The 144,179-nt window shown below is 44.4% G+C and overlaps 2 protein-coding genes across 4 annotated transcripts; one reads left to right on the forward strand and one right to left on the reverse strand.

Annotated features, from left to right (window-relative positions):
- Positions 1-14,025: 14,025 nt before the first annotated feature.
- On the forward strand, positions 14,026-90,695 carry LOC147443789 (BTB/POZ domain-containing protein). 3 transcript variants are annotated; one of them, XM_086526581.1, is made up of 13 exons: positions 14,026-14,826; positions 69,898-70,081; positions 86,117-86,185; positions 86,298-86,396; positions 86,709-86,788; positions 86,869-87,703; positions 87,790-88,454; positions 89,029-89,113; positions 89,197-89,248; positions 89,581-89,630; positions 89,725-89,772; positions 89,880-90,093; positions 90,196-90,695. In XM_086526581.1, the coding sequence occupies exons 1-12, from the start codon at positions 14,552-14,554 to the stop codon at positions 90,054-90,056; spliced, it is 2,619 nt and encodes an 872-aa protein (XP_086382707.1). In that variant the 5' UTR covers positions 14,026-14,551; the 3' UTR covers positions 90,057-90,093; positions 90,196-90,695. The 3 variants fall into 3 exon arrangements, with proteins under 3 accessions (XP_086382707.1, XP_086382709.1, XP_086382706.1); XM_086526583.1 differs by having other exon boundaries at positions 89,880-90,059; positions 90,258-90,695; XM_086526580.1 differs by having other exon boundaries at positions 14,027-14,826; positions 90,258-90,695.
- A 26,532-nt stretch (positions 90,696-117,227) lies between these two features.
- Positions 117,228-118,766, reverse strand: LOC147443790 (uncharacterized). The gene has a single exon (XM_086527732.1). It carries the CDS (start codon positions 118,626-118,628, stop codon positions 117,366-117,368), a length of 1,263 nt encoding a protein of 420 aa, XP_086383858.1. The 5' UTR covers positions 118,629-118,766; the 3' UTR covers positions 117,228-117,365.
- Positions 118,767-144,179: the final 25,413 nt, after the last annotated feature.

Raw genomic sequence — 144,179 nt, forward strand, 5'->3', positions numbered from 1 at the left:
TTTTTCTTGACATTTTAGGCCAAATTAAGTTTTGACTTGACTTAGAGGCTTAAAATAGCTCATGAAAAGACTATACGGCAAAAAAGTTTTAAAAAGTGTTCATTTTAAGCCTAAAGTAAATAATCGTGATTATTTACTTTCAGCTCAAAACTAACCAAGGTTGATACTAGAGACTCTATGCATGTGTACAACTTCTGTAAAGGACCATAGAATTTGGATCACCAAATTGACCAAAAACTGGGTAAAAACTGAAGTCTATAGTATTGACTTTCAGAGACTTGAGTGTAAATTGGTGGAAATTTTGTTCAAACTCAATGAAACTTGATTCATAAGCCTATATTGATGTGATAGACATGTGTACATGCTCACTTAACCAAAAAGATGCAAAAATTTATCAAAAGTAAATAATCACGATTATTTACATCTGTTTTATTTTTCAACTTTTTTAACCAAGTCAGCATACCACTTGCTTTAGCATGTTATAATAAGCCCACAAATCAAATTTGGTAAGATTTGGATCATTTGATTGAAAATTGTGGCCAAATTTGCAAAGTCAGTCTGCAGATACAAAATTGATGACCATTTGAACAAAAAATTGTCCAAACATGATGAAACTTGGCTATAGAGCTTAAGTTGAGATACTTAACAGATCTATGTCAAGATTGGGACAAAAACTTGCAAAAAAATAGTTGAAGTAAATAATCACGATTATTTACATCTGCTACAAAAATTGATAATCTTGCACATTTGAGTATACCACAAGGTCAAGCATATCAAGTAGACCACACAAATCAATTTTGGTGAAATTTGGATCACAAAAGTGAGACTTAAGCTAGATTCTTGAAAACCGAGTCTCGGACACGAAACAGTTGCTAAACTTGAACAAATTTTGTCCAAACTTAGTGAAAATTGTCTAGGGACCTTAACAGGTTGTATACTTGGCAAATCAAGCCAAAAAATGCAAAAAACTGAGAAAAGTAAATAAGCGCGATTATTTACTACTGGTACACAGAGACATCATTTTTTACTTTTGAACTTGTACAGTGTTAGACCAACATAATACAAGGCCACCATGCAATGTTGGGTTCAATTGGATCCAAGTTGGTACATGATCGCTGAGTTTTCAGGTTGCAGATTTGTCCTTTGGCTTTTTGCAAAAGTAGAATCTAAAAGTCTCAATTGCTGACTCACTTAACTCGATTTGAAGTGATACACATAGACCAATCACAATAGTTAGCAAAAACTATACAGTCTTTATGAAAGAATAGCTAACTTGATCAAAATTGATAGAGGAATTAGGTTGCAGACAGGAATTCAAAGCTTGACAGAAATTGCAATCAAGTCTAGTGAAAGAAATTGACAACAAGTCAATCCGACGGTAGTACTCTGTCCAAGGCTTCACAAGTCTTTATGAACCTTAGATCTGGTCCTATACTAGGAAACCAAGGCATATTTGGAGAAACCTCCAGTAGAGTATCAACCGAAGAGAGTGTTAATCAAGGCGAGCACTTGGGCACTATCTTTGAAGAAGTCTCAAACACTTTTTCAGAACCAACATCTGAAATGTCTTCCTATTCGACTCACTCAAAAATCAGAATGAGAGTGCGTTATAAGCATATACTCTCTTTTTATAGACTAATCGTCGTGGAGCTCAGGTTTACCTAGATCCTAATGAAGAGTATGCTATTCGCATTGATGACCATGGTATTGAGTTTGAAGAGGAAGTCAGGGCAAACAAACAAGGAAAAATGTACATGGATAGAAACGGAACACGGTATTTACAAGGTTGAAAACCCTGACGTGATAGACAAATGGGGGTTAGAGGTAAATACCATAATTCCATATATGGCAGCAAAAGAAGGACCACCTACTTTAGAATTTGAGGGATACGATCAAGTCAATTTGAAGTCTTTGAAACGGCTTAGTATGGATACTCCTAGGATCAGAGTCTATTGTTGGGAGGATAGAAACATCAAAGATCTTCTATGGACTTCGCATGCCAAATCAAGACAGTTAACACCCATGAAGATCATTTATATCTTCAAAATCAAAGACAAGGGATCAACAGATATACCGCCCTACCTGTTTAGGGATTGTTATAACAATAACTTTGTTATGATGACTCCTGAGGAGGTGGAACAAACCAAATACCAAGGGTACTCCATAAGGGATTGGATATTAGGCCAAGGACCAAAAACTATTCCAAGAGATGAACACTATGAGAGATCTTCTGCGATTAATGTTAAGAAACCAGAAACCACCTCATTACGAAGAAAACCAGGTGACACTAAAGCCAGTCCAGGGCTACATGAGTCACTATTTCCAACAAACTGGTTTGAAGGACTCGGAATAGGACCAACTGCCAGGATATTGGGAGTTGAACCAAATAGACGTGTCACACCAGCTGATTTTCAGAAATGGGTCAGAAAATACAGTGGATCTGTGGATTCATATGACCACTTAGCAAGCTTTAAGCAAGTGCTAAGAGCAGAACGCATATTTGACTTCCATACTCAATTCGAGGGGTTTGGAATGACATTAGGAGGAAAAGCATTGACATGGTTCCAAAACATAAGGTCAATCATGAAATTGAATACATTACCTCAAGGATTTGTAGCTGCATGCTCCAAAACGGGGATCAAACACAATGCGGTAGCTCAAATCTACAGTTTTAAACAAAAACAAGGTGAGTCTGTTAGGGATTGTGCAACTCGAATGAAACAATACATTGCAAGATGCCCAGAGCTAAAGATACCTGAAGAAGAAAGACTAGTATCATTATTTGTAGAGAGACTGCTAAACAAAGAATTTCATGCTATACTGTATAGCAAGAAGCATACGACCCTAGAAGAGTGTGTGTGACATGCTATAGACTTAGGAGACAATTGTGATAGTTTCAATGAAGAAGATGTCCCTAAGGATAACCAAAGTGAGAAAACAGCATCCAGCAAACTAGCACAAGTGAGAATGGATGTTGCAGCCCGGCTTTCAACCACAGAAGACATGCTCAAAAGGATGAATGACATGATGAATAACATGCAAAAAGCACCTATGAAGGGACCACGGCAAGGAATACCTCAACAGGGACAACCAATTAGGCCACAGAAATGGTGTGCAATCGAGGGTAAATGGACCAACCATGAGACCAATGAATGTTATTATCGACCAAAGTATGATGGGAATGTTCAATACGTGCCTATGAGGCCACAATGACAACCCATGTACAGATATCAACCTAATATGGCCCCAACTCAAAGACCACCAATGGGTATGGAAAGACCTCAACCCGTGTTGGGTCAACAACCTCCATATTTGGGACATAATGCGGTGCCTGTAAAGTACATGCATCCAGAGGGAGTCATAGATGAACAAGCACTAGTGCATGTTATACCTTATGTTGAGCCTAGTCCATCTACAGTAATGGTAGAAGGAGAGTGGAATAATTCACATCCACCACCAATGGAAGGACCTGTGACTTATACTACACCAGAGCTTGCACCAATGTACTATGTAGCTAATCAAGGTGTTAGACCTCCTATGGTAAGACCCATGATTAAGCCAAGAACTATAAACTGTCATAGTTGTGGTGCAGATGATCATTGGAAAAATGAATGCCCAGGGCCTGACAAAAACCTCAAGCCAGTCGAAGCTTATTGCATACAATGTTGCAAAAAAGGAGGACACTTCCTTTAATATGTCCAAAAAATCCTTTAAACAAGGGTAAAACAGTAGTGAACGTAGTCCAAGTGATACCTAGTAGCTCATCTGAGAGTGAATAGATTGTTCCAATCAAGGTAATCACCAGATCCCATGCTAAGAAAAAGAAACATAACTCCTCTGATGACTCGGAGAATAGAAAAAATTCCTCCCAAAGACCAAGAGAAGCAGAAACAAAAGGTATGAGATGAGAAAACAGAAACAACGGGTTGAAATCGAGGAGAAAGCAAAGAAGCTATTCCAGGAAAAGGTGAAAGAAACTGGAAGCGAAATCAAAGAAACCACCGTGAAATCTAAAGGATCGATATTGGTTGACAAAATTTTTGAGCCAATTAATGCAGCCTTGGAAGCTTACCAAGCGGGACTTAAAGGAGGCCAAAACATGGAAAACAAATGGAAAAACTATCCTTCTTCAGACATGGAAGCAGCTAAGCTTGAAGCTTATCAAAATTTGGTAAGAATTACGCAAGAGATGCTGGAAAAACAAAAACCCAAGCTAGAAAGTATGGCAAAACCTGAAGAGCTTGTGGTAGGAACTAGTAAAGAACAATTTGAAGTGGTGGTAGAACCCCACCTTGAAACAAAAGAGCCAGAACTTATAGTGCCAGACAGTGAAGAGGCCTTAGACAGAATTCCATTCGTAGAAGAAGACTAGCCAGGACACTTATGGGAAAAAGTTAGAGAGGAAGATGATATGGACACTTTACTTGCTAGTGTCAAGGATATCAATGAGCAACTTATTTCTGCAGGTGAAGTTATTTCAGACAGTTCCCTTGTGCAGATTGTTCTTGATGCCTTACCAGATTCTTACCAGAATTTTGCTAGTACTTGGAGACTTATGACCCAAGGAAATCCAGAAGTTGTCAAGTTTGATGCATTATGCACATTGCTGTTGCAAGAGTCACTGTCTAGAAAAAACAGGACTAGACAGCGTGCAGTTGAACGGGCTTTTATTGCTTCTCGAAGAAAGGGTGGTAACAGCAATGCATCCACTTCTTATGGTTCTGCTACGAGTGGCAAAAATTATGTTCCTAATGCTTCTGCTGGCAGCACTTCGTCTGGCAATTCTGGTGAGAAGGGCAAAAAGAAGATGCGTTGCCATTATTGTAAAGCTAATGATCACTTGATCAAGTCGTGTCCTAAGTTGAAGGCCAAAGAGGCTAAGAAGAAAGAGGGTGGTTCCACTGCAAATGCTGGTTCCACTACAAATGCAGCCATTGTTGAGTCTTCTGTGAAAGGAGACTGTGTTGCTGATGTTGATGCAGAATGGGCTTTTAGCGCAGAGTGCACTTACAATCCTGTTGTCCATGATGCATGCTTATCAGTTGCTGCAGATTCACATGTGTGGTATTTCGACAGTGGTGCCACAAAGCACATTACCTCACATCGTGAATTGTTTACCTCTCTCGAGTCTGTCCCTCATGGGAATTCAGTCACTTGTGCCAACAACGCCTCTTATCCAGTTCATGGAGTTGGAAAGATTGTGCTTACTGCTGCTAATGGCAGTTCTTTCACACTTGGTGATGCACTTTATGTACCTGGGATCAAGAAGAATCTCTTGTCTGTATCCGCACTTGCTAGACTTGGACTTGTAGTCAAATTTGTGGATGCCAGATGTACAGTTCATGATCTCAGTTTTGGTGATGAAATTGTTGCATCTGGCCTTTTGTGCCGTGGGCTGTATAAGCTCACTTTGTATGACAAGTGTGGAAAAAATTTTGCAAATGCTGTTGCAGATTCAAGGGCTATTTCAGATGCAAAACTTTGGCATGCACGTTTTGGTCATCTGAATTTTGCCAGTTTGCTGCGTTTGCAAAAATCTGACATGGTTGCTTCTTTGCCACCTCTTGAAGCACCTGTCAAACATGTTTGTGAAGGCTGTATTTTGGGTAAGATGCAGCGTTCTAAGTTTCCAAAGGATGGTTCAGTTCGGGCCACATGCAGGTTGCAGCTTGTGCATAGTGATGTTTGTGGGCCCATGAAAACTCCGTCCTTGGGCAATTACCTGTACTTCGTGACTTTCATTGATGATTACTCCAGGCATGCATGGGTATTTCCGCTTAAAGCGAAGTCCGAAGTTTTTATGTGCTTCAAACAATTTCTGGCTATGGCTGAAAATGTCTCGAAATGTACTATGGGCACCCTTCGTTCCGATCGAGGGGGGGAGTATATGTCTCATGAATTTAATGCATTTCTGGCTAGTCGTGGGATAAAACACCAATGTATAGTGCCTTATACAGCTCAGCAAAATGGTGTTGCTGAGAGGAAAAACAGGTCACTGATGGAAATGGCACGATGTATGGTCAAAAGTCAAGCTTTGCCGCATTCTTTTTGGCTTGAGGCCATTATGTGTGCCACTTATGTACTTAACAAGTGTCCTACGAAAGCTTTGCAGTCTATTACTCCATATGAAGCATGGCATGATAGAAAACCTTCTATTGAGCACATGCGTGTTTTTGGTTGTTTGGCATATGCTTTGGTGCCACAAGTGCAGCGCAGAAAATTGGATGATAAGGTTGTCAAATGTATTTTTGTTGGTTATAGTGCTGAAAGCAAAGGTTACAGGTTGTATCATCCGCAAACAAAACGTATTCTGGTTTCTCGGGATGTAGTGTTTGTGGAAGATTCTGTTCAGCCCTTGCTGTCATGTACTAGAGACAGTAATGTAAGCTCACAGGACATTTATGACACTTTGTTGCCTCTTTTCAGTGGTGGAAATACGAATGTAAGTTCCAATGAGGCAAATGTACAGCCTATGGGGGTTTCTGAAAATGTTTTAGATCAGCCTATTACTGATGCAGATGTACATGATGTACTTGATGAGGAAAGGGCTGAAAATGAGCAGGCTAGAGGTATGCCAAAATGGCTGGTGCACACTTTGCGTGACAGTAAATTGGATGCACCTTTGTCTACTCGTACTCGTTCAGGCTCTCGCCATGCATCTTATGCATCAGATTGTTATGCTTTGGATGTGTCTAGTTTACATGATGTTGAGGAGCCTCTGTCTTTTGATGAAGCACAAAATTCAAAAAATTGGATGGCTGTCATGCAATCAGAATATGATGCACTTATAGAAAATGACACATGGACTTTATGTGATTTGCCTCCTGGCAAAAAGGCCATTGGTATGAAGTGGGTTTACAAGTTGAAACGCAAGCCGGATGGTGAGATGGATCGCCTTAAGGGTCGACTTGTTGCAAAGGGTTATGCACGGCAAAAAGGCATAGATTATGAAGAGACTTTTGCTCCCACTTGTCGTATGACTACTGTGCGTTTTCTATGTGCATTGGCAGCTCATTTTGGTTGGGATGTACATCAATCAGACATTGTTACTACTTTCTTGAATGGTGACATATTTGAGGAAGTTTATGTAATGCAGCCTCGCGGTTTTGTCATAAAAGGACAAGAGGACAAAGTGTGCATATATAAGAAGGCTTTGTATGGGTTGAAGCAATCTCCTCGTGCTTGGTATGAGAAAGTTGACACTCATTTGGTTAAACGAGGCTTTCGTAACAGTCCAACAGAAAGCACATTGTATTTAAAGCGTGAGGGTGATGTACTTCTCATTGTGGTTCTTTATGTTGATGATTTGCCGATCACTGGACCAAATGAGAGACATATTGCTGAATTTAAGGCTGATTTGAATGCTACTTTCAAGATGAAAGATTTGGGGCTGTTGCATCATTACTTGGGTATACAATTTAAGCAGTGTGATGGTGGTATTGCCTTGTGTCAGAAAAGTTACATAGAGACATTGCTATGTAAGTTTGGACTTGAGGATTGCAAACCTATTGCCACTCCCATGGAAACAAGTTTGAAGTTGAGTCTACATGATGCTGGCGATCCTGCTAATGTCACTCTTTACCAAACTGCTGTTGGCTGCCTCATTTATGTATGCAACACGAGGCCGGATATTCAGTTTGCAGTCTCACAGGTCAGCAGATTTATGCATAGCCCAAGGTCTAAGCATTGGCAGGCTGTCAAGAGGATTTTCCGCTACCTTAGTGGCACTTTACATCTTGGCTTGTTTTATCCCAAGGGGGGATCATTGCCGCCAGACTTACATGCTTTTTCGGACTCAGATTGGGCTGGTTGTTTTGACACGCGAGTGTCCACAAGTGGTTTTTGTTTCATGCTTGGCAGTTCATGTATATCATGGTTGAGCAAGAAGCAACCTATTGTGGCCACTTCGAGTTGTGAGGCTGAGTACAGGGCAGTCTTCATAGCTACGGTTGAGTGTGTATGGCTCAGACGCCTTATGGCTGATTTGGGTGTTGGACAAGACACTGCCAACACTATCTACACTGACAGTCAGAGCGCATTGGCAGTTGCGAGGAACCCAGTTTTTCATGCTCGCACAAAGCACATTGAGGTGCATTACCACTATGTCAGGGAGAGGCTCTTAGCAGGAGAGATCAGCTTGGCTTATGTGCCAACACAGGACAACCTTGCAGATCTTTTCACAAAGGCATTGTCTCGTGAGAAGCTTGAAGCTTTCCGCAAAGCTTTGGGCTTACTCCCTTTTGTGGACTGATCCTGTCCTCAGAGCATGGCACTTCCCTTTACTCATGTGCCAGCTCTCATTCACCGCATCACTCCAGGGGGGATTTGTTACCATATACATGTGGTAGTGATGTGTGTGAACACACTAGGACCGCAGGGGCATTTTTTCCCTCTTTAGGAGGTTTTTCCCCCCGTGCATTGTACATACGCCCATCACTCTAGGGCTATCTATCTTTCCATTGCACACTAAGTAACACACTCTCTATTGTGTGCCTTGAGCTTCCTTCGTCTTCTCCAAGCTGTGTGTGTTTCTCTGCAACCCTAATTCCAACAGGACACTTCTCAACTCAGATGATTTGCTGAAGTTAGGAAATAATTGCCAAGTTGAGGATTGAAGTGCTTCCCAAATAACATTTGCACATGGTACCTCAGGGGGGGTCACTTAATAATTATGTGACTATCACGTGAGTGCAACAAAAGGAGTTATTTATTTTCTTTTTTTCTCACATTTTCATATACAAAAGGGTACCATACAATGAAATTGGTTTTAAAAAATTAGATTGAATAAAAAAGGTGTGTATTTTATTTAGCAAACATTCACATATAAGGATTTTTAGTTATAGTCCTTGAACGCATGCGATATACACAATTTATAAATAGTGACCCCCTGCTTGATTTGCGTTAAATCAATGTAACGCATAAAAATGGAGATCAAAACACACCCTTGCACTACTATTGAACACATAGTGACTTGAGCATTGAAAAGCAAAAAGTTTATTGTTGTGCTCTGCATACCATTGCCCATACACAAACCCTCTCTCTCTCTCTCTCTCTCTCTCTCTCTCTCACACACACACACACACACACACACACACTTAGTAGCACACATGTATGGCTACCCTTGAGTGAAGACGACCACTACACAGAAGGCAAACCCACCCGATGCACACCACTCACTCTAGCTACGTGCAAAGTGCTCTAGGGCCATCAAATGGCATCACATGGTTATGTTTGTTGCTTTGTAGCTTCAACTAATCTTCATAGAATTCTTTTTAATTATTTGACGTTTATAAACATGAATATGCCTATATCTATAATGATACTAGAGTGAAAATTATGGTTTCATAATAAGATATCACCCTGTTACATGAAAAGATCGAAGAAGCTTAGAAAAGTTTTGTTCAATATTATTCTTATAAGCATAGTAGTGAGGAACTTCCACATAACAATCGTTTTTTAAGATGTTTTCATGAAAGAAGCATGACATTATTCTCGTGATAGCAAAAGTGTGTGAAATTCTGCATTTTTTTTACATATCTACGAAACTTATAAGATTGATGGGATGTAGTCACCGAATGTTAGTGTTTTTATGCATATCACATTGGCTAGGATTATTTTTTGGCCTTGATTCATAGTGATAACTAGTAATGTACAAATTGATTACAAACATGCATAGGAGAAAGACATATGGAGTCTCTTACGTACATATTACATGCATGTATTGACTTAAGCTCATCTAGCCACTTTTTTGCAAATAGGAAACCTTACATGTGGGTAGACATGCCCTATCTATGCACAAAATGTTGGGTCTATGGCCTTTGGCATGTGAAACAACATATGGTGTGTACCTTCCCTAGTTTAGTTACTATCCTATGTGGTACCTTGTCATGTGACTTCCATGTATGTGTATGGCCTTTGGCATGTGAAACAACATATGGTGTGTACCTTCTCTAGTTTAGTCACTATCCTACATGTCAGCTTGTCATGTGACTACCATGTGATGTGTATGAGGTGTAATAGCATCCAAATGATTTGTACATGAGTCCAAACCACCTCCCTAGCTGCATGGGTTGTTCTCATATTTTGTAGGGCTAATTTGGGATGCCTCTTGGTGCTAGGGCGAGATTCATTGGTGCTACTACATTGTACTACAAACGCCTTCTACTTAAGGAGCCCATCTTGTACACACTTCTAGTGTGAGTTTATGATCAATAATAAAATTCATTTTCATCTTGTTACATCTTGTGTCTTGTGCCATCGATCATTGCTTGATCATCACCCAATCATCACTACTAATGCTACACTTATCAAGCCACCCTAATCTTTACAACTGGTATTAGTGCCATGAGAAATCGTTAGCTTTGTATGATTCTAGCATTCTATTTAGTATGTTCTACACATTTTGAAAAAGAAATGAGAGGAGAATCTACACAGTTTTTCTCTTTTCTCTCTGCCACACTTATATTTGATCGAAGCCACAAAATGAGAGAACTCTCAGGCTACATGAGCACTAGTACTTCTCTCTCTCTCTCTCTCTCTCTCTCTCTCTCTCTCTCTCTCTCTCTCTCTCTCTCTCTCTCTCTCTCTCTCTCTCTCTCTCTCGTCATGTTGCTCAAGGGCTATTGTTTTAAGATTTCACGAGGGAGATGAAGGACCGCTTTGAGGAGATGGAACTCTCTCTCTCTCTCTCTCTCTCTCTCTCTCTCTCTCTCTCTCAATAGTTTTGCAGTGCAAGACTCTCGCTCTCTCTATGCCTAGAGTGGGGCGCCAGGCTAAAAGCAGGGCAGCAAGCTTGTCGAGCTTGGCGGCGAAGGTAGTCGGCGAGGGGAGGAAGGGAAAAGGTAGGAAGCAGATGAGGATTGGGTACGTGCTCATGATAGACGGCGAAGATAGGCGACGAGGGGGGCGTTTGGTTTAATAGGACGATGGGAATCTTCTTGCTTATTCATTTTTTAAAACATCGAGAGTATTAGTAGTCATTCTTACTAACCAAGCACTTGATTGATCATGTATGGGCATGCCCTTGGAAGACCAAGTGAGTGTTTGTGTGTGTTGGGGAGCCTGTTGCTAAGCCAAACATAAGAAGCTTATTTTTGGGCATCACCGACTTGCAAACCCATTAGGCCTTGTGGTTAGCACACTATGTATGGACTATTGACCTCCAAGGTGGCATGCTCAATACCTGGCTTTGTTTTGGTTTGGGGTAGGAGGATGAACTCCAAAAGCTCCATTCATTTGAGCCTATAAGGTACTAAATCTAGTGTACATCCTTCCCACACTTGCCATTTTTGGGCAGCCAAGTGGAACCCTTCATTCCAACCTACTGGCTTATTGTGTCCACAGATAGGGGTTCTTGCGAGCGCCCTCATTCCTCCAAGAACCCTGGGGCCTCAAGCCCATTGGCCAAGACCCCTTTCCTACGATTTATCCTTCTCCCAAAGCTCCCGAGCCTCTTGGCCAAGACTTTGTTCTCATGGCTCTACAATATCCTCTATTCCCACAAGTAGCATCCATTGCTCCATAAGGGGAAGCTCTCATAAGTAGTAGAGTATTAAAGCCTGTGTAGAGCAATATTCAAAGCCATCAAAGCTTATAACCAATCAAAGCCTTTCAAGGAGGAATTTGAAGAGATTCCAGGAGGACCACTCTCAAATTCAAGCAAAGAAAAAAACCCTAAAATTCAAAATCTCACATGGCTAAGCACAATGTGAAATGTATGCACTCATTTTCATTTCTGGGAGTGCTTATGCTATTGCAAAGAGGTAGACATTGACTTTGTAACACCTCCAAGTATTAAGCCCTCTAATTGCGTTATGGGAGAAAAGGGCGTAGAGGAATTTAATGGCGAGGGTTCCACATGCGGCAAGCCAAGCTGCAGAGGCATCTTATGAAAAAGCAATCATGGTTTGTTGTCAAGCTTAGGCCATCCAATGAACCATCCACTAGCGAGGACACTCAAACAAGAGCACCAAGTGCACAAGCTCAAGCCAAGGGGAGAACATGATTTAGGAATAATTGTCATTGCGCTACATGATAATTGCACTTCATTGACACTTGCACCATTGCAATTCAAGCATCGAATATTTTAAAGGATAATTTTGGTGCAAAGATAAAGCTAAGTAGAACTAGCTTGTACAAATTAGTCATGCTTCAAGGGGAGGGCATCTTTAGTCTTGTCAATTCAAGAATGGAACATTTTAGTGGAGAATTTTGGTGTGAAAATAAAGCAAAGTAGAATTAGCATGAAGAAAACCTTGTACAAATTAGTCATGCTTCAAGGGGAGGACCACTACAATTCAAGCATGGAACATTTTACAGAATAAATTTGATGCGAAGATAAAACAAGTAGAATAAGCTTGAAGAAAAGCTTGTAAAAATTAGTCATGCTTCAAGGGGAGGACATCTTTAGTCTCGTCAATAGACTAATGAGCGTCATTACCCAAGTCACATACATCAATTGTGAGGTTCCCAAAGAAGACAGAATGGCAGTTCTTGTGAGCATTACCTCCCTCATGAGACCACATTGTCACTGTCCTAAAAGAGAAAGACCTTGCACCAACCTTGCAGCATGTTATCAACACATTGCATGGGGAAGAGAGGAAGCAATTGAAGAAGTTAGAATCTAGTAGAGAAAATGGAGGAGCATTTGTTGCATCATCATCAACATAAGTATTTTCATTTAGTTCACCCAATAAAAAGAAGTGTCATGAGTGTGGAAAGCATGGACACTAGACCATCCAAGTGTCAAAGTAGAGGTAGCAGCAATAACAATAGCACAAAGGACAAGCCAACCTTGCAAAAATCGAAGATGACCAAAACAAGGAAGAAGTGGGGAGCAGTCTCCTTGTAGACTATGAGGAGAATGATTACAATGACGTGTTGTAGAGGATATGAGTGATCCTTGGCTTCTATTCAAGGGGAGGGATCTTTGGTGTGTTTGATACCATGATCCAGTGAGATACCTTTTGTAGCCTATGTGGCATAGTTTGTGTGACTTCAGGAACCAGTGTGGCATAGCTTGTGTGACATTAGTCTCTATGCAATTCATTCACTAGCCTGAATTCCAAGGGGATGATTGCTATGTATATGGCCTTTGGCATGTGCACCAACATATAGTGTGTACCTTCCCTAGTTTAGTCACTATCCTATGTGGCATTGTGTCACGTGGCTTCCATGTGATGTGTATGACGTGTATTAGCATCCAAACGAGTTGTACATGAGTTCAAACCGCTAGTCTCATGGGTTGTTCTCATATTTGTAGGGCTGATTTGAGGTGCCTCTTATGGACAAATTCATCGGTAATACTACATTCTACTACACTAGCTACTTCTACTCAAGTAGCCCATCTTGTACGCACTTCTAGTGTGAGTTTATGATCAATAATAAAGCTCATTTTTAGCTTGTTACATCTTGTGTGTTGTGCCATTGATCATTGCTTAATCATCCTTATGAATGATACACTTATCAAGCCACCTTAATCCTTACACATATAAAAGGAATTTGCTTCATTAATCAAACTCTGACTCTAATTAGTGTTTCAAAAAATTTTCCACATCTAGGAGATAGTTTTAAACTACACTTTGGTGTGTGGATACCATGGCACTTGCTATGTACACCATTGTACAATCTGCAAGTTCCTATCAACACAAATGAAGAAGATAAGTAAAGAGATTGGGCATTCCAAGATTCAAAGAGGAATTGGGCTTCCCAGATTCAAAGAGGAATTGGTAAAGATAGGTAAAGAGATTGGGCCTTTTGAGATTCTAAGAGGAATTGGTGGATTGCAAAGAGTGAGCACTTCCATGATATGCTACTAGATGATACTAGTGATCTATGGATTATTAGAATGTATGGGATTCCAAATGTACTTTTAAACTTAAGTTTTGTGGTGGAGGTTGGTGGTAGATGGTCTCCCTATAGCCTATAGCATGTATAAGAAAAACCTTAGAAATGGTAAATGCCCTTGTCAAGAATCCCTCAAGCGTTAATCGAGTCGGAATCTTGTTGAATAAAATGATTAGGCTAGGCTAAAGCCTCTCTTGAAATGCGTTTTGCTTCTTCAAATCAAATGAAGAAATCTGTGTCTCGTGTCAATCAACCTTCGAAAACGTGATGGGTCGTTGATCTCCTGTTTCTCGCAGGGACATGCATTGCCATCCTGCGGCAGGAAGTCAAGCTCTTGCCATGCTCTATCGAAATCATAATCTAGAGATTTCTTCGCGACTTTGAGGAAGACGGAGTCATTCCGTGCTCACGGATTGGGGTTTCACAGCGGCGCGTAGGTTATTGTTCAATATATCGAGTTAGGGTTTCTTCTGCAAGCTCTCCCTCTTACAGTCTGCAAAACGAAATTATAGAGGAACCTAATCTATCAGCAGCGCCGCAGATAGCGACTTCAAGTAAAACAAAGTTACGCTTGAAACACACATCAACTCAGAAGAGAAATGCATACTCTTTCCGCAAACCATATGCAATAAACCAAGTCATCCCCTTTGCAGATTGACCAGAAAAAGTGAGAGGACGGGAAAACTGGAAGGGAGGAGAGGTAACAATGCCAGCAGGTGGATTGAGTGGGGCAAGTAAGCAGCATCTTGCAGCCAAGCTAAGCAACATTATGACACTCACATCTACCCCTACTTCCTCTGCTGTTTCTGATGCGGACAGCAGTGATGAAATTCGAGCTCTTGATTGTAACCTTGCAGCCCTCTGCGAACATGTCCAATCAGAAGGGTGGAATGCTGGTGCCTTCTCCGATATAGTTGTCCATGCCATGGGCTCTACCTATTGCCTTCATCGCCTCATCCTTTCTCGCAGCTCAGTGTTCAGGTGCCCATTCTGACCATTAATTCTTGCCAAGGTCTCACATTTGAGTAAGACTAAATCCATAGGCTGAGTGCTTAGACATCAGAGGGTGTTTACTGTATACCCAAGTAGCAAGTAAAAGTGCAGATCCTCATGAAAAGCGGCATTTATTAAAGAAGGTAGTGAACAAGATGCATTGGTAAAACTGTATTGTAGGGTCGTTGACACTAGTTAAGCTGTAATAAGAGCAATGAGCATTCTGAAAAGATTTGAAGAAAAATGCCCAACACTAATGAAAGAGGAACGAGTTGAGAAAGGCTGCCTCCTTGTTAAGAGCATCTTAAACCATGGTGCCAATGCTTGAATAGTAGGAGAGCAACATAGAGAGTAAGTGGATTCATTTGAAGCACTCGTAAGTTCTTCTCTCGGGGCAATGCTGACGATCTTGCATTTAACTTAGGTGACTATGTTAGAGTTACACCACCGTTGCTTCGCCATTTTGTACGGTTAGTGATTGTCCCCGGTTGGTGTGTGGGTCCTGCTTTTTAATTCCTTTATGTCACTGGGGCCCCATCGGACGGGGTCCTCATAAGTTGGTAGGACTTCTTCTTCTGTTACTTGTTCTTCTTAGGGTTTAGGCCCCTCGTCCGTGATCTACAAGTTGGCTCCATTCTTCAGGGCTTGACACGTGAGCAGTTTGTGACATGCTTTCTTATATTTGCACACTTTATCCTTTTGTCCTTTCTTGACAATACCCCGAGGTTGCATTACATAAACTTCCTCAAATATGTTATCATTCAAGAAAGCAGTAACAATGTTTGACTGATGTACATCCCAACCAAAATGAGCTGCTTCCGAGGGACAATCGATTTGCTCTTTTTTTTTTTTTTGGTTAAGAACTCCTTTGGGCTCTTTTGATCAAGGAGTTGGCTTCTTTTTTCGTCCAGATCGGAACTCTTGACATTCCGACGTAGTAAAATTAGCCATCACACCCAGACCGCATTGATCTTCCGCGGGTGTCTTGATGCACTAAAATTACATACCCAGGTAATCTCATCCAATTAGGAATATTGTCAGGTGCAGCGGAACTGAATGTTGAACTTTGCTCAAGATGAGTGCTCTGAACTGTGCTCAAGGGTTCCTTTTACTTACGAAGGGAGAGCCTTCCATTCCTTTAGTGAGAGAGTGCAATGGACACAAACAAAGTGATGAACACTTCGAATGAAGGTGCTGAGACTGAGAGATAGAGAGAGAAGAATACAACACCAGAATGTTGTCAAACCCTCCTCCATGGGCCCCTTCCTCGATAACAAGAGAGGTCTATTCTATTGATTGCCCAAATATGGTACAAGACACTGATGCAAGTCGTGAGACTATGATGCAATGTGAGTCTAAGTCTGTAGACGACGGTGACGACGAAACGACGACGACGGCTGGAAATACTATCTTCTGGCTGATCCTCTACATGTTGAATTGTTGCTGGAATTTGCTGAGTTCTTTTGCTTAAAAAACGTTGTCCTTGCTGGTTTTAGAACACTGGTTTCACTGAATCTAAAACGCTGGACTTGCTGCATCCAAAACGCCGATCGGAGGGTCTTCAATCGGTGGCCTACTGAGCTACAAAAATGCTGAAGTGTTGGTTCCAAAAACACTACTATGCAGGCTAGAAAATGTACATACTTATTTAAATATCCTTTTAGCTTTATTAAATAGTACTCTCCAAGGCTTAATCAAACAATTTATAGGCTCTAAAGGAGAGTTCAAAACCTCTTGAACATTGTACCAGCCCATGTACACCTTCCTTATATTAGGTAACTTAAGGTCAAACTGTCGCAAGGATATCATCAGAGGCCTCATTACCGTGTATGTGTTACCAACATCAAACCAAAAGTGTTTGTCATCAATAAGCAATTTCAAGGACCTCATCTTCGTTTTTACTCGTTCCAGTTGCTTAGCTTCCCACTTGTAAAAAGAATCACAAACAAATGTCTCTAAAATAGCATTTTTGTTTTGTAGCAGACTTACCATGGTGTAAAGTTTGTGCAAAATCTTATTGCACACGATAGCTTCAGCATTGTGGACATACGTTGCTGATACATGTCCAAAACAAGTTCTCTCTTCAAAACAAACTTCACCACCTTCCTTGGTTTGTCTATAATTATTTTAAACCAATTAGTGTCATTCTTTTAACCCAATCTTGCAACACAAGATTCAAGTTGTGTGCATTGTAGCCAAACATGTGCAAGCTAGGGAGGTGCTCCTCCATGAGATGAACAACTGATCGATAATTTTTGGCATTGTCCATGATCACTTGTACTACATTAGGGACACTTTTTTTATTAATTGTCTCTATTATGATATCACCTATAAAGCTCCCTGTCTTAATCCCCCTCAAGCTATCCATTGCTTTAATGAATCACTCCCCTCGAGGACTAAATAGAATCGCACTAATTAGCAGCCTATACTGGACTTTTGACCATCGATCACTTGCTATAGTTCGTCTTGTTTGATCAATTTATTTCAAGATCAACCTATCAACTTCCTTTTGGGTGTTTACGAAGAATTTATCCAAGAAAGTTGTGCGCATCTAATGATATGATGGAGGGAAAAAACCAGAACCATACTCACCAATATTCCATGCATGCTTCCATGGCTCTTGTGTGACCATCAGCATAGAACCTCATGTAAAATAGATAGCTTGTGTTCCACTCATGCTTCCATGGCTCTTGTGTGACTATCAACATCGAACCGCATGTAAAATAGATAGCTTGTGCAAGAGCAGACTATACCTCTTCAAGAGTAGTTGATCAAAAGCTTTGATAAAGACTTATTTGCCTCGTTCTATGCATTCCAAACTGGTACTCAGGCAACGTGTCTTTAGTACTAGGGAAATGTTGTAGTTCAATGCTGAAAAACGCTGTTGTTGTGACAGACTTGGACACTCCAAGTCAAGAATCAATCACGACAGCACCAAATAACCACTTCAAAACAATTCACAGTTCACAATAGATTTGCACTGGCCCCGTGGAGTTTCGTGCCTAGAGATCTTGGCCCCAAAGACTCGCGTCCCTTTCGCTCCAACCACGACGTAGAGAAGCAAGACAAAACCTGCGGACCGTAAGCATAAACCTTTTCGAAACCAATCCGTCTCAATCATAAATCCACATATGGCATACATGTACCATAAGCATGGCAACCGAGCTCACTCCTGCACGCGTAGCTCTATGGAAACTTTACTTGTTCGAAACACATGTATATCCGTGAACCTCCTATCTGCGAGCTATACCTAGTTCAAGTTGTATCCGCAAATACATACATAGTATGATCTGCATAAAACCGTGCTAAAATCACTCTCTAGAATGTCTCACACAATCATACATAGTCTTCACTGCAAGAAAGCGCAACTTGTGAGCAAAGTGGTCGGGAATTTGGTGCAATACCTCATCGGTCTGAAAATATGTCGACTGAAAACCAAACACATAACACAATCAACCAGCTACCTGTGATGATTGAAATTGACGTCCAAGAGCCCAGCTCATGAGAAAAATTGCTCCGGAATGCTCTGTCGGAGCCGCTATACATTGGTGTGTGCCATCGAAGCAGGAATTCTTTATGTATTAATTAGTTCAAAGTACACGAATGGTTCGGGTCTCACTCTCAGACTTTGCGTCCAGATGCTCTGTAGAGTGGGAGCCCAAACCACTTATTTAAAGTTTACAAGGGATGCCAAAAGCAAAGCCTTAAAAGCTTCAGATCAAAAGCAAACTCCCTCTCTCTCAAGCTCTCATGGGCTTTAATAAAAATAAAGCAAAAGTATTCTCTCTCTCTCTATTTCCAATTGCGTAGGCAAAAGCTGCTTTTTTCCCAGCGCGTGATTTCCGCCGCAAAATCCGGGCCTTGCCGTACGGTGCCACGTCAGCATGCCAACGCTTTTTCCGGGGTTCCCTGCTCCCCTAGGGTTAGGGTTAGGTGAGGGCAGAATTTAGGGTTAGGGTTTTTAGCAGATTTTAGGGGTTGCAGATTTAGGGTTTTCAGCAGCAGTCTAGGTTTCCTCTCTGGCAGCCACGTCATCACTTTGTGACATACCCCCCTCTTGAAAGCATTGTAATCGCCCTCAATTACACCTGCAAAACAGATAGAGGCCATAAACAGCAGACACTGATTGTTAGTACCTACGTACTAGGAACACACATCTAGCACGTGTACCAATCGACACATCTAGCACATGTATCAATCGACAGTCACATCACACGACATCATAGGACATCACTAGACATCACAAGACATTCAACATTCATTCGGATCTTAGTCGGCAATGTAGCTAGCAATTGCATCTAGATCCAATCGGGACCTCATCGATGTTTGATTGACTAAATCCTATTGCAACCATGTCTATTCAAGATCAATTAGACCAAAATGCTGCAGTCATTTTGTCTATTAGTTCCTCCATTAAAAAAGAAGTCAAGAACAAATCAGTATCATATTTAGGAATTCCATTTCATAAAGTCATTCGGCAAAAGACTATCAGCTCTCAGTATCCCTGAAGCTCAAAGAGACATCAGTGACTTTAGTATCAAAATCAAGGCATCTGTTGACAAAGGAGCGGAGTGACTCCCTCCTTGTGCATCCCACTGCACCAGATCTCCGGCCAAGCTGCATTCTGGGTTCCATTTGGAGGAGACTATGCTAAACCAAAAGCATCGAGGTAAAGTTTCATAATCTGAGGAGTATCTGCTAGGTTCTCCTCCTCCATCCACTTCGCATCCAATGCAGGATAGTTGTTGAACTTAACCAAGAACCCCCTTCAGACTTTATCTTTATTCTTCGTATCCTTATGTGCCAACATCTGTTCAGGAACAAGGATTTTCTCGTTTTCTTCCACTTCGGGTTGCGCATAAGGCTCCCCATCATCAGGCACATCACCTATAAAAGGTTTCAAGAGACTCACATGAAATGCATTGTGAATCCTCCAAGTATCAGGCAGTTTTTGTCGGAAGGAGACATCATTTATCTTTTCAGTGATCTGGAAAGGTCCGTAGTATCGCATACTAAGCTTTGGAAAAAGCCTCTCCTTTCCCTTTTTCTTTCTCAGGCATGCCTTCTCAAAACGTAAGAGCACCCAATCATCCTCCTTCAATTTCAAGTTGCGACGATGGTGATCCGCTGCCTTTTTCTGTCGTTCTTGAGATTTCTGCAAAGTCTCGTGAACCTTGGCAAAAGCCGTATCTAAGTCTCGCGTATATTCATCCGCTTCAAAAATCTTATCTTTCGTGCTTAGGAAGGGTGGAACCTTTGCAGCACCTTTAACAATCTCAAATGGTGCCTTCCCCGTCGAAGAGTGTATCGTGTTATTGTTGGCAAATTCCACCAAAGGTAGATACTTTTCCCATTGAGTCTTCTGATCCGAGATATAAGACTTCAATAAATCTAGAACCACTGAGTTGGCAATCTTAGATTGCCCGTCAGTCTGCTTGTGGAACGATGACGAGAACTGCAACCGCGTGCCAATGTTCTCCCAAATTGCCTTTCAAAACAAACTCGTAAATCTGGGGTCCCTGCCGGAGACAATCGTCTCAGGCATGCATGTAATCTGAAAATCTGGACCACAAATAGTCTCACTAAGTGATCCGGCTTGACTGTTTTCTTCACTGGAATGAAATGAGCCTGTTTACTAAATCTGTCAATAACAGTCCAGATACCATCGTGACCACTCTTGTGTTCTCGAAAGATAAAAAATGAAATCCATTGCAATACTTTCCTAGGGGCGGGTGGGTATGGGTAAAGGCTGTAAAAATCCCTTTGCTTTATGCCTGTCAAACTTGACCTTCTGGCATACCAAGCAACTGCGCACAAACTCTTTCACATCCTTCTTGAGTCTCGGCCAAAAGAAGTATCTCTCTACCCCTTTCATGGTGGTAGCAATGCCGCGGTGACCCGTAAAAGGTGGACAGTGGCATTTAGTCATAACCTTTTCCCTCAACGGCTGTGTAATGCACAACATGGTTTTTCTCATCAAGTAGCCATCACAAATGGAATATCCCGCTACTGTCTCCCCATCCTGCATTCGTGTGAAAACGTCTACAAAATCTGTATCTGTGGCATACTTGTCGACCATATCCTCGAAGCTCCTCTGATGTATCGTGGAAATAGAACCAACGGCTTCCGAGACAAAGCATCTGCCACTACATTCTTTTGTCCCTGAACATGGACAATTCGGAAGTGAAACTGTGACAAGATGTTCGCCCACCGCATCTGCTTTTCAGAAAGCTGCTTCTTTGACAAGAAGTAGCGCAAACTCTGATGGTTTGTAAAGACAGTAAAATCCGCTCCGAGTAGGTAATGCCGCCACCGAGTAAGAGCATGGATAACCGCCAAAAGCTCTTTCTCATAAATCTGAGCTGTCATCTTCGGCCTTGAGAACAATCGGCTCTCGTAAGCAATGACATGGCCTTCTTGCATTAAGACCGCACCCAGACTACGACCACAAGCATCACAATATACTTCAAATGACTTCTGCAAGTCCGGCAAAGTCAAAACGGGTCCTGTAGTCAATTTCTCTTTCAATGTTTGAAAGGCAGTCACCTCTGTGGATCCCCAGGAGAAAGGGACTCCTTTCTGTGTCAAGATATGCAAAGGGGAAGCAACCTCTGCAAACTTTCGAATGAACTGCCTGTAGTACGAACACAGTCCCAAGAAGCTTATAACTTTATGGACATTCTTCAAATCGGGCCAATCACGGATAGTCTCTATCTTGGCTGGATCCATTCGCACTCCTGCTGCTGAGACAATGTGTCCCAAAAAGTGTATGTCTTGTAGGAAAAATTCACTTTTCTTTGCATTAATCACTAACTTGTGATCTCGTAATGCCTGAAAGACCTGAAGCAGATGATCTCTGTGTTCTGCCTCATTCTTGGAGAAAACAATGATGTCGTCAAAGAAAGTGCCAACAAATAGCCCGACTCTCGAAAAATTCTGTCCATCATCCGGTTAAATGTCGCAGGAGCATTGGTTAAGCCAAAAGGCATCACCAAAAACTCAAATAACCCAAACATCTTTCAAAAAGCTGTCTTGTAGACGTCTCCCGGCGCGATTCTGATATGATGATATCCACTCTTCAAATCAATCCTGCTAAAGCACGAGGATCCTTGTAATCTGTCGAGTATATCATCGATCCTAGGAATCGGAAATCTGTTCTTGATGGTGATTTTGTTGAGAGCTCTATAATCGATGCACATTCTCCAAGATCCGTCTTTCTTCAAAACCAACAACACTAGAGAGCAATACGGTGAAGTACTAGGCTGGACAAGACCCTTTTCCAAGAGGTCTTTCACTTGGTTCATAATCTCTCTTCATTCTGTGCTCGGCTCACACGGTAAGGTGGCCAGTTTGGTGGTGTGCTTCCAGGTATCAGATCAATGGTATGATCTTCAGGACGAGCAGGTGGTAACTTGCCTGGTAGGCCCTCTGAGAAGCAATCGGCGTGAGAGGAGAAAATCTTGGCGTTCTTTTTCAAGTTTAGACATATTTGTCCTATCCTTATCGCTCAATTCTTTCATAAAGATCGAATAAACAAATAGATTGGATTTCATTAATTTAGAAATGGCCGAAGCCGATACAATAGGGACAGACTCGCCCTTCAGTTTAATATCAAGTACAATGGTTCTGCCCTTCTCTGTAGTCAATGTCGCTTTCCTCGCGCGATAATCGACCACGGCGTTGTTCTTGTACCAGGGAATCCCTAAGAGAACATCACAACCTTCCAAAGGCATCATGTAAAAGTCCTCATGCCCCAAATACCCCTGACAATGCAACCGAAGTTTGCCAATGACAGGTGTAATGGCTACGTCCTTGCCGGGTGCCGCTTGAACAGCCTCCGCAAGTGGTCCCATCCGATTGGGAGTGATCTCGAGCCGCGCCGCCAATTCCGGTGAAATGAAGTTGGCCTTGGCTCCTCCATCAAAGAAGATCAGGGCCTCTTGATCTTTCACTTTGCCCCAAGCTCGGCAAAGTTCTATACTCTCGTCCATGGTGTTGGGATCGGTACCCACACAATCTTGAACCAGTCCTGTTTTCATCTTGCCTTTGCTTCCACGTCCCTCAGCTGCTCTCGAACTCTCAGGCCTGTCGTCGTCCTTGTCATTCTATTCTTTCTGTGCCTTTTTAGGGCACTTCGTGGAGATATGTCCATGTTCCCCCGCATCCAAAGCACTTCCCCTCCCTGATGAAGCGAGCTCTCTCCTGAGGAGTCAGCTTGGGCCGTGCATTCTTCTTTTCTGGGTTGCTCTTTCCCTTTCTACTTTCATTTGCTAAAGTCTGTTCGGCTCGTTGTGTCATGACCTCTTCGGAGGGTTAGGTCAGACTGCCAGAGTGAATGGCAAAGCCCCGTTTCGCGTGACTCATCAACTACTGAATAGAAGCTGACTTCTGTTCCAAGCAGTGATCTCGGATCTCTGTAGGTAGACCCAAGGTAAACCGCTCAATGTGTTCTCTGAACAAGATCTTCTTGAATAAAGAGGCGGGTAGAAAAGAGCTCCAGAATCTCTCACAATAAGCGTCCACTGTATCTCTCTTGGTCATCCGAAGATGGTTCCAAGCAGCTCGTATATCGCGTTCATTCTCTTGCGTCAGCCAAGAAGAAATAAAAAAGCTTCTTAAATTTCAGCCATTTAATTGGCGCAGTCTTGTTTAAAAGAAGCGTGGTGTCACGTGACACATCCCAACCCTATGTGTCCATGGACAAGCTACACCATAACAGGGTTTCCGTCAAAGTCCAGTCAAGTTAGATTAGGAGTGATCTGGCACTTTTGTGAGTCTATTCGTAGACCGTGCATGCTCAGTCACTCAGTGTAGATGCATATCCTCTGGTTGCATAAGCACAAGCATAAGCATTTCCATCAGATTTCATAAGAGTCAGTTTGGGGATTTTTCAGATGACTTTATCCGATTTTTCCCTATTTTTGACATTTTTCACTTATTTATTAAATGACTTTTGTTGGGTACTAAGTAGGGCAAATTGGGTAAGTTAATTTATAAGCAAACCCAAGTTAGCACAAATTGGCAGATGAGCAAAGACACAGCAGGCTTCCCCAAGCAACAGGTGTCCCACCCTCTCTCAGCAAGAACCCTCTCCATCCCCTTGGCGAGGCCAACCCATCAAGCCTAGCGTTTTCATCATAGAGCATCTCTCCCTCACCGGCGTTTACCAAATCTGCCATAGCCATCCCTTGTACTGCCCTAGCGTTTTCATCCATTGCAAGAGATCGCCAGCAAGTGGGAAGTCCAACGTTTTTCAACTTGGGCAGATCAGCGTTTTTGCAAGGTACTAAGGCTAGAAGAAACTCAGCCAATGCAGCGTTTCATCAATGCATTGCAGCAGGTCATCATAGCCGGGTAAGGGTTTTCTTAAGCACTTGAAAAACCTGCAGTTTCAGGCGAAACCCCTCTGCTGTCCAGCGTTTTTCAGCAAGGAGTTTCGTCCCAAAAACGCAGCCAAAAAGTAGAGGACAGCAGCGTTTTTCATCACCTATCCGACCCCGACCAAAACAGTCATTTTCAGCCACTAACACAGCGAGAAAACAGCCATTTTCAGCCACCAAGAAGATCCCAGATTTCAGCCTAAGTCGCCGCCGTCTTCGTCGTCATCGGCATAGTCCTATTGCATCAGTCCATTGCATTTGCATTGTATGCATTTGTGCAATCAAGTAGACCACTCTCGCCGACGAGAGCGGGGCCTTCGGAGGAGGGTTTTACAACCTCTCGGTGTCGTATCTCTTCTCTCTCCTTCTCTCAGTCTCATTCACTTGCATGCACAATCCACTCACTTTGTTCGTGATCATAGCACTCTCCACAAGACGGAAAGCTCTCTCTTTCCCTAAGAAACTAAAAGGAACCTTGAGCAGTAAAGATCACTAATCTTGAGAAAATACAACATTTATTCCGCTGCACCTTACATTGATATCAGAGCTTTGGAAGTGTTCTGCATTACTGAAGGAAAGAACCACAAGAATTTTTTTTTTGTGCTTGTTGTGGTCGCACGAACCCAAGTTTACTTGGGCGTGGCGTTCCTAATCGTGTTTTGTTGAAGAGTGATAGGAATCCCAAGAAAGAAGGGCTTGTCCAGCCTCCCCTTGTGTCTCTTTTCACTCATTGAGAGCGGACTGTGCACTTAGCGGCCCGCCAATCGGCGTGAGGTGGGAAAAAGCAACCTTGGTGTGAGCGCAAGGCCGCCAAGGGGTGCGCCTGCAGAAAAGGGTAGAACTCGCGTAAAGAGAAGATCCTTCTCCAACGCGATTTGCAAGCGAAAGAAACCCTCAAGAACCTCAAGAACCTCAAGACCTCAAGACCCAAGTTCCTCGTGAACTTAAGAACCAAAGATCCCAGTGCATGGTCGTCACCCGAAGCGGCATGGGTACTTCGCATTTAGGTGATGAGCATGAGAGAGGCGACGAAGGATTTTCCCCACCAGGAGATTTTTCCAATCCTCCCCCTTCGCCATCTACGCCACGAGTTGTCCTCACTCCTATGGAGATGATGGTCAAGTCAATGTTGGACAAGATGACACAACAACAAGAGACAAATCGAGTTGCCTTGGCACAACTCGCAAGCAAAGCAGATGAACAAGCGGCAAAGGACCGTGCACAAGAAGCCAAGGACCGCGAGTGAAAGAAACGACAAACTTGCTGCACAACAAGAAGAGAATCGACTTGCTCAAGAACGTGAGCGCATTGCTCTTGCCGCAAGACAAGAAGAACAGCGACTTGCTCAGGAACGTGAGCGCATTGCTATTGCCGCAAAACAAGAAGACCAGCGACTTGCCCTCGAACGCGAGCGCGTTGAACGCAAAGGACTCGAAGCAGAAAGGGACGCGGAGCGAGAAGCTCAAAGGGAAATTCGTCATCAAGAATTTATTTCCCAAGTCCTAGCCTCGAAGACCGAATCACCCAAAGATCGTGGGAGTTTGTCAAGTGGCGCAAGCCACGAGGCGGATGCACACAATCCAGTCACAGAGAAGTTGACTTTCAGTAAGTATGACGGTGAGATGGATGCTATTGTTATTCATTCTTGGTTGTATCAATTTAATGCTTATTTTGCGACAACTAAGAAAACAGGCAACAACAAAGTTTTGACGGCAGCTATGTACCTTGCCGGTGATGCCATAAATTGGTATCAGGCTTGGCAAGAGGCACAGCTAGCCGCGCACCTAAAGGCAGCCGACGATCTCACGCCCCTCTCTTTTAGTTGGGCTGATTTCCAAGACAAGCTCAAGGCGCGGTTTATGCCACCTCAGTACCTTGCACGACTGAAGGACGATTGGCGAGCTCTCAAGCAAAACGGTACGTCGGTTATGTCTTTCTCTAATCGGGTTTTGCAGCTCGGCACTCAATTATGCAAATCGGATAAGAAGCGCAAGGAGGCATTTCTTTACAGATTGGACGAGTATATCAAGTATGATGTCGAGGTACTCGATCCACCTGATCTCAACAAAGCGGTAGCCATTGCTCTCGCCCACGATATGAAACACAACAAAGGAAAGCAAGGAAAACAAGACTTCTCAAGGAACCCCGCAGAATTCTTAGAACACACAGAATGGTAAGAACGGTAAGAATGGTAATTCTTCTAGCCCTTCTTTCTCTAATTCCTCGGAAAAGAACTCTAACAATGAATCTAAGGGTAAAGCTAAAGCACCTGCAAAACCTAAGCTAACCCCTGATGAAAAGCTTCTCAAGGAATTATAGGCGGATACATCACGGCTGAAGAACAAGTGATTTATGCTAAAGAAGGTGGATGTTTTCAATGTCACATTAAGGGTCACATTAAGAAAAACTGTCCTAAGACAGTCCCACCTAAAGAACCAAAGGCACCCACAACTACCACAAACTCTGTCACAACACAACCTGCATCTTCTCATGACTCTGACACACACATTGATGAATCTCTCATGAAGTGTTATGGTCATGTAAAAGGACAACGTTTTATCATATTGTTTGATCCAGGCAGTATGTATGATGTGATTAGTCCCCCTCTTGTTGAGAGAGCCCGCCTAGAGGTTAGTCAGTATCGAGGTTTCTGGCTTCGCTCTTGGTATGGACTCTCTCATCACGAAGGAGTGCCTTGATGTGATGTTTACCGTTCAGCAAGCTTCTTTTAGTAGGAAATTTCTTGTGTCTCCTCTCTCAAGATGTGATATGATTTTAGGCATGAAGTGGTTTCGTGAACTGAACCCTCTTGTTGATTGGGAGGCTCTCACTGTCACTTTGCATGCCAAAACAGATTCCCCCCTCATCATTCGTGCTGAGGAGGGCTTGCATTCTTTGCCTCTCATCTCGCATGTGCAGGTAAAGCGTGAATTACGACGAGGAGCATAAGCAGCATTCATATATGCTGCCCCAGTTTCCCAGAGCATTCAGGCTCCAGGTAAGTATTCGGAGTTGTTTACGAAATTTAAACATCTCTTTTTGTAGGATGATCTTTCACCTCGTCTTCCACCGGAGCGGTCGGAGGACCATCGCATCGAGCTTATGGAGGGAGCGCAGCCTGTCAGTAAGGCTCCCTACCGTTTGAACGAGTCACATGAGGAAGAGTTAGAGTGACAACTCACGGAGTTGGTGGCTAGAGGATTCATACGTCCTAGTGTAAGTCCTTTTGCTGCCCCTATTTTGTTCGTTCGTAGAAGGACGGTTCGTCTCGTTTGTGTGTTGATTACAGGGCATTAAACAAGATGACCGTCAAGAACAAGTTTCCGATGCCTCGCATTGAGTATATCCTTGATAGGCTCAATGGGGTAAAGGTTTTCAGCAAGGTCGATCTCAAAAGTGGATACCATCAGGTACGGGTATTCAAAGGCGACATTTTCAAGACTGCCTTTCGCACCGAGTGAGGGCAATGGGAGTATATTGTTATGCCTTTTGGATTGACAGGAGCCGTGGGTACGTTCAATCGTCTCATAGTAGGTCGTTTCGGCGACATGGTAGGTGTATGTGTGTTCATCTTTTTAGATGATATTCTCATTTTTTCTGCATCGTGGGAACAACATGAAAGAGATGTTGAAAGGATATTAACTCGTTTGGATGAGTGTCAGTTGTACATTGCAGCTAAGAAGTCTGAATTTTTTCTTACTGAAGTCACTTATTTGGGTTATATCATTTCAGCAGAAGGAGTCAAGCTAGATCCCGCGAAGGTGGAACAGGGGATTTGCCTAAAACTGCATATGATGTGCCTTCTTTTCTTGGTTTATGTCAAGCATATAGTTCGCACATAGAGAATTTTGCACGCATTGTTGCACTTATGACTGATGTTTTGAAAGGGGTAAAGACTCGTCGTCAGCGCGTAGACTTGCCTGAGGCAGCCATTGAGGCTTTCGCAGCTCTCAAGGTTGCGGTGACAGAAGCACCGTGTCTTATCCTTGCTTCTTGGGATGACCGCTTTGAGGTATGGACGGATGCGAGCAATGTCGCCATAGGCGCTGTGCTCCAGCAGCATGGTCGCCCAGCAGCTTTCCCTAGCCGGAAGCTCAATAGTGCGGAAAAGAATTATTCAGTTTATGATAAAGAACTTTTGTCTATCATTCACTCTCTTAAGCATTGGAAGCATTTTTTGTATGGTAGAGAGTTTACAGTGCGCACAGATCATCAAGCCCTCAAGTGGCTCCAGTCTATGCCTAGTGCACATTGGAGTGATCGCCAAGCGCGGTGATCACAATTTTTTGAGCAATTTGGTGGTTTGATTGAGTATGTGCCTGGAAAAGCTAACCCTGTTGTCGCAGATGCGTTGAGTCGCAAAGGACAGATTTTGGCTCTTGAGTTAAGAACCACATTTTCTATACAGGGTGAGTCTTTTGACAGCATGAAGAACCAGTCTGCAGATTCGGAGTTTGGTAAGTATCGGTTGCAGGCCCTTGCTTTCCAAGGCCCAGCAACTATCTCATTCGTGATGGATTGTTATTTTTTCGTCAGCGTTTATGTGTGTTGCCCTCTCTTAGGCCAGCCATATTGCATGATGCACATGAGTCTCTCACGGGTGGGCACAGGGGTATGAACACCACATTGGAAAAGATTGAATGATTTTTCTATTGGCCTAAATGCGAAAAGATGTGTTTAGTTATGTCACACATTGCACTATATGTCAAAAAGTAAAAGCTTCTCGGGGTAAGCAGCAAGGCCTCCTGCTTCTGCTGCCTATTCCCGAGGGACCTTTTCAGGATATCTCTATGGATTTTGTGACTAACTTACCACCAAGTTAGCATTCAAGGAACACTCAATGTTTAACTATTGTTGATTGTTTCGACAAATTTTGCATTTTGATTCCTTGTAAGGCCACAGTTACTGCACAAGATGTTGCACGATTGTTCATAAAGTATTGGTACCCCCTCTGTGGTTTGCCAAAGTCCATTGTTTCAGATAGGGATGTTAAGTTTACGTCCAACTTTTGGCGTGCACTCTTTGAAAATTTTGGCACAAAGTTGATATGCCATGGGGGGGGTCTCTTTTTTACTCTTAAGAGTTTGAGGGTTTGGATTATCTAGGAGAGGATGGGAAGGATATCCACCTCTCCCCCAATGAAGCTTGTAAGTTGTGCTATATTGATGGCGCTTGAGCCTCGAGGCTTGAGCCATATTGATAGCTTTTAAAGAAAAAAGGACCCCCCGTCCCTCCCTTATGTTAGTCTTGAGAGGTTTGAAATCTCCCCCAAGCTGCCACCTCTCTCACTCGCTCTCTGACTCTCTATTTTTTTTTCCAGTTTTGCTGCCCGTTCCGCCAGGCCGTTTTGGATGCCTGTTCCGCCCGTTCCGGTTGGCCGTTCCGCTCGTTCCCTTGTTACGTTCCGGGTCGAACGCTTTTCCGTTTTCGACACCGTTTCGGTGCACAGAATCGGCCGGAACGCCGTTTCGGTACGATTACCCCCAATTCCGTCCGGTCTGTGTTACTATGCTTCGCGGTCCAAGGTTTCCTGTCTGGTTTGACGGTCACGCTCCATGGCAATGCGATTCGCTTCTAGTTGTGCCATCGCAATGCGATTCGCTTCTTGTTGTGCCATTGCAACACGATTCGCTTCTTGTTGTTGTGCCATCATGTCCCATCATCGACTTGACCAAAGCCTCCATAAGATTTGGAACAATCCTTGGCGTAGATGGGGAAGGAGGAGGGTCAGGAAAACCTCCTTGGTGGTGAGATTCTTCTTCGCTACTGTCATGCCCATCACCTCCATGCGAAGTATCCATTCCGCTTCGGGTGATGACCATACACTGAGATTTTTGGTTCTTAAGTTCACGAGCAACTTGGGTTTCTTGTGGGTCTTGGGTTCTTGGGTTCTTGAGGTTCTTGAGTTCTTGAGATTCTTGAGGGCCTTGAGGTTCTTGAGGTTCTTCTTTCGCTTGCAATCTATGTTAGAGAAGGATCTTCTCTTCACCCGAGTTCTACTCTTTTCCGCGGGCGCACCCCTTAGCGGCCTTGCTCTCACACCAAGGTCGCTTTTTCCCACCTCACATTGATTGGCCGGCCGCTAAGTGCATGGTCCGCTCTCAATGAGTGAAAAGAGGCACAAGGGGAGGCTGGACAAGCCCTTCTTTCTTGGGTTTCCTGTCACTCTTCAAAAACACGATTAGGAATTGACACGCCCAAGAGAACGTGGGTTACGTGCGACCGCAACAAGCAAAAAAAATTCTGTGGTTCTTGTGGTTCTTTCCTTTGCCACATCCATGTTCATCACCTCCTTGCGAAGTATCTATTCCGCAATGACCATACAGTGAAGTCTTGGGTTCTTAAGTTCACGAGGAACTTGGATTCTTGTGGTTCTTGCTTTTTTCAACCTCACGTCGATTGGCCAGCCGCTAAGTGCACGGTCTGCTCTCAATGAGTGAAAAGAGAAACATGGGGAGGGGAGACAAGCCCTTCTTTCTTGGCGTAGTGTAGCTAAAATATTACTTTCTCTCTCTCTCTCTCTCTCTCTCTCATATTAGAGCCCATATGATTCTTCTCCTACCAATGATTCTTCTCCTACCAAGGATCCAATCCTTTTTCTACAACACATAGGTTCAGGTAGGGACCCCGACAAAGAAGACACCATCCCACAGAGTACACGCGAGGATGAAGAGCACTCCACCCCATGGAGAAACAAAAAGAACAAACGAAGATTCTAACAGGAGCAAGCCTTCTTTGGAGGAATGGGGGGAGGACAAGAAGAAGTTTCCAGCATGGGATCTCAATAGAACTAAGTACAAGCCTCAACTTTAGGTTGATGCATGTGCAGAGAGAATGATCAAGTACTCCAAGGACCCGAACTATATCAAGAATCATTTGCTTGAAGAGGTTCACTCTCAATGGCAAAAGGGAAACCACTCACCTATCAAGTTGGCCATGAAGTCTAAAGCAAAGCAAGGTGATAGGTGAAAAGCAAAAACTATACTTGCAAGAAGAATTTGACAATGCTCTTGAGCAAAAGTTCAGTCAAATGATGAAAGCCAACAAGCATTCTCGGAAGTAAAGTGAGTCTGAGGATTTTGTTGGTTACTTGGGTAGAAAATCGACTTTCGAGGCGGCTACTAGATCCAAGAAGCGTGTTCGCTTCGAGGATGACCCTTGATCTTCTTCACCTTCAGACAACTCAGACAGCTCCTCTTTCTCTAGTTTGAACGAGAATGAAAAAAGGCGAAAGAAGTGGAGAAAGAACAAGAAAAGCAAATCCAAGCAGAATTCTAGAAAGCATGGAAAGAAATCTAGCAATTTAAAGGAGGACACCTTGTTTTCCTTCGACAGTTCTGGTAGTGATTTCCACACTTCTGGTACATCTATGATAAGAGTCTCCAAAGTACAAAAGGCGGCATCTTTTCTTAAAGGAAATGCTCAGACATGGTTGTCGACTAAACTTTTATATAGTGAAGCTCCAAACACATGGATAAAGTTTAAGAAAGAGTTCACTTTGATATGGTTGCCTAGGCACGTACGAAGAGGATGTGATCACGGCTTGGAACCATCTCAAGATGTCGAAAGTTGATACCTTGGCTACGTATTATCAATCATTTCGGGATACCTTCTTGCCCGTGGACAAATGGATCTGTTACCATATACATGTGGTAGTGATGTGTGTGAACACACTTAGGACCACCGGGGCATTTTTTCCCTCACTAGGAGGTTTTTCCCCCCGTGCATTGTATATACGCCCATCACTCTAGGGCTATCTATCTTTCCATTGCACACTAAGTAATACACTCTCTGTTGTGTGCCTTGAGCTTCCTTCGTCTTCTCCAAGCTGTGCGTTTCCTTGCAACCCTAATTCCAACAATTGGTATCAGAGCAGGTTGCATCCTCTCGGGCTTAGTTGCCAACAGCTCCAGCACACGCGTGCTCACTTTCTCCGATTTCAGTGAGCTTTGGCGAGCGCTCGCAGGTCGAAAAAAATTTCGAGATACTTCGTAGAGGTCGAAGTCTGCTCAGATTTTTGATTCGGACTCATTTCGGCCTCCGTTTCCACTACAGGCAGTATTGCACAGGCTATTTCGTCATTTTGTACAGAAGTTCTGTCAGTGCCGTTTTTTGCATAACAGGTCCCTTACAGTCTTCTATGGTTTGTGCTATATAGCACGTGTTGTTCCCGCTTCGTTTATCCTCTTTTTGGGCAGTTTTCACATCAGGTGCAGCATTTACCATGGTTGACAACAACACAGATGTGTTTGCCGGTGAGGATAGATTGGATGGGGACAATTATCCTATGTGGGCTTACATGATGCAACATGTTCTTGTGTCAAAGGGTGTCTGGAATATTGTGCAGGGCATTGATGTTCGTCCTGGTTTCTGAGGATGTAGGCGATGTTGAGGATGTTGCAGGTCTTGTTGCAAGGATTGCTGCTGTTAGAGTTGTTTTGCCTACGACAGAACAAGCTCGTTGGGATGTAAAGGATGCGCAGGCTCATGTGTTGATTGCGTTGTATGTGAAGCGCACCATTACTCCTTACATTTGTTCAACAAAGTCTGCAAAACAGGCTTGGGATATTCTGACTGGTCTTTATGCAAGCCGCAATGAGGCTAAAATTGCATTGCTGCGTAAAGAGCTGGAATCGAAGATTATGCATGAGGAAGATGAAATGGACACTTTCCTTGCTGGTGTCAAGGATGTTAATGAGCAACTAATATCTGCCGGAGTCATTTTTGACAGTTTACTTATGCAGATTGTTCTTGATTCTTTGCTAGATTCTTACTAGACTTTTGCTAGTACTTGGAGACTTATGACCCAAGGAAATCCTGAAGTTGTCAAGTTTGATGCATTATGCACATTGCTGTTGCAAGAGTCGCTTTCTAGAAAAAACAGCACTAGGCAGCGTGCAGTTGAAAAGGCTTTTGCAGCTCAAAGAAAAAGTGGGAACAGCAATGTAACTACTTCTTATGGTTTTGTTGCGAGTGGAAAAACTTCTGTTCCTAATGCTTTTGCTGGCAGCACTTCGTCTGGCAATTTTGGTGATAGGGCAAAAAGAAGATGTGTTGCCATTTTTGTAAAGTAGTGCCCGAAATTGAAGGCAAAAGAGGCTAAGAAGAAAGAGGCTGGATCCACTACTGGGTTCAATACAAGTGCAGCGATTGTAGAGTCTTCTTTCAAAGGAGATTGTGATGCTGGTGCTGATGCTGATGCAGATGCAGAATGGGCATTTAGTGCAGAGTGCACTTATGATGCTATTGTCCATGATGCATGTATGTCCGTTGTTGTAGATTCACATGTGTGGTATTTTGACAGTGGTGCTACAAAGTACATTACCTCACATCGTGATTTGTTTACCTCTATTGAGTCTGTCCCTCAAGGGAATATGGTGACTTGAGCCAACAATGTCTCTTATCCTGTTCAAGGAGTTGGAAAGATTGTGGTTACTGCTGCAAATGGCAGTTCTTTCGCACTTGTCGATGCACTTTATGTAACTGGGATCAAGAAGAATCTTTTGTCTGTATCTGCACTTGCTAGACTGGGACTTGTAGTCAAATTTGTGGATGACAGATGTACAGTTCATGATCTCAGTTTTGGTGATGAAATTGTTGCATCTGGCCTTTTGTGCCGTGGGTTGTATAAGCTCACTTTGTATAACAAGTGTGGACTAAATTTTGCAAATGCAGTTGCGGATTCAAGGGCTGTGTCAGATGCAAAATTGTGGCATGCATGTTTTGGGCATCTGGATTTTGCCAGTTAACTGCGTTTGCAAAAATCTGATATGGTTGCTTCTTTGCCGCCTCTTGAAGCACGTGGGGGATCATTCCCGCTAGACTTACATGCTTTTTCGGACTCAGATTTGACTGGTTGTTTTGACATGCGAGTGTCCACAAGTGGTTTTTGTTTCATGCTTGGTAGTTCATGTATATCATGGTTGAGCAAGAAGCAACCTACGGTGGCCACTTCTAGTTGTGAGGCTGAGTACAGGGCAGTCTTCACAGCTACAGTTAAGTGTGTATGGCTTAGACACCTTATGGCCGATTTGCGTGTTGGACAGGACACTGCCAACACTATTTACACTGACAGTCAGAGCGCATTGGCAGTTGCCAGGAATAGTTTTTCATGACATTGAGGTGCATTACTACTATGTCAGGGAGAGGCTCTCAGCAGGAGAGATTAACTTGGCTTATGTGCCAACACTGGACAACCTTGCAGATCTTTTCACAAAGGCATTGTCTCGTGAGTAGTTAGAAGCTTTCCGCAAAGCTTTGGGCTTACTCCCCTTTGTGGACTGATCATGTCCTCATGGCATGGCACTTCCCTTTACTCATGTGCTAGCTCTTGTTCACCGCATCACTCCAGGGGGGATTTGTTACCATATACATGTGGTAGTGATGTGTGTGAACACACTTAGGACCGCCGGGGCATTTTTTCCCTCACTAGGGGGGTTTTTTCCCGTGTTCATTGTATGTACCCCCATCACTCTAGGGCTATCTATCTTTCCATTGCACACGAAGTAATACACTCTTTGTTGTGTGCCTTGAGCTTTCTTCGTCTTCTCCAAGCTGTGCGCGTTTCCGTGCAACCCTAATTCCAATAGGACAGTTTTGCTACGGACTACTGAAAGAGATTCGGCGTTGCTGCTTGCAGCAAAAGTCCAAGAACATTCAAAAGCTCATGGAACATGCTAATGACAGTTTCTCTATGCATTCGGGTGTGAAAAGATGCAGCGAAAAAGGGTGAATCGGGTGATGATCTCGTTTGAACTGTGAACAAACCTCCTCTCAGGATTGGGCAGCCGATGGATCTTGGATCTATCGTGATAGATCTCCTTGTAGACGAGCTCCAATCGCGTATCGCCCACCAAACGAGCACACGCAGCAATCTGCAAGTGCTCGTACGCGCGTAGGGACTCGACGCGGAGGGAATAGCTAGCACTAGAGGGAGATCGCAAGAGATCGTTCGTTGGTGCAGAGAAAACGCAAGAGAGTGTAGAGGACAATAGGAAAATTGCTCTACTCAGCATAAAAACCCCACAATCCATAAAAATGGTGAATAAATGCTAATGAATATGTAAACTCACTAAAAGTGACCTAGGAGACATTTTAGTAGCAGAACTGTATAACAGTGTAGACTATGACCCCGGGTAATCCTAGGAACAAGGGTCCCACCTTATGCTAGCCTACCAAGTGGGCAACACCATGGAGTGCATCGCTGAGATAAGGTACGTCTACCTCACATACGGCCAGGCACACAGCCACAAAACACCCCACACTCCCTAATCTGCTCTGGGGAGATAATGGAGCCACCATCAGACAGGAATCTGGATTCTGAACTCTAATACCCCCTCTCAGCTCCTGGACGAGAAACAAGTCCAAGGGTGTAACAAGGGACGGTGTCAGCAGGAGGTGTATTTTTCCTGTTGCCTTCCGTAAATAAGTACTAGATCTTTTTATTTATTTTTATTTTTACTTGTTTTCCGCGGAACCCTTGAAAAGGTGCAAGTGGACATTGCATGGCAAGAGTGAAACGGCTGCGGCCGAATAGGTTTCTCACATTGGGAGTCTGGGATTGGTTGGGCCATTTAGCACTGAATTCTGATGAGTATGGAAGACTGTGCACGCCAAATGAAGTCTGGGCCACTCGGAAAGTCACTTATAACTTTATAAGTCAGTGGGAACTACAGAATTAACTCAGAAGGGGTAAACTGGACACATGGTGGCTCCAGGTGACTTTACCACTTCCAGCATGAAGAGGGGGGCGCCCAATTTGAGAGAGGAGGCTGATTTTTGCCATTAAGTGACCTACAGTGTGTGTGTATGTGAGTAGTGGGTGCAGGTCTACAACTTTAATGGAAAGCTTGAATTCTCCTCTGTCTCATGTAGCGCGATGACTTGCTCTCGTGCATTTCTCTCTCCCCTTTGGCACATATGGTAATGCCCCACTAGTTGGGCTACTCAGATGAATGTGTACAATTTTGGGGGGTTTTGCGCGTTTGCCAAGGCAAGAGCCTTCTGAACAGGAACCGGATTAGCTAATTGCTAATCCCCCACAGGTATGCACAGGTCCATCGCGAAAGATTGCGAGTTTGGAGAGTTTTCTCGCGTGAAAACTCGTCCAATTCACAAGGGAACTGTCCCATTGTGTGCGGGAGCCCTTGGGACACGCGTAGGCGTGTTCGTTGCGCTAAAAACGATCCGAAACAGGGAATTACAGCCTGCTGTGTTTTCTGCAGGTTTAGGGTTTCGCACCTAAACTGCAAGGGAACACCAGGGGAGCCTCGTGAGAGCCTTGGGATGCGTGTACAGGCTTTTGGGCACCTGCCAATGAAAAACAGAGAATTACAACCCGCTGAATTTTTGTGACAGCTACCAGAAAGCTTCCAGATAGCGAGGGAATCCGCCCTAGATAGAAGGTACTTTTGACCTACAGGGTTTTTGTGTCGTTATGTTGCCGAAATCAGGTCGAAAACTTGCGCTTTCAGCCCTCGCCAGGGTTGGACAGCTTTGTGAAAGCTTGTACTAAGTGGTCGGATCGTCTACCTTAAATTGATTAAAGAAATACCGAAAGGGGCGCCAGTCTTTGGGGCCTACAGGGTGTCGTTCTCGTGTGCGCAGTGACATTCTAGTCGTTGGACGCATCTGTGTTCTCTTTCCTTCTCAGTGCTCTTTGTAAAGTTAACAGGTAATTGAAATAGTACTGCCCTCTACGTTGTACAGTCCGGTTATAGACGGGCACCACGTGCCAACGGAAAAGAACAAAGTGAACAATTTTAGCACTTCAAATAACAGTGAACTGAAAGAGAGAGAGAGTGCATGACACATGAGACGGGGAGTGGCGAAGTTCCACCCCGAGAGAGCATTGGCCCCAAACCTTGGCGCCCCTTTCGGTATTTCTTTATATTGCTTGAATTGAGTACAATGCTGGTACTCGCGCTCTCCACCTTCACCCCGAGAAGTGCCAGAGACTGAGCCCTCTGCACATATTTAAAGGCCCTTGGCCTATGAAAACCAGTTACATGAAAAGCTTGAAACTCAAAAGCATCTGGCCCAATAGTCGGCGCCAAAATCAGCCAGAGTAAATCACGGAAATCGGTACAGGCTGCCACATTAGCACAGTTAGCGTGAAACCCGGAAATCCGTATAGGTTGCCACGCCAACAAGTCAGCACAAAATGCAGAATTTCATAATGGCATGCCAAGTCATTAGGCTCCACGCAAGTCTGTGTGTGTGTGTGTGTGATAGGCACCACGTGCCAACAGAAAAGAACAGACTGAACACTTTTAGCACTTCAAATAACACTGAACTAAAAGAGAGAGAGAGTGCACGACACACGAGATGGGAAGTGGCAGAGTTCCACCCCGAGAGAGCACTGTCCCCAAACACAATTCTTTGTGTGTGTGTGGGACGGGCACCACGTGCTTATTGGAAAATAACAGACTCGACACTTTTAGCACTTCAAATAACATTGAACTGAAAGAGAGAGAGAGAGAGAGTTCACGACACACGAGACGGGGAGTGGTGGAGTTCCACCCCGAGAGAGCATTGGCTCCAAACCTTGGCGCCTGTTTCGGTATTTCTTTATATTGCTTGAACTCAGTACAATGCCGGTACTAGCGCTCTGCACCTTCACCCCGAATAGTGCCAGAGACTAAGCCCTCTGCAGATATTTAAAGGCCCTTGGCCTATGGAAAGCAGTTACATGAAAAGCTTGAAACTCAAAAGTATTAGGCCCAAAATCTGACGCTGAAAATCAGCCAACATACATAGATCACGGAAATCCGTACAAGCTGCCATGTCAGCATAGTCAGCCTGAAACGCAAAAATCCATACAGGCCAAGCCTGCCACGTCATCAGGCTCCACACAAGTCTTTGTGTGTATGTGTGTGAGTGGGTCCCGCTTTATTTTAACGGCTTTAGGTCCCTTGGCCCCCATCGGACGGGGTCCCATAAGTTGGTGGGAACTCTTCTTTAAAAATAGGCCACTCATCAAGACTTTGCCTGTTGGTGAAACTTCTACTGCTTCTGCTTCTTTTGTTGCTTCTTCTAGGGTTTAGGCCCCTCGGCTGGGATCTGCAAGTTGCCTCCTCTCTTCAGTGGCTTGACACACAATTTGTGATATCCCCCCCTTCTTGAAAGAAAGTAATTGTCCGCGATTATTGTATATCTGCAAAACAACTCAAGTTAGCTCAAAAATTTTCGACGGACAATCCGAGGGACAATCAGTTTTTTCATTCAAAATCGGAGCTCTTGATTTCTTGGGTCATTGGCTTCCCAGGAGTCTGATTCCAGATTGGAGATCTTGATTTCTTGGATCGGTGGTTTCCCATAAAAATCTCATCCAAAAAGGGGTCTCATTCCAGATTGGAGCTCTTGATATGCTGGGTCGTTGGCCTCCCAGATTTTTCTCATCCAATAAAGAGTATTCAGTGGTTGACACATCACAATGCAACACAAATGCTCACATATGCATGTTACAAGACATAGAAACATAAAGCTGCCGATGAACACTCACCTTGTAAATAACCATCCCGGTCCGCGTCATGAGCTATTCAATGACTCCCTTATCACTCCTCCCGCATAACCTAAAAAGGTTTGGGTTGGGAGATATAGAGGCCTTATACAACCAAATGCCCCCTAGACCGCAGCCTGCGTCGTTTGGAAGTTCAAGCATACAACAAATTGCTCCCAAACGTCCCGTCTGCGTCGTTGCGAGGTTCAGACAATACCAAAACAACATTTCTCACTACTCCACCCGGGAGTAAATCACCAAGCATTGAAACCAGTATTAAAACCAGAGTCAAACAGTTCAAATCGGCACCAAGACAGGTTTAAAACAGATACCATCTATTTCAAACAAATTCCAAACAGGATCACCAAACAGATTCTCAAACAAAGTCGAAAACTGAAAGCATTCTCAACATCAGTAGAGCTCGAAAGTCGATAGGGCTTCCGTCCTGAAACCTGTACCAAAATTAGGGTTAGATTTCTTCCATAAGGTTGTAGTCGACCGCAACATGGTCCAAAAGCTCTCAAAATAGTCAAAATAGGCTTTGCCAGACAGTGTTCTTGTGGCAGTGATGGTAGTCCCAAGACATAGCAATCACACTAGATCTCCAAGGTTTTCGGTTCGAGAAGAGACACCTGCTGAAAGATGTCGAGAAATTTCAAGTTATAATCTGTTAGGGTTTGCGTGGCAAGCATTTTAGGATAGCCCACTCTGCGAGAAGCTGCCAAAAACCATATAAGTTCGGGCAAAAATTTTCTTGAAAGCTTGCCAAGTCCTTGGAGTGTGCAGCTTGGTAGCTATAGACATCCACCACTGCATGGCACTACCTCTTGAAATAGTCGAAACAGGCTTCGCCAGACAGTGTTCTTGTGGCAGTGATGGTAGTCCCAAGACATAGCAATCACACTAGATCTCCAAGATTTTCGATTCAAGAAGAGACACCTGTTGAAAGATGTTGAGAAACTTAAAGTTATAATCTGCTAGGGTTTGCATGGCAAGCATTTCAAAATAGCCCACTCTGCTAGAAGGTGCTAAACACCATATAACTTCGGACAAAAATTTTCTTGAAAGCTTGCCAAGTCCTTGGATTGTGCGGTTTGGTAGCTATAGACATCCACCACTTCATGGCACTACCTTTGAGAATATCGGCAGCTCGAAAAAAAAGTTTTGATACTTCTTTGCATGTGATCTTTATGGCTTATGCCCTGTAAGACAGAGCGATGAAGATGGGAGCGCACACGGTGCGCGATGAAGTAAGGGTGGGAGTGGCTAATAAGTCCGAGGTCCAGACATGGAGATTCTTTAAAAAAAAAAATCCACTGAACTTTGGAAGCGCCATCTTGCTCTGTCAATGGGGCCAGGTTACTTGTCATTAGTTCAGCAGCATGGCAACCTGGTCGCTGGTAGAGCAATCTATGTTTCTATCTGGATTCAAGACTCTATCATTGGTTTTATGTCAGTCTATGCACCCACTACTCCTCGGGAGAGAGCTACTTTTTGGTCCTCCTTGGTTGCTGCTCTACCTGCTGTAGACTCTTGGGTTGTCGGAGGCGACTTCAACAACGTCAAGAGCGACTCTGACTGGCGATCGATCACTCCTCCAGTTCTATTATCCATTTCTCCCGATGAGCAGCCAGCTTGGGATCAATTTCTTCTATCTATTCAAGGTGTTGACGCTTGGCACATACCCTCTTTTGGTCACCACCCTGCTACACTTCATTACTCGTGGGGGTTTCAGCGACAGCAGGGAAGATTATTAGAGCGACTTGATTGTTTTTACATTGGGCCTTATGCAGCAGCTCTGGGTGGATTTACTACTATTTGGCGAGGGACCAGCCTCTCAGATCATTTACCCATCTCATTATTTATCTCTTTCACTAGATCCTCTGCACAGAGACGAGGCTGCCGCATCCCTGACAGTGTTCTCACCACTGAAGTTTTGCAGCAGCAGATCGGTGACTTGTGGTCCACGGCTGCTTCTTATAGTGGTCCCCCTGGAGAGTTCCTTGCCCATTGCATTACTCAGTCTAGTATTTACTGCCGTGATCAAACTGCTACTATTCATCGTCAGTTGAGAGTACGCGAGTCTGACCTCCACATTCCTCTTGGTTCCACACAACGCTTGCTTGAAGAGTGGCCTCAGGATGCTTATCTCGCTGCTCGACAAACAGAGCTCACAGAGGAAATTCGTCGCGTACAGGAGGCTAGGTCTGAGTTCACTCATCATGCTTCAGTATCTCACTAGACAGCTAAAGCTGATCGAATGAATAAGGACTTATTTGCTGCTCACAAAGAGCGCCCTCCTGGCACCACCCTTCGGACTTTGTGCGATGCTTAGGGAACACTTCATATGCATCCTGATGTTATTCTTGATATGTCTGCAGATTATTTCGAGGCATTGTTCACTGCTGATGTATGCACTACTGAGGTTTTAGATGCCCGTGAGCAGATATGGCATCACACTCGACGTCGTTGTACAGACATTATGGCAGAGATCTTGTTGGCTCCATTCACACTTGCAGAGCTTTATGCTGCTATCGAGAGTCTAGATCCATCTTCCTGTCCAGGCGAGGATGGCCTCACTAGAGCTTTCTTTTTGACTTATTGGTATGTATTGCAAATACCACTGCTTCGTGGTTGTCAGGATATCTTTGCATCAGGATATATGCATCCGGATCTTTGTTCAGGTCTCATATCTCTTATTCTGAAAGGGGGCGACACCACACAGCTCTGCCAGTGGAGACCTATTACCCTACTCCCTTCGGTCTATAAGATATTAGCGTTACTGATCAGCCATCGCTTGCGACCGTTCTTACCAGATATTATTCATACTTCTCAGACAGGCTTTGTCATGGATCGATGCATACTGGATAATATCTTCACTTTTTATGAGGCAGTAGAGTGGGCTAGATCATCTTCTGAACCTCTCGCTTTTTTCATCCTTGACTTCGAGAAAGCATACGATCGTGTTGAGTGGGAGTTTCTTGAAGGATCATTAGCCAGGATGGGTTTTCCTTCGACATGGATCTCCGGCATTTCCGCTCTCTTCAGGACTGCCAGCAGTGCAATTACTATTGGTGGTCGTGTCAGTCGCAGTTTTGAGCTCTCTCGATTTGTCCGTCAAGGATGTCCTTTAGCAGCATATCTGTATCTGTTTGTAGGAGAGACTATGTCTGACTTTCTTCGAGCGCAGAGTCGTGCATTTCGTGGCTTGACCATGCCAGTACCTTCAGCTCCGGACCTTATCGATCAGGAGTTTGCTGATGACACTATGCTGATGTTGCGCTATTTACTAGCAGCTCTTGATGCCATGAGGGAGGCCCTGGAGGTTTTTTGCATTGCCAGTGGTGCACGCATTAACTGGCATAAATCCTATGGGTTACTGGTTGGCAGTGATGACATACCTACTTGGGGGGTGATTGATGGTTTCACATGGCTGCAGCCGGGTCAGACATGCAGATATCTTGGCTTTCAGGTTGGATTAGACATTTCCTCACAGTAGCAGTTTGCACCCGTACTACAGTCTATTCGCAGGAAGCTATGTCATTGGTCTTCACGTCATTTGTCGTTGGCTGGCCGTGCTTTGGTCGCCAACAAGGTCATTCTGGCTACAGTATGGTATACGGCCTCCTGTTGGATGCTACATTCTGGTGTGATAGCTCAGCTTCGCAGACTCGTGCGGAATTTTTTATGGAGTGGCTCAGATGGGTCTACTGATACTCGTGCTCGAGTTCGGTGGTCCACGATTATTCGTCCTAGGTCACCAGGCGGCCTTGGCATTATTGATCCAGAATTACAGAGCCGCGCCCTTCTTACCAAGCTTATTGTTCGGGGTCTCTTTCCCGTGCAAGAACCTTGGAAGATGCTTCTTCAGACAGCCATAGTGGTCTCGTACGGTCCCGTACGTTTTGTACACGTACGATGATGTGCGGTACTAAACGAACTAAAAAATATTAAGATGTACGATGACGTTACGTACGTTCAAAATAAAAAATCAAAGAATTCTTACGTCTAAGGCTCAGGCCCTTGGGTTTAAACTTTACACTTAAAGAAACTTGACGTTATGAGATCTTCAATGGGAGCTTGAGAGGGAGAGACCCAATGGAGAGAAGATGGAGAGGCAAGACTCTAGTCTCTAGAGCTTGTCACTTGAGAGCTAGAACATGGGAGCATTGAGCATTGAGAGCATTGAGAGCAATGAGCATTGAGAGCATTGAGAGCTTGAGAGCAATGAGCATTGAGAGCTTGGAAGTGTTGGAGAACAAGATGGAGAGGCATTGCTTAAATAGGAAGAGGCTAGAGCATGAGAGAGAGAGAGTTGGGCTGCTCAATGTAATCCATTCACAATTGTGAATTTTGCTTTTATTAAAAAAAAAAAAAAAAAACGTACAAAACGTACGAGACGGTACGTGACCCGCAGTACGGAACGAGACGTTCCGTACGTCGTACGAAAACTACCCTGCAGGCAGCTCTTTCCACAGTGACTCCACGCCTCGGCACTAGAGATGGCCATACTTGGCAAACAGGGTTTCGTTTCCTCTTTACGGATGCCCCCTTGTGCACCAGCACTCTCTCACCCTTCATCCGCTCACTCATTCAGATTTGGGTATCCATGCGGAGAGCTATCATACGCTCACCTCCCTCATGCCGTGAAGAGATTGAACGCCAACCTCTCATTTGGAATGATGCAGTTCTTGATTCTTCAGTTAATCCACCTCGTCAGCTTGGAGAGAGGACCCACATTGATTGGGCTGCTTGGGACACTGGCCCTGCTGCCTCTATGCGGTTGTTTCATGAGACACGTATGATGGATGCAGATTTGGTGGCAGAACATTATGACATTGGTCGCGGGGTAACAGACAGACTGCTTGAGATTGACTCCGCCATCCCTTCACACTGGGACGCAGTCATGCGAGACACGGTTCAGATGCCTCCACATTGTGGCTGGGAAGGCCTCTTTGCTCAGAGCACTCTCTTATTAGTTCGTTTTGACACCATGCTGTTCACAGTTGAGACTGACTACTCTCCGGGGATGCATGCTAGATTGACATATGCTACCACCTCTCCGCACCTTCTCTACAGCGGCGCTCGATGGGAGGCCATACGAGTAGTTGGCTCTCGCGGGAAGCGTCGTTGTGTTGACCCCCGTTTCGCTTCCGCTGATGCTGCACTTTGGAGGCTTTGGGTGTGGGAGGGTCGTGCCCTATCTCAGCTTTATTGGGACCCAGGAGAGTGGCATTGGCCTCACCCTAACCCCACCGGTGCACATGTATCATTCTTTGAGTACACTGTCAGAATTGGAAGATTCGCGTTGCTGAGAATGCACACAGAGCAACCCACTCGTATGCGTTTCTGGTTGCATTCAGGTCTCTCCCATGCCTATCTACAACAATTTTGGTCAGCCATCAGGGATTTACATGTGGCTCGTCGTATTTCTTTTTTCATGTGGTTGATTGCACATGCAAGACTTCCAGTTGGGACTTGGCTAGCTTCTATGGGTCATGATCCGTTATGTACTCGCTGTCCTTTGCGACTCCCTGAGTCACCTGCACACTGTCTTTGGTCATGCTCGTCTTCTCATGTAGTGTGGCTAGCAGTTTGCTCTTTACTTAGCAGAGCTGGTGTTCAGCATGGATTTCTCACTTGGGGATCTGTCTCCTGGTTGATGCCGATGCCCGGACCGCATCTTTTCTACGAGGGCTCAGACACAGATCAAGCTCTTATGCTTACCTCGATTGGTTATCGGCGAGGGACTTACCACAGATTGCTTGGCAGGGGGATCCTCAGACGCGTGATGAAATCTTCTCAGTTATCACTAGCATTGCACTATGGAATGTTTGGAGAGCTCGTTGTCTTCACATTCTCAGTGCGGCTCCACAGCTCCTTCCGGATACCCTCACTGCCATTTGGCTGGACATCATTCACACCCTCATTTGGCAGTGGGATTCTTCCTCGGGTACATCTAGAGCAGCCGAGGCTCGTCGATTTGACTTCCTTCGGCTTTGGGCTCGATCTCCACTCTTCTTCACGCTTACTGGTGGACAGATTACATGGCATTATGCACCTCCTCAATGGTTTCTCCTCCACTCATCATATAGACCACCATGAGATTGTTCTAGTAGAGTTGTCACTATAGTGACTATCACCCTTACATTCAGCTTGTACACCCCACGTGATAGGCCTTTTTGGCATCCGCTGGGGATTATATTGTACTCAGTAATATACAGCCCTGATTTTTCCAAAAAAAAAAAGAGAGAGAGACGGGGTGGCGGAGTTCTTCCCGAAGAGAGCTGTCATGAGGACATGGCAACTGCTAACCTTAGTTGTTGGTTTCTTTCTTTTGATTTTTGTCTAATTTTTGGGACCCTCTTTTTGAAGTTGCAAATGGCCAGACAGTGTATGGCCAATGTGAAACAGCCGACGGTCGAAAGTTTCACTCGCAGACGGGAAGGCCTTGTCGCCATGAGTTGGTCGGCGGGCCGACTGGCAGTGGAATCCGAGCAGTAAAAGTATGTCTAGGCTCTACTCAAAGTTTGAAGAGAAGATCACCCGATAACTGGGCTACATTGCATTTTTGGATGTGGTCTTAGTAGTGATAGATGGTCCGATGACCAGTGAGAGTCCAATGGAAGCATCTCCTAAAATTTAGAGAACTACTATTTTGGGCCATGAAATTTGTTCGCGTCACTAGCTTCAGAATAACAAGGGGAACATTTTATTAGCCTCCCGCTAAGTCAACTGAGCAACCAGTTGAGATATTTTTAGACCGGAAGGTACAAAACGGGAAAACCATGCACGAGTGCCACTTGGCATATTTCTGGGCATTTTCCACCTTGAGAGAGAGAGAAGCGTTGAAATAAACTAGGGGCTGCATTTTTCATCCGCATGGTGGATTGTTGCAGGTACCAAAGCTATTATGTGCTTGCCTACCCTCTATGTATAGTGAAGTTGTAACAAACTTGGACACCCCAAGTCAAGATTCTACCGGGACACAACAGAGATTCACTTCAGAACAACTCACAAAGACGACACGGCCCGGCGTAGTTTCGTGCCCAGAGGTATTGGCCCCAAAGACTGGTACCCCTTTCGGTATTTCTTTTTATATTAATCTGTGTTTAAAATACAAGAGAGTCGGCAAGCGCTCACTCTCGGACTTTGCGTCCAGATGCTCTGAGTAATGAGTGCCGAACCAACTTATTTATCGGTACAAGGGATGCCCAACAGCAGAGCCCCAAAAATCTCATCTCAAAAGCAAAGTTTCCCAAACAATTGGTCTTTCAAAAGGTTTTCAAATTTAAAGCATTAAGACCAAAAAGCTTCTCAATGCAATTTTCGAAAATCCGTACAGTTGTTTGCGTAATATCCGTACGGCTTGCCACGTCAGCATGTCAACGCGTTTTGTAGCGGATTTTCTGTTGGCTGCCACGTCAGCCTGTCGGCACATTTTAGGGGTGTCTTGCTAGTTGCCACGTCATCACTTTGTGACATACCCCCCTCTTGAAAGAATTGTAATCGCCCTCGATTACGCCTGCAAAACAGACAGAGGCCATAAATTGTCTTAGTGGACACTGACTGTTAGTACCGACGCACTACACTACACATCTAGCACTTTTACAAATCGACAGTCACATCACTAGACATCACAAGACATCATTTGACATCAGAGGACATCACATGACAAATCACATTACAAATCTCAAACCATGATTAATCGGCCACGTATTTAGTAATCGAATCTAGATCCAGTCGGGACCTCACAAATGCCCGATTAACTAATCCTTATTGCAATCATGTCTATAGCGATTAATGAGACCGAAATGCTGTAGTCATTTCGCCTTGTTGTTCCTGCACTCAAACAAGTCAAGTACAAATCAATCAGTTTCATTTTCGGGAATTTCAGTTCATAAAGCCATACAACAGAATTCTGTCTGCCCAGCAGTATCCCTGAAACCCAAAGGGACATCAGTGACTCTATATAAAAAATCGGGGTAATCCGTTGACAAAGGAGCAGAGTGACTTCCCTCTTGTGCAAGCCCGCTGCACTAGATTCACCCATGCTCAAATCCTGGTTCTATCGGAGTAGACTATACTAAACCAAATGCTTCAAGGTAAAGTTCCAAAATCTGAGGAGTATTTGCTAGGTCCTCCTCCTCCATCCACTTCGCATCCAATGCAGGATAGTTCTTGAATTTAACCGCCTAATCGCTTTACCGTTAATTTTTCTATCCTTATGTGCCAATATCTGTTCTGGAACGAGTATCTCCTTGCTTTCCTCTACTTCGGGTTGCTCATCTGGCTCCCCATCATCGGGCACATCGCCTTTGAAAGGCTTCAAGAGACTCACATGAAAAGCATTGTGAATCCTCCAAGTATCGGGCAGCTTCAATCTAAAGGAAATATCATTTATCTTTTCTTTTATCTGGAAAGCTCCATAGTATCTCATGCTAAGCTTTGAAAAAAGACGCTCCTTTCCTTTTTTCTTTCTTAGGCGTGCCTTCTCAAAACGTAAGAGCACCCAACGGTGTCGATCTGCTTCCTTCTTGTGTCTTTCCTGAGATTTCGCTAAAGCCTCCCGGACCTTCGCAAAAGCAGTGTCGAAGTGCCTCGTGTACTGGTCGGCTTTAAAAATCTTATCTTTCGTGCTAAGGAAGGGTGGAACCTTCAATAATCTCAAATGGCGTTGTAAGGTGCAGCGGAATGAATGATGAACTTTGCTCAAGATGAGTGCTCTGATCTGTGTTCAAGGTTCCTTTTACTTATGGAAGGGAGAGCCTTTTATTCTTAATGAGAGAGTGCAATGGACACAACAAAAGTGAATGGACACTGTGCGAGAAGGTGTATGAGAGTGAGAGATAGAGAGAGAAGAGAATACGACACCAGAGAGGTTTGTAAACCCTCCTCCGAAGGCCCCACTCTCGTTGACGTGAGTGGTCTACTATTGATTGCACAATTTGGTACAAAATTGGATGGATGATAACTGATGCAAGTCTAGGGCTATGTCAATGTCGACGACGTGGATGACGAGGCCGACTTGATGGCTGAAAATCTGCGTGCTTGCTCTGCTGTCCAAAATCGCCAGAAGGCTGAAATCTGATAAAGCAAAATGCTGGTTTTAGGCTGTCCAAAAACGCTGATCAAGCTGTGGGAAAAACACTGATTTTGGCTGAGTTTCTGGTGCTTCAAACCGCTGAATTTTTGAGGTCTTAACGCTGAATTTCTGAGGCTATAGCGCTGCTGAAAACGGGGGCGATGATGCTGATGTTGAAAAACGCTAGGGCACTGAAATGTGTGGAGATGAGGCTGATGCAAAACGCTAGAATGATGGTGCTTATGGCGATGAGGCTTTGCTGAAAAACGCCAGGGAGTGGCGGTCTTGCTTGGAGGAAATCGCCACCAAGGGGGAAAGGTCGTGCTTGAGAGAGAGAGAGGGGGAACCTGCTGCCTGTGGCCTGGGTTCTCCTTGCTCTTCTGCCAAATAGTGCTAGCCCAGGTTTGCTTATATATTATCTTACCCAATTTGCCCTACTCAGTTCCCAACAAAAGTCACTTAAAGTAATAAGTGAAAAATGTCAAAAATAGAGAAAACGTTTAATGCATTGGAATGCTCCTGATGGATTTTGTTGGATTCTGATGGTAATGCTGATGATCATGTGGTGTGCAACCAGAGGATATGCATCTACTCTAAGTGCCTGGGTATGCACGGTCTGCGAACAGACTCACAAAAGTGCCAGAACACTTCCTAAGCTAGACTAATTGGACTGATTGAACCCTTGTCATGCTGTAGCTTGTCCACGGACACATAGGGTTGGATGTGTCATGTGACATCCCCTCCTTTTTAAAGTGAAGTACTGGTACCGAGCTGCATGGCTTCCTCGTAGTTTGCCAACAACTTTGGATAATCCTTGAAAAACTCTTCGTCGACCCACACCGCTTCGTGCTCTGAGAAGTGAGGGCCCAAGCCACTTATTTAAAGGTTTACAAGGGATGCCCAAAAGCAGAGCCCCAAAAGCTTCAAATCAAAAGCAACTCTGCTCTCTCTCTCTCTCACAGAGAGTCAAAACCTGAAAGCAAAAGCATTCTCGCTCTTTCTCATTGCGTAGAGAAAAAGCAAGATTTGCGTCGCTTATCATTTTTTTTAAAATTAAAAAAAAAAGCCTCCGCGATTTCCAAAAATTAGGGTTTGCAGGAATTTTAGGATTTCTCGCAAAAATTAGGGTTTCTGCTGTCCGTAGCCACGTCATCACTTTGTGACATCCGTAGCAAAACCGCTAAAGAGTTCCAAAATTTCTCGCAATAAGCGTCCAAAGAATCTCCCTTGGTCATCCGAAGATGATTTCAAACAGTTCGTATATCTCGTTCGTACTCCCGAGTCAGCAAAGAAAAATCGGCTGCGCTCTAATACCACTGTAACATACTTGGGACACCCCAAGTCAAGATTCTACCGCGACACAACAGAGATTCACTTCAAAACAGTCGACACGGCCCGACGTAGTTTCGTGCCCAGATTTCTTTTTATATTAATCTGTGCTCAAAGTATAAGAGAGTCGGTGGGTGACTACCAAAGTATACTATGCATGATGGAGCTGATGGTTATATTGTCTTGTGGGTGACTACCATGGGGCTATACCTTGCACTTTCCTTCAAGGGTGAATCTGGGCTTATCCTGGATTCATCTAGGTATATATAAGAGAGTCGGCAGGCGCTCACTCTCAGACTCTGCGTCCAGATGCTCTCAGTAATGAGTGTCCAACCAACAAGGGATGCCCAAAAGCAGAGTCCCAAAAATCTTATCTCAAAAGCAAAGTCCCAAAACTAATTGGTCTACCAAAAGCTTTTAAAATTTAAAGCATTAAGAGAAAAAAGCTTCTCAGCGCAATTTCTGGAAATCTGTACAGTTGTCAACGTAAAAAGCGGGATGTCCGTACAGCTGTCCATACGGCCTGCCACGCAACATGTCTGTGCCTTTTGCGGCGGATTTTCCGCTGGCTGCCACGTCAGCCTGTCGGCACATTTCAGGGGTCTCGTGCAGGCTGCCACGTCATCAGTTCGTGACAAAAGTGCAAGAACTGAAGCCTTGCACAACATTCACTGCTCTCTCTTCCCCCTCCGTGCAGTTATGTGATGCCCCACAAGAGGGCTCTTTATTTGACCTATGTACAATTGTGTGGGTTCATGTGTGATTGCCGAGGCAAGAGCCTCTTGGATAGGTACTGGATTAGCTAGTTGCTAATCCCCCTCAGGTACAGGTGAATTCGGAGAGATTTCACGGGAGAAATCTCGTCCGATTCAAAGGGCAAGTAGCCCTACAGGTGCGAGAGCTCGAGGACTTGCTACGGATGCGACCGGCTCTCGAAACGGAGTCCAAAACAGGGAAGTACAGCCTGCTGTGTATTTTTGTAGGTTTAGGGTTTCGGCCCTAAACGGTCCCTAATACGCTCAGGAGGTCTGGGGACGCGAGGGGACCGCTGTGCGAGTGAGCTGGCGCATTTTCAGGGCAGAAAATAGAGAATTCAGCGTGCTGCAAATTCTCGCCAAGTTTTGCAAAGTGTCCGTATGTGTCGGGAAAGTCACTTTTTGCGTGGTGATTTGTCTATGAAGTGTCCTAGTACTGTTATGTTGCCGATATCGGGCCAAAACAGGTCATTTTCAGCCCAGATTATGCCGGGCAGCTTGTAGGAAATCATAGGTTTTATTCCCTCTGTGAATACAATAAAGAAATACCGAAACGGGTGCCAGTCTTAGGGGCCAACAGGTGTCGGCGTCTGCTTGGTAGCGCTCTAGCTTCCAAGCCTTGTGTGTTTGAAGTATCGATTCCCGTTACAGGTTTTTATCTGCAAAGTTTCTCTGTGTCCTAAAGTCTAAAGTAAAGTTTCGGGTGAAAGCATATGTCTACCGCCCTACGGGCGGGTTTCAAGAGTGCTGTCCCCAAACCTTGGCGCCCCTTTTGATATTTCTTTATATTGCTTGAACTCAGTACAATGCTGGTACTCGCGCTCTGCACCTTCACCCCGAAGAGTACTAGAAATTGAGCCCTTTGCACATATTTAAAGGCCCTTGGCCTATGAAAAGCAGTTACATGAAAAGCTTGAAACTCAAAAGCATCTGGCCCAAAAGCTGGCGTTGAAAATCAGCCAGCATAAATCACAGAAATCCGTACAGGCTGCTACGTCAGAAAATCAGCGCAAATTGCAGAATTTCGTGTTGGCTTGCGATGTCTTCAAGCTCCACGCAAGTCTTTGTGTGTGCGTGTGTGTGGGTCCCGCTTCATTTTAAGGGCTTTAGGTCCCTTGGGGCCCATCGAACGGGGTCCCATAAGTTGGTGGGAACTCTTCTTAAAAAATAGGCCACTCGTAAAGACTTTGCCTGTTGGTGAAACTGCTTCTGCTTCTTCTTCTAGGGTTTAGGCCCCTCGGCCGGGATTTGCAAGTTGGCTCCGCTCTTCAGTGGCTTGACACGTCAGCAGTTTGTGACAAAGGGAGCATAAAACACCGGGCATAAAACATCGGGTTCTTTGCAATGGCTATACAACTCTTGTGGTTAGAGTAGATTGTGACCGTCTGCTGGGGAAATCCCATCTCCGAAAATAGCCCCATAACCACACTAACTCACATGTAGCACTGCAAACAACTCTATGGAGGATGAGGCAAATCTCTGTTGTTTCTTGTTGCTCCATGAAACCGTTCCTAAGAAAAGGTGTAACGTGTAGTCGACTGTTGTCCATTTGGATCTCCACCCCAATCTGAATCACTCCATCCTCGTAGATTGATCTTGGAGTCTGTACCTCCAGTCGCATAGTGAATGCCTAATGACTTAGTCGCCCACTACAGAGTCCGAAGAGCCTGCTCCACTTGGGTTGTGAAAGCGCCTCCTTAACTGTTAGAGAGTCTCCGTCTTTGATTACTATCAAAATCAAAGCATAGTTCACCTGTAATAAAGTCCCATCTATCTCAACAAATCGAAGTCGTTGAGAGCTTCGTGTCGTATCGACATCATGCGAATCTAATGGAAAATTTGAAGTTGCTGCATCTCACAACGTCTCCAACAGCCACTTCGGTAACTCGATTGACTTGCTCCCTAGGGAAGAAGCTACTGGTACCTCTGGCCCTATCTCTACACTATGGTGAGAACCACTATTATATGCATCATTTGCAACGGGTGCATCCTCCTTCGTAGCCTGAGGGACAAGAGTAGGAGAAGAGGTTTATCGACCTCAAGAGGCAAATCATAATCTCGATCTCCAAGTATTGGAAAATCTAAGGTCGTCGTGGAAGACTTGGGATCAAAACCCTCCTTTGAAGAAAGAAACTCGTCGAAGACGACATCACGGCTGAGAACAACATCCTTCTTGATTGGATCATAAAGTCGATATCCTTCGGAAAGAGTTTTGTAGCCAACAAATAACATTCTCCCGAACTTGGGGTCAAACTTCTCCCTTTGCTCCTTCGATACATGGACGTATACATGTCCCGTGCACATGGCTCTCTGTCACAAACCGTGGACGTGTCAAGCTACTAAAGAACGGAGCCAACTTGCAGATTGCGGTTGAGGGGCCTAAACCCTAGGAAGAAGCAGAAGAAGTTTTCACCAACTTACAAGTCCTCGGCGAGTGGGCCTGATTTTAAAGGAGTGTGTACCAACTTATGGGACCCCGTCCGATGGGGCCCAAGGAACTAGAAGCAAAACCCACAAAAGACCTAGCGTAAACATGTGATGACGTGCCAATGCTGTACAGACAACCCGGATTTTACACTAGCAGTGTCGACGTGGCAGATTTTCGGAAATTCCGTTGACATGCTGACGTGGCACGACTGTACGGATAGTTATGCATTTTACGAGTTGACGTGGCAACAGTGTACGGATTTTCCTATTTTTGTGCTGGCTGATGTTGGGAGGCTAGATGCTTTTAGAATGTGAAGCTTTTCATGAAACTGCTTTTAGAGGCCAAGGGCCTTTAAATATGACCCATGGGCTTTCACTCTGGTAGTCTACTTGCAAGGGATGCGGATCAGAGCCATGGGAGTTGTATTGAGTTGAAGCAATATAAAAAAATACCGAGAGGGGCGCCAGCATTTGGGATAGTGTTCTCTGGGGTGGAACTTCGCCACTCCCCCTCTCGTGCGTCGTGCTCTCTCTCTCTCTCTCTCTCTCTCTCTCTCTCTCTCTCTCTCTCTCTTTTAGTTCAGTTGCTATTTGAAGTGTGCTTAAAGTTGTTCGGTCTGTTCTTTTCCATCGGCACATGGTGCTCGTCTCGTTACACTCTTATGTGCCACGTGGATACGCGTCATCGACTTCCAGAACCAATTTCACACCTATCCCTAGATAGGAGTGTCTAGAATCCTAGGAGGATTAGTATTAGAAATTTTGTGAGCCTATTCGTAGGATCTGCATGTCCGTACGACTCCATTAGATTACCCTCTTGCATAAATGGTTTTTACAAGCGTTTTGACAGATGTTATTACACATCAGTGGCCATTTGACATGACGTGCATGTAGGTCCAGGTTAGAGGAACGTGTCAGTCCAATCCGTTGTCAAAAGTAAGCCTCGAACAAGGTCTTGCGTGGAACTGAAGAAATTAGAGATCAGTTTAGGGTATGAATTTCCGTCGCAACTGCCTCCGCACATAGAGACTTTGGGGCAGGTCTTGCTGCTCAAGCATAATCCGTGCCATCTCAACCACTGTCCTACTCTTCCACCCCACAACTCACCTTGAAGGCGATCCGGTATTTGCAAGCTCTTGCTTGATGCCATTGTCCACACAAAAATGAATGAATGCTTTGGAGGTAAACTCCCCGCCTTTGTCCAATCAAATAGTCTTCAACACGTTATTGCTCTCCTTCTCCACAAGAGTGCCAATTCTTAAAGAGGCCAAATGCCTCGGACTTGTGCTATAGAAAATATACTCAAGTAAAGCGGCTGAAATCGCCTACAAACAACATGAAATAGAGAGCTTTGCCTACGAAAGGAGTCTGCATAGGTCCACAAAGGTCGGTGTGAACCAACTCTAAAGCGGCAATAGCTCGGCATGTAGCCTCTGAATAGCATCTCGATGTTGCTTCTGTCACAAATTGATGACGTGGCATGCCGAAATGGATCCAATTATAAGTTATCCCAACTTATAGGATCCCGTTCGATGTGGCCCTAGGGACATTAGATTAAAAAAAAAAGTGGTGGACGGTTGTATGGATCACCGCGAATTGCGTTGGCTGGTTGTACGGATGCCCAAAAATCACGCTGACAATGCTAACGTGGCAATATACGGAATTCCGCAATTTGCGCAGGCTGAATTTAGCGCCAGCTTTTGGGAGTTATAGCTTTTGAGTTTGATAGCTTTTCGTGTAACTACTTTTCCATGGCATGAAGTGGGAAACAGACACCACCTGTTCAGGCATTGCAAAAGCATAAGTTGGTTATGAATGCGAAAAAGAGCGAGTTTTACTTACCTGAGATACATTTCTTGGGACACATTGTCTCAGTAGAAGGGGGTACAGATGGACCCGGCCAAAAATTGAGACTATTCGTTTTTGGCATGATTTGAAGAATGTTCATGAAGTTTGAAGCTTTTTGGGCTTGTGCCCGTATTATCGGCGGTTCGTTCGGGAATTTACAGAGATAGCTTCTCCTTTGCATGTATTGATTCAGCAAGGGGTTCCTTCTACTTGAGATAGTCAGAGATTGCAACCTTTCAGACTCTCAAGGAAAAGTTGACAACCGGAACAGTATTAACTTTACTGACTTCCAAAAGCCCTTTTACGTTTACTGTGATGCATGTGGTCGCAGTTTGGGAGCAGTCTTGATGTAAGAAGGTCATGTCATAGCTTACGAGAGCAGGATGTTTTTACGTCCTCAATTGCTGCAGAGATTTATGAAAAAGAGCTTTCGAACAGTTATCCATGGTCTTGCGGAATGGCGCCACTATTTACTCGAAGCTGATTTTACAGTCTTTACGGATCATTCGAGTTTACGCTACTTCTTGTCATGGAAGCAACTTTCGGAAAAAGCAGATGCGATGGGCTAACATCTTGTCACAGTCTCATTTCCAAATCGTCCATGTTCAGGGGGACAAGAATTTAGTGGCAGATGCATTGTCTTGGAAACCCTTGGTTCTGGCTATTTTTGTGATACATGAGAGAAGCTTCGAGGATATGGTTGATCAATACGCCACGGATCTTGACTTTGTTGATATTTTTACCAGGATTCAGGATGGGGAGAGAGTTTTAGGCTATTCCATACGGGATGGCTTCTACAACCTTTCGTTGGTGAGAGTTTTTCACATGAGCCTTCTACGACCTTTCGTTGGCGAGTCTCTTGTAGAACTAGTCACAGAAGATCCCCCTGAGGTAGATGGAACTGAAGAAATACTTCTTCCAGGACAGATCACACACCATCAGGAGCGCCAACTAAAGTTTGGAAGAACTCATCGTAAGACTTAGTAAAGTTTAAGAATTACTGCCCTCTAAATGCTCAGTGGATGACGGAATCAGAATTGCAAGATTTATCAGACATCTTGCATATGTATCATGAAGCCTTACAATTGAGGACAACTGTTTAGAAGCCAGAGGGATGTAATATTTTAGTTGTGGCTAGAGTAAATGAAAATGAATTTTGTGTACACAGAATGAATTTATAAATTATTGGTGCCAATTAATTATTTAAAATACACTGGTAAATTTTTCAGCGCAATCTGAGAGTTTATCCGTGTCCGAATAGTATGATAAGTAGAGCAATAGCAAGGACGCAATGCAGAACAGATCAAAAAAAGCTCGTGAATAAGATGGTGTCCCTAGTGGGCTCAAAAAAGTCATAATCAAATATTTTCACTGTGGCCGGCCACTTGCGTGCCGGCTGGATAGTGTAAATACGTCCCGATGGGAGCAGACAGGCTCAGTCAGGAGAGGCATGAAAACAGCTGGGCTGATTATGCTTTAGTTTGATTAGAAAACTGGATTTTAATGCTTGTTTTTTAATGAAAGGTTTAAAACTTTTAAAACTAAGTGGCTGGCAGTCTAAACGAGGCCGAGTTTAATAAAATTAAACAAAAAGAGTAAATCCTAGCGTGAGAAAACTCTAGCAGCCAGCGTATGCTCTCTCTCTCTCTCTCTCTCTCTCTCTCTCTCTCTCTCTCACACACACACACACACGATTTCCTTCCTCAGGAATCCGTGTCGGCGCTGCAGAGGCTGTGAAGCCTATGGCAGAGGTAGCGTGCAACCATAGGAGCTTGTGTGGATCCCAGCGGGGAAAAGTCGCACTCAGACAAGCGTAGCACCTGCTGCCCATGAAAATTTCAGCGGAAGTAGAATTCAGCGAAGGAAAACTCGTGTGGGCATCCCCTATGCGAGTAGATACCAGAAGAAGCCGCTATTGTGCAGAAATTCTCAGTACAAAGTAGACTTAGCCATCCACGGCTACAAGTATGAAAAATTTCAGCCAACAAACTTGTGGATTTCATGCATTCTTATGCATCAGAATAGTATTTGAGATACGAGCGGCGTATGCTGTTTTGAATATATGTGCTTGTGATTGTTCAGAAGTGATAAGAAAAACTCTTTCGGGGGGGGGGGGGGGGGACCAGCCCATCTTCTGGTCCCTAGTGCTTTGTCCGTCTTCTGCGTCATATTTTCTTTTTGTGTGGATTTTAAAAAGTCTAATTAACTTGAAATTAGTAAGTACATGCTTCCGTAGAGAGAGAAGAAGAACAAGAGAGTTTTAACGTCGTAGGAAACTATCCCAAGAGACCTTAAAGATCTAGCGTATGAGGAGTTGAACTCAAGACCTGTTATTCAAGAAGGAAATGGCATAACTAGTCTACCACACTTGGGTGATAAAAAGGTTATACCATTTTCCTCTTTTTATTAGCACACACACACACACACACACACACACACACACACACACACACACAGAGAGAGAGAGAGAGAGAGAGAGAGAGAGAGAGAGAGAGAGAGAGAGAGAGAGAGAGAGAGAGAGAGAGAGAGAGAGAGAGAGAGAGATGATGAAATGAAATTAAATGATATATTAATGTCTTCAAAAGGCCAAAATGACCCAATCCGTTACAAACTAGGGAAGCTGATACCATGTCTGGGTCCAGGAAAGAGATGCTAAAATGAATCTAGAGGTGCTACTAGCTGGAACTCTGTGGGGTATGTGTGATCCTTGATACAAAGGGTGCCCAATACAAGAGGGTGATATAATGGGTCATGAATATGCTGAGATGGTATGGCTCAAATCCTTTACTAGAGTCTCTGTCAATGCTGTGAAGTTCCTCTCCTCAGTCGCGGGTGTCTCGATCTCCCTAGCTCCAATGCTTTGTCAATGAGAGTACCGCGAGTGTGAGTATGAGCTGAGCTTTGCAGTGGTGGCTGCTCCTCTATCTATCCAGTGTTTGGTGTGAAGAAATCAGTAATCTGTCTTTGGGATTGTCTCCCTTCAGATCTCCTCAGTAATGTTTCAGAAACCTCAAAAGCTCGAAGCACACGAAACCCCGAAATGTTTCGTGTCACAGTGGTGCCGCCGATTCCGGCCTCTTTAGTGGGCCCTTTGAGGTCCACTAGGGTGTGTCGTCACACTTGTGACACTACTGGGCTATTCTCTGTTCTATGTTTGTTTTGCAGGCGTAGTCTAGGGCAATTAGCACTTTTTTTTTTTTTTGGGGGGGGGGGGGGGGGGGGGTTTTGTCACAAAAGTGATGATATGGCATGGCTCAAGACAAACGAGAGAGAGAAAACCATAAGTGATGACGTGGCACTGCTGACCGGATTGCTGATGTGGCATTTTTTCCATAAAATGCGCCACGTTTTCTGCTGGTGATGTGGCAAGTTTCCACGTAAGCTCTTGGGGCAGTTTTTGGCCACACTTTTGGAGGGCAATCATTTGTAGCTGGAGACAACTTTTGGGGGCGCCTTGTTTTTGCGCTCCTGCTTTTCACTAGACTCTTCATAAGTGTGCCTTGAGTAGCTCTCTGGAAAATCAGTGTATGGTTTCACATTGCAGCGCGAGATCCTCCAACACTTGTACTCTGTGATTGTCAATACAAAAAGAGGTACCAAAAGGGGTGTCGCACTTTGGGACCAGTACATCTAGAAGCAAAACTCTCTCGCTTCGTGTCGACTTCTCTTGTCTCTTTCAGTTCAAGTGTTCAATTTCTTTCAGTCCTGTTCGTGTGTTGTTGAAGATTCCTGTTTTAGGTGTCCAAGCCAGTTAGAAAGGGAGCTCTTTTTGTCTTGTTCTTATGTGCATTCTATGTTGAAGAAGAGCAGAAGTTTTGATGGTTTTTTTAATTTTTGGTCCTTTTAAAAAATTGCTCTATCATTCTTTCCTCATTAGTCGATGTCAGTTTCTTGATTGTGTCCTTCGTGCAAGTGTTTTAGGTATCAATCAGATCCTTCTTACAGTCAGCTATGGGGACTTGACAAAGTGTATCCACATTCTAATAGGAATTGGACACTTTCTTCATGCTGTGACTTGCTAGCTTCCAACATTATATACAATGACCTTTTGATTGCATCCTGTGTCTAGACATAGGGTTCGGATATTCAAGACTGAGTGTGAGCTGCTGATTTAAGTGGCAGTTTCACAAACAAGTGTATGCTACCTCCTGGCTGGCTTAGAAGGTGTAGAAAGGCTTTGTGTTGACTGTGTTGAACATGTTTGAATCTTTTTGGTCAGATATCTTGCTTTTATTGCTGTTTCGAAATTGCTGCCGGGCCCGTGAGAGTGTACCAAGGCCCTTCCCCCTCAAGTGTACTGCCGAGTTGTGGAAAGAGCAGGCATCAGCCGGAGAACACGAAGCCACACCTGCTGTGCCAAAGGACAGTCCCAAAGACAATGACGCTGACTCTCCACAAGGTGGCCACAAGCTGCACATGCGATCGAGAGACCACTATGCACCAGCCAACTCCCAATTGCTGTAGCTCTGTGTGCGACCAGCCACTGAAACAAAGTGACTCGCCTCGGCTGTCTGGAGTCCCACAACCTCTCCCAAAAAGCTACCAAGAACTCAGCTGTGAGACCCTGCTCCTGCCAATGAAGTGCTGCAGCGGGGCGAGCCTCTCTCTGTGCTGCCAGTATGTGACGTCCCAGTCGAATAGTGTACTGAAAGAAAGGGACACCTGGGTGGTCTGCAGAAGAGAAAGGGTCCCTCCAGAGCCACTCTTGAGGGTCCCATTGTACTCGTACCAGTGGACAACACTCCCAGGCCCACATCCTCCAATGTCCAGTCTCAAGAGCTGCTGGGTCAGGATCGATGACACAAGTCCTCCCACAGATGCCCACCACTTGGATCCTCTGAAAACAGCACTCTGCCACCTGCGGGGCCTCTACTGCAACTCGCTGTAAGTGTCCCTCACCCTATAGCTCGAAAAACAGGGAGGGAACAGTCTCTGAGCAAGCCCAAACAGAGATGAGAACCTCCAGTCGCATGAAGGCTCCCATCCATCTGGGCACTGCTAACTCAAGAGGCGTGAGCCACTCAGCTGGTACTGCCTCTGAGATGTCTTGACACATGGTCTGCACCCCTCTGATGCCCTGCACCTGAAAGCCCTGTAGCTCCTCTGACAAGCATGAAAACTGTAACCAGTCACCTAAAGAGCGTGCTGGACCCGCTGCCATGGAATCCCAGGAAACATGAGGCCGACTACGAACCAAGTGCCCTCTCTGAGTGCTAACCATGGGGTTCCAAACAAGTGGCTGTCGCAGGCGCTTCTCCGTGCAAGTAGGTTGGCGCTGCTCCAGGCCTCGCCTCAAGTGCTCCCAAGAGCGAAGGAACCCCACAGCAAAGTGATCCTCTAGTCTCCTGCTCAAACCAACTCGACGCATCTCTGTGAAGATCCACCTGGTCGAAGGTTGCCAAAGGCCTCCTGCCTGAGGCACCCTAGCCCAAAGCCGCTGTAACAAGAACTCCTTCCAGGGCTCCTCACCTGGAAGAAGACCTTGGACGATGAACTTCCCAAGAAGGGCTCTGCTCTGCTATGCTGTGTCAATGATCCCAAGCCCTCCCTGTGAACAAGGAAGAGTGATGACCTGCCAAGCCACTTTGGCTCGGGCAGTCAAAGTGTCTCGCCATGACCAAAGGAAGTTCCTGATCAGCCGCTCTACCTGGCTGATACAAGAACTCGAGAAGATCCAGCAAGAAGTGATGTACCACATAGTAGCCAACAGCACCTGGTTGGCCACTACAACTCTGCCAGCCAAAGAAAGTCGTGCGGAGCTCCAATGTAACAACTTCCTCCTGATGGACAAGAGGAGGGGAGCAATCTGCTGCTCGGGAGACAAGTCCTGACAACCCAAGTACCGAACTGTCGTCCCTGGGGGAATCCACCTGAAACCCTCACCTGGTGTTTAGTCGGGCACATGAGCACTACCAACCGAGAAAGCTAGTGTCTTTCTCCAGTTGATCAGTGCGCCAGATGCACAATAGAAGGTCTCAAGAGCCTGCTCACACCTGTGAAGGTTGGCCTCCCGGCCATCCAAGTACAAAGCTGAGTCATCAGCAAACTCAGCAAACTCAGCGTCCAGTAGCTCATCTCCCCGAATAGGGAGTGCTAAGCCCCATAGACCAACCTGTTGCGACACCAAAAACCCGCTCATCGCCTCAGCATAGAACAGAAAGAGGAAGGGGGCAAGAGGACAGCCCTGTCTGACCGAACGTGTGAGCATGAAACGATCACCTCTACCTCCTGAAAAAAGTACCTGACTGTGTGCCTGTCTGTACAAAGCTGACACTCCTCTGGTCCAAGCATCTGAGAAGCCCATCCTGTGTAGAGTACCCTCTAGAAAGTCCGAGTCAACTCTATCGTATGCCTTCTCAAAATCGAGAAGAAGAATCACCAAATCCTCACCACGGAGCTGCGCTAGGGCAGAAGCCTCTCAAAAAGTAAAGATGTTGTCAAGGATACTGCGCTCCTTGACAAAACCTATCTGAGTCCCATGTATAAGGCTCTCTAGAAGTGGCTGGATCCTCAAACTCAGAGCCTTGGCAAGAATTTTGTAGGCTGAGTTGAGGATGGTGATGGGGCGCCACTGTCGAATCTCATCCAAGGAGCCACCCTCCTTGGGAATGAGGTAGATCAGACCCTCACTCATGCTGTCAGGCATCACTTCTGTGTGCAAGATGTACTAAAAAGCACTACAGAGATCTGGGCCAAGCAAGTCCCAATACTCCAAGAAAAAACTGGGAGTCAATCCATCCTGACCTGGACAGCTATCACGGGGGAGTGCACTAAGAGCCGTGTGCAACTCCTCAAGCTGAAGTGGCAGCTCAAGCCTCTCACGCATCTCCTCGGTCACAAGGCAAGGCATGTGTGCCCACACCTGCTCCCTGCATGCATCCTGACGCTCTGACTGAGGCTCTCTAGACAGTAACTCACGGTAAAAGTCAGTAGCAACTGCACGCATGTCCTCTGGCTCAGAAGCAACTGACCTGTCGGGCCTCCTCAACTTGCCAACTGTCCCACCCAAGTCACTGAAATGGTCACTAGTGTAGAAGCGATCTATCCGCGATAGATTCACTCCTCCCACTCTGCGGTTCGAACGAGAGAAGGCCAGGCTGTCTGGGGGCCTCAAAAAACCAGAGTGCTGCCACACATCCGAGACTCTCAGAGTCATACAGAACCTCTCCCAAGCTGCCAGCTCAACTCCATGCACAATAGCATGGCTACCACCAATCCTGTCAGAAGGGTCCAACAACATCTTGAAGTCCCCCCCTATGCACCAGTGTTCTGCCTGCGACAAAGACTCAACTATCTGTGACCAAAACTCTGCTCGTGCACTCGGCACATTGGGCGCATAGATGTTCAGAAAGCCCACAAGGCAACCCTGAAACTGCATAGTGATCCACTGAACCCTGCCTGGCACAATAATCCCTCTGCCCACAATGGCCTGCTGCAAAGATTCCACAATAGTCATACATACCCCACCTTGGATGCCTCCAGGTCCAAAAGCAGCTGACCAAAAAGTATCATATCGTCCACGCAAGAGCTGACCACAACGTCTAATGCTGCTCTCACAGAGATGGTGCTCCTGTAGCAGCAGGAGATCAATCTCTCCTCCCACAAGGAAGCGCTGAAGCTCCTGACGCAGTCGGCCCCGCTGATGCTGAAACTGGGGCCCACCAAGTCCCTGCACGTTCCATGAGACGATCCTCATGGGGAGCGAGAAAGAACAGATGCTGCCGTAGCAGCTAAACGTGCTATCTTCAAGGCTGGCTTGGATGGGGAGTAATCGGCATCCGAGCGTCCTCTAGATAGGCGTGACTGCAACGAGTGCGTGGCTCAAACCCAAGTAGAGCGAGCCGTACGTAAAGCAACCTCCTTTGTCCAGGAGTCCTCATGAATGTGTACATATCATGTCAAGCACTGCATATCGGCAAAGAAATAAACCACAATGTGTCTACATCTTGCTGTATCTGGAGGGGTCACCGCAAACTTGGCCAATGGCCACAAAGTCTGAAGCATTTCTGTAACTCCTAGTTCTCCCATGTCTCGAGAGAACTCTAGGACCTGTGTATGCAACCACTCCAACACTGAGTCGAGAGTCCACTCAGTCTGGTCCCTGCCGCAAAGGGGAAAAGAGAAGCCAACCGCCAAGTCCAAGGCCTCTATCCCCCTAGTTGCAAGGAACAGAACATGGACCCTGAAGCAGGCTGCCTCATGGTCTGCTGAGGGGTCGCTGAGAAAACGTGTAAAGTTGTAGTCGAAGAAGTCTCATCGGCACTGAATGTCGAAGCTCGTCAGACCACGAGGGACTGCTGCAAAGGGATACGTCTGTACTTGTAGAGGGGATCGCAAGAAAGGTTGTCCCTCTCTCGCCAAGCGACTCGTGGCAAAGGCGTTGCTAAGAGATCTCCTAGCAGCCGGGGATGGCCGTGGCTCCTGGGTCGACTGTGGAACTGAAGCGGGACGGGGGGGTGTAGATGATGAGCGCGCGGTGGTGTGTGCAAGTGAAAGAGCACGCGAGGAAGTGCAGTGTGTGTGCTGAGAGGGTAGGCGAAGTGCAGCAGGAGAGGAAGCGCTAGCAGAAGAAGAGGGAGAGAGAGAGAGCTCACGTTTTTGGGGAAAACTCAATAAGTGAGTTTTGGGTTTTCCCACTTTTATTATAAGTGACTTTTAAAAAACGTGTCTATGTTCAATATGAACCTGGACAAAGTATAAAAATGTACAAAAAGGGGTTATTTAGGCCTTTAACCCAACAACCTCCCACTTAAAGGCATAAATGGCGCCTTTAAGCTACGTGACTCCCACCATCTCTATGCATAGATGATGTTGTGCTTTGGATAAGCACTTAGTGAGAGCATCGGCTGGATTTTGTGATGTATGGACCTTAACCAATGTAATAAGGCCATCCTCAAGCACTTCTCGTATGAAGTGATACCGCACATCAATATGCTTTGTGCGTGCATGAAACATGGCATTCTTTGCCAGACATACGGCACTTTGGCTATCACAACCAAGCATAGGTGCCTTGGCAGGCAAGCCAAACTGACTGCATAGGCGTGCTAACCAAATAACTTCTTTGGAAGCCTCAGTGGCTGAAATATATTCAGCTTTTGTAGTAGACAATGCAACAATCTTTTGCAATCTAGAACACCATGAAACAACACCTCCCGCAAGAGTAAATACATAGCCACTTGTGGATTTCCTTGTATCCACATCACCAGCCATGTCAGAGTCACAAAATCCCTTCAACTCCATTGGTCCTTTACCATAGCAGAGGCATTTGTTTTTAGTCCCTTTCAAGTACCTCATAATGGACTTCAGTGCATCCCAATGCAACCTGCTTGGATTAGCCATAAACCAGCTCACAACTCCCACTGCATGGGCTATGTCAGGCCTAGTAGCAACCATAGCATACAGAAGTGAACCACAAGCTGAAGCATAAGGCACACTTTGCATGTCATTGGCTTCTTCCTTTGACTTGGGACAATCATCCTTGGAAATTTTAACATATGGCTGTAATGGCACACCAAGAGGCTTTGCTTCAGCCATGTTAAATCTGTCCAGCACCTTTTCAATGTACTTTTCTTGCGACAAATACAATAGGCGCTTGTCTCTTTACCATGTAACACGCACTCCAAGTATATGTTCAGCTGCCCCAAGGTCTTTCATTGAAAACGCAGATTTCAGCTTCCCTTTAAGAGCATGTACAGTGCTTCTTTTCTTTGCAGCTATCAACATATCGTCTACATACAACACAAGAATGATCGGGCTGCCATCCTCATCACGTTTGGTATACAAACAATGGTCTGCATGGCTTCTTTGTAACCATGTTCAAGCATAAAGTGATCAAACTTCTTGTACCACTGTCTACATGATTGTTTCAGCCCATACAAGCTTCTATTGAGCATACATACCAAATGCTCCTTGCCAGGGATGACAAAACCCTCGGGTTGCTTCATGTAAAGCTCTTCTTCCACATCACCATGCAAGAAAGCGGTATGTACATCCATTTGGTCCATTTCCAAATCAAGAGCAGCCACAATGGCAAACAATACACGCAAAGTGGTCATCTTCACAACAGGAGAGAACACTTCCTGAAAGTCTATGCCCTTGGTTTGAACATATCCCTTTGCCACAAGCCTTGCGTTATACTTGGGTTTTGCATCAACAGTTTTGATTTTATACACCCATTTGTTAGGAATAGCCTTCCTTCCTTTGGGCAATTCAACCAAATCCCAAGTATGATTAGCATGCAAAGCTTTAATCTCTTCCTACATAGCAAGCTTCCACTTGTTGCTGTGCTCACATGTCTTTGCCTCTTTATACGTAAGAGGCTCTCCCTCATCTGTCAACATAATGTAATGCAAAGAGGGGTCATATCGACTCACAGGCCGTCTTTGACGAGTAGAGCGTCTCACCCAATGATCCACATTATCCGGCAATGGGTTTACATCAGGTGGCAGTACAAAATCATCAACAATGGGCTGTTGTACATCATTTTCAGCACCATTTTCAGCATTGTTTCTTGGCTGCAAATGCCCTTTAGGAGCCTCAATTTGCTATCCAACATCATCTGGCTCAAACACCACTGGATCATCTACATTTTCAGCCATTTGTGGTGCATCCTGAGGGTTCCAAAAAGGCCTAACAGGTGGCTGGTCATGCTGAAATTTCACCCTTTTATGGTCATGCTGTAAGGCACAATTGTTTTGAAGCAGCCTTGCCTCATTAAAAACAACATCCCGGCTGCGTACAACCCTTTTGAGCTGAGGTAACCAAATCCTGTAGCCCATTTTGCCTTCTTTACCATATCCCATGAAGAGGCCTTTAATGGACTTCGCATCTAGTTTACTCCTCAACTCAGGTCTAACATGCACAAAAGCTTCGCAACCAAAATGTGTAAGTGATCATATGAAGTAGGCTTGCCAGACCAAACCTCTTCAGGGATGTCACCTTTCAAAGACATGTGAGGGGATCGATTGCATATATGCACTGCAGTTTTCAAAGCTTCTCCCCAAAATCCATGAGAGAGATTAGCTGTGGACATCATGTATCTCACCCTCTCACAAAGTGTCCTATTAAATCTTTCAGCCACACCATTAGAAGAGGGGTTGTATGGCACAGTAAGCTCCCTCTTAATGCCCAAATTTTCACAAAACTTGTTAAATTCAGCACTTGTGTACTCCCCCCCATTGTCTGTACGCAAGTATTTTAGCTTTCTACCTGTATGGGTGGTCACAAATGCATGAAATCTCTTAAACGCAGCAAAGGCTTCATCCTTAGACTTAAGCAAATAAACCCAAATTTTCCTAGAATGATCATCAACAAAGGAGACAAAATAACATGCACCACCCATAGACTTAGTAGGCATGCTACATACATCAGAATGTACAAGATCAAGCACACAAGATTTACGAGAGACACCAGAGTAATAAGAACGCTTTACTTGCTTGCCATATTGACATTCATTACAAAAATCAAGCTTTGTGCCTTTAGCATCAAGCTTGTTCAAAGTACAAAGCTTAGAAAGGCCCTTTTGGCTCATATGGCCAAGCCTCTTGTGCCACAACTCCATGTGAGAGTTAATTTCAGCCAATGCAATAAACTTGCCCAACACGGCCTTTCCATGCATGCAGTAAAGTGTCCCTTTCTTTGTGCCCTTTACAATCAGCCTTGAGCCTTTGGTCATTTTCCATGACTCTCTCTCAAACAAGATGCTGTAACCATGCATATCCATCTGACCAACAGAAAGCAGACTCTTCTTGATTCCCGGCACATATTGAACATCATGCAAGACAAGCTCATTTGTGCCATCTATGGAGAGATGCACAATGCCAATACCCTCAATGGAGCATGCATGATTGTTTCCAGGTATACATGGCCACGCTTGCCTGCATCAAAAGTAGAGAAACACTCCTTGATAGGAGTCACATGAAATGAAGCACCGGAATCAACAATCCAAGTTTGGGACAATGCATCATTGACAGTCAACAAAGCATCAATACGATCACTCTTGGTGATCTGCATGTCTTGTGAATGAACATTTAGAGAGGTATCAAAGTCATAAGCATCATCATCTGACAAAGTGGCACACAAGATGTCCTCTACATCTGACAGCTCCTCAATCACGACACTAGAAGCCACATTGGCCTTCTCTTTGTCCTTTGAGCTATCCTGTGCATCTGCCTTGACTTCCTTCTTCTCTTTCTTTTTGTCTCCACCTTTTTTTTTTCTTTCTAACTCAGCTTTATAGTAGCTGCAATCGGGTTTCTTGTGACCTTTCCTGCCACATTGATAGCAAGTCACATCACCCTTGCATTTGCTTGCATTTCCCCTTTCTTTACTCTTACTCTTACTCCTTTGTGCATAAGCATTCTTCTTTTCTGTTCTGCCTCTAACCATGTTGGCAGAGCTGCCTCCCTCTCCACTTGCTTTCCTCCTGATTTCTTCATTCAAGATAGAACCCCTAACACCATCAAAGGTCAAATTGGGGTTATTGGACAACGAAACCACCAAAGTTTCCGATGACTCAGGTAAGGTCATAAGCAAGAAGATAGCTTTCAGCTTATCATCAAAAGGGGGCAAGCCAGAATCCTGTAACTGCGAATAGTGACAAGTGCTCTGCCGCGCTCTTGGAATCATCTAGTTGCATGCCAACAAGTTTTCGCATCAAGTGCACCTGGTTGACAGGCGTTGTATTTTCATACATTCCCTTTAACTTTTCCCACACATGAAAAGCAGTCGTGAGACCTTTCACATCAATGACGGTCTCATCTGTCATGGCCATTTTAATGTATGTAACGGCTTTCCTGTTCATGCTAACCCATGCTTCATCTGTCATATTTTGTGGCTTCACCTATTCAAGTGCCCCTTCGCAATCCTTAAGAAATAGGATTCCTTGAATCCTGTCTTTCCAAAGATCAAAATATGTACCATCGAACCTCCTAATCTAAAAGAGGTTCTTCACATCCGAAGAAGATGAGGCCATAGTTGAACGAAAGAAGAGGGGTAATACGCTGAATTTTTGGGCAAAATGCGCAAAAATCGGAGTATAGCCTCACAGAGATGGGCACTACAACTCCAAATGGTCACAGGAGCAATTTGGGGCAAAATAGGTCAATTTGGACACAAAATTCAATTTCTGAAATTTATGCGCAGGAAATTTCAGCGAGCGAATTTGTGCTCGAAAACAACAAATTTAGTTGTTTTTAGCCTCAGAAGACATACATAAGGCTAATACACAGCCTTTAGAAGCATGAAAGCGCAAAAGCCCCAATTTGTAGCATCAAAATTGCATGAAATTGAGCCACAAATGGTCATACATCGACAAAATTTGTCAAATGTGTGTGGATTGCATCTATTTGCACTTTCCCCAATGTAATCACACCATAAAAACACTTGCAAAAACTTGCATAATCTGAAATTTGCTTAAAACACCTGTTTTAGGGCTTGTTTTTCGACAATTTCAGGGTTTTCGGGTAGCGGGGACTTAGCAAAAGTATTTCCACACCTTAATACATCATTTGCAAAACCTTTGCAAAACCTGTATTTTCGCTGTCATAACCTGTAATTTCCTGTTTTTGACCTAATTTCAGCCTGTTTTAGGTCAATTTGGGTTGCCGGGAGGACGAGTCCTTTGGCGATGAAATTGCAAAATCTCGCGATAAAGTTAACCTTCTTGGCTAAAATTCAGCGTTTGCAGGTTTGGGGGCAAACCCTAATCGTACTCTGATACCAGTTGATGAGCGCGCGGCGGTGTGTGCAAGTGAAAGAGCACGCGAGGAAGTGCAGTGTGTGTGCAGAGAGGGTAGGCGAAGTGCAGAAGGAGAGGAAGCGCTAGCAGAAGAAGAGGGAGAGAGAGAGAGCTCACGTTTTTGGGGAAAACTCAATAAGCGAGTTTTGGGTTTTCCCACTTTTATTATAAGTGACCTTTAAAAAATGTGTCCAGGTTCACAAAGTATAAAAATGTACAAAAAGGGGTTATTTAGGCCTTTAACCCAACAGTAGGAGCAGGGGGAAGAGGTGGAGAAGAGGGGCGGCGGGAGCAGGAGGCGAGGGGGGAGGATGATGAGGGGGAAACTCTGGGGGGAGGGGGGAGGGGCTGTCGAGGTTGAGCTGAAATGGGGGCTGGAGCAGGGACCTCATCTTGCTCAAGAGGACCGAAACGGTTCCCCGTGGGAACCCACTGTTGCTGTGCAGGTGCCTGAGGACCACTTTGAGTGCCAGGCTGTCGTTGTGGCCCTTGTCATCGTCGACCACGGACCTGCTGCTATCCCTCCTCCGTTGGAGCCCCAGGCTCGGAGGGTGGCTCTGCACGTGTGTGTTGTGTCTCTGCCTGTGGCTGCTGGCCAGCCCTTTTAGGCTGGGTCTGGGTCTGGGTCTGGGTCTGGGTCTGGGTCTGTGGTGTAGGTCGAGGCCTCCTCCGTGGACAGGCCTTCGCAAGATGGCCCATCTGTCGACAAATGAAGCACTGGTTCGGGAGGCCCAAATACTCCACGCTTTGTCTAAACTAACCCCCACTCACCCGAGGCAGAAGAATGACCTTCGGGAGAGTGTGAGTATCCCTAACCAGAACGCGAACTGAGGGAATGCCGGCCGCCCTTGGCAGCTGCTGAGGCTGCCGTGCGAGGTGTCTCCAGGACAGTCCGAATCGCTGAGCCTATCATGGACAAAAGTGGTAAGTACTCCCTCCACAAACCAGGAAAGCAGACGGAGATGGGGATGTCTGCCTCCTCTGCCAGAACATCTGAAGCAGGGTCAAAACCATGTCTCCACTGTTGAAAGTGGGCTCGAGCTGCTCGGATGGTCAATGGACTCATGGCGATGACCTTGGATGCCATCTCGGGGGTCTCGAACTCGATCTGGTAGTAGCCTCGTCCGAGGATCTGAACGTCCAAGATCTTGCCCACGTCTGCAAGAAGGCGGGCCTGGAGAAGGTCACGCAGCTCTCCTCTGCTGGGTCTGGTGCCGAGAATCTTGTAGACGACTGAGGTCGCCTGCAAACTATCCATCTCTGTGGCTAGGCTCGCTTGCTTTGTTTGGAGTAAGAGCAGTTCGAATGGTGGGCTCAGCGGGTCGGGCGAGGTGACTTCATCAGAGTCCCTCTGTGGTGGAGCTGGAGCATCCATCTGTGTCTGCTGTTGTGAGGAAAGGGCGGAGAAGCATCGTCGAAAAGAGAAGCTTTTGCTGGACCGAACCCATCAATGGTATTGGCGAGGCCCGACAAGCAGGATGGCCGTCTTTTTGCCGGATTGAGAGGCGGGGCTGGCGGGCTGAGATAAAAAAGCGAGGCGGGTAGGGCAGCGGGCAGGGGGCAGTGGGCGGGCTGGGCAGCGAGCTGGAGGAAGCGTGCAGCAGGTGCCGGCAGCGAGGGCAGGGGAGGAGGGGGCAGCGACGGCGCGCGAAGGCTGGGGGGGGGGGGGGGGGGCAGCGATGGCGAGAGGTTGGGCGCGACAGCAGCAGCGAGTGAGTCTTCAATTGTGTGTGTCCGAGCAGATCCTTATGCCTATTCCTGTTGGCCTTTTTTTTATAAGCGATTGAGTCTGCTCTGTGAATAGGAAGGTTTTGGAGAACAACTAGCATTTTGCATGAGATTGCATGAGATTTTGCTTATTTATCTTTGAAAAAACGCTTTTGTTGAAATGTGTCATGCAAGCTGGGCTCCAACAGTTACTTTAGTCTTTGTGGAATCTTGTAGTGCAAATTTTGTTTTGTCCTCACTTAATTTGAAGCATTAGATTTACCATGCAGACATATGCTTCAGGGTCCCTGGAAAGAGGCTGGGGCGTCAGAATTAACACTTCAAATTGATGATGAGAATGTTAACGGGGAAGCTGTTGCTATAGCTTTGTCATACCTGTATGGACATCATCCCAAGCTGAATGACAGCAATGCTTTCAGAGTTTTAGCAGCTGCTTCATTTCTGGACTTACAAGTAAGCTATTTTACCAATGTTTGTTAAGAGCCTCTTTCTGTTGGGGCATATGTTATTGTTTTGGAAGAGGTTATTTGCCTACATACAGTCATAACACATCAAGGTTTTTCTTAAGCAACTGACTGCCCTGCTTTTCCAGTGAGTGCCCACTACTCTCCCCTTGTCTTGGTGTCTCTTTTTTAACGCACAAGAACAGAGCTGAATCTCTATCACTGAATAACCCCTGGAGATGCAAAAAATGAGCATGTCCCAAGGGTAGTACAAAACTGATACAGCGGGCCCAAAGGCCACGAGGAACAGAAGAGCTGAGGCTGATACACAGACAAAAGCTTCGGGACAGAACTTCTCCTTCTGGGCTGAAACTAGCAGCCCTACAGAGGAAAGAGATAGGGGACTGATAGTTCAAGAGCCTGGACCAGGAGCCAATCGAGTACTTTATGCAGAGTCCATTCTGTGTGATCCCTGCCACACAGCGGAAAGGAAAAACCAACCGTTGTACCCAAGGTCTCGGTACCTCTGGCTGCAAAAAAAAGAACATGTACTTCGAAACAAGCTGCCTCGAGGTCAGGGGATGAGTCGCCAAGAAACTGCGTAGAGTCGTAGTCGAAGAAGTCCCATCTTCGATGAATGGTAAAACTGGTCAGCTCGCGAGGTATTGGAGAAGCTTGCACCAAAAGTGGCGTCCTCAAGTACGATAGTCGTAGGCTGGCCACCAAGGGGGGCAGTGTGGCGAGCCCGTCCCTGATGGTGGTGGCCGTGTACCTGCTGCCAACCATCAGTTGATTGTCTATCCATCTCTAAGAAGTATGAACTTGTGCACCCTGGGTCTGTGTGCTTGTCCAGCCTTGGGGGGCTGAGCATGTGTCACTTCAAGGTCTCCTGTGAGACCAGTCTTCGCGAGATGGCCCATTTGTATGCATATGAAGCACTCATTTGGGAGACCCGAATACTCTACGGTTTGGCACATCCGCCACTCACCCTAGACAGAAGGACTACCTTCGGGAGAGGGGGGGTGTCATGAACCAAAACGCATATAGTAGGTATACCTGTTGCCTTGGCAACGAATGAAGCTTCTGTGGGTGGGGTCTCCCAAGACAGTGCCAATCTCGGAACCGATCCTGAATAGAAGCTGTAGGTACTCTTTCCTCAGCTGACGAAACAAACCGAAATGGGCAAGTCTGGTTTCTTGACAAGAAAATTAGAAGCTTGGTCGAAACCATGGTGTTACTGTCGAAAATGAGCCCTGACTGCTCAGATGGCCAGCAAACTCATTGAAATGAAGTTGGAAGCCAACTTAGGAGTCTCAAACTTGATCTTGTAGTAATGACGCCCAAGGAGTTGTGTGTCGATGATCTTTCCCACCTCTGCAAGAAGGTGGGTCTGGAGGAAGTCGAGCACCTTGCCTTTGCTGGGTAGAGTGCCGATAATCTTGTAGATGACAGAGGTGGCCTGAAGGTGCTTCACCTCTAATGCAAAGCTCGCTTGCCCTGTCGGCGATAGAGCAAGTCAGATGGTCGGCTCTGCAGGGTCAGGCCGCATCCAGGCCATAATTGAGAGGCATAGCGCAGCTCCTATGAGGTTCTTTATAGACGAGGAGATTGATGCCACGATGCAGTGGCCCATGAGAGAGTTCAGGTGAGGGTTATTACAGGGCCTGCACATTGAGGAGGTTAGGCTTTGGCAGATAGGCCACCACCTGGCTCTACTACTACACTTATTTGTGCACATTTTAGCTCTTGTTTTTTTTTTTTTTCCGAGAAAAAGATCCTATTATTAGTTAATGAAAACTGCCCATAGGGCTACAACCTCCTCTGCAAGAGAGGGCTACAACAAGCATGATGGGGAGACTCTCCCAATGAAAAAACAACATATATACAATGAGGCTAAATCAAGAGATGGGAGGAGGGAAGAGCCACACAGGTGGACAGTAGTGCCATCTGAGCACCCCTTGGACTATGGTGTAGAAAGCATAGTAACAGGGAATGGCCGTTTTCAGGTCTCCGTTCCCCGTTCCCATTCCAAGTTCCTGTTCCGAATTCCCGTTACGTGTTTCAAACGTGAGTACCCGTAACAGGGAATGGCATTTTGTTCTGCGTTCCCGTTCCGGTTTCCCGTTCCTGGTAACTATGGTAGAAAGGCCCAAGGCGCCAAAGTCGAAGGAAAGCCTCGCGGCGCTCCCGCATGCGGTCGGAGCTGCCCTGTAGTCCCTCAAGCTGTCCTCTGAGAGTATGGATCAGCTCTAGCCAAAAGTCACGAACAGTCTCTGCTGGTGGCACAGGGCGAGCCTCAAAGATGCGGAAACAGCGGGCCCGCCAGATGAACCAAAGTGTTAGGCCACTGATGAGCTCCCAACACTCCTCTCTCTCACTGCACCACTCTTGTGGAGTAAGCTCTGTAGCAGGCTGGAGTGTAGGACGTCCCCCCTGCATCACTATCATCCTGCTGGTGGAAGATAGCTCAAACTGAAGTGCCGGGCCCGTGAGGGTGGACCAAGCCGCTGCCCCCCAAGTGTACTGTCGAGCCGTGGAGGGAGCAGGCATCAGCCGAAGAACTCGTAGCCACACCTGCTGGGCCGAGGGACAGTCCCAAAGACAGTGACGCTGACTCTCCACCAAATGGTCACAAGCTGCACATGTGGCCGAGAGACCACTATGCACTAGCCAGCTCCCTACTGCTGTGGCTCTGTGTGCGACGAGCCACGGAAACAAGGTGACTCGCCTCGGCTGTCTAGAGTCCCACAACCTCTCCCAAAAGTCTGCCAAGAACTCGATGGTAAGACCCTCCTCCTGCCAATGACATGCTGCAGCGGGGAAGGCCTCTCTGTGTGCTGCTAGTATGTGCCGTCCAAGCCGAACAATGTACTGAAAGAAGGGGACTCCTAGGTGGTCTGCAGAAGAGAAGGGGTCCCTCCATAGCCACTCACCGGGATCCCACTGTACTCGTGCCAGTGGACAACACTCCCAAGCCCAAAGCCTCCAGTGTCCAGTCTCAAGAGCTGCTGGGTCAGGGTCTATGACGCAAGTCCTCCTGTCACGAGGACGTGGCAGTTATTAACCATGTCACAGAGATGTGGCAACTGCTAACCTTGGTTGTTGGTTTCTTTCCAATGGGGTTTATTTTATTTGTTTTGAGACCCTCTTTTTGAAGTAGCAAACGGTCGGACATTGTATGGCCAATGTGAACGGTAGATTCACCCTCAGACGGGAAGTGGTCGGCACTGGAATTCGTATGGTAAGAGGATGTCTAGGCTCAGAGCAAGATCATATAGGTCCCCCTGTCGCACTTAGCAAGTTGGTGGATACTAGGAAGTGAACTCAATTAAGGCGTAAAGTCAAGGTGGGACTACCAACAAAAAAGTATCCGACAGTTGGGCCACATTGCATTTTTGGATGCGGTCCCAATGAGGATAGATGGTCAGAAGACCAGTGGGAGCCCAACGGAAGCATCTCCTAAAATTTAGGGAACTGCTGTTTTGGGCCGTGAAATGTGTTCGCGTCATTACCTCCGGTATGACTAGGGGAACACTTTATAACTCTGCCGCGAAGTCAACTGACGCGTCGGTTGGGATATTTTTAAGCGGCGAACCCGAAACGGGAAAATGCTTGAAAATGCGCCAAGTGTCACATTTTGGTGAACTTTCCTCTTGCAGAAAAATGGGCGCTGATTTTTATGCTGGGAGAGGCCTCATTTGCAACCTGTCACAGGTTAAGAGCTATGGAGTGCTTTCTTTCCCTCTCATGTACAGTGTGGTGCTAGGAGTGATGCCCTGCACACTACACACTGCTCTCTCTCTCCCCTACGTGCAGTTATGTGATGCCCCACAAGAGGGCTACTCATTTGACTGATGTACAGTTGTGTGGGTTCATGCTGAGGCAAGAGCCTCCTTGAGCAGGAACAGGGGTAGCTAACTGCTGCTCCAAAGCAGGCACTGGTGAGGGTCATAACCTTCCGTACAGGTGCAAAATCAGCGCTGTGTATGCGCTGTAATTTCACTGTTTTTCAGCCATACGGACGCCAGGACCATTGGGAATCGTGCCCCACTGGCGGAGGACAGTTAGGGGACTGTTTGGGGCTGAAAACAGGGCAAAAACCAGTAAATACAGTGTGCTGAATTTACTGTTTTTGGACAGGAATCAGAGGGTATACGACAGTGCAAGCGAGTTCCAGCAGGGGAATTGGTTTCGCGCAAGTTTTGGGGCTGTTATGCTGCCGAAATTTGGCCAAATCCAATGGTATCTAGGTGGATACACGTAAAGGATTCCCAGGACCTTACCTTGTAATTTACCCTCCTTAAGAATAAAGAAATACCGAAAGGGGCGCCAATTTTGGGGCCTACAGGTTGTCGGCGTCTGCTCGGAGCATTCTAGCTTGCGAGCCGTGTGTGTATTCAAGTGTTAACTCCCGTCGCAGGTTCTCTTTGCAAAGTGCTCTGTGTGTGTGTTTAAAGTAAAGAATTTCGGGTGAAAGCCAATGCCTACCGCCCTACGGGCCGGTTTCACCTCCCACAGATGCCCACAACTCGGATCCTTTGAAAACAGCACTTTGCTACCTGCGGGGCCTCTACTGCAACTCGCTGTAGTCGTTCCCCACCCTGAAGCTCGAAGAACAGGGCTGGGACAGTCTCTGAGCAGGCCCTGACTGAAATGAGAACCTCCAGTTGTGTGAAGGCTCCCATCCACCGGGGTTCTACTGGCTCGAGAGGCATGAGCCACTCAGCTGGAACTGACTCTGAGATGTCCTGACACATACTCTGCACCCCTCTCATGCCCTGCAGCTGGAAACCCTGTACCTCCTCTGACAAACTTGTGAACTCTAGCCAGTCACCTAGAGAGCGCGCTGGACATGCTGCCATGGGACCCCAGGAAACATGAGGTCGACTACCAACCAAGTGGCCTCTCTGAGTGCTAACCATGGGGTTCCAGACGAGGGGCTGCCGTAGGCGCTCCTCCGTGCACATCGGCTATCGCTGCTCCAGGCCACGCCGTAGGAGCTCCCAAGAACGAAGCAAACTCACAGCGAAACGGTCCTCCAATCTCCTGCTCAAACCAACTCGGCGCATCTCTGTAAAGATCCATCTGGTCGAAGGTTGCCAAGGGCCTCCTGACTGGGGCACCCTGGCACGAAGCCTCTGCAACAAGAACTCCTTCCAGGGCTCCTCACCTGGAAGAAGTCCTCTGACTATGAACTTCCCTAGAATGGCTCTGCTCTGTTGTGCTGGATCAATGATCCCAAGCCCTCTCTGAGAACAGGGAAGCGTGATGACCGACCAAGCCACCTTGGCTCGGGCCATCTGAGTGTCACGTCCTGACCAAAGGAAGTTCTTGATCAGCCGCTCTACCTGGCTGATACAAGAACTCGAGAAGATCCAGCAGGAGGTGATGTACCACATAGTCGCCAACAACACCTGGTTGGCAACTACTACTCTACCAGCCAGCGACAGACGTGCTGAGCTCCAATGTAACAACTTTCTCCTTATGGACAGGAGAAGAGGAGCAATCTGTTGCTCGGGAGACAAGTCCAAACCAACCTGACAACCCAAGTACTGAACTGCAGTCCCTGGGGGAATCCACCTGAAACCCTCTCTTGGCATCCAATCAGGCATAGGAGCACTACCAACCGAGGAAGCCACTATCTTTCTCCAGTTGATCAGTGCGTCCGATGCACAACAGAAGGTCTCCAAAGCCTACTCACATCTGTGAAGATTGGCCTCCTGGCCATCTAAGTACAAGGCTGAGTCATTGGCAAACTCAGCGTCCAGTAGCTCCTGTCCCCGAATAGGGAGTGCTAAGCCCCGAAGACCAACCTGCTGTGACACCAAAAATCTGCTCATCGCCTCCGCATAGAACAGAAAGAGAAAGGGGGCAAGAGGGCAGCCCTGTCTGACCGAGCGTGTGAGCATGAAGCGCGCACCTCTCCCCTCTGCCAAAAGCACCTGACTGTGAGCCTGTCTGTACAAAGCTGACACCCCTCTGATCCAAGCATCTGAGAAGCCCATCCTGCAAAGAGTGCCCTCTAGAAAGTCCCAGTCAACTTGGTCGTCGGCCTTCTCAAAATCGAGAAGAAGAATCACAAGGTCCTCACCACGGAGCCGTGCCAGGGCAGAAGCCTCCCAGAAAGTAAAGATGTTGTCAAGGATATTGCGTTCCTTGACAAAACTTGTCTGAGTCCTATGTATAAGGCTCTCTAAAAGTGGCCGAATCCTCAAACTCAGAGCCTTGGCAAGAATTTTGTAGGCTGAGTTGAGGATGGTGATGGGGCTCCACTGACGAATCTCATCCAAGGAGCCACCCTCCTTGGGAATGAGGTAGATCAAGCCCTCACTCATGCTGTCAGGCATCACTCCTGTGTGTAAAATGTACTGAAAAGCACTACAAAGATCTGGGCCAAGCAGGTCCCAGTACTCCAAGAAAAAGCTGGGAGTCAACCCATCCTCACCTGGACAGCTACCACGAGGAAGGGCCCTCAGAGCTGTGTGCAGCTCCTCAAGCTGAAGTGGCATCTCTAGCCTCTGGCGCATCTCCTCTTTCACAAGACATGGCATCTCTGCCCAAACCTGCTCCTTGCATGCATCCTGCCGCTCTGACTGAGGCTATGCCGACAGTAACTCATCTTAGAAGTCAGTAGCGACTGCACCATATCCTCGGGCTCACAAGCAACGGACCCATTGGGCCTCCTCACCTGACTGACCTTGGCATGCGAGTGCCGAGGCCCCACTGTCTCACAAAAAGCACCAGTCACTCTGTCACCCACCTGAGTCCACTGAGATGCCTGTCCGTGGAAGGCAAACTCATGACGCCTGTCGAGCCTGCTGTAACTGCTCCTCCAACCATGGACTGTCTGGATGCTGCTCCTGCATCCTCTGCAGTGAAGCAATACCCCGTCTGAGACACTGCTCCGCCTCTCTCGCTGCAACCCGGCGAGCCGGAGACTCCTGAAGAAAAAAGTGGCTAAGCTGAGCTAGGCCTGAGGCCACTCTGTTTGCAGGTGAATCCTGTCTGTCCATATCCTCTGTCCAGAGAGCCTCTACCCTCTCTCTGAGTGCTGAGTCCAACAAGACCCTCTCTGGGATGCGGAGCATCGTGCTCCCACTCCTCTGCCTGTCTGCCACTGTGAGGATCACTGGTGCATGGTCCGAGAAGGAAGTCCCTGCCAGGATGCCCACTGAACCCCCCAAGTCACTGAAGTGGTCACTAGTGTAGAAGCGATCTATCCGCGATAGATTCACTCCTCCCACTCTGCGGTCCGATCTAGAGAAGGCAAGACTGTCTGGGGGCCTCACAAAACCTGAGTGCTGCCATGTATCCGAGACCCTCAAAGTCATACAAAACCTCTCCCAAGCAGCCAACTCGACTCCATGCACAGTAGCATGGCTGCCACCAATTCTGTCAGAAGGGTTCTCCAACATGTTGAAGTCCCCTCCTATACACCAATGATCGGCTTGCGGCAAAGACTCAACAATCTGTGACCAAAACTCTGCACGAGCACTCGCCACATTGGGCGCATAGATGTTCAGGAAGCCCACAAGGCCACCCTGAACCTGCATAGTAATCCACTGAGCCCTGCGTGGCACAATAATCCCTCTGCTTGGCACAATAATCCCTCTGCCTACAATGGCCTGCTGCAATGAGTCCGCAATAGTCATACATACCCCTCCCTGGATGCCTCCAGGTCCAAAAGCAGCTGACCAAAAGGTATCATACCGTCCACGCAAAATCTGACCACAAGGCCGAATGCGGTTCTCGCACAGATGATGCTCCTGAAGCATAAGGAGATCAATCTCTTCTCCCACAAGGCAACGCTGAAGCTCTTTGACGCAATTGGCCCCGCTGTCGCTGAAACTGGGGCCCAGCTACTCCCTGCACGTTCCATGAGACGATCCTCATGGGGAGCGAGAGAGAACAGATGCTGCCGCAGCAGCAAGACGGGCTATCTTCGAGGCAGGCTTGGATGGGGAGTAATCCGCATCTGAGCGGCCTCTAGATAGGCGTGACTGCAGTGAGTGCCCAGCCCAAGCCCAAGCAGAGCGAGCTGTACGTAGCGCAACCTCCTCTGTCCAAGAGTCCTCATGAATGTATACATAGCAAGGCAAACACTGCGTATCAGCAAAGAAGTACACCACAATGTGCCTACATCCTGCTGAGTCTGGGGGTGTCACCGCAAACTTGGCCAATGGCCACAAAGTCTGCAGCATATCTGTAACTCCAAGTTCTCCCATGTGGTGAGAGAACTCTAAAACCTGTGTATGCAACCATCCCACCACTGAGTCAAGGGACCACTCTGTCTCGGTCCTACCACAGAGGGGGAAGGAGAAACCAACTGCTGAGTCCAGGGCCTCTGTCCCCCTAGCGGCGAGGAACAAAACATGGACCCTGAAACAGGCTGCCTCATGGTCTGCTGCGGAGTCGCCGAGAAAACGAGTGAACCCGTAGTCGAAGAAGTCCCAGTGGCGTCTGATGTCAATGCTCGTTAGCCCACGAGGGATGGTTGCAAGGGAGGATGTTTGAATCTGCAGAGGGGGCCGCAAGAAGGGGTGACCCTCTCGCGCTAGGCGACTCGTGGCAAAAGCGCTGCCAAGAGATCTCCTAGCCGCTGGAGAGGGACCAGTCGCCTGAGCCGACTGAGGAATTGGAGCAGGAGGAGGAGAGGGAGCTGGGGCAAGAGGAGGAGAAGTGGGGCGGGATGGGGCGACAGAGGTAGAGGGGCGGGGTGGAGAGGCGACGGGAGCATAAGGCGGGGAGGATGAGGCAAAGGGAGGGAACTCTGGGGGGGGGGGGGGGTGTTTGCGGTTGTCGAGGGAGAAGCTGTAGCGCGATAATGTGTCGTGCTCTCTACAGTGTGGGTGCCCCTTAGAGCAATGTGCGTGACAATCTCACTCAAACAAATGGAAACTCAGTCAAAGAGAATGAAACACAGAAACAATGGATAACAGCAGAACAACAGAGACACAGCAATAGACTGGAACATATGGACTCGACTATCTCAAAGAACCATGTACAGACTTTGGCGTGGCAACACACTCAGTTCCAGCCCAGGACTCACAGGTACAAATGGGGGTGTCGAGGCTCAGATGTGCAGGGTGGGTGCAGAGGTGCTCTGTCTAAAGACTCACTCTAGACAACTGTGTCGCTGGACCAGAGGTGAAGAGGATATGAAGCCGATGATGATGTGAAGAAGATGATGATAATGACCCAATGGCCCATAAATGTTAGCCACCTAAGCCAATCTTATAGTGAGTGGTGGTGGTAACCTGGCCACGATGTCCACTAGACCACCGTCCGTATCCTGCCGCGTGTCACTGCCCAGCCCAGCCCAAGAGAGTCCGTCCAGTGTGAACCAGACCAGACGGTTCACACCAGACCAACTGTACTAACTGAGTGTCCTGTGAAAGTGACACTATAGCCTGCTACAGGTTGCCCGCCACAAGACCTCTCACCGGGACGGTGAGAGGAATACTGAAAAAACTGTGAAAGAAAACCGTTAGGTACTGCATCTGTACATCCTTCTTGAAGCAGGTTCTAGGCCCAAAAGTGGAGTTTAAACACACTGCACTGCTAAAAAAATGATGTTCTACAGCAAAGAGATAAGCTCAGTTTGATTCCAGTGCATCATTTTCTGCCCTAACCATAGTGATAGGAAAATGACTTGGTCCTTGCTTGCAGTTGCAAATGAACTTGCCACACTTTTTGCAACAACACTCTTCTCGAAAGGAGGGATAACCATAAGCCCGAGTAACACCGCAAATAGGGTTAAGCTATAGGTAGCTCCATCATGATGGCAGAACAGAAATGCCTTCACAGCAACAGGATGGCAACCAAGTGAATGCATCGAGCCATCTTATCATGCAGGTGTTGGGGGAAAAATTTTCTGAGCGTGAGAAGGGTGGGGAAGGCTAGATAGGGGCAAGGGGGTAGGTAGGGGCGAGGCAAGGGAGGGGGTGGGTAGGGGCGAGGGGGGGAGGGGTGGGTAGGGGCGAGGGCAAGGGAGGGGAGGGGAGGGTAGGGGCGAGGGTGAAGGGGGTGGGTAGGGGCGAGGGCAAGAAAGAGTAGGGAGAGAGGGGTGGGTAGGGGCGAGGGTAAGAAAGGGTAGGGCGAGAGGGGGTGGGTAGGGGCGAGTAGGGGTAGGGTAGGGGCGAGATTGTGTGAGGGGGAGGGTAGGGGCGAGAGGGGAAGGGAGGGGGTGGGTAGGGGCGAGAGGGTGATGGGGTGGGTAGGGGCGAGGTTAGGGGCGAGAGGGGGAGGTTAGGGGCGAGGGTAAGTGAGGGGAAGGGTAGGGGCTAGGGAAGGTGAGGGGAGGGTAGGGGCGAGAGGGGGAGGGTAGGGGCGAGGGTGAGTGGGTGAGGGGGAGGGACTAGGGCGAGGGGGTGAGGGGTAGGGTAGATAGGGGCAACCGATGAGCACACAAATATCATTAGTAATATAGCTATCATGATCTTGATTTTGGAAGTCATCTTGCAAAACGCGCTCTGTGAAGGGAGTTTGCGATACACAGAGGAGAGCTTTGTTCTGGTCGGAGAAGTAGGCTTAGGTGGCCCATTAGGTTTAGTTACTGTGGAACCATTTGAAGAGGGTGTACCTTCAGGCAAAGAGTGAATAGAGACTCCATAACAAGGCATAGATTTGGTAGCCTCTAACCACTCCAGCAGATCTTCGTGTGACCCTTAAGGTGTAGTAGGCTGTTCTTGTTCCGGGTTGGTTTCCATTGACAAAGAAATTTGCTGCACCACTGGATCCATACCTCCTTCTAAGAGGATGGGTTGCATCAAGGAGCCAGGAGTTTGTATCCACATTGCGTCGTTTCCCCAATCATGAAGTGCTTTAGTGTGTCGCAGCCATGGTCTTCCAATGAGCAAAGGAAATCCGTCCTCAACCTGGGGAAGACGAACCACAACAAAATCCAAGTTAAAAGTAAAGTCTTGTACCTGCAGAGGCACATTGTCCACTATGCCCACTGGGTAGACTGTCCGCTGGTCGGCCAACGTAACTGTGAAGGGAGCATGGCGAGTAGGCTGTAGACCTAGAGCCAACATAGTGAACTCGGGCATCAGGTTGATGCCAGATCCACCATCCACTATCACTCCTGAGAATTTCCGACCTAAAACGGACACTGTCAGGCGAGGGCTTCTATAATCAGTGAGTGGAGGAGTGGGATTGGATATCATATAGGACTGTGATGGTCGCACAGGGAGGTGCCCGCCACTAGGACCTGCTCCAAGATAAAGTGATTGAATAACAGCAAGGGTGTCACTTCTAAAATTTGCATCTAGCCGCAACATGTCATAAAGGGACACTTGTTGGAAAGTGTTCTTCAAGACTGTCTCTGCTGTGAGCTTCTCTTTTTCTACCTGTTGTTCTTCTGGTATCTTGATCTTCTGCAGATCGGAAACTGCTTCTAAGAAAGCTTCATCAATATCGGAGAGCAAAGATTTGGATTCTTTCATGGCACTGGGGGATGGCTTGTTAACAGCTGCAGGCAGGGTATCCACTGGTGTGAGAATGTGTGGGGGAGTTGAACTTGATGGAATGCTAAGACCGAGAGCGGCTCTCTGGGCCCGGGTGAGGACGCCCGATAGCTCCTCTGCCAACTGCGCCGGCTTATTTTTAGGGGTAACCACATGGGTAGAAGGGGGCGGCTGAGAAACAGTGCTAACTGCTATCAAATTGAGCTTGGGAAAGGCAAACTCGGTCTGGCTTTGACTTGGGTTCGAAGCCGTGGATGCACGAGTTTTAGGGCAATCCTTACTGTAGTGATCCTTCATATCAGCGCAATGACGGCAGGGAGGAGACCCTTTGGGCAAGGGCATTTGCTTTGGTAATGACCATATTCCCCGCATCTGTAGCACAAAATGGGCCGATTCACTGGATGAGTCGAAGGATGAGGTGGTCCTTGCTCCATGGAGTTGGAGGTGGAGGCATAGAAGCTGTGAGGTGGTGAGGGAGCATGGGTATGATAAAAGCTCTGAGAGGGAAAAGTGCTCTGCATACCTTGCATAGGAGGGGTTGTCAGCAAAGGTGGCATATGGTGTGGATGGCCACAGGGAGAAACCATGTTGGATGCAGGTGCTGGCCCTTGCTGAAGAGAAGGACCAAGACTTTGCTGTATTTGTCGCAATCCCTTGAGGTAGTAACAATCCTTGTCCTCATGTCCAGATTTTTCACGGAAGTGGCTGTAAACCCGAAGGGGGCATTCTTGTGGAGGGTGCCCTGGAGAGCGGCATGAGCTACACCAAACCGTAGCCTTAGTCTCTTGCTGACACTTGAGCTCTTCTAGCTCGCGCTTAATCTGTTCCAATGCCTCATGATGTGGAGGCTTCTCTTGTCTAAGAGATAAGGACCTCTCCTCTTGAAGAGCTCGCTGTAACTTTAGGGCTTCCAGTTCCCTGCGTAAAGAAGTTAAAGGATGAGTTTGACTTTCCAAAAACACAAAGGGGGTCTTTGGGGTCTCTATGTGAGAGGGGTTGGTGAACAGCTTCCTAGCCCCCTCTATCCTCGTAGCAACTGCGATGAACTCCTCCAGAGTGGCGTTGGGTCGGAGACTCTCTCGTAGTTTTTGCTGAGAACTTTTGGGAAGCGCCCTCTCTACCCACTTCTTAACCATAAATTCACCTGGTTGCTGGGGAAGCTTGGCGACCAGAGACTTGGTTTTCGTCATAAGTTCTGCAAAAGTCTCCTCAGGCTGGAGCACCATGTTGGCTAACTCATCCAACACCTTCTCCTGGTAGTCACCTGGCCTGAAAGCCGCACAGAACTGCCGCCTTAAGGCTGCCCAAGTTGCAAAATGGTTCTTTGCAAACTGGCTGTACCATTTATCTGCTAAGCCATCCAAGGTGGATGGAAATAGTACCAAATAAGCATCTTCTCTGTTCAGACCACGACCCCTACAGAGAGAGACAAACCTTCTTGCATGGTCGTCAGCATCTTCTGAAGAGAGTCCTTTGAAGGTAGGGAACTTGATATTTACCTTGGCCAAAACACTAGCTAACGGCTCCATGGCTCCTTGTGTAGCCTGTTGCACAATAGCCTGCTGTAGCAAAATAGGAGAGAGCTTTACTGGAGAAGGTGATCGAGAAGATGCGGAACCGGATGAAGGAATGGGTGATGTCGTATGTGTAGGTATAGGTGATGAGGTTGATGGACTTCTACAAGGTGTCAAAGGTCGTCTTCTGTGATAGTACTTCAGAGGGCTCAGTAGTGCGCTTTGACGCTCGACCGACCGCCTTGCATGTGTCATGTAGTGACCACCAAACCAACCAAGCTTTGGGCAACAAAACCTTGAACTGGCTGAAGACTGGTCTAGACTCTACTAGACCGGGCAAGTGACTAAACCATGCTGGACCAGGGACGAGGAGGACTAGACCAGGGTCGAGGAGGTCTAGACTAGAGACGAGGGCAGGTTGGACTAGGGCGAGAGAGGACTAGCCCAGTTGGACCAGGCGAGAGGAGAACAGTGCAAGGCAAGGTCGGTGAAGCTAGGCAAGGCAGGCGAAGCTAGATAGACCCAACTAGCTTCAAGATTTGCACCTCATAGAGTGAGATTTCAGTTGAGATCCCATCGTGGTCACCAAAATGAGAGCACCTGTAGCGTGATAATGTGCCGTGGTCTCTACAGTGTGGGTGCCCCTCAGTGCAATGTGCGTGACAATCTCACTCAAACAAATGGAAACTCAGTCAAACAGAATGAAACACAGAAACAATGGATAACAACAGAACAACAGAGACACAGCAGTAGACTGGAACATATGGACTTGACTATCTCAAAGAACCATGTACAGACTCTGGCGTGGCAACACACTCAGCTCTAGCCCAGGACTCACAGGTACAAATGGGGGTGTCGAGGCTCAGATGTGCAGGGTGGGTGCAGAGGTGCTCTGTCTAAAGACTCACTCTAGACAATTGCGTCGCTGGACCAGAGGTGAAGAGGATATGAAGCCGATGATGATGTGAAGAAGATGATAATAATGACCCAACGGCCCATTAATGTCAGCCACCTAAGCCAATCTCCAAAGTGAGTGGTGGTGGTGACCTGGCCACGATGTCCACTAGACCACAGTCCGTATCTTGCCACGTGTCCCAGCCCAGCCCAGCCCAAGAGAGTCCGTCCAGTGTGAACCAAACCAGACGGTTCACACCAGACCAACTGTACTAACTGAGTGTCCTGTGAAAGTGACACTATAGCCTACTACAGAAGCGGAGGTGGAGGCTAGCGTAGGGATCTCCTCCTGCTCAAGAGGACCAAAACGGTTCCCCGTGGGAACCCACTCCTGCTGAGTCGGCACCTGAGGGTCACTGTGAATGCCAGGCTGTCGCTGTGGCCCCTGGCGTCGACGGCCACGGGCCTGCTGCCACCCCTCCTCCGCTGGAGCCCCAGGCTCGGAGGGTGGCTCTGCATCTGTACGTTGTGCCGCTGGCTGTGGCTGCGGGCCAGCCCTAGCAGGCTGGGGCTGAGGGTGTGGTGCAGGTCGCGGCCTCCTCCATGGACAGGCCTTCGCTAGATGGCCCATCTAGCGGCAAATTAAGCACCGGTTCGGGAGGCCCGAGTACTCCACACTCTGTCGAAACCAACCCCCACTCACCTGAGGTAGAAGGATAACCTTCGGGAGTGTGTGGGTATCTCTAACCAAAACTCGAACTGAGGGAATGCCAGCCGCCTTGGCAGCTACTGATGCTGCCGTGCGAGGTGTCTCCAGGACAGTCCCAATGGCGGAACCGATCCTAGAAAGAAGTGATAGGTACTCCCTCCGTAAACCCGGAAAGCAGACTGAGATGGGGATGTCTGCCTTCTCTACTAGAACATCCGAAGCTGGGTCAAAACCATGTCGCCACTATCGAAAGTGGGCACGTGAGGCTCGGATGGCCAGTGGACTCATAGCTATGACCTTGGACGCCATCTCGGAGGACTCAAACTCGATCTGATAATAGTCCCGTCCGAGAATCTGGACATCCAAAATCTTTCCCACCTTTGCGAGAAGGCGGGCCTGGAGAAGGTCTCGCAGCTCTCCTCTGCTAGGTCGGGTGCCGAGAATCTTGCAGATGACCGAGGTCGCCTGCAATCGCTCTACCTCGGCGGCAAGGCTCGCTTGCTCTGTAGGCGAGAGAGCAAGTCGAATGGTGGGCTCAGCGGGGTCGGACGAGGGGGCTTCTGGCGAGTCCCTCTGTGGCGAAGCTGGAGCCTCCACGTGTGTACTGCTGTGGCGAAAGAAGAGGACGACGGGAGGATGCTGCAAAAGGGTGCGCCAACACTGCTCCAAGGAGTTGGAACAGCTGCCGAAAGTGCCAAATTTGCAGGGAGCAACCGAGGCGGAGGGTCCAAACTGATGGATGAACGGGCCGAGTTGGGGGGGGGGGGGGGGATAAAGCGGGGGGGCTGAGGGCGTGCGGTGGCAGCAGGGGCTGAGGCTGAGGGCGTGCGGCGGCAGCAGGGGGTTGAGGGCGGGCGGAATGACTGGAACAGGGCAGCGCGAGGGGGGGGCAGCGGGGGCAGAGGGCAGGCGGGAGGGGACAGGCAAGCGGGGGGCTGAGGGCAGAGCGAGGGAGGGCAGCGGGCAGCACGCGAGGGAGGGGGGGGGGAAGGAGGCGATGGCGATGGCGATGGCACAGCGGGAGAGCACAGCAGCAGCGACGCCTTTCTTGCTTATATTATAGGTATTTTAGCTCTTGTTCCCTTAGGCTTTTGTATTTTGTATACTGGACATGTGGATCATATGACAGCGATGTCATTTTCTGGTCTCATAGGTCTTCTAGGCCTTTTGCAGTTGTGAATAAACATTTCATTTCTCTTTTTCTCTCTGCACTTAATAGTGCCATATCAGTGAGTTTTAGTTAGTGGTCGGGCCTTAAGATTTTAGCCTGGCCACTTGCAAATCACTTACTGTTTCCTTGCTGCCTTGGAGAGTTCTCCATAACCCCATCCATACAGTAGCTAAGATTGACCTAAGTTAGAGTCAACATCCATCATGCCTACCAAGGGGGGGTGTTGTGTTCTCTGTAATTGGGCTGATTTGTTTTGCACTCTTTGAAGATTTTGTGCGCTTTTTGGCAGGACCTTTGTGCAATTTGTACGGAATTCATAATTTCAGAGATATGGACAGACAATTTTCTAGCTTATCAGGTAATTCACAAAACTCGCTGGGATTGGTCTCAAAATTCTCAAACATACTATGAATTTCTGTTTTCTCCTGTCTTGAAATTCTAGTAAGGTTTTGAGTTCAATCTTTCAACAGGCATTTGCAGAGTCTCAGGATTATGGTGTTTATGGTGAGCGTGTTCGCAAAGCTTGTTGGGGCTACCTATGTCGAGGTGGTGCTGTCGAACTAAAAGAAGTATGTCTAATCTAGTTGAAGTAACTGTTTCAAATTTTGGCAAGAACTACCTTTTTTTGTTTTTCATTTTTTTGTAGGGGGGGCGGGGGGGTTGTTGGGGAAGGTTGTTATTATTATTGGCAGTGATGTGCAGTCAAGTGTGCAATTAATCGCTTGGTTATGGGCGAAGACGAGTGAAGTGTTTCTTTGGGAGTTGCTATCAGAGGGTGGTTTTTCAGGGGATAGTCTATTTTTTGTTTCTTTTGTGGTATATTGTGTGTGGATGCACGGAGGACATAGTTGCCCATGGTCTTGAATCATCCTTCTTGGCAGGTTCTTCCAAAGTTGTCAACACAGACGCTACGTACATTGCTGAATTCAGATGAACTGTGGGTTCTTAGTGAGGAGAAAAGGTGAGGGCACAAGTTGGCACGTGCATAGCTTCATATCTATTCTTTCTTTAAAAGTTATAAGTTTTATTGAACTATTGCAGGTTTGAGTTGGCCTTGAGTGTGCTCATCTCAAGAGGTGCTTTGCTTGAGGTTGACGTTTCCCCATCAACAGACTCTATTTCAGCTTTTATTGGAGGAGACATGACTTCATTCTTTTCTGGACAGTCAAAAGATGCATTTGATTGGTCATTTGAGGACAAAAAAAAATCGCCACACAAGATTTACCTGGAGGGACATCAATTGGCTCAAAAAATTGTTTTGGACCTAGCAGATGCAGTCGTGGATTTCTGCACTGAGAGTGGTCAGAACACAAGCCTAAAAAAGGATCAAGTGAACCATCCTCAGCAAGTTTCTGGCGCTATGTATGTTTACAGAAGTGAAAAGCCAGGGTCGCCCAATAAATCTCAGATTGAAGTTGACATAGGCAACATTTGCAGGCCTCTGATGGAAATACGAAAAAACATGGAGGCAAGCACTGTTGGAGACGCTTGCTCAAGCCACGGTGGACAGGAAGCGGATTACTATGGCACTTCTGTCAATAGTTGTTCATTCAGAGATCAGCCACAAAATTGCTCCACTAGTCAGGCTTCCAGCTTTCCACCTGAAAGATGCTCATCTAGCGACTGGCCTAGGGAAAGCTCATCATTTCCTGGAATTGCCTGGGGTGGAAGAGTTGTAGGAAGAAGGCGAATTAAAGCATACCCAAATCAACGAGGCTGGGCAAACAATGAAGATTGGGATGCTTTCTTGAGCGTGTTTGAAGGTGGGGGTGTTTTATATTGCCATATGGGTTTTGAAGAATTGCTGCATGTTCGAGCTCGCCTTGAGGAGCTTGGATTTCCTTGCAAGGCTGTTTCTGATGGGCTATGGCTGCAGGTACTGTTTCTTTTGCAAATCTATTACGCTTCTTTTGTGGGGTTTTATCCAATATGTTTGACGCTAATTGCTTCTTTTAAAAACAGACTCTACTCAAGCAGCATGTTCTCAGTATTGCTGCTGAAACCTGCAAAAACTGCTCTCTTTTTGGAACCTCCTGTGCTTGCAAGCAATCCTACAGCTACACTCACTGCAGAGTTCCGTCAAACCTTTACCGTGAAGACCAAGACAGAAATGCAGGCGTAATTGTTGCCAGTGGCTTTCATGGAGATTCTCAATCAGGAGTACCATCAGTGCAGGGCAGAGTTCATGTGAGGGGACCTGTTGATGGACTAGCCGGTATTGGACGTGGGTCAACCTTTGGCCCTCCCGGGGCTGCATGGTCACCTTCTAGATTCATGTTTACTCGAATCCCGTTTACTGGGTTTGGAAATAGGCCCAATCAGCAAAATGTAGCTAATGATCAGTCAGATGCCAGGATTGATTTAAATGGCATGGGTGTGCCTACCCCTGCCCATTCAGCTGACGGTTTGCCTGCTGCAGTTGGGCTTACTCAAGGTGGAGCACCAATGCATCCTAGTCAGTCAGGAAACTTGGAGGAGCAGTTTGGGAAGGGGACAATAGAAAGCTCAAGCCACCAACAACAGAACCTAGAGTCAGAGCATCCTTGGGGTCAAGATTGGGAAGCAAATGATTCGATTTCTCTGGATCTTGAGACGCCTCTGAGAACCTTCCCTCCATTTAGATTTGGGTACTCTTCTCATCCTTTTTATGTGAACTGCATTCCGATTTGTGCTTTGTCTTTCTAGAGTAATTAGATGATGTACAGTTTTGCTGCTTCATCATGAGCTGGCGTCATTGAGTTTTCTGTAATAGAACTCAATTTCAAAAACCTTATATAGCCTTTTCTCACTCACAACAGAGTCTGTTGAAGAACGAGTATATTTAGCTTGTTATTAGAAGACCACCATTGTTTTCATGATAAAATAACTACAGATTCTTGAGTGTATTTTTTTCTATTGTGAAGAGAGCATTAGTTACAAATTTATGTAAATCGAGGAGTAAGATGCATAAAAATTTTCATTACTTCTTGTTTTCTTATCACAAGTAGAGTAGCCTTTTCACCTGATGTCTTGTGCAAATATAATTAGTTTCTCAATGATGCTCTGAACTCAACCTGTGCTTGTGCTGGGCCTCTTCACTATTTTATCTTCTCTCAGAATTCGGCATTTGGTAGTATGGGATTATTAAAGTGGTTCTACATGTGAACACATATTGTAAAAAGTAAGGTGCTGGACTGAGAACGTTTTTTCATGTGTCTTTAGGGTGGAATTTGAAAACGTTCACCGTCTCGCAGATGGCCAATCAAAACATTCTTCTGAGTCTTTTTATGCTGGATCTCTGTGGAAGGTTTTGTATTATGATGAGTACTCTTTAACTCAGGTCCAATGCTCCAGAAGGTCTGAGTCCTTCATTGTTTGCATGCTGTATAGGTCAGCGTTCAGGCGTTCCACGATGAAGATCCTCAAGGTCGGCGCACCTTGGGTAAGTTACATCTCTAGCACCTACTTTGGAATAGTAGGTGGTTATCTTAAATGAAATGTACGTTTATCTAGATGTTACTATTTGTTTCTGGGTTTTGTTGTCGATCATTTTCAAGCGATTTCCAGAGAGAAATCTAGGATGCAAGAGCTTGCAGAAGGATATGAAGCGGTCGTCTGAACTGTCAAGCTATATGCATGGATTTTGAAGTGGATGAAATAAAGAAATGTTTCCTTTTGGACCTTTGATGCTTTAAGTTGAGCTTTTGATGTGTAGGGCTTTCATGGTGTGGCTAATGTAAAGTGTTAGCTTTAAGTCCAGCTTTTACTGTGTAGGGCTTTTCTTACATAGGCGTCGAGCTGAAAATATAGATGCCCACCGAAAGGTAGGATCCGGTTCAAAGCAAATTTAGTATCTGTCTTTTTTTTGAAACTGGAGCACCATACATTGATGGGATCCAATAAATTTATTTCATTCAGGTCGCCTTGTATACTGACAATCGAGAAAAAGTGACTGCAAGATATCAGGTTAGCCTCCTGCTTGTATTTTTGTCGGCTTTCTGAAACATGCTGTAGCCGTAATGCTTATACCTGCTGAATCTTCTAAAGCGTTGGGCTCTTTGTGTCCTTAACAGTTGATATGTCCAGCGAAAAGGGAGGTCATGATATTTGGAAGCCTTACACAAGCGGGAACCTTGCTTCCAAAGTCTCCAAAAGGATGGGGCTGGCGAACTGCTTTCTTGTTTGATGAGCTTGCTGATCTTTTGCAAGGAAGTTCTCTGCGTGTTGCTGCGGTTGTGCAACTAGTATGACAGGTCTCTGCTCCTTTTGTGTATCTTCTAGTGACAGGTACACTTAAGCTGATCGATAGCTATTGTTTATGTTTCATTTAACAAGTTGGCTGAAGCTGTAATTGATATAGTGTAATGTGCTTTAACTGCAATGTCATAGTGTGGACAGATTTTGAGATGAGAATAAGGACGCTATGCTTTTGTATTTCTCTTTGTTTATAGGAGGCCTCCTTTACAGAATGCAGAGACTAGAGTCCTGCCTGAGCAGCTGTGAGTCATTAGTTTTTGGAGGACAAAGGGATCCCATTATTGAATTCTATGAGAAAGCATGCAAATGTTGCTCATCACAATTTATATTTATTATCGAAGTCGGTTGCCAGGCATATTTAGTGGTAGCCCGTTGCAATTATAAGCCGAAGCGTCCTGCCCAGTTCAACCTCTCTTTGTAATTCAACTCGTACATTTACAATACATCAGATTTTTTTGTAAAGTACACATTCTTCCCCTCTCAAGTAGCATAATCTCTTCTTTTGGTATAATTGGAAGAGATAGAGTATGCAGGGTTCTTGCTTTCTGGGAGTCCTTGAGTGCCTTGGAACATGTAATTTATAAGCAACTGAAAAGTATAATTTGACCATAATTAGCCCCTTTTGTGGTTCAGGACATGTGAGCAAAACTAGCTTTGAGACTTCACATAATCTCAAATTCAACTAAATTTTTTTCGGATGTGATAGGGGGCAATTCTCTTCGTCTGTTTCCTAGCTTAATCCTCATCTTTGGGCTTGAGTGCCATACCTTAGGAAGAGGAGCTTCCCATTGCCTATAATGGTGCACTTAGTGCTAAGATCCTTTCCCACCTATAGTAATGGTGCCATCAAGAAATAAGGGAGGAGTGCCTCCTACTTTCAAGAGCATTTAAGGGAAGCTTTCAAGCATCAAAGGGGTAAAGTTCCATGAATCAAAGGGATGAAAGGAAAACTTTCTTCTGTTTTTCTCTCATTAACTCATAAAATTTCTTGCATCCATAGCACAACAAACTTTGCGATGTGTGTTCTCTAGATTATCTATTATTTTTGCCAGGATAAGGAGTTAAACACTATCCTTGGAACGCTTCCATAAGACCTCTCCATCGGCACCATGGGAAAAGGGGAGTGAAGAAGTTCAATGAAGAGGGATCTCATGTGGTTGACGAACTTGAGAGGGCCCTTATTGAAGAAAGGGTTGTGTGGTCCATTGTCAAATCAACCTCACCTAATGAACCTTCCACAAGTAAGAGCACCCAAACTAGGTCAGTGAGTATACAAGTTCAAGACAAAGATGAGCGAGTCTTAGGGATAATGGGCACCTCTCTTCATGGAAATCATGTGCATTTCATGCATGAGCTATCACAATAGGCTAATAGGGTAAATTTTAGAGCAAATCTTTAGTGCTAAGACCAAGCAAAGCAAGATGAGCCTCAAGAAAAACTTGTACATATTGATTGCTTCAAGGGGAGGATATTCCAATCCAGTTAATAGATTTAAAAAATATCATCATGCAACTCCCATACATCCAACGTGAGGTGCAATTTTCTTGAGTGCTTTGCTCCCTATCCTTTGATCATATAGTCATAGTTCTAGGTGATTGGAAACCTGCATCATCTTTAGAGATCTAGTTCAAATGGAGGAGGAGTTTTAGTTGCATTTTCATCAGCTTTAGTTGCATCTTCAACAGCTTTTAGTTACACCTTCATCAGCCTTAGTTCCACCTTCATCAGCTTTAGTTGCATCTTCAACAGCTTTTAGTTACACCTTCATCAGCCTTAGTTTCACTTGCATTAGCGTTTAGTTGCATCTTCATAAGCTTTAGTTGCATCTTCATCAGCCTTAGTCTAGTCATCAAATTGAAAGGGATGTTGCGAGTGTTGCAAGTCAGGACACTTTTCCAAGGATTGCTAAAAAAACAAATTCTGTATGCATTTTGGCAAAAAGGGTCATTGAATATCCAAGTTTCCAACCAAAGGTGGTAGCAGCACCAACTAGTTTTATAAGAAGGGAGAAGTCGATGTTGTAGAATTTGAAGAAGAAGAAGAAGAAGAAGAAGAAGAAGAGGAAGACAGAAGAAGAAAAGAGGACCAATCTTCATGTTTACACTATGCATGCACATACACTATAGGACATGAGTCCTCGACCTTATCAATGAAGTCTTCTTGGGATAGATAGGATATACCTTGGTCCTAAGTGATTCTTTTCTTTGAGGTAAGGGGTATTTAGTTTGTGTGATACCATAGTCCATACTCATGGTGTGCAACTTCACTCGTCCCATCAGAGCATGTATAGGCACTATGTCATGTGACTTCCATATGGACTTGGTGAGGTGTAGATGAAAATAAATGAACTGTATAAGATGCCAAAGGAGTCTCCTAGCTTCATGAGTTGTCTCAACTGATTTAGGAGCCTCTTGATAGCCTCACATGATTGTACTAACTTCTTGTAGTACCCTTTTGATGCTCTTGCCACCCCCTACTTAAGGAGCGATCTCTTGCACACATTCTAGTGTTCATCTCAATAATCTAAACCTAGTTTCTTACTGGATGATCTCTTGTGTCATTAAGTACTCTTTTACTTATTATGTCAATAATGAATACTAGTCCAATTAACACTTCCTAACACAAAAATCCATTGGTATGTTTAGATTTTCCATAGGATTGGAGACCTATCTAAAGTACCCGCATTTGCTATGTTTGGAGTTTGGACACTCGTATCAGAGAAGGCTTACCTAGAATCTTGCACCTATCTTGGGTATCATGAAGATGTAAGTTTTTATTCAATATAAGAAGATTCAAGTATTTCATGTTTAAGCTAGATTGCTCATCACTCACTATCAATTTTGGAAAGGGGTGATGAAGATTCTTAACAAGGTCTTATGCCACATAAACTCAAGGGTTTAAGAGCCTATAAGAGGATGGGACATCAATTGGATTGGATTGGTGATATTTACTATATTGGAGCAAACAAGCTAGAATGCTTTTTTAGAAACCGAAGTCTCTTTGTTGGGTTGAGGAACTGAAAATTATTGAAATTCTATTTCTTTATCCATAGCAAAGGACTTGGTGGCACTCTTACCCCAAATGGGAAAAATCCCAAACCCAACAGATATATGAACGGTACCCTCGGGGGTCCAACTCAAAGTATGTAAGTGTTGTATGTGAGTTCACTCATAGTTGGATATTATATTTCATAGATTTTTGGAATTACATGTACAAAAAGGGGTTAAAAATGAAAGTTTTTTTAAAAGGTTAAAGTTTATCAAAAAAAAGGGGAGTTTTAATGCCTGGTGAAATGTGTGTGTGGAGGGTTTTAAAAATACCTCTTGAATGCATGTGCTTTATGTATTTTTGAAAGGTTCATTCCCACTTAATACTTTCTCATAGGATTAGATCCTTACGTGAACCTCCCAATTGTAGGGGTAAAGGTTTGTAGTCATCCATGTGACTAACACCCTACTAACTTGTACACCACTAACAAAGACTAACACACCTAATTTCTTGGTGTGTTGTTTCCTCCAAACTTCCTCTCCTTCTCTTCTTCTTCTCCTTCCTGTAGGCGTGTGTACACATGCACTATCTGTCCTACAACTGGTATCAGAAGGGGGCTCGGGAGCTTCTCTTACCTCCGGCGTGTCAAGGCTAACGTTGGATTGGAGTGGGAGGATCAAGGTTTCCATAAAATAAAATTGTTAAAAATTTATGAACCTCTAGACCTTAGCAAAAGGTTTGTACAAAGCATTGCAAGTGGCAACACTGGAGAGTATGTGGGAAGCTTGGCCTTGATCAAGCATAAGCATCAGAGTGAAATTCCAATTACCAGCACTGGATTTTCATGTCTGCAAATTGAACAAGCGGGCAATCCTTGGGTAACATTTCAACGTTGAAATTCTAACATGTCATGATCGAAGCAAAAGCTTATGCAGTATTTTTTGCAACTGGGAGATTGAAGAATAATCTTCTTGAAATCTTGGGAGATTGTGAGTGTGTAGGACCATGCGTGCGACGCACACGCACACGCACACGCACACGCACACGCACGCACACACGCACACACGCACACACGCACACACACACACACACACACACACACACACGGTGAATGAGTATCTTATTGTATGCGTACATAAACACACAAATTTTCTTATAGTTATATCATCTAATCTACTAATGGGAAACCTCAAAACGAGGAAAACCCATGGAAAACATTACATGTGGTAAATAAAAACCAGTCAAAGTAGAGCTCATAATGAAGAGGGGAGAGCTCATCCGAATCTCGAGCAAATTTAAGAGACTGTCGAAGGGAGGTTTTGAATAGGAAGACATAATCCACCTGAACCTACTAGAACATGAGATAGTTACGTGCTTTCCAAACTGTTCAAAGCACCCAAAAATCTAACCCAATCGAAAAAGTATGAATACGACCGAAGTAGTGGCGGAAGCACTTCAAAAATTCCAAAAATATCGGCTAAAATGTATCCCAAGAAAATGATTGCGAAGACATGTAGAGATGTAATCCACAAATGCAGCGTGTGAGAACAAAACCACAACAAATGTGGAATATTCTCAGTAACGGTACCACAATGAACACATATTGAGGAGGCCATTCCTCTTGAGGTTTACAACTCCATTAATACATCTCTACATGAATAATTGCTCTTTCAAGGGAATTTTAGCATGCCACACTTTCATAACTTTGCTTCCACATAGTACCTTTATCCATAAGCCATTCCTTATTGCAATGTTCCTCTAGCCAGGAAGAAGATTGCAAATGGCATTATATCTTTTTGGTAGATAAAGAGAGGATCGAGGATTCTTTGTATGCCAATCAAAGAGTCGATCCTCAACGACAAGTGACGGAATGGGAGACCTAGAATCAAAAATCTCCTTGATGATTTTTCATGTGTGTCTGTAATGCATTCCAAGACCATAAGTAAGAGCAACTTGTCAAAATGTGTACATGCCTTTCTGGGAGAGAAAATGTGCATGTCTTGGAGACCGTTGAAAAAGGGTTTGATTGAAAGCCAAACTCCAATTCAAACTCTCAAGCTTCAATGAGTTGCCGCTTGCAACATCCCTACCATGCCATGACAATTGCTTCGTGACTTGTTTCCAATCCACTACCAGACTAGAAGCAAGGGGCAACCTGGAATCATAGCTTCAAATTTCCAAAAACGATATCCCAATAGGAAGGCTACCAACGACCAAAAGAAAGTTTAGACACCTCATGAGAGCACAAAAAAGCGAACATCAGCATCCAACGCTGCTTTTGTTCCACTAGTACCAATAACAACGTGGCCTTCCTTGCAATAACATGAGAAAACAAATGTAAGATATTCAAACCACCACACTTCTTTGGAGTACATAGTTTATCCATAGCAAGCAGTCGAAACCCCTTTTTATGAGAGCAAGTAGACAAAAAATTATCCAAAATTTGAGACATGAAAGCACGAAGCTGACGAGTTGACCAATGCAATAATGGTAAGAAAAATTGCATATATGCCATCAAGATGGACTGCAATGTTCCGAGTCATACATGTAATGACCAGGATTTGGTTCTATACCGTAATTTCTAACACTGTAATTTGGATCTAATTATGTGCTCAACCCAATCCAAACATTTGGCATTTTTCACTGAACAAGACAACGGGTATTCAAGATTCCGCACTAGCTGATCAAGCTTTATTATTTCACCTGGCCATAATATAGAATACCAATTCATTTGATGAAATGGCAAAAGCTTAGATTTTGGAAGTTAACATGAAGACCAACAACCAACCCATAAATATGCAAGGCATCCATGATACAACGAACATCATCTGGATGATTTCTAGGCTAGAACATGGAATCATCAGCATATGCTTGCGCCACAAAATGATTACAAGAAGGTAATTCCAATCCATACAATTGCCAATCCATACAATTTTCAATCCATACACTTGCCTAGATGCCGTCATAGAGTCCAAATAAAGAAATAGAGAAGACGACTGACAATAGCAAAGAGCCTTGGGACTCAAAGGAAATCCTTGCCCGACCGAACAACCAAGATCGCACAACTGAGTAAGCTCATCATCAATTATTCCGAAAGATTGACTATGTTAGACCACACGTTGCATTTTCAATTTAAAACCTAAGCATGTCATGATCTATGCAATGAAGTCCCACTGAAAACTATGAAATGCTTTCTCTATATCAACTTGCACGATGAGCACAATATGTTGTTTAATATACTTTGCATACTCAATGCAGATGAAAACTTTAGTGAGGCTATTCATAATTTTCTTGCGAGGAATGAATCCATATAGAGCGGCATGTTTGCTAAAAAACAAATGATCTTTAATTCATATAGCAATGATTTTTGACATTAATTTGTAAATGACCGGCATAATAATCATGGGCCACCAATGAGAAAAGGATTTACAGAGTGCTTTTGCTTAGGCAACAGTTTCACCCAGCTTCTTTCCACAATTTTGGCAAATACTATTGTGTAGTCCATGCATAATTCATCATGTAGAGGTTGTTTTAGGGATTCCTAAAAGCAGAGGAAAAACTAAACCGTAAGAATTTTATATCTTCAGGGTCCTGATTTTAGTACTTGAGTATAAAGTCTGTTCTATACTTTGAATATGAATTATACCACCTTTTCATTGACATAGTTTCTAGTGTCTTTGGTGTACCAATATCAATATAGTAGTACTACCATTACCATTACTACCAGTATCAGTACTACCACTAAAAATATGAGACCAGTATACATATACCAATATAGAAGTATACATACGAGTACTACCAGCACCAATACCACCAGTACTAGTACTAGTACTAAAATCTAAGATTAGTATCAGTATACATATACTAGTATTGTAGTACCGGTATACCAGTACATGTATAGCAGTATATAACTCATGCATGTTCTTGACTGTACTAAGTAAATTGAAAGGATTCTTAGGTGTATCAATACCAGTACACAAATACATTATATCAATAGTACCAGTACCAGTACGAGTGCCACCAATATCAATACTACGAGTACCGGTACTAGCACTGAAATATGAGACCTATACCAATATACCAATATTGCAGTATAGCAGTTCCAACATACCAGTATCAGTATAGTAATTTAGCAACATATAACTCATGCATGTTCTTGACTATACTAAGTCGATGAATGACTGATATGGGAATAGTTGGCTACTTCTTCTGACACTTAGGTAACCGCAACACTGATATTTTGATCTCTTTCAAGTTCAAGTAAAACTGTCAATATTTGTCTACTAAACTGTCATAGGGATGTATGGGTAGTGAAATACATTGATGTCGTAGGGATGTGGCCGATTATGGTTGCTACATCTGGATATGGCTGCTCATATGGCCAAGTGGTTGTGAATATGGTGAAGAAGGGTTCTGGCTGAATAAAGTTGTGAATATGGTTGCCAAGTATGGTTGTGCATAGTACCTTGTGGTTGCTCATATGGCCAAATATGATTGCTTATGCATTATTTTCATATGATGTAATGGGCATTGATGATAAAATCCCTTGGCTTATGAACAACTAAGGGACTCTGGAATGTCTCATTGTTATGGGTTTATGGTTAAAGGGGATTGAGCATTCATACTTACTATCTTGCATATGGTTTTTTTGACTCCATCTAAGGAGTAGTACACAACGGCTAACATTTCTTTGTGTTAAAGGCAACTCTAGAGTATAGATTGACTACACATATGAGCACTATTACTGAACCAAAAAAAAAAAGCGACAATTAATGCCAAATTCTCTAAAGTTATGAAACAGTATATGTGGACCCTTGGTTCAAACCATGTCGTTTGATAAGTGTGTCCATACCCTTGCCCAACTTGTCAACAACTCTAAGGAAGGGGTATCTGAATTCATTGAAAATATTTCCGCCTCCCTGATGATTGCTCACAAAGGGGAGTTCGACAAGTTCTCTTCTGAAGGTGTTGAACTAACTAATTATTTACACAAATTATGTGGTCTCACCCCCGGGTTTGTTTCAGCTCCACCCATCCTAGTGCAAATGATATCCAACAGTTTATTTCGCAGGGACCCCCTGGCCATAGATGCGGTCAAGGCCTTTTAAAAAGAGATGTGCTCCCTCAGTGAAACATCTCTTATGGAAATGGTACCTAAAGTTTCTCATATTTTTCCCTTCTTGAACAAGTTGAATCGAATCCCTTGGTGTGGACCATCACCTGTGGGTCCTTCCCAACAAAGGCTTGCTAGCTCCGATCTCTATTGAAACCTGGGGTTTTTTAGCCAACCTGTCGGCATCTTCAATAGAAGAAGCATGACGCAAAGTATTAAGAGGTTTCCAGTTTCTTGATAAAGGTGACCTTATTGAAGCCCCTTTCATTATGCGGTTTCTTGATTTAGAGAAATGTGGCTGCAACATTGGTTTGTATGTGCGCACAAAGGGATTGATGGAATTCTCCAAAAGTAAATCTAAATACTACACTGAGTCCATTTGGAACATTTATAGGTCATATGTCAAATGCGCTTGTCGGTTTCTTGACCCTAAGGCCTCTTGTGAATCAAGTATTATCTGGTTTGATCATGCTATATGGTATGCCCTCAACAACTTAGATCTCATGTTTCCCAACACTCCTTCAGCTCACTACCTCTCCCTTTTTTGTTCTTGGCTAGGAGGCCAGGCCAAAGAACTTGTGTTAGCTCAGATGGCTTTCATCCATTTCCATCCCCTTATGCTCTCTCTTCTCAAAGAGCTGGCTGTAGAAAATCCGGGCTACTTCTGACTACTTATGGTAACTATCTTGGTATTAAAAATCTCCTTGTCTTGTTAAAACCTTATAGTGATACCGAGGATTCCCCTACTCCTAAAAGACCCAATCCTCTAATATCCCCCGCTTCTTCTTACACATCCTTTTTGACTCTGGCCTCCTCTTCTGCTAAGTCTTATGGAGGGAGAGGGAAAGCAAGAAGCATGATTAGAGGGAGAGGCAGAGGCTATCTTGTCAAACATTTTTTGTATTTGTAAATGCAGGTACTATGTAATGGGGTAGGCAGAATGCATCTTGCACCTTGGAAGATCTTTTCAAGTACTACCTTGTGGAAGGCTTTGGTTTAAAAAAAAAAGTTTGAGATTTGTCCATATGGTCAAATCTTCAAAACATTGGTGATTCCCAAACTCGCTCTGAAGTCTCAAACTCTCTAATAAGGTGTTTACTTAATCTTTTGAAAAGATTCTTGTAGGTCACGACTATGCTCATCAACAACAAAGATCTTCCCATGTACTTTAAGTAGCAAGGGACTTTTCCTCCCTCAATGATTTTAAAAGGTGCTTTTCTCGTAGAAGTATGGACATTGTTATTGTATGCATACTCTACAAGGGGTGAGTACTTTTCCTATTGTGAGTGTTGATCTACTTCCATAACATAAGTCTTTAGTAGATCAAGAATTGTAAGATCGGCTATCTCACTTTGGCCATCCATTTGTGGGTGATAGGTCAAAGAGAAATTCAATCTTGTACTTAGATTTTCAAAGAGACCTTTCCAAAAATTACTGGTCATTCTAGGATCTCTATCTGACACGATGGATGTTGGCCATCCATGGTATTTGAAAATTTGAGATATGAAGAGAGATGAAATTTGGTGTGCCTTAATAATCTTTTTGACAGTAATAAAGTGTGCTTTCTTGCTAAACCTGTCAACTATTGTCCATATTCCCATATTCCCATGGATAGACTTGGGTAATCCAAAAATAAAATCCATGGATATACTCCATGGTGAGTTAGGAATTGGCAATGGTGGTTGGAGTAATTCAGGTTTCTTCCCTTTATCGTACTTAAGTCTTTTGGCATACCACACATTTTGAAACATATTCTTGAATGTCCACTTTCATGGTAGGCCAATATAAGTACATCTCTATACCTTGAAGATTAGGTCGAATGTCTCTATGCCCCACATAGGGAGGAGCAGGGGATTCATACAATAATTTCTCACGCAGGGAGTGAGTAATACATAGCCTATTGCTATGGAGAAGATAACCATCCTGCAAGGTGAATGGTTCTTCTTTCTTCCCGAGAGAAAGGGTTGACATTATGTCTTTAAAGTCAGGGTCAGTAGCATACTCATCTATCATAGAAGATAGATCATTGTGAGTGGCTATAGACACCACAATAACTTTTTGTTGTCGTGAAAGTGCATCGGCCACTTGATTGTGCTTACCAGCAATGTGAGAAATATGAAAATAAAATTTGCAAAAGAAAAATTTCCCACCTCATTCTTTTGGTCAAAAAACTTGGTTTGCATCATGAAGTACTTGAGACTTTGGTGGTCTGTTTGTAAAATAAATGGAGTTCCCAATAGATAGTGCTTCCATGTGTCTAGGACGTGTAGAACAACTAAAATCTCTTTCTCATAAATGCCCAAGACCCGTTCACCCGTATTGAGCCTTTGTATCTCCTATGATATGGCATGCCCTTCTTGAAGAAAGATTGTTCCAAGGCAATCACCACAAGCATCACATTGGACCTCAAATGGCTTTGAGAGATCGGGAAGCATACGGACTGGTTGGGAGGTAAGATTCTCTTTGAGCTTGTTAAAAGCACTTTTCTCCTTAGCATTCCATGAATCTTAATGTTCTTCTTTGTTAAGTCATCTAATGGTCTTGCTATTTGAGAGAATTTTTCTATGAAGCGTCTATAGTATGCACACATATCGATAAAGCTTCTTAGCTCATGTAGATTCCTTGGATTAGATTAGGCTATGCTTTTATTACCTCCAACTTTGATGGATCCATACATATACCATCTTGAGAGATAATATGACCTAAGTATTGAATCTCTTGAAGGAAAATTTCGTTTTTTATTTATTGAGAAAAAGCTTGTTCTCCCTCAATGCTTGAAAAATCACTTGGAGATGTTTCTTGTGTTCCTCCAATGACTTGGAATAGATGATGATATCATCAAACCACTAAATTTGCAGTAGGATCTAAAGATTTTTTCCATTAAATGATTGAACGTGGCTAGTGCATTAGTCAAGCCAAAAGGCATGACTAGATATTCATAAAGACCAAACATTGTGCAAAAGGGGGTCTTTAGGATATCTTTATCCACTATCCTTATTTGAAGATAGACACTTTTAAGGTCAATCCTACTGAATAGATAGAGCCTTGTAGCTTATCAAACAAATCTTCTACCTGAGGCACAAGCCTAAGATGTTTTTGATATTGATATGGTTTAGTGCTCGATAGTCCACACAAATACGGTATGTACCATCTTTCTTTTGCACTAAAAGGACTAGAGAACAAAAGGGAGAGGAGCTAGGCCTCACCATCCCTTTGTCTACCAATTATTGTACTTGCCTTATGATCTCCTCTTGTTGAGCTTGGGAAACTCGATAAGGAGGCTTGTTAGGCAGTGAGCTTCCTGGTAGGAGCTCAATTTGATGGTCATCATCCCCTCGTTTTGGAGGTAAGTCCATAGGAATATCATCAATGAACACATCTTGGAATCCTTTTAGAAAATAGACAAGTCTCACTCTTCTTGATTCCTACCATTTACATTTGATGAAATATTAGGACCTTTTAGAGACTCTTTGACAAAAATCATGTACGCAGAAATTGAGCTCTTCATTGATTTATCAAAAGCAAGAGGATTTACAGGTGGTATAGTACAACCTAACTCACTAGAATCTATATACATGCTCTTTTCCCTATAGAGGTGAAGTAGATTCTCTTTTCAGGGAACTTCATGCTGACAGCCATGTAGTTGAACCATGGTGCCCCTAGGATAGCATCCTCATGTTGGAGAGGAGAGATGAAAAAGTCTTCTTTGTCTATGTAGCTTTGGACATGAAGCCTCTATTTTCCGATTAAGGGAGTAACGGAGGCTTGCTATCCCTTGAAAGCTGTGTCGGTCGTTACAATATCTCCCATCTCAAAATCTTGAATGCCCAACTTGGTGGCCAACTTCGTTGATATGAAATTGTGAGTAGAGCCAGGGTCAAACAAGATGAAGGCACCATTCTCCTTTACCTTTCCCCAAGCATAGGAAGAGGTGATACTTTGCAATGAGCATCCTCTTTTGGAGCTTCGATAGTGGAAGCTCTAGGAGTCTCATTGCGGGAATTTCTCTCGGGGCAAGAAAAATAACCATGTCCTTGATCCCCACACTTAAAACATTTATGGTCCTTGCGAAAAGCTTCAAGATCTTTAGGAGAGAGTTTGTTTTTATCTTTGTAAACTCCCTTCTCCTTGGATCGATTGTTGTTTGTGCGCTCCTTGCCGCACTGTCGAAGCAAGGGACTTGCCAATACACCGTATGCGAGCCACAAACGGCTCCAAGCACACAACAAGCCTAAACTAGCAAGCTCAAGAAAACAAAGGGTGTGTCACTCACCGCTCTACGCTCGCCTTCGTGGTGGATTCCTCGCCGCGATGAAGAAGAAGCTGCAGTCATGCTGCGCTCAACCGCTTCGCCGCCGTCGTGCCTTCGTAATGCTCGATCGCACACACACTCTCCCTCTCTCTCTCTCTCTCTCACACACACACACAAGGAGGTGAAGAAGAAGAAGATGGAGATGGAGCAAGAGCACTCTTCAATTGCACAAATGAGAGAATGAGTAAAAATTAGGTTTAGTTGGCTTTTATAGGAGCTCACCCCATTCACACTTGGGCGCCCATGCTTAACCAACTAATCCCTTGAATGTCCAAGTTAAAGTGCGCCTCTCATCGGCGATCACTCTATCTTTCCCTATTGGTCCGACAAGCCCGGTACCTGACTCTACCAAATAAATAATATGCGTCCATCGTAGGTGATGGGTGTCCGTGTGCCATGAGGGTTAACATGCCCCCCTTCCTGATGTAGATTCCGTCCTCGGAAGCTATTGAGTTGAAGCTGGATCGTCGAGGTGGAAGAGCATTTGAGATGAATGTCCTTAGCCTTCTTCAGTCACTGCAAAATCAAACAACATTGGCACAGTAATTGCATTCTCTTAAAAAGCATATGCAGTTTTAGGTAGACACATTGATTGGTAAAAGAATTTCAAACAATTTGTTAGCAATGAACATTAAATTTCAATGTAATCAAATGCATAAACAGATGTAAAGGTAGAAAATTAAACAAGTCTGGGGTCGCTAATATGACGGTCGAAAAGCACTAGAGATCGAATATTAATACCATGGGTAAGCTTCTTAACTTTCTGTGGTCAATTAAGTTGTTTAATCGCGAGAGCCAAGTATTCATGTTCAAGGGCTGACTAGAGGCTATATCTAGAAAACCTTGTAGTTAAGCTACCATAAAAGGAATTTCTCATGAAATCATCGCCTGACTGATTACTTTTTCTTTGACCCCCCAAGGTCTTTTCACAGTGATTCAATTATGATGTGTGTGCTTATTTTGTATGCCTTGGGTTTTTTGCTTTTCAAGGAAAAGCGCCCACACTGGGAACCTCTAGGGCTCTAGTACCATAGGCAATACATGTGAGTGAAGTACCAAATCAAGCTGAGATTTCTCTTCCAGCTTAAAATTTTACATTGTGGCACTTTGATTTTTTGTTTGTTCATTTTCATCATTGTAATTTTGTAACTTTGGGGGGTCATATAACACTGTTACCCTCCCCAGGCTCATCACATTAGTAAACTCCCTTTATAATACTTACGCTAAAGGTCAATAGGGTTAAGCCCACTAGAAAGCCCTAGTACATTTCATACAATGCTGCCTAAATCGGATTAAGAACCTAAGTAACCATTGTTTATTAGGAAGGCATTCCCCATGGTATTAAGAGAAGATTTCTAATACCTAGCTTGGTCAAACTAGCTTAGTCGGACTGCTTGATTTTTACCCCTAAACAAGTGATTATGACAAAAGATTGCATTGAATTAAATGTTTGATACCAAGCAAATGCGCTGAATATTATGCTACCAATCACAATCAAAGCGGACAATCATAGATGCAAAAAGATAAGGGCAATGCTAATGGATAAGAAACACCTGTTTGTGTTGATGGTCGCGCTTGATTTGAAGTGTGAACGAGAGAAAGGTTCCATGAAGGTCCAAATCCTATCAATAGCAACACGCTCCTGTACACACTATGAAACACAAACAATACCTTTAGGAGGCACATCAGTGGGAAAAGAGAACTTCGCTAATCACTCAACTCTAAAACAGAAACACTCCTATCGTACTAATCTTACCTACCCTCCATCACTCAAGTGATGAGGATCAAAGGTGTTTTATGGCATAGGTTTCTGTTTCACTGTACCAGATGTGACATGTGTAGGTCTGAGTCAATGTTTTGACTTTTAATGTGCATACTCGTTTGCTAATTGCTCTTGCTCTTTTTTTTTTTTTTTTTTTTTGGTATAAAGCTTTATATGTACATTCCCTAAGATTGGAAATTAAGAGGTCAGGGAAAAAGGTTGAGAGGGAAACAAGTGAATGATGGATGTCCACAAACACTCCCCCCTTCCTTGGGTAGATCATACCGTTTGAAATGAGCTTGTCACCCTTTGAAACCAATTGTTCCAGTTGGTAATAGGTGAGGATTTTTGCCAGTAGTTTTCTATTACCCTAGGTGCCTTGTCAAGCTGCAAGGGTGGTAAGGTACTCTCCCAGGATTGAACTTGAAGTGGTTCATCAGGTGATTCTTGAACACTGGGAGGTGTGGATTCTTTTGTAGCTTCATGGAGGTCCACTACTATAGATGGAGGCTGTGTAGAAGCTTTTACCTCTATGGATGTATTACATGAGGAGCTAGAATCTTCATGGGACTCCCCCCTTCCTGAGCTAGGTGGAACAAATCGTTCTTTCTTTGGTACCCAAACTAGCTCGGGAGCGGGTGTGTAGCATTCTGTGATTTTTTTCTTTTCACGATCATTGATTCGTTTTGGAGCTACGGGATTGGGTTTACATGGGCCAGGTGATAGGTAAGAGCACAATCTACGTTTTGGCACCCAGATTTGATCATTTCCTTGATAGTAGCCTTGGGCTTCCAATAGTTGTTTAGGGATCCATCGCAACATTTTCTTACTTTTCTTGGAGCGAGTGGTACGTTTCTTACAAGGCTTCTGTTTTTTAGCACTAGTTATGGTCACTAAAGAAGCTTTAGGGACCCACTTATATGTTTTCTTCGTTACCTTAGGATGAGTCTTGTCGGAAGCGATATGCATTGCTTGTAGCATATTTAAGGGTATATGCATTTCATCCCCCTCAGGTGTTACCCAGGTCGTCCCCCTATTTCCCCAAGTGTCTATGGTTGATGCTAGGTGGACCCAATCCACATTGTCCGACTCAGTCATCCCAGGTAGGATATCCATATAAGGAGAATCTTGGCCAATGTCTGTATCCTTCTTACAAGTGTAACAATATTGTAGTGGGGCCGAGTGAACTGTGGTGTCAGAGCGATGATCAATAATGGTTTTACTCCCTAAGGGGTGTACCTTACCAGTCACCAAATCCACTCTAAGGACAGAGTCTTGGAATTGCAAATAGACATGATTTTTAGACCAATCGTGAACCATTTGTGCTTCCCTCATGAATGGTCGTCCTAAAATCATTTCATATGACATAAGGTGTTTAGAGAAATCCATTACAATGAACGTATGTCGTACCTTGTGTCCTAGAACTTTGATCTTAAGATCCTTGAGCATCCCCATAGGTTTGGCTATGGTACCATTTGCCATCTTTACCACAATGTTAGTAACACTGAGGCGGGGTTTTCCCATGGATTCCCAACAATCTTTTGTAACGATGCTAACTCCCGCACCACCATCAAGAATTCCCTTTATAGTTAATCCCTTGGTAGTGATGGGTAGGGTCGCATTAGACTCGTCGCCTTCAAAATACTGCCCTAATTCGTTAATGGGTACCTCGATCACAGACTCGTGTCCATCTAAGTCAAGTGATTGCACATGATTTTCCTCATCAATCATAATCGAGTCAGGCCTATTTGGTTGCGCAAACTGTGGTAATCCCGTTCGTAGCTCTCCGTTAAGGAATGCTCGAAGTGCAAGGAATAACTCAGGATCTCCATACAGCTTTGCTATGATCGTGGTTCGGACCTCAGAAGACATGAAGTCCACTAGTTTGGCAACATTCATTGGCGTTTTGCAGGGTGTAGGTCCTTGACTAGGAACTGGTGAGGATGGAATCTCATATTCCTCAATGGGATCAGGTATTCCTTCGTTAAACATCCTTTCCAACAAGAAGGGTGTATGCTCACTTTCTGATGTCCCGTCCTCACTCCCTTCTTGGATGATACTAGATATGGCTAACGGTCTATGGTTCATGTGGGGTGGATGAACTTGCGTGGTAAACACTGTGTCATGAATTTTGATATGCATGGGTTCTGGTTCTAGTTTCCTTTGAGTCTCCTCCACTAAACCTCTTAGATGTTTCACCTGCTCAATCTCGTCTACTGGGTTTGGGTACGTCCCAATCTTCTTTTTATGATTCTTCCCATTTTGCCCCTGCGGTTTATCTTGGGGGTCTTGGATTGGATTTGGAAACACTTGTGGTGTTTTGAGAGGCTCTTTATGATTTTCTCTTATTCGGTTTTCATTTGGTCCCATGTTACGGTTTTCCTTGTCGGTCTTTCCCTTTGTGGTATTGGTTCTAGTCTCCATTGTGTCGACTGAATCTGAATCATCCTCGAGGTCATTCATATACACGGGGTCATCTCCTGTTCCTATGTTTGTTTTGGAACTTGGCTTTGAATTTTCCGTATTCTGCGACTTCTTCCTTCGTGTCTTCTTTTTCTTTGCTTGGATAACTGACGCGGTATCTCTCTCTTCGAGGATATGGCCTGGCCCTTGAAGCATGGACCGTGTAATCGCATAAGCGGGTGCGACGGGTGGTATTGGCGACGTCACACTAGCAATTTTGACCAAATTCAGGGGTGTGATTTTAGGCGCATTTGGGTTATAGGGGCATTGGGCAATCAAGTGATCTATGCCACAACGATTACATGTGAGTATTGGCATTGCAGACGTGCTCCCTTGATTCATTTGTATCTGTGCAGCATTCTTTTGCAGCCTAATAGGGCACTCCGCTACTCGATGTGGTCCCCCACACTCGTAGCATTGAAGAGGTGGCCTCCTAGCCTGGGTGTTGATATTTTGACCTCTGGATGCGAGAGCAGCAGCTTGATAAACCGGCTTGACTTGTCCCCAACAATCTTCCATGTAGTATATAGGACATTCTTCCAATGTATCAAGTCCGTAGGCAATACTAGTGTCTATTTCCTCCTCACAACCATCTGCATAAGCATTAGATGGCTCGCAACCCACTTGGTTCATAGGGGCGACTCTTGGATGCGGGGGCTGCGGTCCTAGCACAGGAGGTGGTAACGGTGTAGCTTGTACAACATTTTGAGGTCTAGGGACCATGTGTTGCGGTAGTTGCTCAACAGGTGGAGTAGGCATCAATACAGGAGCTCGAGGCGCATCCGTCCAGGCTACAGGTGGTCTATTTGCCATCATACGTTTGATCATTAAACAATCCTTAGCTTGGTGACCATACCTACCACATGCGTTGCAAGTTCCATTAAATTTTACTCTAAACGTAGGGCACTCACTAGTGCTATGTGGACCTAAGCAAATGGAACACCATTGTTGCTCCCTTCTTGGATACATGTGACTATTTTGAGGGGGTCGATTATCCTTAAGAGACTCTTGGATTGCCTTGGTGAGGTCTGTCAAGAATGTCTCAAATACCTTTGGCTCATTGGCAATGGGCTTTGCAGTCATGGGTTCATACTCAATGGCTTGTGAGCTAGTGGATCTCGTGTCAGTAGACACCCTCATGCCTGCTATCATCAAGTTGTCCTCTAGTTGGATTGCATTGGCAGTGACATCTTCCCAGGTTGTGATACCTCTAATCACTAGTCCATTATAGATTCCTTCATTCCTCAACCCTCGAATGAATCGATCAAGCAGTTGGTTATTGTTGAAGCGCTCATTTACAGGGCAACGAGAGTTTAAGTGCTTTAGACGACTAATGAAGTCCCTTACTGACTCTCCTTCCTTACGTTCGGCCTTCTGTAGCTGAGATGCTACACCCCAAAGCACACCTTCTCGTATGTACTCCTTTAGAAACAACCTTCGAAGGGTAGGGTAGATTGTTTTCTCGTCCACCCTTAGGGTCCTATACCAATCTCCAGCCTTCCCTCTTAATGTCAAGCTTAAGGCATTGCACTTATGTAGTTCGTTGCGTTCCCCTAAGGAATCACATACTTGTTCAAACACTTCAATGTGTTTCCTAGCATCTTCGTCCCCATTGAATTTTTGCGTGAGTTTGGCAATTTGTACTGCCTTACTTCTAGGCTCTCTATCAGATGCATGACGCATATTTTCCGCGATAGATCGACCTATGGTTTGAGCAAACGCTGCCAAGTCACCTATGTGAGGAGGCAGGGCCGGTGGAGGTACTCTTGGAATCATATGTGGGAGAGGAACGGGTACCGGTCTTGGCATATGTGTGGATGATGCAGGATATGGAACATAACCGGGCATAGGTCCACTCGGATAAGAGCTAGGGAGCGGCACTCGAGGAGCATAAGCAAGTGGTACAATTGGAGGTGTGGGGGCCATGTGTGCATAAGGGGCTAGAGGCACATATGGTGGAGGCCCCATATTAGGTACTACGACACTAGGTAGTGGCACTACGCTAACCGTAGATGTCATCGGTACATTCTCTGTCAGGCTTATCCCTGGAGTGAGCACTGTGTTTTCCTTGATAGAGGGTTGAGCCAAGTTAGGGAAGCTAAAGTTTTCGCTCGGAGGCTCAGATTGCATAGAGACCCCAGGTGAAATGACGTAAGATGGGTCCATGGGACTCATTAGAGGAGTCTCCATTTGTGATAGAGTAGGCTGTTGAGCCTTGCTCGTATCCAGAAATCTCATGGGGCCAGTTGAGAGTATATTTACCCCTCGGTTTTGCCTTTCTGATTGAATAATGCCATGGATAACATTACAGATCATTTTCTGTTGATCTTCGATGCTCGTGGCACTAGAGGTGGATTGTACAATCTCTATCCATCCTACATGGTAGGCGTGGCCAGAGTGTAGATCCGTCAACACCTCAGTGTGGAGGTCGTATGTCCAATGATCATTAATGAACAATCCTTCTAGAGTCGACGTGTTAACGGTTTCTTGTGAGGTAGAAGCAATGTTGCTCCCCATGGTTTTACTTGTCACCAACGGTACTCTAGAGGGAACTTCTGAAGGAGGCAGCTCAACAGGGCCTTCTTGGTAAGAAGTTGGTAGGATATCCACATGGACACTCTTTGGGGGTGTGGGGTCCACGTGCGATGTGAAAGGAGAGTCCACTTCCCCACCCCCTTCGTGTGCTTCATTTGCATCAGGTTCCGAGCGAGTAGCTCTACCTAATGTTTCCATGAAACGGCTAAACATACTAGTACTAGGCTGTGGAGCTTCGGGAGGTGCATGGCCTTCTCTCTCAGTGTTTTGGTTAGGGTATGCTTCCATGATTTCTGAGTCGGAGGAGGAATCACTAGCGGCTATTTTAGGGTCTTGGGTGGTGCTACCTTGTGTCCCCGCTGAGGGTCTAGAGCTTATCGTGGATGGGTAATGGGTGTCCGTATGAACAGAGGCACCCTCAATATGCTCGTGTTCTAGCACCCACCCAGAGCGTAAGTGCATGTGCTTTTGATACCCTAAGGTGTCAAAAAGCTGCTCTAGGAGGCCTTGTGACTAGTTTTTAGCGTATTTTTTGTTTGTTTTTTTGCTAGATTTTTTAGAGCATGTCGTGGAATGGGCCGTGTGATAGCTCGAAACGAGCGTATCGGTCAGAGGGTCGTGCCGTGCTTTACAGCCCTCCGTTTGGTCACTCTATGCCCTCGGAATCCCTAAACTGTCAATTTCCAGTAGGGAACTAGGCCCAAACTAGAAAGTCTAAGGGTGCAAGTGGGAAGAGAAAGGAGGAGAGTGGAGGACTTGTCCCACATGCTCTCATTCTCTCTTGAGGGAGTAGGGTATATATATAAGAGTGAGTTTGGTATATATCATAAAACTGAGGACTGAGGCCTGGGCTTGGGCTTGGGCTTGGGCAAATGATCACGATCCCGATCTATCTTTTATACAAACCAACCCGTCCGTTTTAAGAGTTACGTTTTTTATTTTCGAAAAATTTCGCCGCCCGCTCAGCTCACTCGCGTTTTTTTATTTCCGAATTTTTATTTTCTTTTTTATTTTCAATTTTTTTTTAAAATTTTTTTTGTGAGAAAAAATAAATTTATTATTATTTTTTGTGCAGAAAATACAGAAATTGAAAACGCAGGTATGCAAAAAATGCAGAAATTGCAGGAAAAAACGCAGAAATTGCAGAAAATTAAAAAAACGCAGAAATGCAGAAAATTGCAGAAATTGAAAACGCCAAACTTGAAAATGCAGAAATTACGGAAATTGAAAAAACGCAGACAATAGCAGAAATTGAAACTTGACAGCAATTGCAGAAAACGCAAAAAACAGAAATCTCCACACACTCCTTCCCTGCCTTTCCTATGATAGAAATTGCACCACAAGGAAGCGTAAAGTGCTAACCGAGCTTAGTGTAGGGCATATCCCCAGCAGCGGCGCCAAAAATGTGCGCTCCTTGCCGCACTGTCGAAGCAAGGGACTTGCCAATACACCGTATGCGAGCCACAAACGGCTCCAAGCACACAACAAGCCTAAACTAGCAAGCTCAAGAAAACAAAGGGTGTGTCACTCACCGCTCTACGCTCGCCTTCGTGGTGGATTCCTCGCCGCGATGAAGAAGAAGCTGCAGTCGTGCCGCGCTCAACCGCTTCGCCGCCGTCGTGCCTTCGTAATGCTCGATCGCACACACACTCTCCCTCTCTCTCTCTCACACACACACACACACAAGGAGGTGAAGAAAAAGAAGATGGAGATGGAGCAAGAGCACTCTTCAATTGCACAAATGAGAGAATGAGTAAAAATTAGGTTTAGTTGGCTTTTATAGGAGCTCACCCCATTCACACTTGGGCGCCCATGCTTAACCAACTAATCCCTTGAATGTCCAAGTTAAAGTGCGCCTCTCATCGGCGATCACTCTACCTTTCCCTATTGGTCCGACAAGCCCGGTACCTGACTCTACCAAATACATAATACGCGTCCATCGTAGGTGATGGGTGTCCGTGTGCCGTGAGGGTTAACATTGTTGTTTTCAAGGAAAGTATGCAATGAATTTTTGTTCATTGCATCTTCGCCAACAAAATTTTGGAATTCTTTTCACCTCGTTTTATATTTAACAAACGCTTTATTTCTATCTTTGGTAATATTTGGATCTACTAAACCAGGTTAGGATAGGATGGAGATTTAGTGAATCTGTACTACATCTGGTATACTCTAATGAGTTTTTTAGGAAGGGAAAACCCTTGTCATGTGATTGTCATTTATGGGATGGATTTACAAAGGAATTTGGCATTCTTGGAATGCACATATGTACCACGGATCTCTCTATTATAGAGAATATCTCTGTAAGATGCCTCCTTTCCAAAGGCCTCAATCACATACCCTCTCACCCACTTAATCCTCATATTTCTTTAAAAGCACTTACGGAATGTCTGGCCGACTTGGTCAGTAAACTCCAATTGGAGTTGTCAATTCGACATGAATTAACCATAACTTTAGAGGCTATCTTTGTCGTGCTGGTTTCACAACTCCCACATGATTGGTTTCATATTGAGTCTACATGGCTCACCACTGATCTTTCCTTAGCCTTTTGTAAGTTTAAGTCAAAATGGTTCATTGTGGGTTTAGATAAAGTGTCTAAGACGGCATCTGTCATCTGCAAAAAGCTTGCCTTTGAAGCGACGAAAAATCGACTCAAAAGGTAATGAGTTTTGTTACATTGAGGGGAACTTGGATATTATTTACAGAGAACATGTAAAAGTATGATCGAATTAGGATTTCAAGTAGAAAACACCAAACTTCCTATCTTGTTTCCAGCTTTTAAAAGTCATAAGAGTAAATTTTGATGGATCTCGGATGCTTCCAATTGCCTTTTTTCCGGTATTATGAAACATCTTACTGAAGGGCCAAAACTGATATGTGAAGAGCTCAAAAACATATGCTCTAGTAAAAGAGAATATGTAAGGCGCTTCTCAAGAATGGACATCCAACCCTTTTGGCTTGTTGGTAATTCCGCTAAAGTCCTCTTGAACCTTCCATCTGCCATTTATTCAATATATACAACTGATGTCACCCAATGCTATGAAAATATCCCTCTAATGCTATGAAAATATCCCTCTAGTAGGTGAATATGGTCTCATGAATGTAATGAATTATCTCATAGACTTGGCCTTCTCTAATAAAGCCAAGGAAGGGCTCTATGGCTTCTCCTTTGTTAAGTCAGCTAGGTGGATTAAAAAAGTGAGCAAGCCTTCCCCTCTTCATATGAATCGTATTCGGTTTCGAATAATCATTCAGTGGGTTCTAAACCACTGCTATACCTTAATTGGTAATAACTGCTTTCATCAAACATGTGGAATTCCTATGGGATTCTCTTGTTCTCCGGCTATGTGTAACCTTTATTTACTATATTTTGAATATAAATGGATTATTAGCCAAACTTCCCAAGCAGAAGGGATATCTCTGCTTATACAATGTAATTACACCTATAGATTTATGGATGACATATTAAGTATCAATAACCCTAACTTTGCCGAGCAGGTGTTGGATATCTATCCGCCTTGTCTAGCGATTGATCCCACTTTTTTAGAACAAGAAACTGTCAACAGTATCACCTTCACTAAACGTACTAACTATTTGTCAATTGAACTAAATATTGATACTTCTTCTGAGGGTAACTTCTCTACTATGTTTTTCTGGAAGCGGGATCACCTTAAGCTTACTGCCGCTGAGTTTGTAATGAAAAAGAGCAACAGACCTTTTAAAATTTCTCTACATACTTGTTTGAGTATTCTACATCTAATTACTTACTCCTCTTCTAATGTATTTTCATCCCTAGAAGAAACTGAAGTTCTTATTAGGAAGTTTCAAGCTAATGGCTTCCATAAAATGATTTTGATTTCTACCATAACTGCTGCCCTGGGTAAAAAAGATGGCGTGGTGCAAGGTTTGATGTTGCATTACTTATTCTTTTACTGAGGAAGTAGGCCCATACCTAATGGGCCTACTATACTCATTAGTTATGGTGTGTGGGTAAGGGAGGGCACGCGCGCGTGCACACACACACACACACACATGATGTTAATACAAGGATTAAACTCCTTCTGAATATAGGAGTGGCTTGTTGCCACGGCCTCGACGTAATTAACTGGGGATTAGCCTCAATATCTTGTATTGACCTAGGAAATCTCTTGTAAAAAAAGAGGGGTTTGTATTTATGAGGTGAAATTCTTATAAGAAATTTGTGGGTGGTTATTGTACCTAACACCTAGTGAGTTAAGGAAGAAAATGGGGTTTAGTCTAGCTGGCATGACTCTGTATAATGTGTCCGCATATGCTTTCCCTCCTGTGGCATCTGCTCTACAACGCATCTCTAGCACTCTCTCTCTCTCTCTCTCTCTCTCTCTCTCTCTCTCTCTCTCTTTGTGTGTACGAGGCGGCGCTGTTGGTTCTTCCCCGTCTTGAAGACATACCCGCCTTGCCCTCTTGAAGACCGGACCCACCTTGATGCTATGAATGGAATGTGGCTACTGGCAGCGAAGCCTATAAAAGGTGAGCTTCCATGCTCACTTAGCATTGGTACAAGTGTGCGTCTATGGTGTGTGTGTGTACTAGTGAAAGGTTGACTGTACCTTGAGAGTGTGAGGATATAACTCGCAAGGGTGTATGTTGCTGGCTCTATGGCAAAAGGCAAAGACAAGCAAGCTATTGTGGAGCTAGCTGCTCCGACTCAATCTTAGGTGACTTTGTCTCCAATATGGACTATTGTCTGAGCTGCTTGGTGGTGTTGTGACTCACCTTTGATATGCTAGTAGAATTCATGCATATTCTTGAATATACTAAGTCGATGTATGACTGTTATGGGAATAGTTGGCTACTTCTTCTGACCCTTCAATGAGGGGTACCTTCTCAAGTATGGTTTTTAATGTTCCTTGGCTTGAAGATGGCGGAATTTTATATCTTCAGGCTCTTGATTTTAGTACTTGTGTATAAAGACTATTTTGTACTATGAATAGGAATTATACCACCTTTTCATTGACATAGTTTCTAGTGTCTTTGGTGTACTAGTACCAATATACCAGTACTACCAGTACCACTACTAGCACTGAAAATCTGAGACCAACACCAGTATACCAGTATAGCAATATACCCGTATACATATACCAGTATCAGTACTACCAATACCAGTACTCTCCCCACCAGTACCACCAATACAAGTTCCTTGGCGGGCTTTTATATCTTTAGGGTCCTGATTTTGGTACTTCAGTATAAAGTCCGTTATGTACTTTGAATAGGAATTATACCACCTTTTCATTGACATAGTTTCTAGTGTCTTTGGTGTACCAGTATCAATATACCAATACTACCAGTATCGATACTACCAGTACCCGTACTACCAGTAACAGTACTAGCACTAAAAATTTGAGACTAGTACCAACATACTAGTATACATATACCAATATAGCAGTATACCAATATACATATAGCAGTATACCAGTATACATATACCAGTACTACGAGTACCAGTACTCTCCTTACCAATATTACCAATACCAATACCATCGATACAGTACTAGCACTAAAATCTGAGACCAGTGTCAGTATACCATTAACATATACCAATATACATATACCAGTATTGCAATATAACAGTACCAATATGCCAATACATGTATAGGAGTTTAGCAGTATAGAACTTATGCATGTCTTGACTATACTAAGTAAATTGAAAGGATTCTTACGTGTATCAGTACCATTACACCAGTATAGTATACCTGTAGTACCAATTTCAGTACTAGTGTAACCAGTATCAGTACTAGCACTGAACTCTAAGACCAGTACCTGTATACCAGTATACATATATCAGTATTGCATTACAGCACTACCAGCATACCAGTACCAATATAGCAGTTTAACAGTATAGAACTCATGCATGTTCTTGACTATACTAAGTCAATGAATGACTGATATGGGAATAGTTGGTTACTACTTCTGACACTTAGGTAACCGCAGAACTGGTATTTTGATCTCTTTTGAGTTCAAGTAAAACTGTCAATATTTGTCTACTAAACTGTCGTAGGGATGTATGGGGTAGTGAAATACATTGATGTCGTAGGGATGTGGCCCATCGTGGTTGCTACATCTGGATATGGTGCTCATATGGCCACATGATTGTGAATATGGCTAAGAAGGGTTGTGGCCGAATATGGTTGTGAATACGGTTGCCAAGTATGGTTGTGCATGGTACCTTATGACTGCTCATATGGCCAAATATGGTTGCTTATTGCATCATTTTCATATGATGTAATGGGCATTGATGATAAACTCCCTTGGCTTATGGAACAACTAAGGGACTTTGGAATGTCTCATCGTTATGGGCTTATGGTTAAAAGGGATTGAGATTTCATACTTACTATCTTTCATATGGTTTTTTTGACACCATCTAAGGAGTACTACACAATGACTAACATTTCTTTGTGTTACAGGCAACTCCAAAGTATAGATTGACTGCACGTATGAGCACTATTACTGAACCCAAAAAAATAATGGCAATCATTGCCAAATTCTCTAAAGTTATGAAACATGTATGTGTGGCCACTGTGGGGCAAAAAAACATTATAAACTCGTCTCGGGCCTTATCTCATGAGAGCTTGCAAAGCAAAAGGGGCTCCACTTGATTTCCCTGCAACCCCTTGTAAATGAAACCATCTTTGAATATATGTTATGGTTAGCTTTACCTTTATTAGTATTTGTCTTTGAAAGCAATCTAGTTGGGTGACATCTATAAGATGTGGGATACCCATGCATCACATGCATACGGTACCAATGCTAACTATATATTGTGTTGTTTCCATGGGTGGAGGTGAGGATGGATTTCAAGGATTGGATTCTGGGTGTGAGGATGATTGTAAGGAGTGGAGTTCTAAGCCAAATTTGACTTAGATAGTCAGATTAACACAGATTGCCAGGATTGCATCAGCATTCGAGAGTCTCATGTACGAGATACTGATCTCAAGACCGGAGCTTGCATTTGCGGTAGGTGCATTTGCAGTAGGAGCAATCAGCCATACAATTGCTAATATTGGCTTGGAGCATAGGGGCACTTTGGAGCATATGGTGAGATACCTATAGGATGTGTTCAGCTTTCATGAGAAGTGTGTAGTAAGTCGTTTTATACTTTCTCTACAATTAGAGATGGATGCACACAGACTCAACTAGCCAATGGACGTTGGCTAATGTCATACTGCATGTGATGGATTTATACAGGTTATATACGGTTTTCTGTTGTTTTCTCCCTCATGGTCACATTGGCATTTACGTGGGAGGGTGTTGGGGTAAAAGCCCTATGTGGGTAGTTAGGCCAAGCGCTCGCCCACTACATTTAATCTTTCATGTACATAATAAAATAAGGGGTCTCACATATACATAGTGAGTTTTAGCGCCCGCAACCACAAGTCTCCTCTTCTTCTCTCTTTTCCCTCTCTTTTCCATTGTTACGCACATGCTCTTCCTCCTACACTTCAACCACATCCTTGTACACTCAAATCACGTACACACCTCCACTCAATACAACCCCACAAACACACACACACACACACACACACATCTACACTCAAAACAACGATACAGACACAACATACATATACTCAAGGAAACAATACATATTATTCACATACAAACACAACCAAGGACCCATCCAAACTTCTTAGAGACACACTCTAAATCACAAAATACACTTGCGAACAGATATTCATAGTTGTATGTAACATTACGCAATCCTCCTCACAACTCATTCACATCATAGTGACAAATTTAACAATGACATGTAATACTTCTCAGCTATGTAAGCTCACTTACCATTGCAAAAGAAACTCTAGTCATAATAGCATGCAAAACACTCATTTTTGAGATGTTGAGAGCATGCAAAACACACACACACACACACATCCTCCGCATACACACACTCACAATGACAACCCCACACACACACACACGTATGAAGAAGGCTTCACAACTAATTAGGTTATCAATCCAAATTGCAAAACCAGAAGCCATGTACCATTACCAATGAAGATTAGTTAAGAATGCCAAGCCTCAATTAGAGACAAAACCTTGGTACAGCACTGTAAGTTGCAAGGATCTCAAAAATAGAACTAAGAAAAGATCCTTCACTTTCACAGCAATACTAGAGAGGAAATAGCTTTCCTAGCTTCTGGAAGCTTAGCACCAATCCCACAGAGGTTGGTGAAAAAAGGAACTCTAGACAGGGCAACACCATTCCCTGTAGATTGGAAGCACAAGCCTTTCAGAATGTACACCCCATGCAAGGTGACAAAACTCCCATACTTGGACTGGCCAACCTCAAGGATGATGAGACCAAGCCCTGCAGGGAAGAGATTCAGAAGGGCGACAACATGAGCCGGCACCCGCTCCTGAGAAAGCGATGATGTCGATGTGGTTTTCACATTCTTTGAGCATTTGGCAATGGGGGAAAGCGAAGAGGAGGAAGAATTAGGTGGTTTGGGCTCTTTTACAAAAGAGGTGCAAGGGCCCTTGGAGTGTATGAGCATGGCTAAAGCTTGGGGAGACGAAGTGTCATAGCTGAGTGTGGGCTTGTGGCTTGTAAGTGTGCTACTAGGGGGGATGTAAGTAAGGCTATGGTATCTATCAACACAAGGGTTAGACACGAGGGGCAAACATGCTCCGTTCGCAGGAAAGGGGTGAGAGTCTTGATCATGAAGGCCATCAGACAAAAGGTCCAGCCTTAGACGGCCATCTTTCCGTGTTGATCTAAACATGCTGCGACAGACATTGTCGATCTTCTTCAATATAAACCTGCCATTGGTCTTGAAAGACCTCATGTATGGGCGATCACAGAGCAAGGATGATAAGGGCGGTGGGAATGCCCGCCGCACATTGTCAGATAGGGCACGATGGTGCCGACGACATTCAGGAGTATACTGGCACAGCCCATGTCCATCTTGGCTACAGCCTAGGGGAGGATCACTGCACATTGAGGATGGGCCAGCTTCTTCAGATATAAAAGTACCAGCATGTGGTTGATGCACGAATGTCCAAATGCGCGTCGCTGCCTCAGCTGGCATGCTTGCTATGTGATCTTCATAAAAGATGCTGGGAGCTGAGAATTCATGCCCTACTCCTGAAGTGCTCTCAGACCCAAGCTCCTCTGTGCAGCAAGAGACAAGGTCGTCTCGAGATTGGGTAATGTTGCTGCCACTGCGGATGGAGCTTGCAGGTGGTGGCAAGCGCGATGGCACCATCGAGTCCATACAGAATGACTGGCCCCTATCACACCTCTTGGGAGAGGAAGGAGCCCAATTGCAGCATTCTGAGGAATCATCATCATCATCGGCTACAAAAAGTATGGAGCATAGAGAATATACATGCATCGATTGGGGTTGATGAACGAAATCCATGTTATACGTTTAACAAGCTATGCATAAATGGTGCTGATGCGTAGAGAGAGAGAGAGAGAGAGAGAGAGAGAGAGAGAGAGAGAGAGAGAGAAGCTTGGCAAGGAGAGTGAGGAGCTAAAAGACATTTCTCTGTGAGTATTTGAAATGGTATTAGACCATTTCTACTACTAGCCGCAGCGGTGTGTGGGGAGAGAGAGAGAGAGAGAGAGAGAGAGAGAGAGAGGAGATGATTGGCTCTTACAAGGTAGAGGAGGACGAAGCATATCGCGAGGTTTATAGGCAAGGCAGGCTTCAGTCCAAGCTCAAGAAAAGGACGAAAATTGCTTAGCTTGCCAACTGAAAAGTGAGCCCCTTATAAGAAGGAGCGGCGCCCCTATAAAGTGGGAAAGAGAAAGTGCACAATTTTCCAAACAAGAAATTATCTTGGAAAAGTTACATTATTGTTTTTTTTCCATGCTCAATCCAAAAGATCTTCCTCCAAAAGTTGCATGCCCCTCCCTCATGAGTCATGACTCTGAAAGGAGTGTTTTTTGTTTTTAGAGCCTGTTCACACTAATCATAGTTATCTGTAACTTTGTAACTATGCGCAATTGAGTTGCTACACAGTTACATACGCCTTTGTCATGGTCATGTGATGGTGCACTTATTGCCTTTTGCTGCAGCTGTAGGCTAGTGGAGGTGGGTAACATGGAGGTGAGCGGCGATTGCCAAGCGTGTGTCGATAGAGGGGAACAACCATTGGGTGAGAAAGTCCTATCGCTTTATCCATGCGGGCTGCATGGTATCGCCTTGCTCTTTATTGCAGCTTGAAGAACTTTGACTCGGAGCACATTTGCACAACACAGTGGTAGCATTTTGCACTTGTAAGCAAGCCTTTGTCGTGTTACGAAAGTAGTGCCTTTGTGCCTCCACTCTACCAATTTCGACAGAGTTGGAAAAATGCTACCCTGGGCCCTCTCTCTAATGTCTCTCATGAGTCGTCCAGAAACAAAAAATGTCTACAAGATCCTTTACTCACAATAACCAAGACTGTTGCACTCACCCAAAACACTGCTTTTGCAATGTGCCAATGCACCCTCGTTGATTACGATTTGGCATAGTTGTAAGAGTGTTGTTTAGTTCTATTGTGCATGGTATGTTGCATCGTGTGACGATGATTGGGACATAGTAGCCTACAACAGTTGTGGATAACTATGTCTCGTGTGACCACCACCTTCATTATATATATATATATATATATATATATATATATAGAGAGAGAGAGAGAGAGAGAGAGAGAGAGAGAGAGAGAGCTTCATTTTAGGTCCCTCTGAGACTATAGGTACCCAATTATTGTGTATCTTGTGTAAACAACTTTGGTTCAAACTTAGACAAAGAGCAAATATACAAGAAAAATTCCCGTTGTTTATGTTAGCACATGCATAAGTAGTTTAAGGTTAAACACACGTTTAGGACTCGACGTGCACAACAAGCTGCTTGCCCTCAATGGGCTGCTCTGAAACTTGGGGGTACGACAGACGAGCTCACTCGAAAATGCAACACACCAACGGAGTCATTGGAATGGGAGAGACCTGTCAAGATACTTTCACAATTTTATAACTCATTGGTCCCCTTGGCTCTCCAAGGCTGGAAGCATGTTTTTGACCCCTTTTTGGAGGGAAGTTGCCAGAAAGATAAATAACAAAGGTTAGACGCCTAGGCCAACTGTGGAACTACATGAGAAGTTGTTGAAAAGGAAAAGATTAATTGGCTCTCCAACTCAACCTTAGTGGGAAAGAAAGATTATTGATTAATAGCGCCCTAGAACGTCTTAACAAGTGGTATTTGTCGAACTGTGAATCCAAGTTAGAGTGGAAAGCATGGCAATGGCCTAAGAACAATCCTGAAATCACAAACCAAGGAAGTGTACCTCACCCTTACGGATTCTAAGGATTGGTTCTCTCTTCTTAACAAGCAGTGGGGAAAAAACTAGCTAGACTACTCAAGATGGGAGATGGTCGTGAAGAACATCTGGCACCCTCAATGGCCGCATGGGATGAAGGTCTTCTTATGGAAGGTGCTGTGGGGAGCCTTCATGTTGACTGGGGTGAATGGTCTCTCCAGAGGAATTGGTCCAGATAGATGCTCGCAATGCAGAATGTGTGAGGTCCCCACCCTGCCATATCAAACAGCGGATCTGATGGTGAACCTGGTGGCCACTAGATCTATAGAGGAAGCAAACAAAGTGGTTCAGAGTTCAGCTAGCGGACGATCTCTCATCACAAAGTGAGTCGAGCTTGAGCCTACTAGCAATGAGATCTAGCTCCACCTCGCAGGGGAAGCGTACTTAAACTATCTAGCGATCCTAAGACCCACCTTCCAAGAGGAGAGAAACCCCGAGTGCCTTTTTCTCATGTTTCAGAGGCACGTACTCTCGAGATTTCACCGCTCTAGGGGCAATGAGTATTACTAATATCGAATTGAACACTATGGGGACAGAGAGTTCCCGACCAATCGGGACCACCCATCTCATAGGCATTGGCAACCTGAGCCAAGCCCCCACTTTCCACCCCCACACTCACACTTCCTTGTGTGACCTAATTACTACCACAATGATTGTTCAACATAAACATTCCTTGATTAATTCCGAATCACATTGTTCGTTAAGATAGCCCTTCAACCAGTATTGCAGACAAAGACAATATTCTAGTAAAAATTCTACTCAAACTTATTCATTAAAATTCCAATGTTCTGGAGGTACAACATCCCCCCTCCAGCGAGAGTTTACTCCTCACGTTGTCGCCTAGCTGCCCATACAACTAGGTATGTCCACCGCATAGAAAGCATGACATGGACACTCCCACCGCATAGAAAGCAAGTCGTGGGTTCCCACCGCATAGAAAGCAAGTCGTGAGTTCCCACTGCATAGAAAGCAAGTCGTGGGTATCCACCGCATAAAAAGCAAATCGTGGATTCAAGAGCCCTTAACGAGGAACTCTGCCCCCTGTGATCAGTAGGGGGGTCAGGACTGATTCAACATTGGAAATAAAATGAACATGTCGAGCTAAATTTTCCCTAGCAGACATTCTTTCCTATTGCAAACAGCATACCCATCAATCATTTCTTTCCTACTTTAGACTTTAATGTACAAATGAGTTCAGTGCCGAGGTTTCCGTCGGATTTCTCCAACATGTTTTGGGGATATATTCATTCCTAACTAAACGTGTGCAATGTTAATTCAAACGACTTGAATAAAATTATGACCAACCTCTTCCATTTGTTTGTCAATGGCCCGTGAGATGGCCAGTATTTGTTCGTCCATGAGAGCTTTTCCCTTTCCATTGACATTGCTTGTTCTCGCCTAGCGGTCGTGGGGACCACCGAAGCGAGTTCTCTTAACCGGGGCCATTTTACTCACTACTTTAAATGATAAACTTGAAAAAAAGAGCTAAAGTTAGAGAACATCATAACAAACCAATTGGCATATTAAAATCATTAAGGAGTCCTCCTTATGCAAGAGATTAGATTTTTCCTTCGAGACCTAGCAATTTTATGGGCAGTTCTTTACTTGCCCTATGGGAACTAGCTCTAAGTTAATCACTTGGCTTAGATGATTAAGAAATTTAGAATTTTACTAATTGATTTGTTAAGTATGGAGCCTGATTTACCCTTGTAATTTTCTGTGGTAAAAGTGCACATTTTTAAGGCCCCTATTATGAGGAGAAGCCATCGTGCGTGAAGGAAAATCACTCACCGGAAACCAAAATTTTCACGGACAAGAATCAGGGGCAACTTTAGGGGCCTCGGGGGCGTAGGCCCCCGAGACTTTTTTTTTTCGCCGAAATATTCCTTTTTGCCGGAATATTATGGCCGGACGGCGGCCGGAAAGTGGTCGGAAAACAACCGGTCGGTTGGCCGGTGGCCGGTAGTCAATGGCCGATGGCCAGTGGTCGGAAGTCAATGGCCGGTGGCCGGTGGTCGAATTCAAAAGCGGACTTGTCTTCTCAAGGGCGGCCACACATGGGCGGATTGGAGGGTCCGATTTGGACTTATTCGCACAAGGGCGGCTACACATGGCTGTCTCTAATAAGAGAGGGTAGCCCTTTTGGCCTATAAAAGGAGGCCATTTCTACACACATTTCATAGTGTGAAGTTGATGCAACAAGGTGAGTGTGAGGTGGTGAGAGTGAAGCAAGACGGGAGCTCTATTAAGGGTTTAATCCCTTTGTAAACTACTTCTTCTTTTGAAGTGCTAAAGCCATTGAGTGGCTGCTTTCCAGTGGACGTAGCCCACATTGGGTGAACCACGTATATCGTGTGTACTCTCTCTCTCTCTCTCTACTCTATAATCTCTTGTGTGTGAAATCTATCTCTCTCCATTAAGTAATCTACTCAAATATCTATTTAGCTACGTCTTATTTCCTAACATGATTTACAAGAGAGATGAAATAAGCGAGTTCAATCACTTTCCTAGAGCAATTTGAAGATGTAGAATTACTGCAGGCATGCGTGATAGAAAATTCTCTTCTTAATTGCCTAATGAAGGTTTAATTTTTAGCCTTAATCACATTTTAATGTGAGAGAAGATTGAGTCTAATTTAATTGCAATACTATTGAATGATAAAAGAATGAATTCCATCAAATCTACTTTATTACAGGCAGACAATTTAGTAACTATGCTGCGTAGAGAGAGAATCTTTCCTAATTATGTATTAATCCTTGATTAAGAATGATGAATGGATGCATAATTTAGCTAAATGAATGATGATTATGTAACGGAGTATAGCTATGTAAACTTAGAGAGCAGCTATTGGGAATTATAGCTAAAAGTAGGCATAGTAGACGAGAATTATGAGAATTAAGAAGAACTGTAATTAAACCATAATTACCGTGATTAGGGGCTGAGAATCCTCTGATTTTTTTGATCCAATGAATCCTCAAGATGAGAATTCGGCAGCACCTCCCTCCTTGCTCCTCCTTCAAAAACTGTGTGCGTACCGGTAGCACCTCCCCAAGGTGTGTGTGTAGGTGTGTGGGTGCATACTGGGTGTGTGTGTGAGAGAACACCTTTAAATAGGCCTCCTCAAGCTGAAAATCGATCTGGGTTGCTATTTGCATCTGGGAGTCTCTCTAGTTAAGCATGGCAAGTCCAGTTGCCTACCCACCAAGTGTCCAGTTGGCTTGGTTAACTAACTCTCACACTTAGTAGCAAGCTTAGAAACTCTCCCAAGACTCCCACAAGGCAAGAGGGCGCCCCCTAGCTGCTAAAGCTGAGCTGGAGTGGGCTGGAACTTGTTCCCACACAGCCTCAGGCCCTCGGAGCCTCCCCGGACAATTTTGGGAAAATTTGGTTCTAAGCTAAAACGAATCATACGAGTCGGATTTTGATGCCGAAAATTGCTATAGAAAGCTCTAACTAAGGCGTACCGGCCCGAGTACCTGCCATATTTAGCAGCCCCCGGGGTCTGAAAATACATTTTTTCAAATTCGGGGTACAGGTGCAGTTTTTCGAAACGGTTAAAACTGGACGGGTCGGGTGACCAAAAGTAGTTTTAACAAGCCTAATTGTTATGTGATTTTTTTTCTTTGTGACTAGAATTAAACATATAAAGTAATGCAGATCGAATATGCAATGTTTATGAATTCAATTAACAACCACATAAAACATTTAGTTTAACTAACTTTGCAATGTCTTATGATGCATATATAATAGACCTACAACTCCATTAGTTAAGGTGATACTATTTGATGGTTATGCAAGCCGCATTGGGTGATTTATGTCATATCCCAAAAACTGTGCATATATAATAGACCTACAACTCCATTACTTAAGGTGATACTATTTGATGGTTATGCAAGCCGCATTGGGTGATTTATGTCATATCCCAAAAACTGTGCATATTGTAATTCTATTATCAAAGATAACCCCTTATAAAGTCCACTTTTGGATTTTTCCATTCATCTCACTTGTTTATATACAAATACCTTATGTGGACATAGTTGGGACTTTATATATGCACTTTCATTAGTTTTTCATAGCAATATTTTTTTTGGAAGAAATTATGCACTATAATTTTTTTTAAAAAATAAGCTTAAATCATAGGATGCATGTGGGTTTGAAACTTTGAACAATGCTTACTTGATAGATATTGGTCTATAGATACATTATAGACTTTAAATTTTGTTCTATAACCTCATCATGTTAATGAAAGCGGCATTGAAAGACCAAAATGTTTCTCTTTGTCAGCATTTTCAAGATTTGGGTTTTTTGATTATAACAAAAATTTAGTCTCATAACAAAAGTTAGCAAGCCTAATTTCTTGCTATGATAAGTTTTTTCATATTCATACTTGAAACCTATGAAAAATCTTATTTTGATAAGAAGTTATATTCACTTTATGAAATTTTGTTAAAATTGCATTGATTTTTTTTTTCCATCTTAAAACTTAAACCATACTCTTAATTTGGTATTAATTTTGGTGAAATTAAAATTTGGCTATGTTTTTCACCTCATAATTGATCTAAGCTGTGAACATGACTTATATATATATATTTTTCTAGATTCACCAAATAATTATAACAAGTTGTTGAAAAAACAAGACACTTTAGTGTTTCATAACACTTGAGTGTCCAATTACAGAACTAGTGTTAATTTGTGCTTTTGATTACATTGTAGAAATATTTTTTATCCTTTTCAGTGTAAGATGCTTACACTCCAAAGTAGAAGGAGAGGCTACCTATGTGGCTCAAAAAGGGTATAAAAAAAAATGCAAGACCTTAACATGCTAATGCTGCTAATTTAAGCACTTGAAAGCAAACACATCCTTAAAATGCGCAACGATCAGGGGCAATATAAAAAAAAGCCGGACGCAACAAACAACAATCGTAGGATTTGCTCGTAGAACTTGTTCGCAGCATTCGATTGAAGGCAGCTAGGTACGTCCCTATGTGTGTGTGTGCGCGCGCGTGTGTTTGTGTGTGTGTGTGTGTGTGTGTGTGTGTGTGTGTGTGTGTGAGAGAGAGAGAGAGAGAGAGAGAGAGAGAGAGAGAGAGAGAGAGAGAGAGAGAGAGAGAGAGGGAGGTGTATCTGCGTCTAGGTAGGGGAGTACGAGCCAATAGAGGTGAGACATGGACTGCAATGTTAGAGAGAGGAGAGTATTTTTGCATGCACGAGGCTGAGAGAGAGAAGGCCCAAGGGTTGTGGCCTGAGGCCTACCCTACTCTATGTGCGGGGTTGTTGAGGCAAACCCATAGGTTGACTATACATTCGAGCCTGTTCTTGTGCCACAATGGAACTCTCATTATCAATATGCCCAAGTGGATGCTTGCTCGCAATCTTGCTGACGAGGGTCCCATTCTCATACTCGGTCACACTAGGCCAGTTCTCATAAGCAACTTTGACTCATGGTTTTATGATAAATTGCAGTAGAGAAGCTTTGCAACTAATCATGCGATGTAGGTAGCAGCACATGTGTTGTACACAAGGGGCAACAAAAACAAAGAACCGGCGCCTACCCAACTAGAGGCAGAGAAAAATTAATCAAGAATAAAACGTATCTTTAAACTTTACCTCATTTTGATCGTTTGGAGGGCGATCATGAAGTCACCAAGTGAAGCCCTCATTAGAGACAGAAAGGAATACTACAAAAAAACACCCACGACAAAGCAAGTATTACTAATCGATGTGTAAGATATGACAACAACAACAACAAGCCATACAAAGAGGTAACCAAAAATAGCCAACTCTTGGCGTATCTCTAACTATGCCCCTAAGTGGCAGTTCAGTTGAACAATTTTGAATGTGAGATGCTACCGAAACGATCCGCCAGACATGTTGGGCAGCTAAGGCTTTTTCCTTGCCACATCTTTCCCTGTGTGTTGAGGATCCAAAGCGAGTGCACTGGAGATAAGGGAAACTAGGATTCGATATGGGTATAGCAAATATCTGAAGTGTAACCGTACACTCACACGACCTTGTCTGGGCGGGGCAAGAGATAGGAGCATTCAATGAAAGTGGTAAACCACACTTCTAGATAGATGTGTGGGACAAAGGACTCATAATACCTGCCTACCTTTGACTTCAAGAACCATGTAAGCATAGGGTGCTATTAGTGTCGCAGAAGGAAAGGGGCCTAAATCAACGGATAGACCAACACCGCACACTTAAGCAGTGTTGGGCACGATTTGTGCCAGTCAGAACACCCAGATAGGGAATTGGCAGAGAGAGAGAGAGAGAGAGAGAGAGAGAGAGAGAGAGAGAGAGAGAGAGAGAGAGAGAGAGAGAGAGAGAGAGAGAGAGAGAGAGAGAGAGAGAGAGAGAGAGAGAGGCTGTTAAGCCTAAAGAACACAAGAAGGTGATAGGCAAGAAGGCGATGAACATGATTGTATTAGCTACAGTGAGGTGGTTTAAATATACAGGTGATTGCAGTTACAAGGCGGTTCACAGGAGATTCATGGGAGTGCAATCCATTGTGTGCCTAGTGGGATGATGATTGGATGATGATGTGGATTATTATTTCCCACCACAGAGGCCTCTCGTCGGCTCGTAGCCCTCGAGGCCTCAAGATAGAAAGTCGTGTTCGCATCAATGGTCCTGGAGGTAGTGGAGGGTCCCGGAGTGTTCACCAAAAAGGGGACCTGTAACACTCACCCCTCCCCCAAAAAAGCTCAATGTCCTCATCGAGTGCACCTACCTCATCCCAAGAACAATACACATCATCCTAAAACACTGTCGTTCTGTGTCCATTGCCACATACATGTACATATCCATAGTCATCTACTGCTCTAAAGCCAGTCCAGGCAACCAGCCAGATGAAGTTGCTCGACTGTCATTTCCGCATTCTCAAGGTATACATTGCCTCGCTGCCTTGCGGGCTGTGATTCTTTCTTGGCCCATATCTTTTAACCACCATAAGCACGAGCATGATTGCTCGCCAGGTAATCCATTCGTCATATTCAACTTCGCATTCCATGGTCATGGATCCAGCCCAAGCCACTCGCCAAATCAAACAACTAGAATGAAACACAGGCTGGCCCTCACCGGAACCTGTGTTGTCACAATGTGGTTCATGCAAAAACCACTGAAAATTCTGCCACCCTTTTCATTACATTGTCCGGTCGTAGTGATCTGGTCTCTACTACGCTAGCTATTCTCATGCGCACTCATGTTGTGCTCCCGCTCGGTGAACAACCCTCTTTGATGAGGGGGAACCCATCGACCAACTGCCCTCAGCATCCAGCTATACTCTCTCTGGTCTATTTGAAACATTAGCCCTTGACTGATCAAGCATCCCATTTAGCTCCATTGCCTCTTGGTTAGGTGCATATTTATGTCTGGCATGTTTCGTACTCGTGGGCTGCTCAACTGCCCCACACTTTGCTTCTTCACAATTGAGCATGCCACGAAACTCTGTCGCCTCCTCAGGCTCCTGACAGTCCCCGCCCCAACAGTCTTCAAGATTTACCTCTACCTCGCAAGCCAACAACTCCCCATCACATGGGCATGACCAGCACTGCATCTGACTTCATGCATCAGTTGTTCCTCATCATAGGCATCAACATTGCTGGGAAACATTACAACCAGCATCCTCGCCCATTTCTTCCTCTTGATATCTATTCACACACCCAAGTCTCATAAAAACATGAGCAGAGCAACTCCATCCCCCATCCAAGAAGCAAGAACAATCAAGTGATAAATGTAGAAGTCACTGTATATGAGACTAAAATGGACGTCCTAATGCTATCTTCTTTATTTTATAGAAAAACTAATGGAGCACACATAAATATACAAACTCCAAATGATGGAAAGGTATCCCTCCAACACTGGAGGTGAAAAAAGGTGACCAGGGAATGGCACATTCCCTATGGTTTATAAAACTTGGGTGAGGATGGTGCCACCTCCCCACCATACTTGTGTATGGTTTTTTCTTTTTTTTATGAGCACTGGCATGCGAGCACGTACTGCATTTCCTGCATCATTGAAAAACCAAACCACAATTAAGAAACTCTAATGGATAGGATGTTTCATATTGTAATTAATGCTTTCAGATCCCAAGCATGGTGATGGACAAACTCGCTCAGAAAAGAAAGAGGCAAGTACCAAAACAACGAACAAGAAAAAAGAGGAAAGAGAGTCTGAGTTCAGCTGCAAGTTCGTGGATTGAAATTGACATTCTATCATGACGTTGGCAAGATCACTGCATCACTGCATCCAAAAACTTTACAATTTCTGCCAGTTGCGGAACTTCTACATTCTCAAAAACTCACCTCAGAAAGAAAATACTAGACAATGCCCGTGTTAGTCTAGCTAGCATGACATTCCTGAACGTTGCCGATAAGGAATGAGTATCGATACATTGGTCATGTTGCTCCGGCTGCTACAGAGACGTCAAGACCAAAAGCGTAGTAGTACTGCTACCAGACTATGTCTGACGTATCCTGGAATCCAACCAGCTTCACACTCAGCTCCTCAGTATAATTGACATTTCTTTAAACGTCATAAGCTCTGCGAACGCTGTAGCATACGACGTACTTGAAAAAAAAATCCTTGCTTGATGACCCTCTGATTTGTTGGACTGAACCAACAAATATACAACAACTATCAAAGCAGCTCGCGTCCTCGTGCTTATCAGACATTTTGGCCTACAACTTACTCCATAATCCAGTTATCAAGATGTATAAGACTGTGGCAGAGCAACCCCACAAAAAAAACACTTTGTGTGTGCTGACACCGGATGCTGTTACGTCAATCATAACAAGCCACTCAGAAATGGAGCCTTTTGCATTGATGGAGGAAGTAGAAGCGCAATGTTAGATGAGCATTCTTGAAAACACGTACGCCACCTGAAGAAGAAGGGCCTATACTAGAACAGACCTCACACTTTGGCTCAGTAAAGCCCCGTGAGGTCTCAAGCCTCATTGAGCGTACGACAATCTTTAGGTACAATGGGATGCCTGATAGCCACTCAGAGGCCAAAGACGTGACAATAGAAAAAGCGGTGTTCCCTTTTTTGTTCACGTTTGGACGCAGAAACTACGAAGGAGACATCCAATTCAGTGACTACATCAGGATGAGGATCAACATGTTGTTCTTTGTGTATACCTTGTACAAGCCATACCTACTCATCATGTACCAACTCAAGAGAGCAATCATGATTTCCAATCCTACAAACACGACGATGTTGCAGCGTGACATAGACGCGTATAAGAGGAAGCACAAGAACGCATCCAACCAAGATGCAATAAGAAACATTATAAGATACAAGTTTCCGTGGACAATGCCCGACACTCCATCATGGCATTGAAAGAACCTCAAAGATCTCATTGCAATGGTTGACTTGTGGGGCCTACCCAATCTGTTCCTGACATTTACAGTGGACGAAGTCACAGAAAGCAGGTGAAACAAAATTATAGTAATAAAAAATATCGCCCATTCAATGGAAGCTAGACATGGAAAGATTGTCTTGTCGAGTGTGCCGTGTTGTTCCACGAGCGTCTGCATGTCTTCTTGAACAACCACATTTTTGGGGGAGCAAAGTTCTAGGCGAAACAAAGCATCATCTTTTAAGGTACGAGATACAAAACCGAGGATCACTTCATGCTCATCTAATTTTATGGGTTTTCCGAGGTGACATTGAGTCGGTAGCAGATGAAATAGCAGCATACATACCTGACCCAAACAGCCTCCTTTGAATTTCTCAAACCATTTACATCACCTCGTCACAAGAAAACAAATTCACATATGCAAGTCCACGTGCAGGGTAATGGGCCAACACTCTGCATGCAAATACGGCTTTCCATTCAATCCTCAACTATCAACCAAGCCCTATCGGCCCAGAGATGAACACCATAACGTGGTTCCCTACCACCCGACAATCTTACTGCTGTGGGGAGCGCACATGAACATCCAACGTGTGACCAAATCATCTATATCTCACTACCTGATAAAGTACGCAATGAAGACAGAGCCAATGGGTCCATGGAACCTATCAGAGGATAACGCAATGAGGCTCAGCCTGAATGGATTAGACAAGGTCAAGCTCCGCGTAATTGCAACATCGATAATGTCCAAGCCAATTTCAGCAACAGAGGCAGCTCTAAATTGCCTGCAAATTCCAATCATCACAAGAGCGAAGCCGTGGAATATATCGACTCATTGCCACCTTCACTAAGATAAAGATTGTTAACACAAAGCCAAACGATCGTTATGCACCCAGTCAACTTGTATTGTGCAAGGCCACTGCAGCTAGAGCAATACACGTTCTGCATAAATTTCAAGATCGAGAACAAAACCACAGGATCTCAGAAGAGCCAGATGTACGATGCCTACAACAACTTGGTACTATAAAATCACCGGCTCGAACGATTTACCGAATACCACCCTGCCACCAATCTGAGGGCTTCTTCTTCAACATATTGCTACAGAAGGCAACATTTAGAACCGAGTCTGATCTGATCTTGCAAGAAAACCCAATGTCTTGTTACTTTACAGAGTGAAAAATCCGACAGTTAATAAGAGACGAGGAGGACCTTGAGATGTACATCAACGAGTACACACAACGAAACATGCTTTTAAACGAGAACACGGGGCACATTGTGAACCTGATCCACTAGAAGCTCCTCCTGAACCGCGAGAATCCGATTTATTCAAGCCGTGTAGACATGAATGATACCAAGGAAACTAGTAGGCATAACATGTTGCAGCTTCTAAAGGAGTTCGCCGATGTCCATAATGCAACACTCACTCCTGAACAACACAAGATATTCAAAGACACGTTCACTAGAACATCCGGCCTCCACATTATCACGGGAAAGTCATAACAACCATGTTCGTACAATAGAACAAGACAGTCATATTGATAGCATCAACTGGCACAACTGCATCTCGGCTAAGCAGTGTCACAAAACAGTGCACCATCACTTCAAGATAACGGTGGGCTCAAATAAACACTATCCAGAATCAATAAATCCAGGGGATGAGAGATTCACATCCATCAAAGAGGCTGACATTATCATAATGGATGAGTTTTCAATGCTGACAAGCACAACATTCAACATGGTCGTTCGCCAATTTGTCAATGTCACAAACGTATCAATTCATGATCCATTCTGCAGTAAATTGGTGCTTCTCTTTGGAGACTTCGCACAGTTACACCCGTCTATAAGCACCCTGGACCTTTCTGTCATGTATGTACAATTACACAATCGGCACACTTCAAGCATGGCATTGTCTACAAGATGACATTCTCAGTTTGACACGCAGTGGACCCAATATTCCTCAACTTTCTGCATACAATTAGACAAAGAAAGCCAACCGAACAAGAGATAACAAGCACACTTTCAGAGTGCATCATAATGAACAAGAACTATTGGAAACTATGGATGAAGACACCACAATCATTTGCACACATCACGACGACACTCGAAGATACAATGAAATCATATTGCAAAGGAGTTTTACAAACGAACAGATAGTACGAATAGCGTTAAAAACAAATGCGGACAACGAGCCACTCTTAGAAAGCTGGGTCAACGACACCTCTTTCAATGAAATACACAACGTCAGTGTTGGTGCAAAGTGTATGATCACCTCTAATCTCGACTTGGAAATTGGCGCTACAAATGGCGCCACATGCAGGGTCAAGAATATATCCCATGATTGCAACAGTCTAGTAGATGCGAGCAGTGTGCTCATGGACAACACAAATACCAAAATGACCATTCGGCATGCAAAACACTCCACTAGGGCATTCAACTTCAAATATTACCACAAATATAAATTCCCTTTAACACTAGCATATGCAATAACGGGTCACAAATCACATGGTGCAACAATAGCTGAACTTAGGCTGTACTCAACATCAAACAAGTATTCGCGCCAGGCCTTGCGTATGTCATGTTCTCGCGAGTCACCAAAAGAAGACACATAAGGATCCTAGAGCTTCCTACACCAGACATATTTGAGCCTATGAGAGATTTTCTTTCAGATACTTGAGTATGTACAATGGTGTAAAATTGTATAACTCCATTTCATATACAATTTGTCCTCACTTGCAGATTATATGATGCATTTCTTAATATCGTCTCTTGTGATATAGGTTTTTAAGAAACCAACTACAACATGGCAGCCAACAAGGTCTGTACATTCCAAAATCTATGTTTTCTGAAGATAAACAATACGTTTGAATGAATAGAAAACTCTTCCCACAACATGCTTATTCTTTGTCCTCACTTGCAGCTATTTGATCTGTTCAAAAGTAACGCAACAAGCACTTCATCTGCAAAAAACAATGACGGCTCATCAAACTATCGTACCTCCGGCCAGATGAGAACGGAAAATTTAGTAGGGGAGCATCCACACTCATACATAAAACCACGACCACACTATTCGCACGTCCGCATCTACGTCAACTCAATGAAGTAGATATTGAAGCAAAATAGTGACAAACAGGTCAGGTTCACAACCGGACTGCAAAAAGAAATACTCAACAAACTCGAGTTGCAATACGACGAAACAACCGGAAGACTACTTGACGGAGAGGCTCTGCAATTGCTACATATGAAGACAAAGAGCATTTCATTGTTTTCCATCAAGATGCTGCACTTTGGCGACAAACTCCTCGACCTTGACAAGAAAAACGGTGACATGATATTAAACAAAATTAGGGTCGAGATGGGACTCGAAGAAAATGAACCAATCTTGACAGACGAGCATTTCACTTGGCACTTGGATCAACAGTTATTCAACAGACACTTCCGAGAAACAATAGACCCGTTCAAAAAAAGAAAGAAAACAACAGGTAAACATTGCATCCACTCCTTAAGTATAAGAAATATTTATAGCTAACTGCATTTCTAAATCAGAACACAAATAACACTCACTTATGAAGTGCAGGGATACATCACAGACATAAAGATCGAAATGGAGGACAATACTCAAGCAACTCAGACACAGGAGGAGACATCACTGAAGATTCCAGCATCAAAGAGGCAGCGACGACAGACGAGGAAATCAACTACATAGTCTACTCGATAACCTGCACAAAAAATGGAAGAAGATACATAGGCGTGACAAAGAACTACGACGAGAGGAGAAAGGAAAACACGAGAAAACCACAAAAAAAAAAGAGGAAAGACGTTGCAGCATACCAGTCGTTCACTGATAATTTTAGGTTCGATGTTTTGCATACGAGAAATAACAAAAGTGTAGCTCTAGCATCAGAAAAAAAGGAGATCATAGCTCAACAACAAGGAACTTCAACAGAGGAATTTGATAGGCCATCCTCCTAATTGTCCAAAGTACTATTTTTTGAAGTATCACAAAAAAATATAGTAGGTAATGTATATTCTCTTTTGACTTATTTCCTTACAACGCAAGAATTCGTTTTGGTAGTTTCGACGATCTGTTTGTGCTTCATTTTCACATTACTCTCTCTCTCTCTCTCTCTATCTATCTCTCTCTCAATCAATTGATTGCATTCCCAATCAATAAAATCTTACTTTATATGCCCGCTTCTAATTGTTGAGGTACATAATGTCTCTACTCGCACACTACTCTCTCTCCCTCTCTCTCTCTCTCTCATTGTATGAAGAAAACCTCAATCATTGTCGATACCAAGTTACTCTCATTCTCAGCTTGTAGATTTTTATCTCGTAAGTTATCTCAAAGGGTCATACTAGTTAACTTTAAAGTTAATTTAAAGAATATCCGTATACATATGTGTATGCCATTTAATTTATACATTTAAGATTTGTGTTTAAATTTAAGTTTTTGATTTTTGTATACATATGCAGTTTAAGTTTGTTTGGATCCGTGCACTACCCTAGAAACAACATGACATAGAAATACCTGTACTCACATGTGTTCTTCAACCTAAGAAATTGAAATTCCACCCCAAGTCCAATCCTTGTAGCAATGGCTTCTTTCATCATGTGCTTAAATCTAAAAATGTAGTTAGTATTTTACTGTCAAATTATATGCACATTGACTCTCCTCTTATGGGAATTGAAAGATTATCTTTGCGTGTGGATCAATGGTCTCAGCTCTTCCAAGGTGAAGAGAAGCTCACTGCTATTTAGTTGTTCTCTGTTTTCACCAACAACTACCCTGTTACCATATTTTTTTAATAAGATTTTGTTGTAAATTCCTAGGGTGAATTGTAGGTATTTTTGGAGATCACACACGAAACAAGCTCTCTCAACCATTGAGCTGTAGATTATAGCACATCTTTGGTGGAAACTGGGTATTTGTGACTTTCAAGATGGATGAACATATAGCTCAGTTTTCTTGACGAGTAAGTGATAAATAGTGCAAGTGCATTCTCAAAGAAGAACTGTACTTCACCCACAATGGAAGCACTTTAATGTTCTATTTGTCGAGCTTAACATACTCATGGACACAATTGACATCATCAACTTTCTTGTGCATGATGTTTCATTTGGACGTCTGTTTATTTCTCTGATGGGGCATGTAACATTGATGTAGATGAAGTGTCCACACCATTTACTACTCTTGATGATAGTCAGATACTTCATTCTTGGCTGTAAAAGTTCCACCCAGCAATGTACATCATACATTTTCTCCATTCCAACCATTTTGGAGACACCATGTGGAATAGGATTCAACTCATAGACACAATTATCGTTATATTCTTGTCGCACTTCAACCATCTTTTTCCGAATTGAGAACCTTGAAATCATTCTACTCAACTTGAGGTATTGGTGGCTATCGAGCACTATGTGCTCTAGAGTACTCTCTATTATATGGCTCTCTTGTGATCTTGCAGGAATGTTGGATCTTTGTATTCTTCTTTGATCCAAATTTCTTCTGTAGAAGTTTCAAAAACAGAGGTAGAATCTTGTGCTTTTTTGGGTTATGAAGACCAGCACAAGCATGTTTTTCGCCTAGAGTTGTGGAGAAAGAATTCCCCACACTACTATTTGACCCTCTATTTACTGCCAAGAGGAATCTCGTAGATAGGGATGAGTCCAATATGAATTGGAACTGATCCCCAAATGGCACACCATCTTTCACTTGGTTTTGTATGTCTCCCTTAGGGGTAGACAAGATTGCAAACATTTTGCTATTATTACAACCCCTAAAATCTTTAGGGCTGACCATTGCAAACCTTGTTGAACAATCAAGGAATATTGGCTTAACAAAAATTGTGTCCAAAAACAAACTAACCTTGAATAATGAGGAAGAAGCCATGTCTCCAGGAATGGTGGCTGGTTGAAATTTGGTAACTATGAAGGTGTATTTATGGACAATTTATAGAACTTATATCTTCCTTCACATATATATCCTTCCACACCTATAGGTCTAATCTCTCTCTCTCTCTCTCTCTCTCTCTCTCTCTCTCTCTCTCTCTCTCTCCCCCCCCCCCCCCCCCCCCTTTGCAACACTCTTATTCTCCCTCTTTCTCTCCTCTCTAGGTTTCTCTCTTCCTCTCTCTAGGATTTTCAAATAGGACCATCTCTGTGTGTGTGTGTGTGTGTGTGTGTGTGTGTGTGTGTGTGTGTGTCTTTTAATCACTCTCTACCCTCCGATTCTCTCCATACTTTCCAAACGTCTCTCTCTTTCTCTTTAACTCTCTCTCTCTCTCTCTCTCTCTCTCTCTCTCTCTCTCTCTCTCTCTCTCCCCCCCCCCCCCCCCCCCCCCCCCCCCCCCCCCCCCCCCCCCCCCCCCCCAAATCACTCTCTCTTGTGGACTTGAATGCTTTGAAGTAAAGCATGAGAAAAGTAGGGCATGACCATGTATTGAAAGAGGAGAAATTTGACACCATGAGTCGGGATGTATATATGACGTGAAAAATGTATGCACAAAAGAGTCTTGGGCTAATGTATGTGATAACAATGTGCTTCCTAATTCCTCCCTTATGCAAGCTATGGCTCAAACAAATAATGTTGAGAATGTGGATGTAGAGGAGTTGAAGGAATGGGAGCGGCATTCCAAGAACATTGTTATTCATGAAATTCCCAAAGAGAATTCACAGACACCTCCTTCCCTTTTCATTGTTATTGAAGATTTCTTCAAAACTCACTTTGGCATGTCAGGAGTTATGGTTTATGGAGCACATAGATTGGATAATTAATGAGCTCCTTGCTTAGGCAAACAACCAATTGTATATGCACAATGTCGGATGAGACCAAACGAAAGATTATCCTTGATAATAGCTAGATCTATTTGAGGGATACAAAATGTTTTGTATGTGAAGATCGCACTATTAAGCAACAAAATATGCGTTGCAAGGCATATGAGGAGAATAATAAGAAAAACAAGGATATTTATCATGAAGAAAATGTGCCCAAGAAGAAGGTAAGTCCCTCAAGCAAATAGGAATGCACAACCTATGAGGCCTAGTTACTATTGAAAGTATGCTTTTGGAATTGCAATGGATACCCATGAAATGTGTCCTAATAATCAATATCTAATTCTCCTAAATGATTTTCTCATATTAAACTGATCATTTAATGTGGGGAAGGCCAGGGGAGAAAAAGCTAGAATATTGGTTAAGCTAGCAGACTGGCCACAGTAGGGATCCAAAGGAGGAAAAATAGGGATCCAAAGGGGGGGCCATCTGCAAAAGAGCCATGTGTAACAATGGGCTAAAAAGACCCTAAGGTTCAGCCCATTAAGACTTCCAAAATGCTAAGGTTCCAAAATTCAAAGGTTGTGTCCAAAGGTCAACCCTAGGGAAAATTGGATGCTTTGTGTGTGCCCTAAAAGTCTTTGCACATCCCTACATGGAAGGGGGCGAGCCCTAAAGGTAGGGGATGAGAGAGAAAGCCACACACACACACACACAGGCTCCCTTTACACAAAGGGAATGAGGGACACATGTCAGCTCCCTAGGCCAGATGCCCACAAGGTGTGCCCAATTTCTATTGGATGACCCTTGAAGTGGACCAATGAGAATTAAGCTAGAGTAAATCTAGTTTAAAAATTTAAAAACATTTAATAAAAGAAACCAATGAGAATTAAGTCTCCTAGAAGACTATTGGGCAGTCTCCCAAGGGGTCCAATGAGCATTCAGGAGCCCCATGGCTTGCCTGATTCCTATTGGCCAGGAGGCAAAGGGGTCCAATGAGAGTTTAGTTTAATTATTTAATTACCTAAAGCTCACACAAAAGGGGAAAGGGGGACACATGTCAGAAGGCTATCACTTATGTTGCTTAATTGTAATTGGCTTGACTGGGGGAGGGCCAATGAAGCTGCAGCAAGAGCAATTAGCAAGCGGGCTCGCCCAAGAGAGAGAGGGGGCTGATTTTTGCAAGGCATTATCACACACACACACACAATCACACAAGCTCATGTGTGAAGAAAGAGAAGACTATCTCTTCCCAAGCTTTAATGGAGAACTCATCACCTACTCCAAGCTTGTGAGATAGAAGCCTACATCAACACTCTCTTGGCATGTGGATGCAAATCCAACCAAGAGCCAAGCTTCAATGCATGCTCATCTCCTCTACCAAGCTAATTACTAAGCTAAGATATGCTACATATGAGTGATTATGTGAGGAGATGTACATCTTTCTCGTAAGATACTCCTTCTTCCTCTCAATCTACTCTCATACCCTGCTAGCTCTCACCATCTTCGAAGGTGTGTGAGGTCTTGGGTCTGAGAACGGGGATAATTCAAGTTGTGTTTGATTAAGTGTTTTTCTTAGTGCATGAAGCTTCCATCTTCATTGCACTAGCTAGTCTTGAAGGAACACAAAGAATTGTATTGTACAATGTCTCTCTTGATGGGAGAAACCATAATACAAAGCCTTTTGGAGTAGGGACCGGCTCCATGCAAATCCGGCCCTCAACTGTTGTCAATAGCTTAATTTCTCTCTCTTTTGAAAGTATTGTTGATGCTATCTAACTAGGTGTTATGCTTTTTGTTGCTCTCTCCACCCAAGCACTCTTGTAATTCTCATTAGGAATCTATTCTAATGAAATGCCCACTATGTTCATGCTAATTTCCGCTACACACAAGTTATTAGGCCATTAAATGTTACATTGGTATCAGAGCTCAAGGTTTCTCTTTTCTTGCTCAAGAAGGGAGGTCCTCAAGCTAGCTACAAATGGTTGGTATTATTAATTGCCTGTGAGTAAGTAGAATAGGGATTTTTCAGCCTTGCAGTGCGCTTGCCTTCGTGCAGTTAACGGGGCATCACCGTCGAGAGCTATGGTCTTAATAGTGGAGTCCTACGGGGCTTGCCTACGGCTTAACCACTATTGAGCTATTAGAAGCTTGACAGGAGCCGGTGCTGTTTTGGTGTCAAAAGACCCTCTCTTCTATTGCTTGCAATTAATGGTATTCAAGCCGCGGGTACAGTAGCTTGAGTGCTTTTTCTAAATGGGTAAAGAGGAGTAGCAACTAGGCCTTGAAGTGCCAAAGTACACCTAAAAGTTATTAGAATGGCTGACAATAGTAAAGAGAGTGAAATTAATGTTGATAACTTTGATTTTGCTCATGAGCAAGCTACTAATGATGCTTCAATGCTTGTTAACTATCTTGTTACTAGGCTTCAACAAGCCATGGGCAATCCATCTCCCCAAAGTGAAGTGCAATGGCAGCTTCGTGCTCATGGGATTCTCCAAGCTCATCACCATGACGAGAGAACACCTAGGAAGCCTCCTTGTGAGACTACCAAAAGAGGTCTCTCTCCGATTCGGGAAGAAGAAGAGAATCCATATGAAGGGCTCAAGAATTTACTTCTTGATGATGCATCTCCTTCCCAAAGGAGAACTCAAGAGCCTCCACCAAAGGAACGAGAAAGAAGCGAGTCTCCCGCCACCTCGGCGGAGATGGCTCCACGAAGACGGCGGGCTAAACGCTCTCCATCACCACCAAAGCGGAGAAGACCATCATATTCTTCTCCCCACCACAATTCAAAGAGGGATGATAAAAAGCAAGAGAAGAAAAAGGCGAGAAAGAGGACACCCTCTTCTCCATCTTCTTCATCCTCTTCCTCTTATGAAAACTATGGTGAAGATGACAAAGATCAAGACAAGAAAAAGGTGAGAAAGAGGTCACCCTCTTCTCCACCTTCTTCAAATTCTTCACCCTCTGAAGAAAGTGATGGTGCAACCTTTGAACCATCAAAAAGAAGAGGCCATAGGAAATCCTATGCTGCATGGAAGAGGTCGTCCAAGTTGAAGAAATTCAAAGAGGGAGGTAAGAGCATCTCTTTCCTTACCTATGATGGTACCTTTGGTGCTACGGACAAAGTCTTGGCCTTTATCCAGCAATTCGATGCGGCGTTTGGAGATGAGGGCTTCACGGAGTCCTCTAAGCTATGCCATGTAGCTATGCACTTTCAAAAGTCCGCCGGACAATGGTGGTCTAGCCTACGAGCCAATGGTGAAGCCCCACGAACATGGAAAGCTTTAAGAGCTTCCATTATGAAGCAGTTTTTGGCCACCGATGCCAAAGACAAAGTACTCACCGAATGGCGAAGCTTAAAGCTCTCTCCCAATGAAACTATCCACAAATATGTAGACAAGTTTTGGGACCTACAACTCAAAACCACTGTCTTCAAAAAGTTGGATTTTGGAGAGCAAAAGCAACAATTTTGTGCGGGCTTAACCGAAGAAATGGTGGAGTATGTCAACTCCCAAAGACCATGTACCATATCGGCGGTAATGCACCACACTATGGTCGCCTCCCGAATCAATTTCCAAACGGGGGCAAAAAGAAAAAATAAGCCCCCGGAAAACAAGGGTTCCAATGAGCCTAAGGGGAAGGACATTGTCCAAAAGTCTCCTAAGGGAAACTCCAACAAAGCTAAAGAGAAGGGAGTTTACAAAGGTAAGAATAAACTCTCTCCTGAAGAGCTTGAGCGTTATCGTAAGGATAACCGATGTTTCAAGTGCGGCGAACAAGGGCATGCATATCGCGCTTGTCCCCAAAAGAACAACCACCAAGATCCTCCTACAGCTTCCTTGGTTGAAATCCAAGAGGAGGAAATTCACCAAACTCATCACAAAGGATCTCCTCTATGCCATGCTTGGGGAAAGGTAAGAGAACATGATGATTTTATTCTCTTTGACCCTGGTTCTACTCACAATTTTATATCTATGGAGTTAGCCACCAAGCTAGGCATACAATCCTACGAGATGGGAGATGTCCTATCCGCAGACAGTGCCTTCAAGGGGCAAGAAGCTTCAGTCACTCCCTTAATTGGGAAATTGAGGCTTCATGTCCAAGGCTATGTGGACAAAGAGGACTTCTTTATCTCTCCTCTCAAGCATGAGGATGTAATCCTAGGGGCACCATGGTTTGATCGCCTGGCTGTCGATGTTAAATTTCCTGAAAGGAGAATCTCCTTTAAGTTCAGGGAAAAAGACATGTATATAGATGCTAAGGAAATGGGTAACACCATCCCCATTGTACATACACCAGCTTTCAACAAGTCAATAAAGAGCTCTATTTCCGTGTACATGATTTTTGTTAAAGATTCTCAAAATGAACCTAATGCTTTAACAAACGAAAATAAAAGAAACCAAAAGAAATTAGAGTTATCCAATTTTCTCAAGGGGTTTCAAGATGTTTTTATTGACAATATCCCTTGTGAGCTACCTCCTAAACGAGGTAATGATGACCATGCAATTGAACTTCTTCCAGGAAGTTCACCGCCTAATAAACCTCCTTATAGAGTTTCTCAAGCTCAACAAGAGGGGATTATGCGGCAAGTGCATGAGTTAGTTGAGAAGGGCATGGTTAGGCCTACCTCATCTCCATTTTGCTCACCTGTGCTATTAGTGCAAAAGAAAGACGGCACATATCATATGTGTGTCGACTATAGAGCACTAAATAGGATCACTATCAAAAATAGGTTTCCCGTTCCACGGGTAGAAGACCTATTTGATAAGCTACAAGGATCGACCTACTTCAGTAGGGTTGACCTAAAGAGTGGCTATCATCAAATAAGGATAGTTGATCAAGACATTGTAAAGACCGCATTTCGTACTACATTTGGTCTTTACGAATACATTGTCATGCCTTTTGGCTTGACCAATGCACCAGCCACATTCAACCGCTTGATGGAGAAGCTGTTCAGGCCTCATCGAACCTTCACTGGAGTGTTCTTTGATGATATTATCATCTACAATTATTCATTGGAGGAACACAAGCAACACCTCCAGGTAATATTTCAAGTTTTAAGAGAGAATAAACTTTATGTTAATCGAAAGAAAAGTGAATTTTTCTTGCAAGAGATTCAATATTTAGGTCACATTATCTCTCAAGATGGCATCCAAATGGATCCATCCAAGTTAGAGGTAATAAAAGGATGGCCTAAACCAAGGAATCTTCATGAACTAAGAAGCTTTATAGGTATGTGCGCATACTATAGACGCTTCATAGAAAAGTGCTCACAAATTGCGGGACCATTACATGACCTAACAAAGAAAAGCGTTAGGTATACATGGTCTGCTAAGGAGAACAATGCTTTTGAAAAGCTTAAAGAAAAGCTTATCTCTCAACCTGTGCTTACACTACCGGATCTCTCAAAACCATTTGAGGTCCAATGTGATGCTTGTGGTGATTGGCTTGGAGCTGTTTTTCTCCAAGAAGGGCACGCCATAGGCTATGAGAGCCGAAGGCTCGGCCCTGTTGAGCAAGCTCTAGGCATATACGAAAAGGAACTCCTTGCAGTTCTACATGCCTTAGACTCATGGAAGCACTATTTATTGGGGACTCCTTTCATTCTGCGAACGGATCACCAAAGTCTTAAGTACTTCATGATGCAGACCAAGCTCTCCGACAAACAAATGAGGTGGGCAAATTCCTTTCGCAATTTCATTTTCATATTGCTCACATTGCTGGCGAGCATAATCAAGTAGCTGATGCACTCTTAAGACGGCCGAGAGTGAATGCGGTTTCCATAGCAACTCACAATGATCTATCTTCAATGATAGATGAGTATGCTATTGACCCCGATTTTAGAGATGTGATTTCAGCCCTTGCATTAGGGAAGAAAGAAGAACCATTTACTTTACAAGATGGTTATCTTCTCTATGGCAATAGACTATGCGTTACTAACTCACTACGTGAGAAAGTAATGTATGAATCTCATGCTCCACCTTATGCGGGGCATAGAGGGATTCAGTCTACCTTAAAGGGAATTGAAACATATTTCTATTGGCCTACCATGAAAGTGAACATACAAGAGTATGTTTCCAAATGTGTGGTAACCCTCTTTATTTCACAAATTTTCAAGTACCATGGCTTGCCCATGTCCATAGTGTCGGATAGAGATCCTAGAATGACCAGTAATTTCTGAAAGGGTCTCTTTGAGAATTTAGGGACAAGGCTAAATTTCTCTTCGGCCTATCATCCACAAACGGATGGCCAAAGTGAAATAGCTAACCTAACAATTCTCGATCTACTAAAAGCCTATGTAACGGAAGTAGATCAAAGATCCCAATGGGAGAAGTACTTACCCTTAGTGGAGTATGCTTACAATAACACTGTACATACTTCCACGGGAAAAGCACCTTTCGAGGTAATTGAGGGAAGATCAAAAAGTCCCTTGCTACTTAAGGTACATGATAAGATCTTCGCTGCAGATGAGTATAGCCGAGACCTACAAGAATCTTTCCAAAAGATTAAGGATGCTATCTCTATCTCATAGCAAAGGCAAAAGGCTGCTGCTGACAAGCACAGAAGAGCCCAAGCCTTTAAAGAAAACGATTGGGTCTTGTTAAAGTTTCCCAAGGCTCGATTAAGGCACACAACGGGCAAGAATCCTACGGGTCACCAAAAGTACTATGCTAAACTAGCAAAAAGGTACTATGGTCCCTTTCAGATTCTTAGTCCAATCAATGAGATGGCCTATCAACTCAAGTTTCCCAATCATTGGCTCATACACAATGCTTTTCATGTGAGCCTATTAAAGCCTTACAAAGGAGAGCCACCTCAAGAACCAACTATTGAAGACCCACCGGAGATCGAGGACCAAGAAGAGGTGTTGTAGCCCGAGTCCATTCTCCGACATGAAGACAAGGTACTAAGAGGCGGTAAGACTATCCGACGATATCTTATTAAGTTTAAAAATTATCCTTTTGAAGATGCTAGATGGATGCAAGGCATACAATTAAAGGATAACCTAAACCTTGTCAATGCTTACAATGCTTCCCAAGAGTAAGCAAATGTACAAAATGTTAAAAATGAACAAAATTTTTCTCTTATAAGACTCTCTTTTTCTTTATTTGTGCACAAAAATGAAGTAGTATGCATGCTTAGATCAAGTTTGTGGAGACGACTTCTCCCAAACACCAAGTAGAGCTTGTCACTCTACTATGGAAGACTGATAGGATTGATGTGCAGACATGCTTGCGGCAGCCTCAGGCTCTCAAGCGCCAAATGGACTAGTCATCCATTATGGAATGATGTCGTAGGGTAACATAGGGATCCTCTACCCGCTAAGAAAAGGACTCATGAACATGCTTTATCTTCTCTACACCATAGTCGAGGACGACTATGATTTCAAGAGAGAGGTAATGTCATAATAATCAATATCTAATTCTCCTAAATGATTTTCTCATATTAAACTGATCATTTAATTTGGGGAAGGCC

Source organism: Adiantum capillus-veneris, chromosome 13 (genome assembly GCF_014529385.1).
Source record: "Adiantum capillus-veneris isolate H3 chromosome 13, ASM1452938v2, whole genome shotgun sequence".
NCBI classification, from domain to species: Eukaryota; Viridiplantae; Streptophyta; class Polypodiopsida; order Polypodiales; family Pteridaceae; genus Adiantum; species Adiantum capillus-veneris.

What these genes read in the sequence shown, in the direction of transcription:
- LOC147443789 (XM_086526581.1), top strand. Translation starts at nt 14,552, where the DNA reads ATGCCAGCAGGTGGATTGAGTGGGGCAAGTAAGCAGCATCTTGCAGCC. An exon ending in CTTCATTTCTGGACTTACAA is followed by an intron (nt 70,082 to 86,116) that starts GTAAGCTATTTT and finishes GCTTTTTGGCAG; the next exon opens with GACCTTTGTGCAATTTGTAC. An exon ending in TCAAGGTCGGCGCACCTTGG is followed by an intron (nt 89,249 to 89,580) that starts GTAAGTTACATC and finishes TTTACTGTGTAG; the next exon opens with GGCTTTTCTTACATAGGCGT.
- LOC147443790 (XM_086527732.1), bottom strand. Translation starts at nt 118,628, where the DNA reads ATGGATTTCGTTCATCAACCCCAATCGATGCATGTATATTCTCTATGC.